The sequence below is a fragment of the Scyliorhinus canicula genome, chromosome 21 (assembly GCF_902713615.1).
Source record: "Scyliorhinus canicula chromosome 21, sScyCan1.1, whole genome shotgun sequence".
Taxonomy (NCBI): Eukaryota; Metazoa; Chordata; class Chondrichthyes; order Carcharhiniformes; family Scyliorhinidae; genus Scyliorhinus; species Scyliorhinus canicula.
The window spans coordinates 66,116,369-66,259,958 of NC_052166.1; the positions used below are offsets into that span (position 1 = coordinate 66,116,369).

The 143,590-nt window shown below is 45.1% G+C and overlaps 4 protein-coding genes across 12 annotated transcripts in view; 3 read left to right on the top strand and 1 right to left on the bottom strand.

The window, feature by feature from the left end:
• Positions 1-812: 812 nt before the first annotated feature.
• Positions 813-67,457, top strand: LOC119955474 (cip1-interacting zinc finger protein-like). 5 transcript variants are annotated; one of them, XM_038781686.1, is made up of 15 exons: positions 813-1,036; positions 7,391-7,605; positions 11,205-11,371; positions 14,098-14,224; positions 16,198-16,303; positions 17,678-17,769; positions 20,396-20,460; positions 31,106-31,285; positions 34,615-34,739; positions 38,180-38,267; positions 45,201-45,314; positions 48,973-49,140; positions 50,620-50,671; positions 54,614-54,735; positions 58,205-67,457. In XM_038781686.1, exons 1-15 carry the CDS (start codon positions 921-923, stop codon positions 58,904-58,906), a joined length of 2,439 nt encoding a protein of 812 aa, XP_038637614.1. In that variant the 5' UTR covers positions 813-920; the 3' UTR covers positions 58,907-67,457. The 5 variants fall into 5 exon arrangements, with proteins under 5 accessions (XP_038637614.1, XP_038637615.1, XP_038637616.1 ...); XM_038781687.1 differs by having other exon boundaries at positions 17,681-17,769; XM_038781688.1 differs by lacking the exon at positions 45,201-45,314.
• Positions 67,458-70,541: 3,084 nt separating this feature from the next.
• Positions 70,542-81,958, bottom strand: bbln (bublin coiled coil protein). Its single transcript, XM_038781693.1, has 2 exons — positions 81,707-81,958; positions 70,542-72,981 (listed from the first exon to the last, which is right to left on the bottom strand). Exons 1-2 carry the CDS (start codon positions 81,774-81,776, stop codon positions 72,794-72,796), a joined length of 258 nt encoding a protein of 85 aa, XP_038637621.1. The 5' UTR covers positions 81,777-81,958; the 3' UTR covers positions 70,542-72,793.
• Positions 81,959-85,285: 3,327 nt separating this feature from the next.
• Positions 85,286-102,171, top strand: ptgesl (prostaglandin E synthase 2-like). The gene is made up of 7 exons (XM_038781691.1): positions 85,286-85,576; positions 90,508-90,702; positions 91,493-91,548; positions 96,396-96,548; positions 97,987-98,187; positions 99,587-99,704; positions 100,862-102,171. The coding sequence occupies exons 1-7, from the start codon at positions 85,310-85,312 to the stop codon at positions 100,991-100,993; spliced, it is 1,122 nt and encodes a 373-aa protein (XP_038637619.1). The 5' UTR covers positions 85,286-85,309; the 3' UTR covers positions 100,994-102,171.
• A 2,645-nt stretch (positions 102,172-104,816) lies between these two features.
• odf2a (outer dense fiber of sperm tails 2a) overlaps positions 104,817-143,590 on the top strand; it is a 47,177-nt gene continuing 8,403 nt past the window's right edge. The window contains exons 1-18 of one of the 5 annotated variants that reach the window (XM_038781552.1): positions 104,817-104,878; positions 111,164-111,277; positions 111,755-111,874; positions 113,802-113,975; positions 115,181-115,368; positions 120,491-120,620; positions 122,720-122,851; positions 123,741-123,815; positions 124,727-124,798; positions 129,625-129,741; positions 130,846-131,031; positions 132,873-132,982; positions 134,666-134,801; positions 135,402-135,512; positions 135,939-136,043; positions 137,571-137,729; positions 140,526-140,617; positions 142,732-142,894. In XM_038781552.1, coding sequence (XP_038637480.1) covers positions 104,876-104,878; positions 111,164-111,277; positions 111,755-111,874; positions 113,802-113,975; positions 115,181-115,368; positions 120,491-120,620; positions 122,720-122,851; positions 123,741-123,815; positions 124,727-124,798; positions 129,625-129,741; positions 130,846-131,031; positions 132,873-132,982; positions 134,666-134,801; positions 135,402-135,512; positions 135,939-136,043; positions 137,571-137,729; positions 140,526-140,617; positions 142,732-142,894 — 2,187 coding nt within the window. In that variant the 5' untranslated portion in view covers positions 104,817-104,875. Of the gene's footprint in view, positions 105,111-105,165; positions 105,810-111,163; positions 111,278-111,754; positions 111,875-113,801; positions 113,976-115,180; positions 115,369-120,490; positions 120,621-122,719; positions 122,852-123,740; positions 123,816-124,726; positions 124,799-129,624; positions 129,742-130,845; positions 131,032-132,872; positions 132,983-134,665; positions 134,802-135,401; positions 135,513-135,938; positions 136,044-137,570; positions 137,730-140,525; positions 140,618-142,731; positions 142,895-143,590 lie in introns of those variants that run through there. The other 4 variants (XM_038781551.1, XM_038781553.1, XM_038781555.1 and 1 more) reach the window with 4 other exon arrangements.

Consider the following 143,590-nt stretch of genomic DNA (forward strand, 5'->3'; position numbering starts at 1 on the left):
CTGATCCTTAACACTGACAGAAGCACAGCCCGGCCGAGTCAACGATAAAAACGCGCGTAGTGGGGTGGATGAGTGGGGCTGCCTTATTGGTCGGTTTAGTTGGGTGTGCGACCAATAGGAGTCCAGGTAACAAACAATAATAAGGCTTATTGTCTGTAACCTGGACTCCTATTGGTCGCACACCCAACTAAACCGACCAATGAGACAGCCCCACTCATCCACCCCACTCCGCGCGTTTTTATGCGGCCCGCCAATGACGTGCCCGGAATCATAACCGGCATTTTTGAAAAGCCGCCGGGGAAAAGCCGCTGAAGTAAATGGCTTATTGAATAAGCGCATTTACTTCAGCGGCTTTTCCCCGGCGGCTTTTCCCCAGCGGCTTTTCAAAAATGCCGGTTATGATTCCGGGCACCTCATTGGCGGGCCGCATAAAAACCTTTGTCGGGCCGCATGCGGCCCGCGGGCCGTAGTTTGCCCACCCCTGTTCTATGGTGTTGCAAAACGTCTAACTGAATAGTACTACACGCCTTTATGCTCTACCCAATGCCTGTGCCTATGTATTTACATTGTGTATTTATGTTTGGCCTATGTTGTTCTGGACTGTGAGGAGAACAATACGTTTCACTGTACATGTGACAATAAACAAACAGGATTTGCAAGTGCTGCCGCCATCTTTTATCCTGGTGCCCAACAAGAGTGGAGGGCGCCATCTTTCAGACTGGCAGCAGGAGCAGCTCCCGGCCGCCGGCGTCGTTGTTGGGGGAGTTCCCTCTGTGGGCGCACGGCTCTGGTCCTTCCCCCCCCCCCGCCCCGCCCGCGGGGAGAAGCAGTCGCAGGTCGGCGAGGCGCGCGCCAGTCCTTCCCTCCCTGCCGACAACAATAGAAAGGGCCCGGTCTCCACACACAAATCAAACGGCGAGATGTTCCCCCAACAACAACAACAGCAGCATTTCCAGCAGCAGCTCCTCCAGCTCCAGCAGCTCATTCACCAGCAGCGGCAGCACCACCGCCAGCCGCACCCGGGAGCCCCCACCCGGTAAGACCGACTAATCCAGGCCGGGGATGAGGCGGGGCCTAGCGGGTCTGCGGCCTGAGGATGGGAACTGGCATCCACCTGTTCAGAGAGCAGACCCCATCCATCATCCAGGCTGACCCTCCCAACTGAGGGAGGGCTACACTGCCCTGGGCAGGGTCTTTGGGATGAGCCATTAATGAGACCCTTCTGGGATGGATACATTTTCACTTGCAAATTATTAATCCGTACAAAAAAAGGGGGGGGGGGGGCAGCATGGTAGCACAGTGGTTAACATTGTGGCTTCACAGCTCCAGGGTCCCAGGTTCGTTTCCTGGCTTGGGTCACTGTCTGTGCGGAGTCTGCACGTTCCCCCCCGTGTCTCCGTGGGCTTCTTCCGGGTGCTCCGGTTTCCCCCCACAAGTCCAAAGATGTGCAGGCTCAGTGGATCGGCCGTGCTGAATTGCCTTTAGTGTCCAAAAAAAAGGTTAGGAGGGGGTTATTGGGTTACGGGAATAGGGTGGAAGTGAGGGGTTAAGTGGGTCGGTGCAGACTTTATGGGCCGAATGGCCTCCTTCTGCACTGTAAATTCTATGTAAACTATGAATGGCCTCCTTCTGCACTGTATGATCTATGTTCATAAAATCCCTGAAAGGAGTGTTGTTGTAGGGGTGGCACGGCGGTTAGCACTGCTGCCTCACAGCTCCGGGTTACCGGGTTCAATTCTGGCCTCGGGTGACCGTGTGGAGTTTACACTTTCTTCCCGTGTCTCCGGATGCTCCGGTTTCCCCTCTTCAGTCCAAAGATGTGCAGGTTAGGTGGATTGGCCATGCTAAATTGCCCTTAATGTCCAAAAGGGTAGGTGGGGGAAACTGGATAACAGTGACAATAATAATCTTTATTGTCACAAGTAGGCTTACATTAACACTGCAATGAAGTTACTGTGAAAAGTCCCTAGTCACCACATTCTGGCACCTGTTCTGGTACATGGAGGGAGAATTCAGAATGTCCAAATTACCTAACAAGCACGTCTTTCGGGACTTGTGGGAGGAAACCGGAGCACCCGGAGGAAACCCACGCAGACACGTGCAGACTCCGCACAGACAGTGAGCCACGCCGGGAATTAAACCTGGGATCCTGGCGCTGTGAAACAACAGTGCTAACCACTGCTACTACTGCCAATAAGGTTGGGTCGTGGGCCTAGGTAGGGCCTTCTTTCAAGGTTTGGTGTATGCTTGATGGGCCGAATGGCCTCCGGTACTTTAGGGATTCTATTCTATGAAATACATTTAAAATTGTCATAATGGGAAAGTACAATGATGCTCATGTTTTCTCCAGAGGACAGGATACACTCTTGAGGTGCTTCAACTCAGTAATCAGATTGTTACTTGCATTTCAATATTTTAATTACAGAGAGTACAAGAATTCAGCTATATGCGTCAGTCATGTTACACCATGCGGTGCTTCGATATAGTTAGGGTTAAGCACACAGTCCGAGGGGTTTACATGGGTCCCAGGTCCTCGGTGTATGTTTGCTGATAGTGGCCTTTCCCCATTGCACGCTAGTGGCAGCTGCCCAAGCTTGAGTGCGTCCCTCCTCTCAGACAGATGTGAAAGTTCTGGTGAATAACACTATTTGAAGAGGGAAGGCTGAGAGGGGAGGCTGAGGCACTTGAGGCTGTTTTCGTTAGAGAGAAGACGGTTAAGAGGTGACTTAATTGTGGCATGCAGGATGATCAGAGGATTAGATAGGGTGGATAGTGAGAGCTTTTTTCCTCGGATGGTGATGTCTAGCATGAAGGGACATAGCTTTAAATTGAGGGGAGATAGATATAGGACAGATGTCAGAGGTAGGTTCTTTACTCAGAGTAGTAAGGGCGTGGAATGCCCTGCCTGCAACAGTAGTGGACTCGCCAACACTAAGGGCATTCAAATGGTCATTGGATAGACATGGATGATAAGGGAATACTGTAAATGGGCTTTAAGAGTGGTTTCACAGGTCGGCGCAACATCGAGGGCCGAAGGGCCTGTACAGCGCTGTTATGTTCTGTGAGTGCCCCCCAATTTCTTGAGACAATATTTATCCCTTAACCCAGATTACTTGACACAGATTATCCAGTCATTTATCACATTGCTGTTTGTGGAATTTTGTTATTTGCGGATTGGCCATTATGTTTACTATATTGCAACAGTTGACTACACTTCAAAATTAAATAAGTAGCTGTAAAATGGTTCGGAATGTCCCGAGGTGCTACAGCTGTGAAAGCAAAATGCTGGAAACGCAGCAAGTTTCTGTGGCGAGGAAAACAGTGAATGGAAAAGATTCTATGGACAGTATGTCAGTCAGGCTCTGCAAAAGGAAGATGCAAGAAACTTTTAAAAAATAAATTGAAAGTACCCAATTCAAGGGCAGCACGTTGGCACAGTGGGTTAGCCCTGCTGCCTCACGGTGCCGAGGTCCCAGGTTCGATCCCAGCTCTGGTTCACTGTCTGTGTGGAGTTTGCACATTCTCCCCGTGTCTGCGTGGGTTTCGCCCCCACAACCCAAAGATGTGCAGGGTAGGTGGATTGGCCACGCTAGGTTGCCCCTTAATTGGAAAAAAGTACCCGATTAATTTTTTCCCCCAGTTAAAAGGCAATTTAGCGTGGCCAATCCACTTACCAGTCATATTTTTAGGTTGTGGTGGTGAGACCCACACCGACACGGTGAATGTGCAAACACCACACCTGGGGCTGGGATCGAACCCGGATCCTCGGCGCTGTGAGGCAGCAGTGCTAACAACTGTGCCACCGTGCCACTCTTAGATGTAAGAAACTTCATAACTGAAAAGTCACTCCCATCTTTTTCTGATTGAAGTGTTTATTTTGCGTCTTAAGTTTGACACAGTAAGACATCACTACATCTGGTGTCTCTTTGCAAACTTCACCGTGACTCTTAACGTTTCTTTTAATATAAATTTAGAGTACCCAATTCTTTTTTCCCCCAATTAAGGGGCAATTTAGCGTGGCCAATCCACCTACCCTGCACATCTTTTGGGTTGGGGGGTGAGACCCAAGCAAAGACGGGGAGAATGTGCAAACTCCACACGGACACTGACCCGGGGCTGGGATCGAACCCAGGTCCTCGGCGCTGTGAGGGAGCAGTGCTAACTACGTGACTCTAAAAGTTGATGTGTGTAAACAATTTAAAGTTGTGTTATTATTCTTCATTGAAGCTTGGAGGGAAGTGTGCTACCATCAGAATCGGGCTGATACTAAATAGTTTTCAAGTCACATCCAGTTAAAGGTGTAAATCTGACGGGTAAAAGACCTTTAAGATCATCAAGCCCCATTCCCTCAGGAAATTACAACATCAACTTGAAATGCCTGCATCCTAAGATGTTGCATCGATCACTGATCCAAAGAAAGATATTGGGATGGATAACCAAAAGCTTGGTTAAAGAGGTTGATTTTAAGAATGGTATTTGGAAAGAGAGGTCTTTTAGGGAGGGCGTTTCAGAGCTTTGTCTTGATAACTGAAATGGAGATGCCAGCGTTGGACTGGGGTGAGCACAGTAAGAAGTCCTACTGGTGTCTCTGGAACCCACCTCTTCATTCACCTGAGGAAGGAACTGTGCTCCGAAAGCTGGTGATTCGAAACAGACCTGTTGGACTTTAACCCGGTGTTGTGAGACTTCTTACTGTAGATAACTGAAGACACAACTGCCAATGGTGGAGCAAAGGGACTCTTGGGGATAAGAAAGAGGCTACAATCGGAGGAATGCAGCTCTTGGAGTTTTAGGACTGGGGGATGCATAGAGGGACGAGTGAAGTCACAGAGATTTGAACAGGAGGGTGAGCATTTTAAAATCGAGGTATTTGAGGATTGGGATCCAATATAAGAGAGTGAGAATGGGACTATATACGCAACTTGCTATAGAATTGGTTCTGTGCGGTATCGCTGTTGAAAGTTGTATTGCTCCATGTAGGCTGGCGTGTTAACAGTTCCTCTGCTGTTTGTGCTGGCTGATCCTGTGTATATGCTTAAATCGATCACATGCAGCATGTTCTGGTGAAAGAAGCATTAATGGAAGTGCTATATTTGAGGGCTTGAGGTGGCCAACGCTGCAGAAGGTGGGGCAGCAGAGCTATATCAGGTGCATTGCAGTCAAAAAACAACAGTCTGATGGATTAATAGTCTGATCTGTGTCTACGGCAACGAAACAGATCAGTAATCTGAAAAACAAGCCACAAGCAGGCTGCAAACTTACTTTAAGGGTGAATTTGCTGCTGCTGTACTCCAGAGTGCTCTGTGTGAATGTACAAAGTTAGTTAATCTGAAGAAAGGGGTTCAAAATTGCCTTGCTTAAGGTGCACACTTTGAGATTTTTGTTTATCTTGCACTGAATGAGTTTGAGCTTTAATTACCTCTTGGTGCATTTAAATGATTTGAGGGCAGCCCGCACAAGCCCATGTGGGTTGTTTTAAAGTGACTGGCTTGTGGTTTTGAGAAAAACAATACCCAGCAGAGCATGCAAGATAAATTGAATACTGCAGAATGCTGTGGACAGTGTTCCATAAATTAATAAACTATTCCAGTACTTCCCAGGCTGGTTTCCCAGTCTTTGTAAACTGAAGTTCATCCAAAACACTGGCTACTATTGGTTCCTGGTTCCCAGACACCTTGATTTTTTTAATGTTTCTATGGCATTAGCCCTCCCTATCTCTTTAACCTCCTCTGGGATCTGCACGTTCCTCCAGTTCTGACCTTTGGCACAAATCCAGGTTACTTTGTGACACTGTTGGGTGCTGTGTCTTCAGTTGCCTTGGTCCGAAGCTCTACAATTCCACCCCTGCCCCCTCTTACGCAGCTCTCTTTCTCCTTCAATCTTTGCTTTAAAATCTATCCCTGTGACCAAGCCTTTGTCCCAATGACTTTTATGGCTCAGTGTCAAATTATTTTGCCTGATTGTATTTTGTAAAGTTTGAAACTTTTGCAATCCTAAAAGTGCTATAGAAATGTAAGTTGTTGAAAGATGGAAAACTTGCCCACGTATGGTAATTGCACCCTGGCACTCTGTTTTGATTTCTTGGTGTAAGCTGATTGCTCTTAGCCCTGTGCCCCACTGATGAGCCATCTGATATTTATGAAGGCCTCCTTACCAGTTCCATCATATATAACTGTTTTATTTACCAAAGTCATTTTCTTTTGTCTTACCTTCTCTTGGAACCCAACTAAGCCCTGTCAAGTCTCTGCACTTGGGCAGCATGGTGGACTAATGGTTAGCACAGCTGCCTCACGGCGCTGAGGTCCCAGGTTCGAATCCCGGCTCTGGGTCACTGTCCGTGTGGAGTTTGCACATTCTACCCGTGTTTGCGTGGGTTTTGCCCCCACAACCCAAAAGATGTGCAGGTTAGGTGGATTGGCCAGGCTAAATTGCCCCTTAAATTGGAAAAAATGAATTGGGTACTCTAAATTTATTTAAAAAAATAATCTTTGGGTTGTGGGGTGAAACACGGGGAGAATGGGCAAACTCCACATGGACAGTGACCCAGAGCTGGGATCGAACCTGGGACCTCGGTGACGTTAGGCATCGGGGCTAACCCATTGCGCCACCGTGCTGCCCATTAATCATTTTCAATTGTTACTAGAGTAATTTAAAAAAAATTTAGAGTACCAAATTATTAATTTTTTTCCAATTAAGGGGCAATTTAGCACATCCTACCCTGCACATCTTTGGGTTGTGGGGGTGAATCCCATGCAGACACTGGGAGGATGTGCAAACTCCACGCAGATAGTGTCCCAAGCTGGGATCGAACCTGGGTCCTTGGTGCCATGAGATAGCAGTGCTAACCACTGTGCCACCCATCTTAATTCAAGTTGTCAGATTTAGCTACTGGAAGGATATTGGTGATGTGGCTTAACTGTGGTGTTTTGATACACCCGTTTAAAGATGGTTATGCCCTGGAAAGCACAATTTTGTATTACAAAAATGTCCTTTGCACACAATGCACTGGAAATTATCCTGAAGCACCAACTACATCTTCACATACATGGCTGCCTGATTTTGTTTACATCCGAGCCCTGCTATCAACTGTAATAGGAACCCCGAAAAGTATTTGTGCCACTTCAGTGCTTGTATTAGAATGGGTAAAGCCACAAGGAAACGTGAGCAAATTAAGTCCCATCAGAGAATTGGAACTCTAGAGCAATTATCAGCACACAGACAGATGGTTGGGTAACACAATACTGCAATGAATTGTTACTTTACTCATTAAAGATTAAAATTGATGGTGTCACATATTGTGTGTGCGAAAGTCCGTATCTTATATTTTTAACTCAATCCCACAGTTGGGGAAATATCTTTGTTCTTAATCTATGATTAATTCTCTTTGTAGGTCTGTGCAGCAGCAGCAATACCATCATCATCCCCACCCTCAGCAACAGCAGCAACATCAGCTGCCACTGCCACCGCAGCAGCAGCAGCAGCAACAGCAGCAGCAGCAACAACAACAACAACAACAACAGCTAAACATAGGCTCAGCTGCTCAGCCTTCACTCATTAGTCCGAATCCCATGCTGCAGCGAGCACTGATAATGCAGCAGATGCAAGGTAGGGTTAACGTCTTTGTTAATAGAAAGTACATAAGGCAGTGTTGTGACTGGATAAATTCCTTTCTTAAAACCATAGTAACCTTTCAAACATTTGCACTGTGACAGTCTTTTTACATACTGAAGTTTACTATTGGTGCCGTTATTTCATTGGGACTAAAATCATGTTTAACACTGGGAAAGAAAGAGTTATAAGTGCCTTTTTAAAAAATAAGTCTGTCTGCAGCTACCCAAAGCTCTGCAAGTTTGCTGTATGTCTGTGTTTACTCTCAGTTCTTCTGGTTCATTGCATATGTTATTTCAATTAATTGAGCTGTTCAAGAAAACACCTCCCAAACAATTGTTCTTAGTAAATGAGGAGGGCGTTCTGGTATTCATAGTGCTATAGGGTTACTCGCCTAGTTTACTGAGTTTAACTCCCAGCCTCAGTCAATATTGGAACAGATCCCTATGATTTGCTGGACTTTTTGCTGCCAATTCTCAGCTGATGTGTGTAGAAGTGAAGCTCGGTGCGACTTAAAATTAAGGTCGCCGGTCTGTAATGACATAATAGCCTCTGGCAAATCTTGTGATTTTCGTATGTGAGCAACAGAAAGATTTTGATTTGAGTAGCTCAATTTCCCCTCCGCCCCCCACCCTTAAAATAGTGACTTGTATGAAATTTATATATATTTTTTTTCTCTTTTTTTTAAATTTAGAGTGCCCAATTCATTTTTTTCCAATTAAGGGGCAATTTAGCATGGCCAATCCACCTAGCCTGCACATCTTTGGGTTGTGGGGGCGAAACCCACGCAGACACGGGGAGAATGTGCAAACTCCACACGGACAGTGACCCAGGGCCGGGATCGAACCTGGGACCTCGGCGCCGTGAAGCTGCAGGGCTAATCCACTGTGCCACCGTGCTGCCCTGAAATTTATATTTTAAAATCTTATCACTGACTATCATTACGTTGCACCCTTTTAAAATAGAAAAACAGAAACCAGAGCGTGTGTACTGTATAGAGCTGTGGTGGTGCAGCATAGTATTGCCTGTGTTCTGAATTTAATATTCCATTTGAGTTTGACACTCAAGTTTAAAAGTGTACTGTTTTAAAAGACACTAAGCAAATTTATTCATGGAAACATAGGAATTGTTGGACTAAAAGAGAACCAAGATTCACCTTCTTTATCTTCTGCCATCCATATTGGGGATGGGCAACAAATGCTGGTCCAGCCAGCGAGCAACCCCACACCACATTCCATGAAAGAATAAATAAAAACAAAATCCTAATAGTCTAATCCAACAATACCATGATAATGGAGTTTCATCTAACCACAGCAATCGGTCTCTATCAATGAACAGATCAGACACAATGAGAAACTCCCCTCCCAGTAATCAAGAGCTTTGGAATAATAGATACAAACATTCCTGTTCACCTCCAGCATGCTGGGTTTGCCACCTACGTCCATCGATTGACACCTTGCTCACAGCTCACTGAAATAATGTTGCTTCAGTTTATTTTTTAAAATTCTTTTTTTTTTAACGGGATGTGGGTGCCGCTGGTTAGGCCAGCATTTGTTGCTCCATCCCTCATTGCTCTTAAACTGGTGGTGAGCTGTCTTCTGGAACCGCTGCAGTCCACATAGCATAGGTACACCCACAGTGCTGTTAGGGAGAAAATTCCAGGATTTTGACCCAGCGACAGTGAAGGAACGGGAATATATTTCCAAGTCACGCTGTTGAGTGACTTTGAGGGGAACTTTTGAACTTACGTCCCTTCAAGTGCAGGTCTTGTCCTATCTATCGATCACATAGAATCCCAACAGTGCAAAAGGAAGCCATTTGACCCATTGAGTCTGCACCAACCCTACGTAAGCCCACTCCCCCGCCCTATCCCCTTAAGCCCACACATTGATTGTGGCCAATATACCTGAGCTTCACATCTTTGGATTGTGGGAGCACCTGGAGGAAACCTACGCAGACATGGGGAGAATGTACAAACGCCATACAGGTCAGAATTGATCCTGGGCCCCTAATGTTGTGAGGCAGCAGTGCTAACCACCGTGCCACCCTCTAGTTCAACTTTTCTGAACATGGCGAACCTGCTTAGAATGTACAAGACGCAGCAGAGAAGGAGGGTATTGGGCCCATCATGTTTGTGCAGGCCATTTAGTAGACCTGTCCTACTCATCTGTAGCTCCTGCCATATAAAAAAAAAAATTCATCAAGCTTGTTAAAAGATACTAAACCTTGCCGTGAGAACCAGCATCAGACAATATCCACCGTTGTACATTGGCTGTATTGAAAGGGGGAATTTGCATTAATCGTCTCATTTTCCAGGATGTTTCAAAGTTCTTAACAGCCAATGATCACTTTTGAAAAATTATCACTGTGTGAATGTAGCCACTTTGCATGTATCAAGGTCTGGCATGGTGGTTAACACTGCTGCCTCAGCACCAGGGACCCGGCTTCAATTTCAGCCTTTGGTGATTGTGTGGCGTTTGCACATTCTCCCCGTGTGTGCGTGGGTTTCCTCCCACAGTCCAAAGATATGCAAGTTAGGTGGATTGGTCATGCCAAATTGTCCCATAGTATATAATCCTTATTGTCGCAAGTAGGCTTACACTAACACTGCAATGAAGTTACTGTAAAAAGCCCCTCGTCGCCACATTCTGGCGCCTGTTCACAGAGGGAGAATTCAGAATGTCCAAATGACCTAACAGCACGTCTTTCAGGACTTGGAGGAAACCAGAGCACCCGGAGGAAACCCACGCCGACACAGGGAGAACGTGCAGACTCCGCACAGACAACGAGCCAAGCCGGGAATCGAACCTGGGATCCTGGCGCTGTGGAGCCATAGTGCTAACCACTGTGCTGCCGTGCTGCCCATTTAGTAGTTTCCAGGGTTGTGCGGGTTAGGTTACGGGGATAGAGCAGGGAAGTGGGCCTGGGTAAAGTGCCCTTTCTAAGGGTCGGTGCAGACTTGATGGGCCGAATGGCCTCCTTTTGCGCTGTTGGGATTCTATAATTCCCCAAAAATAGTACTAAAATAAATGATAAAACAGTTGGAATTGATCACTCTGCAATTACAGGCTCTGAGCAGTTGTGACATTACTCATTAGGTCAGTGTTGTAATGTCTTGCTGCTGATATAAAGTCGATCCTTGATCTAATTAGGAGGTTGGTATACTGGAAGCTGGTTTTTTGATATTTCTCCAGATTTACAGCTTTGTCCTTCATAATATCACCAAGTTATCTCTGTGGTCAGTAAAATATATTTTAGGATGGTTTAGTTTGGATCTTTTGGCTTTTTATGTATGATGGGACATCTCGCTGACTGCACTCAAAACCTTAATAGAAGCGCTGGTGATTTGTCTGATATGTACATAGCTTAAGTTTAAATCTCAATATTTTCCTTTTGTACAGGTCATTTGTCCAAAATACATTCTCTCCATTAGGGTTGGAATGGAAGGTATTTTATTAAATGTTTCTGTTCTGATGAAACCGGCAAGTCCTTACTCGGTAGATGTAAAATGTGTCTACAACCAATGAGTCGGAGTTCTGGTTAAAATAAACTCTGTTTCCTAAATCCCTGGTTCTTACAAGAATTACATTTTACAGGCAGTCTTCATGGATACAGCATGGCTACTCCAGGCCTACCGCCTTTCTTCCCACCAGGATCCAGAGCATCAATTCTGGGTACCCCTCCCCTTGGCATCCAGCTGCAGACACCTCGCATCAGATTTGGGAACCAACTATTCCAGCAGCAAAACCGGAGATTTAACAAAGTAAGAGGAAAACCCATTTCATTGGGGGCAAATTCAATTTTTCAAGTGAGAATAATGTGTTTTTAAAAAAAAAGTGACGATAATACAGTATACCCATAAGGCATAGGAGCAGAATTAGGCCATTCGCCCCATCACATCTGCTCTGCCATTCAATCATGGCTGATACGTTTTTCACCCACATTATCCTGCCTTCTCTCTATAACCCTTGATTCCCTTGTTAATCAAGAACCTATCTATCTCTGTCTTGAAGACACTCCGTGACTTGGCCTCCACAGCCTTCTGCGGCAAGGGGCTGGTTTAGCACACTGTGCTAAATCATTGGCTTTTAAAGCAGACCAAGGCAGGCACGGTTCAATTCCCGTACCAGCCTCCCCGAACAGGCGCCGGAATGTGGCGACTAGGGGCTTTTCACAGTAACTTCATTGAAGCCTACTCGTGACAATAAGCGATTTTCTTTTCATTTTTTTCAATGGGTTCCACAGATTCACCAGCCTCATCTCTGTTTTAAAGGATCGTCCTTTCAGTCTGAGCCAATTTCTAACCAGTAAATGTGTGAAAAGCATGTGCTTGCATTGTAGAGATTAGATTTGTACCCACCCGAAATGACCGAAATATCAGCTGCAGTTTTTAATCAGAGGAGAAGGAAGGAGGGCTGGAAAGAGAATTTGCATTCATAATTGTGAATAAGTGACATCGTACTTTTGATATCATAACTCGTTGCTAATACTCACACATTGGGAGAGATTGAAAAGTAGATTATTGAGCAAAGATAGTTAGGACGTCAGCCAACTTCAGATTGACGTTTAAAAGCAGCTGCAGTAGTAAGGTTGGTTTTTAATTATCAGTATCTTATTCTTGACCCTTGTAAACCTTTCTTTCAGCTCCGATTACATTCTCCCTTGCTCATATTAGCTCTAATTTGAAAATGTGTGGAATTATCTGACTGGCACTGTAAACTGAAGAGGGTGATAACAAACGCTTCATGCAATTGTGTTTATTTTTGATAAATTTCAGATTGAATGTGAATGGCCGCCTTCTGCACTGTAGAGATTCTATGATAATAGAAGATTGTGCTGTTGGGTCTTTGCTGCTTTTATCCTTTCAGATCCACTGTGATAAAGTTGAGATGTCATATTTCATCCCGTTCTGAGCTACCAACCATACATTCATGCCATCACAAAGACCGCCTATTTCCAGCTCCGTAACTGCCAGGCGTCACCCATGCCTCTGCTCCGCTGTAACTGAAACCTTTGTTTGTTCCCACTTTGTTACCTCTAGACGTCACAAATTCAATGCACTCCTGGCTGACATCCCAACATTCTATCTGAGGTCACCCAAAATTCTGCTGCCCCAATCTTAACCTGCATCAAGCCCTGTTACCTATTTGCACTTGCACTCGCAAGGAGCAATGGCTCTTGGTCAAACAGCGCCTTGAGTTAAACATTCTCAGCTTTGTGTTCAAATTGCCCCATGACATCACCCGTCTCTATCTCCGCAGTCTCCCCCAGCTCCACAAACCTTTGTGATACCTGTGCACCTAATGTTTGCACCGTGAAAATTTCCGATTTTAATTAGTGGCCGTGCTTTAGTTATTTAGGTCCGACTCTCTTGAATTCCCACTCTACCTCTCTCCGCATCTCCAGTTCACTTTACTCCTTTAAGACACGCCTTAAAATCTACCTATTTGATTAAAAGTTTGATCATCTGACCAAATTCTCCTTGTGTAGCTTGGAATAATGTTTTTGAAATGGTGAAGCGCCATGGCATGTTTTATTATGTTAAAGTTGTTGTAAAACATTTTGCTATGCCAAGTTTCTGCTGCTAATGATAGCTTTGTTTTTGTATTGCTGCAGAATACTTTGACCAGCCCCTCAGCTGTTAGGAATTCTTTCTATAGTTTGACTTGCTGTTGAGCTTTGGCCGTATCACAGCTCACGCACTTTGTTGACATTGAGCGACTGAGGGGTGGATAAATCATAGAATTTACAGTGCAGAAGGAGGCCATTCGGCCCATCGAGTCTGCACCGGCTCCTGGAAAGAGCAGCCTCACCCTATCCACATAACCCAGTAACCCCACCCAACACTAAGGGCAATTTTGGACACTAAGGGCAATTTATCATGTCCAATCCACCTAACTTGCACATCTTTGGTCTGTGGGAGGAAACCGGAGCACCCGGAGGAAACCCACGCACACACGGGGAGGATGTGCAGACTCCGCACAGACAGTGACCCAAGCCGGAATCGAACCTGGGACCCTGGTTCCCTGTGAAGCGATTGTGCTATCCACAATGCTACCGTGCTGATAGTGTAGGTTAGAGAAAATGGAACTAGTTTGCATCCAGTCAACAATTAACAATGCTTGATAGATATATATATATATTATATTTGGCAGCGGGGGGGGGGGGGATCCATTAGTTTAGTTGGCTGGGCGGGCTGGTTCGTGGTGTGGAGTGACACCAATAGCACGGGGGTTGAAGTCCCATACTGGCTGAGGTTATTCATGAACTCCCTGCCTTTTCAGCCTTGCCCTTCACCTGAGATGTGGTGACCCTCGGGTAATATTACCTCTCAAAGGGGAGAGCAGCCTTTGGTCCTAGTGACATTGTACCCAAATGCACCTTTACTACAACTTCACCCTGCATGTTGAATATTCCTGTATGATACTTGACCCCATGATTTAGTTTTGTTGTATGACTTTCCACTGAACACAATGCTCTGATATGCAGGATTTCAGAAGAATGCAGGATATGAGAAGGGACCGCTATCCTCCACGTGAGCCATTCCAGGCAAAGATGGATGAAAAAAATGATGCTAACAAAACCACTGTGGAGTCTGTAGCACAGGAATCAACAGGTACAAAGCATGCAAAAATTACTTACCATTTATAACACCAAAACCTTGTAATCTATCGCAAAGTAATGAAATAGAAAGGCAAATCAAATCATTTTTGGCAGTGACTTTATTATCACATTATTTTCATCTTCTAAACCCTTTACTCTGTATATTTGCTAATTCAATTTTTAAAATATAGCTCTGTGACTCATACTGTTTTCTGTCAGAACAGCTACAAGTAAGTTTACCAGACAGTTCTGGATGTGATGGCTAATTTCAGACAGGCATCTTTTAATATAGATAAATATAGTATCATGGGCGTGGATAGGAAATGGCCAGCATATATATATACTATGCAGGGTCTTCCCTGGCTGGTGAATGGGGCTGATGCTGTGCTGAAATGATGACACTATTGAGGACAGGTTGAATGAACTAGCCAGTCTTTTTCTGTCCTTCTTAGTCATGTAAGGCAAAAATACAGTCGTATTTACCAATCGCATCTCTTCAAATTAGTGTTCTGAAAGAGAAGCTGCTGTTTAATTTGCTGCTGTCAAGAGTCCTTTCCTGTTTCACGCTCTTGAAAATACAACCTGGTAAGGGAGGGGGTGGGATGGGTGGTGGAGGTGATGGCACAGTGCAGACTTGTTGAGCTAAATTGACTTCCTGTTCTTGATTTTCTATTGATTTGGTGACAAATGCTGTTTTTCTCCCTCATTCTATCATATTGCATTGCAGTCTGCACTGGAAATACTAATGTAGAATTAACACTACAAATGCATTTCTTGCTGCTCTAGACAGAGATACAATTGAACTCCAATGTGTTGCACTGTTTTGGAGCTGATGGACTGCCATTCTCATGGCTTAAGATGTCTTATTACCTCGCCAAAGTATTTAATGCATAAATACTTCTCATCTCAGTTTGTAGAATGCTTCACTTTTTATAGAAGCATTTAGATTATTGGAGATGTTATTCTTTTGAGCTTATAAATTATAAAAGATGTTTGCAGCAGCTAACTCTTGTAGATTTTGTAAAATCTCCTAAGTGTTGCGCACACCATGCATAAAACCACCATGGTTGTCGCAGATCACTTTTTTTGAGGCTGCTTGTTAATACAAGAATTATGTTAACGAATGTTGCTTTGGACACATTCTCTCCAGCAATGTTTTTAAAAAATAAATATCGAGTACACAATTCTTTTTCTTTTCCCAGTGAAGGGCCAATTTAGCCTGGCCAATCCACCTACCGTGCGCATCTTTGGGTTGTGGGGGTGAAACCTATGCAGACACTGGGAGAATGTGCAAACTCCACACGGACAGTGACCCGGGTTCGGGATCGAATCCGGTTCCTCGGCGCTGTGAGGCAGCAGTGCTAACCACTGTGTCACTGTGCCGCCCATACTTCTCTTCCCTAACCCCCACATCCCACCCTTTATTAAATTTGTTCCTTTGTATTGAATGCAAAATAATGGCAGGCTTAAATGAAAAGGATACTTTCAAATTGTGTGAATCGTTCACCTTTGCCTCGCTGCTTCGTCCTTCCATCTGCCATCATATTTATATTTTGAAATTATAATACTAATTGCTACATTCTGGAATCAGTTTGACTGTAGTTGCAAGGATGTGTTGTGGCATCTTTCCTAACCCAGTCAATCACAAATGATTGTGATGAGCCATAAAGATTAGTATGATTAGCATATTTTGAAATCTGGAGGATAAGCAAGCTTCAACTGTAACATTTAAAAAAAAAACTTTAAGTATCCTATTCTTTTTTTTCTAATTACGGGGCAATTTAGCGTGGTCAGTCCACCTACCTTGCACATCTTTGGGTTGTGGGGCTGAGACACACACACACAGGGAGAATGTGCAAACTCCACACGGACAGTGACCCGGGATCGAACCCGTGTGTCCTTGGCGTGTGAGGCAGCAGTGCTAACCACTGAGCCATCATGCTACGCAGAACTAACATTTTAAGTGGAATTATTTTTTTCCATCAGGTAACAAACTTGCTGACACTAAAAAGGCAACTGATTCTCCACCTCCGGAAGCTGAAGGCTCTTCACAATCCGATGAACCAGAAGTAAAAAGGAGAAGGCTTGAGAGGTATTTACAAGTTGTTTTTCTTTGTTTTTATATGAAGTGGGTTTCCACCGGGTGCTCCGGTTTCCTCCCACAGTCCAAAGATGTGCCGGTTAGGTGGGTTGGCCGTGCTAAATTGCCCTTTGTGTCCAGAACAGGTTAGATGGGATTACGGGGATCGGGTGGAGGTGTGGGGATAAGATGGAGGTAAAGGCATAGATAGGGTGCGCTTTCCAATGACCGGGCAGACTCAATGGGCCGAATGGCTTCCTTCTGCACTGTAAATTCTATGAAAATTTTTTAAAAAATGATTTTCCCAAGATTTGTAATCCAAGCAGAATAAAATAATTTTAAAAAATAAATAAATATATATTTACATGTCACCAGACCTACTTTATTATTTATAAATTATATTTTAAATTCTGCTCGTGGAATGTTTGTTGAAACCAACATAATCTTATTACGGTTTCTAGTCAGCTTCTAGTTACCTTTCACTATATTTGAGGAAAGTTACTGGAAACTTTTATTTAAATAACACCTTTAAAGTAGTAAAACATTGAAAGGCATTTTCAAAGAGCATTATTAGACAAAAATTGTCACAGAGACATTAGGACTGGGAAGAAATGGGTTTTAAACACCATCTTAACTGAGAAAAAGAGAGGCAGAGAATCAGAATTTAAGGGAAGGAATTTGACAGCTTGGGACCTCAACAGCTGATGGGGTGAAGGGAATGAATGCCTTTTCGTTCAGCATTGCTGCCCACTTTAGAAGAATGATGTTTAAATGGCTTCCACTAATTTGAAATCACCTTTCCCTTTGTCAATGTGGACTCTCTTTGGCTTTAAAGCAACAGAGTTGCCACTTGGGCTGGAGTCAATCTGCAGCAATCATCCACCTGAGAGAGCATATGGGACCCTGGTTTAATGTCAGATCTAAAAGGCCGCACCTCCAACAATGCAACACCCCCTCGGTGCTGCACTGGATTGGCAGCCTTGATCTTTGTGCCCGACCCTGGAGTGGGAATTGAACCCAGTGCCTTGTGATTCAAGAAATGAGGGTGGTCAACTAACAGCATACAATGGTTTACTAATACAATACTATTTGGTCTGTCATTCATGTATTAGCTTTTCAGAGTAACATGTGAGGGAAGATGTTACCTTTTCTGTCTTTGTTTTCTCTCCCCTTCACTTGTATGTTTCGCCCCAAATATTTACAGGAACATATTATTGAGGTGTGCTATTTGAATCTTGTAAAACTGATTTTCCACTCCATCTTTAAAAAAGAAGTATGCCTTGAACTCTTTACATTTCATATGTTGGGTCACATTGTAGAGAGGGTTTATAATTATCTGGCCTGTCTAGTAGGTTAAGCTTTAACAAAGTTAAATTCTTCTGCCAACAGTAAAAGTGATGAACTCATTAATCAGTCTGGCGCTGAGGAACTGCCCACATCCAAGAAGAGCACAGTGAAAGGAGCAGCCGTGGAAAAAGGTACTGCGGAGGTGTGGAGTAGATGTGAGGAGGAAGATTCATATTAATTGCCTGGGGCCAATTGGCTAATGCATCATCTACATTTGAATACCAATTGTAGCATTCATTGTTGGAGTTGTCCAGATAAATCCCCTCGCACCCCTGCTCTTAGTTTGAAAAGCCATACTTCCAGGTGCACAGACCTATGCTGTTGCTCCCCACTTCGAAGAGGTGGGATTTGTTAGCATCTGCAAGGTAGCCAGTGCTACAACTCGGGTGCAATGAAAGTGCTGAGATTAGAAGCGGAGGCTGCCCTTTGAGGGCGGCTCAGCACCCACTTGAAAAGCGATTGAGCAAATTAATGCCTACCAGTGAATCCGATGTGCTGTGGATTGAGGGAGAATTCCCTGTTCTTCTTTGAATATCCCTGGGGAACCCAAAATGGCAGATAAGACCAGAGTGTAATGTCTCAACTGAAGGATAGTGCTCACTGCTGCAGTGAAGTATTAGCCTAGATTATACATTCAATGAGCTTCTGGCCACATTGCAAAGCTCACACAATCATTCAAATAATCTGTTGAACGGTTACAGAATATTAAAATTTAGATATGAATAAAATTATGCTAGTCAATATGTTGCCCTTGGACGGGCCAATAATATTTGTGTGGTAGAATATTTTGCAACATCATGTTGAATAGAGAGCTGTGGAGCAGATTATAGCAGCGTTGGTGCTTTATTTCCTGCAAAGCTTTCTTTAATAGTGAATTAGATGGGCTAAACCATGCAGCCCAGATACAGCAAGGAGTTTAAATGGCAAATGACGTTTGGGTTTTATTGCAAGGGGATAGGAGTGAAGAAATAAGGAAGTATTTCTATTGTACATAACTTTGGTGAAACCACACCTGGAATAAAGTGTGCAACTCCAGTCTCCATATCTAATATTCTTGCCTTGAAGGCAATACAGTGAAGCTTTACTGGATTGTTTCCTGGACTGAGAGGATTATCCTAAAATGAGAGGCTGAGTAAATTGGGCCTATACTCTCTGGAGATTAGAAGATTAAGAAGTGATCGCAGTGAAACATACCAGCTTCTGGAGGGATTTGACAGGATAGGTACAGAGGCTGTTTTCCTTGTCTGGGGCATGTGGAACATTGGCATAGTCACAGGATAAGGGAACAATCATTTAGGACTGAGGTGAAAAATTTATTTCCTTAAGTTTGTAAATCTTTGGGAGTGTCTCCCCCAGAAGGTTGTGGATTCTCTCATTGTTGACTGTAGACTAGACAAATTTTTGATCTCCAGGAATTGAGGGAGAGTGAGAACGGATGGAAAGTGGATTTGAAACAGAAGATCATAGAATCTAAGAATTTACAGTGCAAAAGGAGGTCATTCGGCCCATCGGGTCTGCACCGGCCCTTGGAAAGTGCATCCCACTTAAGCCCCACATAATCGGAACACCCGGAGGAAACCCACGCAGACACGGGGAGAACATGCAGACTCCGCACAGACAGTGACCGAAGCCAGGAATCGACCATGGAGCTGTGAAGCAACAGTGCTAACCACTGTGCTACCATGCCGCCCAACATGATTGTATTGAATGATGAGCAGACTTGAGGGACCATGTGATCATGTCTCCTCAGAGTGAGGGAGAGAAATAGATCCGTCCGTCTAATAAATTACTTTCAGTCACTGTTGTGTGGGCAAATGTAAGCTAGTATTTGCACAGCTAGATCGCATAAGGAGCAAATGAGATGAACAACCAGTTAATCTGTTAGATATTGTATTTACCTAACATTATACAATTCTAAAGAATGAGAGTGGATCAGATTGAGGTGTATAAAATACTAAATGGATTGATAAAGTAAAAGTAGAGCAAATGTTCTTCCTTGTGGGGCAATCTAGAAAGAGATATAGAGACTGAGATGAGGAACCAGAATTCTCGCAGAGGGTGGTGAATTTGTGGAACTTGCTGCTCCATAGTACGGTGGACCCTGAATCATTAAGTGGTTTCAAGGAGATAGATGTATTCCTGATTTTAAAAAATGGGTTAAAGGCATATGGGGAATCGGTAGGGAGGTGGATTTGAGACCAGGAAGAGATCAGCCATGATCTGATTGAATGGTGGAGCCGGCTCGAGGGGCTGAATTGCCTACTTCTGCTCCTAATTTCTCTTGTTCCTATTAGATTTTAATCTGACCTGATTTGTTTTATCATTTTTGTTGCAATAGTAATTCACTTACCAGGCTTGCTGCTGTTTGCAGCCATCTGCTTTCAGCTCTCTACAACACCCGTGTGTCCTGGATTACTATAATGGAATAAGTCAGGTGATTGTTGAAATTACTCCAGGCAAATTCATTATTTTTGGTTTAGAGTTACCTTAAGTTTGTTTTCCCCAATTTCCTTAACTTGGGATGCTGATCCCTGCATTGCATGCTTCACTGAAAAGAATACGGGGTTTGCAAATCTTTCCTAAGAGTTTATTTCATAGTTAGAAGCATACATTTTTATTGGAAAGCTGTGTCATGCTACATCCAGTGACCAATCCTAGACTGGTCTGGCAATGGCTCGGCATTCAAATAAGGCAAACACTCATCGAACTGTCGTTTGGAATACAGGTTCATGTTTTTAAAAAAATATTTATTCACAGAACCCAGTGAATGTGAAGAGAGTGGAGATCACCAGAATTTGGAGCACAATGCAGCTAACACTGAGGTGAGAATAGATGCATTTCTAACTTCTACCCCTGATGAAGTGCAATAACTCACAATGTTTTAACAGAAGACAAAGCTACCCTTGAAGATTTGCATCTTTTAATTGTTCTGTATCGGAGGTGACCTCAACTTGCTTAATAAGGAATGATCAAGACTCAATTTGACTAACTCCCCATGAAATTTGGTTAAAAGGCCATTAACTCAAGTGCAAAAGATGCTGGTCGTGCATACTAACATTCTTTAGTTATTTTTGTTTTTGCAGTCTGCTATGAAACGTTATCTGGAAAATGCAGCCTTTTCTATTGAGAAAAGTCAAGTATAGTGCAGAAAACCTCGAGTTAAAATGAGATAGTAGCGATGGCAAGCTTAAGTTTCACAAGCTTGTAGATTGTAAAAAGAAAGGAAGGCTGAGGGTGGTACCTTCAGCTTTGGGATGCTAAGCAGGAATGATACTCGGAAATCAAAGTCAAAAGACAAACATCATTACTGAAAGAGCATTGATGGAGGTTGTTGGGAAATTTCACTGCAGACAGATCCCAGCCTAATCCCTCAAGGGCACAGAGCGGGCTCAGCAGAAGGAAAACATTCCTGGGACATTCACTTGGTAACATAATTTACTGGTGAATATTGGGTGTCGTTAATCTTGAACATGCACAAACCCAGGGAATAGCACAACAGATTTTCTTTGTGATTTTTGGCTTCTCTTGTGTTTTTTATTCATTTACAGAATGTGGGAGTCACTGGTTAGGCCAGCATTTATTGTCCATACCTAGTTATCCGTCGGAATGTGGTGGTGAGCTGCCTCCTTGAACTGCTGCAGTCCGAGGTGTACATACACCCACAGCGCTGTTAGGGAGGGAGTTCCAGGACTTTGACCCAGCGATGGTGAAGGACGGCGATATATTTCCAAGTCAGAGTAGTGAGTGACTTGATGGGGAACCTCCAGGTGTTGGGGTTCCTCGGTAATCGTTGCTCTTGTCCTTCCAGATGGTAGTGGTCGTGAGTTTGGAAGTTGCTGCGTTGATGAGTCATTTCAGTGCATCTTGAAAATGGTACACATGGCTGCCACTGTTTGTCAGTGGTGGAAGGTTGAATGTTTGTGGAAGGGGGAGCAATTAAGCCGGCTGCTTTGTGCCAGATGGTGCTGAGCTTCTGAGTGTTGTTGGAGCTGCACTCATTCAGGCAAGTGGAGAGTATTCCATTACGCTCCTGACCTGTGCCATGTAGATGGTGGACAGACCTCGGGGGTCAGGACGTGAGTTACTCGCCGTAGGTTGCCTACCCTTTGACCTGCTCTGGTAGCCACAGTATTTACAGTGGCTAGTCCAGTTCAGTTTCTGATCAATGATAACCCCCAACATGTGGATTGTGGGGGAATTCAGCGATGGTAATGCCATTGAATGTCAATCCTCTTGTACGAGACGATCACTTGTGTGGCACGAATGTAACTTGCCACTTGTCAACCCAGGCCTGGATATTGTTCAGGACTTGCTTCATTTGGACATGGACTGCTTCATTATCTGAGGAGTAGCGAATGGTGCTGAACATTGTGCAGTTATTGTGAATATCCCCACTGCTGCCCTTGTGATGGAAGGGAGTTCATTAATGAAGCAGCTGAAGATGAGGAAGTGATGTCCTGGAACTGAGATGATTGACCTCCAACCACCACCACCATCTTCCTTTGTGCCAGGTATGACTCCAACCAGGAGAGAGTTTCCCCCTGATTCCCTAACTCTCACCACTGGCATTCAGTTCTTTTGTCCCTGTTTGAACCAAGGCTGCAATGAGATCAGGAGCGGAGTTACAATGGCGGAACCCAAACTGGGTATTCATGAGCATGTTATTGCTGAGTAAGTGATGCTTGATAGCACTACTGATGACTCCTTCCGTTACTTTGCTGATGATTGAGAGTAGACTGATAGGATGATAATTGGCTGGGTTGGATTTGTCCTATTTCTTGTGTATATGACACACCTGGGCAATTTTCCACATTGCCAGGTAGATGCCAGTGTTGTAGCTATACTGGAACAGCTTGGCTAGGAGCATGGCAAGTTCTGGAGCACAAGTCTTCAGTACTATTACCTGAATATTGCCGGGGCCCACAGCCTTTGCAGTATCCAGTGCCTTCAGCTATTTCTTGATGTCATGTGTAGTGAATTGTATTGGCTGAAGACTGACATCTGTGATGCTGGGGACCTAGCTGGATCATCCACTTGGCATTTCTGGCTGAAGATTGTTGCGAATGCCTCAGCCTTGCCTTTTGCACAGATGGGCTGGGCTCCTTCATCTTTGAGGATGGGGATATTTGGGGAGACTCCTCCTCCAGTGAATTGTTTAATTCTCCACCACCATTCAGGGCTGGATGTGGCAGGACTGCAGAGCTTAGATCTGATGCGTTAGTTGTGGAATCGCTCATCTCTGTCTATCGCTTGCTGCTTTTGTTGTTTGGCACACAAACCGTCCTGTGTTGTAGCTTCACCAGGTTGTCACCTTATGTTTAGAATGCCTGATGTTGCTCCTGGCATGCTCCCCTGCACTCTTCCTTGAACCAGGGTTGATCCCCTGGCTTGGTGGTAATGGTAGATATGCTGGGCCATGAGGTTGCAGATTGTGGTTCAGTACTATTATGCTGCTGCTGATATCCCACAGTGTTTCATGGATGTCTTGAGTTGCTAGACCTGTTCGGTCTATCCCATTTCTCACAATGATAGTGCCACGCAACATGATGGATGGTATCCTCAATGTGAAGATGGGACTTTGTCTCCACAAGGACTGTGTGGTGGTCACTTCTACCAATACTGTCATGGACGGATGCATCTGCAGCAGGCAGGTTGGTGAGGGTGAAGTATGTTTTCACATCTTGTTGGTTCCCTCACCACCTGCTGTATTCCCAGTCGAGCAGCTATGTCCTTTAGGACCCGGCCTGCTCTGTCTGTGGGGGTACTACCGAGCCACTCTTGGTGATGGACATTGCCCCTACCCAGAGCATATTCTTCGCCTTTGCCACCTTCAGTGTTTCCTCCAAGTGGTATTCAACATGGAGTACTGATTCATCAGCTGATGGTGGCAGGAGGTTTCCTTACCCATTTTTAACTTGATGGGGTTTGGAGTAGATGTTGAGGGCTCCCAGGGCAACTCCCTCCCGACTATACCACTGTGTGCTTCTGCTGGATCTGGCCTTCCGGTGAGACAGAACATACCCAGGAATGGTGATAGTGGTGTCTGGGACATTGTCTGTGAGTATGACTATGTCAGGCTGTTGCTTGACTGGTCTGTGAGAGAGCACTCCAACTTTGGTACAAGCTCCTACATGTTAATAAAGAGGACTTTGCAGGATTGACAGGGCTGGCTTTGCCGTTGTCGTTTCTGGTGCCTGGGTCGATGCCAGGTGGTCCATCAGGTTTTGTTTCTTTTTTTAAAAATGTTTTTGTGCTTTTGTAGCGACTGAATACAACTGAGTGGCTTGCTAAGCCATTTCAGAGGGCATTTAAGAGTCAACCACATTGATGTGGATGTGGAGTCACATGTAGGCCAGACCGGGTAAGGATGGCAGATTTCCTTCCTTAAGGATATTAGTGAACCGGATGAGTTTTTACAACAATTGACAATGGTTTCATGGTCTTCATTGGACTTTTCTTTTGGTCAGCAGGGTGCTGTGGGGTAGCATGGTGGTTAGCATAAATGCTTCACAGCTCCAGGGTCCCAGGTTCGATTCCCGGCTGGGTCACTGTCTGTGTGGAGTCTGCACGTCCTCCCCCTGTGTGCGTGGGTTTCCTCCGGGTGCTCCAGTTTCCTCCCACAGTCCAAAGATGTGCGGGTTAGGTGAATTGGCCATGCCAAATTGCCCGTAGTGTCCTAATAAAAAAAAAGTAAGGTTAAGGGGGGGGTTGTTGGGTTACGGGTATAGGGTGGATACGTGGGTTTGAGTAGGGTGATCATGGCTCGGCACAACATTGAGGGCCGAAGGGCCTGTTCTGTGTTGTACTGTTCTATGTTCTATGTCAGCTGTCTCAGGAAACTACATGGCTATTGAATGAAATTGTGCTCCCTGCAGATTGGTGAGTGGTAGCTTTGGGGACTCGGCACTTTGTTGCTTGTTTTTCTTTTTCTAAATATTTTTTTTAAATCATGTTACACTTTTACATTTTTAAAAACGATGCTACAAAATTAAGGAATAATAAATCACCATAAGGAAGGAAAAAACAGCTCAACATTCATGGGTACAGAGAGGGGCAGGAGAACATCACAATTGGCTCGATACAATCATTAGACATAACTGGATACCTATACAGCCCCACCAGAGACCGAGGGAAAAACAGGAAGACGGCATGAAAACATGGTAAAATGGCGCACACCTTCCCACGCATGTCAGCTACGGATTACGGATATATTTTCCACGCAATGTTTGGGAACGCACCAATATACATCTCCCTCAACAGCAGCAGCAAAGGCACCAATGACTCACCAGAGCTTCCTCTCCTTACCAGACCCATCTGTAACCATGCAGGAACCAAGCACAGATTCGTCATACCCACCTTTACAAAAAGCAAAGAAAATACATAGAAGTCCCAGTTCTGAGGGGAGTTACATATATACCGCACACAACACCGCTTAACCCCAATCTCCGGCCCAGTACAGAACCAATATCATTCCATACAATTACGCAGAGAGGAACCGCAACAGCATGTTCAGATTATGATCAGACCTCTGGGCGTCCCAAAAAGGAAAATAAATGGAGAAAAAGCTAGAACAACTCGAACTAATTCCCTCCTCCCCAGTCCAACCTGGGGGGTGGTGGGGGAGGGAGACCCCCCTCACCTGAACTGATCCAGAAACATCCACTACTGCCCCAGACTCACCACCATCACAGAGAAGAAACCAAGAGCAATCCCTATCCTCAAAAGTCCAACCACAACCAATCATACTTTAGCGTGCGTCATTACTAAATCTTCTCACTCAAAAGATGAATAATGGGAGAGACCCAAAGGTGAAACTCAACCTCAACGAAGAGTCCGAAGGAGCCCAGTTCTTCGCAGGATACAAACTCTGCCCATGCTATCGAAGGATAAAGGCATGGATTCCTAAATTGAACTAACATAAAAAACAAATCCCCCAGAAAACTTACATGGATAACTCCAACCGGGGGGCTATCGTCAATCTCGGTGAGAGCTGAACTAACCCAACCAACCCCAACCATCCACCTTTCACCCTCGCTCCAGCTCCACTTATCCTTTTTATAACCAAGATGAGGGCTGACAAAGGAAACCACCCCCCCCCCGCAACCCCCAACTGCAAGGATAGGAGTAAAATTGTTCACAGATCACATAATCGACTCCATATGATGTTGCTAGAACAGGATAATTGACAACACTAGTCCTCATGCTCACATCTCACATTCCCTTACAGAAAAATAAATAATCAATAACATAATTGAGTAATGTCGAGGATTATAGAATCATAGAATTTACAGTGCAGAAGGAGGCCATTTTGCCCATCGAGTCTGCCCGGGATCTTGGAAAGAGCACCCTACTTAAGCCCACGCCTCTACCCTATCCCCGTAACCCAGTAACCCCAGCTGACCTTTTTGGACACTAAGGGAATTTGCACAGCCAATCCACCTAACCCGCACATCTTTGGGCTGTGGGAGTAAACTGGAGCACCCGGAGAAAACCAGACATGTAGACATGGGGAGAACATGCAGACTTCGCACAGACAGTGACCCAAGCCGGGTATCGAACCTGGGACTCGAGCTGTGAAGCAACTGCGCTAACCACTGTGCCACCATGCTGCCCACGGAGAATTGGAAGATAAAGACACCATTCATGTTGAGGGACAAGGCTATGAGTGGATTGACGCGCACTCTTCAGGATCTCGCGAGGATTCCACCTTGCCATCGCTCTGCTTTTAAAGATTTTCTTTCCAATTAAGGGGCAATTTAGCGTGGCCAATCCACTTACCTTGAACATCTTTGGATTGTGGGGGTGAGACAAGTATGGTATGGGGAGAATGTGCAAACTCCATACAGATAGTGACCCGGGGCAGGGATCCAACCTGGGTCCTTGGCACCCTGAGGCAGCAGTGCAACCATGCCGTCCTTTGCTGTCGCTCTGATAACCAGGTGACCACGCCCCAGGCTAGGGGCGGGGTCGCTCGACTACCTATAACCCCTAACGACAAGCACCAAGAATAGGATAATATAGGACCAGTGATCACTGGGACCAATGACCCCTGGCCTCAGTGACCACGTACGCTATGCTCCATCGAATCTGATGCATCCAAACTCCAAATCAAGATGTCCAAAATATGGCAGCCAATTGTGAAACTCCGGGAATTCCCCTCGTGCCAGGGACCGGCTCCTGCTTCCTGAACCTGTCAGGATAGTTGACACACAAGCCTCTGCTCATGTCATGTAACAGCAAGATGCACAGAGTGGCTCCTAGCTGGGCCTTTGCTTTTGATGCCTTTACCCATTTGTTCGAGGGAGTTTGACCACATAGTTGCTGTGGGCTCAGGAAACTTTTACTGGACAGAGTCATGTCGAAATTGTCGACAAAGATGCCCAACTCAAAGAAGGCTCAGCAGGTTAGCCTGCTAAAGGAAGGTGAAGGAGGGAAGAAGGCCGCCACGTCCATTAGTTTAGACACGTTGGCTGAAGAGATGGCGCAAGAACAAAGAAAAGTACAGCACAGGAACAGGCCCTTCAGCCCTCCAAGCCTGCGCCGACCGTGCAGCACGTCTAAACTAAAATCTTCTCCACTTCCAGGGTCCATATCCCTCTATCCCCATCCTATTCAAGATGTCCCTTAAATGTCACTATCGTCCCTGCTTCCACCACCACCTCCGGCAGCGGGTTCCAGGCACCCACTACCTCTGATGGGGGTGTGGTACATTGTGTACTGTCAGTGGTGTGCTGGGTGCCTGATGGGGCTGTGGTACATTGTGTACTGTCAGTGGTGTGCTGGGTGCCTGATGGGGCTGTGGTACATTGTGTACTGTCAGTGGTGTGCTGGGTGCCTGATGGGGCTGTGGTACATTGTGTACCACAGAGGGTACAGCCTGACACTCGCTACCAATTTCCTTTTGGAATACAGGAAATACTGCACACATATCTACGAAACTTGGTTTAATAAGTAATCCAGAACACTGAGATCTTTCAAAGCAGTATACTTGGATGGCTCAAAAGTTTGGAGGCAAAATAGAAAGATTAAAATCGCTCTCTTTAATTCACCTACACATCAAATGGATGCTGCCAATAGATTTTCGTGGTCCAATTTAGGTTATATCTGCATGAACAACAGAGAGCCTACAACAGTTTTTTTTCCAAAACACCAAGGTCCATAAAGTTCAAGCAAGGCAAACCAGCAGATATGAAAAGCGCACAAGCAGAGGGAGTTACCAGGGTTTTGCTTGCAAGGACGACAGTGATTACAAATGATGGTTTAAAGATTCTGCAAAGGATTTAATACAGGTTTCACCGTATTGAATCATGCAAATTTGTCAGCATAGGCAAGGACAAAAAGTGCATGCTATAATAATTATACTATACAAGTTAAACTTACATGGAGAAACTTGGTTAGACCATACTTTGAATACTGGGCATACCTCTGGCTTACATATTATAAAAAGTTTATAAAGGCATTGCAGGAGGTGCATTAAAAAGTTTACAAGAATACCACAGGAACTTGGATTATACCTTTCAGGAAAGATTAACGGGTTAGAAAAGAGAAGGTTAAGAGGTGATCTGATGGAGACCGTTAAAATTTCTAGAAGGGTTTGACACAGCAAATGTAGAGAAGATCTTTCCATTTTTGTGGACGACCAAAACTAGGGGTCATAAATGTAAGACAGTCATTAATCCAGTAGGGAATTCAGGAGGAACTTCTTTACCCAGGGAGTGGTTAGAATGTGAAGCTCAATACCACAGGTAGTTGATGCGAATAGCATAGATGGAGTCACAGGAAAACTAAGCCAACCCACTAAGCAGAAAGGAAAAGGATTAACTGACAGAATTCAATGGTGAAAGGTGCGAGGAAGCTTGTGTGGAGCATAAGAGCTGGAGAATTTTGGCAAGCACATGGATCGCTAATTTGAGTGGCAAGGCGATAAGAGAATCCTTCAAAGCCACTTTCGAGGAGGCATGAGGTCCGATTTGGGTGCAAGTGTTGCGGGGGGGGGGGGGGGGGCTTTGTGATGGTTGCAGGCATACTGGAGGGGAAGGCAGTTGTGTTTGTGCACGTGTATGCCCCGAATTGGGGCAATATTGTTTAGCACAGTGGGCTAAACAGCTGGCTTGTAATGCAGAACAAGGCTACCACCGCAAGTTCAATTCCCTTGCAGCCTCTCCGAACAGGTGCCGGAATGTAGCGACTAGGGGCGTTTCACAGTAACTTCATTGAAGCCTACTCGTGACAATAAGCTATTATTATGTTTATGGAGCAGCTGATTTTAGGTTTGGGGGGGGGGGGGGGGGGGGGGTGTTTTGTATCCAAAAATGGACCGCACTAGGCCACGGTCCCTGTCTCTTTTGGGGATGCTGAAGGTGATGGCAGAACTCATGGATGAGGCAGGAGGGGCGGGTCCCTGGCGGTTTGTGAATCCAGGGGTAAAGGGTTTTGTTTTTTTTCCCATGGGTGTAGTGTACTCGAGGATTGGCTTCTTTGTGATGAGTAAAACATTGCTCCCAGCCATAAAGGTGCAAAGTATTTGGTGGTAGTCATTTTGGACCATATGCCGCATTGGGTGGATTTGAAGCTGAAGGCGGGTTGGGCACAGGGTACGGGATGGCGTTGGATGTGGGTTTGCTGGTTACTCCATAGGGGAGTATGTGATAGGGAATGAAAACATGGAACTCTCACCCATTCCAGTGTGCGAGGTAGTTAAAAGTGGTGATCAGGGGGGAGGTCATTTCGTACAATGCTTATGTGGATAGGGACACAAAGCCAGGAACTGGTGGATGAGATCTTGGTGGTGGATAGGGAGTATGCGAATCATGCTATGCCAGAGCTTTGCACGTGCAGGAAGAAGCTGCAAATGCAGTTTAACCTGTTGGGATTCAGCTGGTGTGAAACTTGCATGACTTCGCAAGCTGAATTTTACTAGTTTGACGAGTGGGGTGTAGGCAGATTTGCGGAGATGGGACAGTCCTCCATTGTCTTTGGTGGGGCGGGTGGGACAAGATGAATATCTTCCCAAGATGGGCAGCACGTTAGCACAGTGCTTAGCACAATTGCTTCACAGCTCCAGGTCCCAGGTTCGATTCCCACTTGGGTCACTTGTCTGTGCGGAGTCTGCACGTTCTCCCCGTATGTGTGTGGGTTTACTCCAGGTGCTCCGGTTTCTTCCCACAGTCCAAAGATGTGCAGGTTAGGTGGATTGGCCATGATAAATTGCCTTTAGTGTCCAAAATTGCCCTTAGTGTTAGGTAGGGTTACTGGGTTATGGAGATAGGGTAGAGGTGTGGGCTTGGGCTCTTTCCAAGAGCCGGTGCAGACTGGATGGGCTGAATGGCCTCCTTCTGCCCTGTAATTTCTATGAAATCTATTTGTGTTCCTGTTTCAATGCCTTCCAGTCAAGGTGATCCCCTAGCTGAGGGAATCATTTGTTTCAGCTGGGCAAAATCGATATTTTGATGATGGATGGCAAGGTGCTGGAGTGGGTAAAGAGCTTATTTTTGGAGGGTCAGTTTGCTGATTGTGTGGAGCTGAGGAAGAAGGTAGGCCTTGGTGGGGTGCATATGTTCAGGTACTGCAGGTGCGTGATTGGGTCCGGCGAGCGTTCCCGACATTTCCAGTGGCGCTGCTTTGCTGGAGAGAATTGTTTCATGAGCGGGGTTGGAGGAGGGCTGCACATCCGGGGTATATCGACAGATCATGGGGGAGGAGCAGGTATCAGTGGAGGCGGTGAAGACTAGGTGGGAGGAGGACTAGGTCCCATTTTGGATGAGGAAGTGTGGAATGAGACTACGTTGTCCTGCGCAAGGTTAAGTTTGATACAACTGAAGGTGGTGTTCATATCGCATTCTCCAAGGCTTTTTTGAGGGGATTGAAGATAGGTGTGAGCGGTGCTTGAGGGGGAGCCTGAGAGCCATACGCACATGTTCTGGTCCTGCCGAAAGTTGATGGGTTTTAACACTTTTAAATGTGGATTTGGAGCCCTGCCCATTAGTAGCGATATTTGGGGTGTCCGACCAGCTGGAATTGAGGACAGGACTTTGGCTTTTGCTTCATTGCTGGCTCGGCGATAGATCCTGCTGAGTTGGAGACAGGCAGCATCACCGGGTGCCGCAGCACAGCTGGGTGATTTAATGGAGTTCTTGTATCTCGAGACAGGTTACATTCATGGTGAGATGAGCGATTGATGGGTCTACTGGAAATGGCGTCTGTTTAAATTGTATTTTAACCACCTGGTCGCTGCTCGTGTATGAAGGATATGAGGCTACAAGCAGCTGCTGGGTGCTTAATTATATTGATGTATGTGGTGTCTTAATTTGTGGTGAGCAGAGAGCGAGCTTTATCTCCATTCTGTTCCCTATAATGACTGTCAACCCTGCCCCCCACCCACCCAATCCCAATGGAATTGGTGGCAACTTGTCTCTGAATGATTTGCTTGATGTGCTGAGAAAGCAAGTGAAAATATATACCTTGCAGATACTGAACACGGTGAGTACACTGAAAGTGACAATCCAGCAGAGCAGTGACAGCCGGGCAATCAGCACGTCGGCGCCAGACTCTGGAACCAAGGGCAGTGAGGACTCGACTGACGAGATGGATTCCATACCGACCAAGTTCATCTGTTACATCTGCAATGCTAACTGCTACAATCAAAAGGTAAAAAGAGCAGTGATGTCTGCATAAGATAGGTGAAGAGGGTCTATGGTCAGTGGCCCAATTCATGCCTTAAGATAACTGTTGAACTGAATAGCTACCATAGGCAGGCACATTTACTGTACTTACATTTAAAAAAAATTTAGAGTACCCAATTAATTTTTTCCAATTAAGGGGCAATTTAGCGTGGCCAATCCACCTAGCTTGCACATTTTTGTGTACTAACCTCCACCTCATCCACATATTGGCAACCTGCAGCCCGCGGGGCCACATGTGGCTCATCTGGGTACTGAGTGCAGCCCACAAGGCATTTTGTCGACTGTTGCCCTTGTGCTGAGTTGCCACATTTCACTGGTTTCCACCCACGTGGTTTATTTTCCTACTGGTATGACTGAAGTGACCTGCAGGCGAGGTGCATTCACAACATTGACTGTGTGAGCCATACTCTCCTTCTGCACCCAATCAAAGTATGAATATTTATTTTGTTCTTACCACTTGAAGTTTGAGTTTTATTAATATATGAATGATTATGCATTTTATATAACTTATGAAATATTTGGCATGTATTCAGTCTTATTCAAGGGTTATAGTTGGTGAATAATCCCGATTTTCAAACTTGCTGGCCATTCACTAGCCTAGGTTACTCATAATAATATCTTTATTAGTGTCACAAGTAGGCTTACATTAACACTGCAATGAAGTTACTGTGAAAATCCCCTAGTCGCCACACTCCGCCGCCTGTTCGGGTTCACTGAGGGAGAATTCAGGATGTCCAATTCACCTAATGGCACGTCTTTTGGGACTTGTGGGAGGAAACCGGAGCACCTGGAGAAAACCCACGCAGACACGGGGAGAACATGCGGACTCCGCACAGGCAGTGACCCAAGCCGGGAATCGAACCCGGGTCCCTGGCGCTGTGAAGCAACAGTGCTAACCACTGTACTATTGGGCCGCTGACCTAATCGCTATAATTTTGACACAGTTAGCCAATGAAAAGCTTTTGTTTGTGGAATTTGAGAGCTAACAAAGATAGAAAAGTAAACTTTTTCCACTGCTTTTATGAAAGAGAAATTTCCTGGGTGTATTAAATTATTCTCGTGATCAGAATTCTTTCAAGTAGAAATCCCTCAAAGAAAGTTTCTGTATTCTGAGTAATTGGGCAGGAGAATGAAGAATGTGGTTCTGATGCTGTTACACCCACATCTGATGCAGAACTATCTATTTCAAGAGGACAGGATTGTCAGTATGGAGTCGAAAGGTGAAATTGGTGGAGTTTCTGATCTGGGCAAGTGGAAAACCGTAAAATAGCAGAGAATATAAAAGGGAGGAAGCAACTATTTAGCCATCATTCCTGTGCTGGGTTTCAGAAAGCGTTTTCTACTTAATTGTATTCATTGTGCCTTTTTCCTGTGCCCTTTAAATTTTCCTTTTCAAACATTAATTTCCCTTTTACAAATTATACTTGCATGACTGTAGTTCCTTCAAAAAAATACTTTCATTCGTTAGATCATCTAAATTTATGCTCTCTTGTCACCAATTCAATAATGGTGAATTTCTGCTACATCTCTTAACCTCTCCCTGCCCGTGGCATCTTTTTAAACATAAGGGAACTTAAACTGGGCAAATTTAGGAGTTTTAGTATGCTGTTATAAGATTCATTCCCTGGAAATGTTTCAAATAACGAGGACCGGTATCTCACACGGGAGTTGGTTATGCCTGAAAAATGGCTGCGGCTGTGCGGTTGGGCTTGCATTAACACTTGCCAGTCAGTCGCAGAGTCTCACTAGGTACGTGGTAGTCTGGGAGTATCGTGGCTAGTGTAAGCAGGAAAGGGCAGGTGAGGTACTCCTTGAAAGACGGTTTAGTGAACGCTGATCTGCCAGCATGGTCTGACTTCATGCCTCTTTATTTTGAAAGGCATCTGTTCAGGGTTGCCTGATTTGTTGTGATAAGAAGTCCATAACACTCACTAATTAAAGTAGTCAGGTGTCCATAAGACTTGGGAGCAGAAGTATGGAGAACTTTGGCCCATCGAGTCTGCTCTGCCAATCATTGCATTCATGACTGATCTGATGTAATAATCCTCAATTCCATTTACCCGCCTTATCCCTTGATTCCCTTACAGATTTTTAATGTCTATTTCAGCCTTTAGCATGCTTAACAATCCATCTCTACAACCCTCTGAGGTAAAGAATTCCACAGATTCACTATCCTCTGAGAGAAGAAATTCTGCCTCGTCTCTATCTTAAATGGGTGACCTCCTATTCTAAGATTATGTTCTCTGGTCCTAGACTCTCAGTATCGACCCTGTCAAGCCCCCTGAGAATCCTATATGCCTCAATGAGGTCATCTCTCATTCTTCTAAACTCCAGTGAGCACAGGCCCAACCTACCCAACTTCTCCTCCATAAGGCAATCCCTCCATACCCTGAATCAACCTAGCAAATCTTCTATGAGCTGCCTCCAATGCCAGTATATCTTTCCTTAGATAGGGGAATAGGGGACCTGAACTGTTCACAGTATTCCAGGAATCGTCTTACTAACGCCTTGTCTATTTTTAGCAAGACTTCCCTATTTTTATACTGTCTTGCCTGCTCAATGGGGAACAGAATCGTAATAATATTGGCGCATTGGCTGAGAGCAGAATCAGTTCATGCGGAAGGAGGTAGAGAGTTGCTATAACCAGATGGCACTTTGATGGCAAGAATATCAGGCCACACAACCGTTGAATACTTTTAGCCAGTGTTATTGTGTAATTTTGAGAGTAATGGTTTATGGAATTTATATGAAATGGAATGAAATGAAAATTGCTTATTGTCACAAGTAGGCTTCAAAAGAAGTTATGTGAAAACCCCCAAGTCGCCACATTCCGGCACCTGTTCGGGGAGGCTGGTACGGGAATTGAACCGTGCTGCTGGCCTGCCTTGGTCAGCTTTAAAAGCCAGCTATTTAGCCCAGTGTGCTAAACCAGCCCCTACTCTATGTACAGCCCAACATTATACTGTTCTGTGCATTATGTTGCAAACAGTATGACACGTGGAAAGTGGATGCAAAATGTATTATACAGCAATATTTCCATAAGTTCTGTGGAGTTGTTTGCCTGAAAATACATCATTCTTGTTACGGGCAGTTTGATTAAGATGCTGGTTCTCACAATATACTCTATCCCTCAAAATAATTAATGTAGATCTTGTGTTTGAAGAAAGCACATGATTATTTAACAGAAAGTCCAATATAGCCCGATATTAAGTTCCTGCATCTAAGGTTGATGAAATGTTGTTGATGTCTAAATTTCTCTTTTGTAATTCTATATTTGTTTCATTTTATTTGAAGAACTTTCAAAAACACATGAATGGAACTCGTCATCACCAGCGACTTGTGGAGATTCAGCAAATGAGTAATGCTTGTCTGGCTACCCTGATTCCTGAATCAGATGGAATGGGACGAGGCAGGGAGAGGTGGGTGCATATATCCGAGCTTGTCAATTCAAAGCATAGACTTAGAACTGGTTTGTTGTCTACCTGGTTTACGAATGTCCTTCAGGAAAAGAAATCTGCCGTCCTTACCTGGTCTGGACACCAGATCCACAGCAATGTGGTTGACTCTCAAATGCCCTGTGAAATGGAGGGGAGTTAGGAATGGGCAATAAATGCTGACCCCGCCAACAACGGCCACATCCCGTAAATGATTTTTTAAAAAACATAGAATTAAATAGAATTTACAGCACAGAAATTTACAGCCACTCAGTCGAAGTAGTCCATGCTGATTTCAGGAATAAAGGGTTATGGTGTTCAGGCGGGAAAGTGGAGTTGAGTCCACAAAAGATCAACCATGATCTCATTGAATGGCGGAGCAGGCTCGAAGGGCCAGTGGCCTACTCCTGCTCCTAGTTCTTATGCTCCACACAAGCTTCCTCGCACTTTTCACCATTGAATTCTGTCAGTTAATCCTTTTCCTTTCTGCTTAGTGGGTTTGCTTAGTTTTCCTGTGACTGCATCTATGCTATTCGCATCAACTACCTGTGGTATTGAGCTTCACATTCTAACCACTCTCGGTAAAGAAGTTCCTCCTGAATTCCCTACTGGATTAATGACTGTCTTACATTTATAGCCTATAGTTTTGGTCGCCCTCAAAAATGGAAAGACCGGGGCAGCACAGTGGCGCAGTGGATTAGCACTGCGGTCTCACGGCGCCGAGGTCCCAGGTTCGATCCAATCTCTGGGTCACTGTCCGTGTGGAGTTTGCACGTTCTTCCCGTGTTTGCGTGGGTTTCGTCCCAACCACCCAAAAGATTTGCAAGCTAGGTGGATTGGCCATGCTAAATTGACAAAAAAATGAATTGGGTACTCTAAATTTTAAAAAAAGTGGTAAGATCTTCATTTGCTGTGTCAAACCCTTTTAGAAATTTAAAGGTCTCTATCAGATCATCCCTTAACATTCTCTTTTCTAACCTGTTAATCGTTCCTGAAAGGTATAACCCAAGTTCCTGTGGTATTCTTGTAAAAATTTTATGCGCCTCCTGCAATGCCTTTGTAATCTTTTCATCATATTGAAGCCAGAGCTATGCCCAGTATTCAAAGTGTGGTCTAACCAAGTTTCTCCATGTAAGTTTAACTTGTATAGTATAATTATTATAGCATGCACTTTTTGTCCTTGCCTATGCTGACAAATTTGCATGATTCAATACGGTGAAACCTGCATTAACTCCTTTGCCTAATCTTTTAAACCAGGGCTCTATCAGTTGTAATCACTGTCGTCCTTGCAAGCAAAACCCTGGTAACTCCCTCTGCTTGTGCTTGCGCGCTTTGCATATCTGCTGGTTTGCCTTGCTTGAAAATTATGGACCTTGGTGTTTTGGTAAAAACTGCTGTAGGCTCTCTGTTGCTCATGAAGACATAACCTAAATTGGACCACTAAGATCTATTGGCAGCATCCATTTGATGTGTAGATGAATTAAGGAGAGTGATTTTAATCTTTCTATTTTGCCTCCAAACTTTTGAGCCATCCAAGTATACTGCTTTGAAAGATGTCACTGTTCTAGATTACTTATTAAACCAAGTTTCATACAGCCATAGATATGTGTGGAGTATTTCCTGTATTCCAAAAGGAAATTGATAGTAAGTGTCAGGCTGTTCAGCTGTGATGAGCATCACTAATCAACAGTGAAGGGCATAACCAGAGTGGATAATCAGACTTTTTCCCAGGGTAGAGGGGTCATTACTAGGGGTCATAGGTTTAAGGTGCGAGGGGCAAGGTTTAGAGGAGATGTACGAGGGAAGTTTTTTTTACACAGGGTAGTGGGTGGCTGGAACTCGCTGCCGGAGGAGGTGGTGGAAGCAGGGACAATAGTGACATTTAAGGGGCATCTTGACAAATACATGTGGGATGGGAGGGATACGGACCCAGGAAGTGGAGAAGATTTTAGTTTAGTCAGGCAGCAAGGTCGACGCAGGCTTAAGAGGGCCGAAGGGCCTATTCCTGTGCTGTCATTTTCTTTGTTCTTAGTGGGGATGTGTGTGAGAGGGGATTCTGCAGTCACCTGCTTAGGACACTTGGCCAGATGTAACATAATGCCTCAGGCTGAGATTGGCTAACTCCACACAAATTGGGGATAGAACCAGGGATTATTTCTGGCACTGTATGGCATACCCGTTAACTGAATAAATTTAACCATTGGGAGAATCTCTGTAGTTGTTAGAATTAATTGGCATTTCAGCAGGCTTTTTATCTTGTGTGCCATTGTTGTATATCACTGTTATTTTTGAATAGCCACGAAATACTTATAGAAATGCGAAGCATCCAAATTCTTTTCACTATTAAAACCCAGACATACCCTAATAAAAGTTGAAGAATTGCAGGAGGATAACATTAAAAACCATCGAACGGGTTAGAATACCGGAGTAGCATTTTGAAATGAAAGAATGATACTGGGGTTTGGAGGGTTCAATTATAATTTTAAGCTTTTTAGAATGATTGTCACAATAGGCTTACATTAACACTGCAGTGAAGTTACTGTAGAAAGCCCCTAGTCGCCACATTCCTGTTCGGGTACACTGAGGGAGAATTCAGAATGTCCAATTCACCTAACGAGCACGTCTTTCGGGACTTGTGGGAGGAAACCGGAGCACCCGGAGGAAACCCACGCAGACACGTCAGGCTTCGCACAGACAGTGACCCAAGCTGGGAATTGAACCTGGGACCATGGCACTGTGAAGCAACAGTGCTAACCACTGCTACCGTACTGCCCATGAGGGCAGATTGCACAATCTTGGCTTTAGTGTAGAAGATTGAGAGATGATCTGATTATGGCATTTAAAATTTTAAAAGGCTTTGATAAAGATAGAGGGAAAATAATACCTTTGGTGGAGGGATCCCAGAATGAAAGGACATTAAAAGTTTTGAGTTAAGCCATTTAAGGGACTGCACGATAGTGCAGTGGTTAGCATTGCTGCCTCACGGCGCTGAGGACCCGGGTTCGATCCCGGCCCCGGGTCACTGTCCGTGTGGAGTTTGCACATTCTCCCCGTGTCTGCGTGGGTCTCACTTCCACAACCCAAAGATGTGCCGGGTAGGTGGATTGACCATGCTAAATTGCCCCTTAATTGGAAAACATAATTGGGTACCCTAAATTTATATTTAAAAAAGGAACGGGTAGGGAGCATAGGCAGATAAATAGTGTTCAGACCTGATCAGCCATTATCTGATTGAATTGCAGAATGGAGGGGAGAACGGGTTTCCCAACTGTATCCAAGGACCTGAGTTGTACAGCTGAATTCTTGACCTAGTCTGTGTGATGGAAAGGTGAAGGTCAAACATCTTTAGATGGCAAGTGGGAGGAGAAGGAGAGAGGGACGATAAGTCAGAGGCCTGCTCTAAATAACCAATAATTGTCTTACAGTGACAAGAAACGGCCCAGATGGTGCACCACCTGTCAGGCTCACTTCAGAGGGAATATCATTGTGCATCGCAGGACACAGAGACACAAGGTAGACAGAAAACCTTATTTTTATAAATTCAGATTACCCAATTCTTTTTTTTTTCCAATTAAGGGGCAATTTAGCGTGGCCAATCCACCTACCCTGCACATCTTTTTGGTTGTGGAGGTGAGACCCACGCAGACATGGGGAGAACGTGCAAACTCCACAAGGACAGTGACCCGGGGCCGGGATCGAACCCAGATCCTCGGTGCTGTGAGGCAGCAGTGCTCATGATTACGCCACCGTGCTGCCCTCAGAAAACCTTTATACAGAAATTTCTACAGTCACATAGCCATTTAATCATTGTCTCAAAGAGAAAGATAGCTTGCCACTCGACTGGAGATATTTCATCCGAATCATCAAACTACCTTCCAGACGGTACCTAACCTGCTATGCATTTGTAATATTTGTTTTTTGTTTGCGTAATCATACATTTTTATATCCATAACCTGAAAATTATTGCTTTGTCGGTTTAACTGCCACCAACTTTATAACAAATAAGTTAATTTTGCTGCAAAATTTATGCAAGTTAAATTGGTGTTCGTACACTGGTCTGCAAATAAGTTGGGATGGGAAGGATTTCTTGGAAGCACTCATGACGTGTAGGCATTTGGGTTCTCGTGCTAAATGCATTCAGCCAAAATGCAAATATGCTCATTGCAAAACTTGTGTCATCGATGTGTCTCAGAAGTTTGCACATTTAAATTTTAGTTTGATTTCCGTAATTCAATTTAATTTCAACGCACATGCTCCAAACTTAAAACCGTCCTTGTCTCCCTTGATGCTTACTGTGTCTCTTCTGTTCCATTCTCCTCTGTGTTTCAGTCTAGTTTTAATGCTTATTCTGTTCTTTAAGTTTGCTGTAGCTTTGGTCTAAAAACAGCGAGTTGGGAAATTTTGCCCTTCAGTCCCCACAAGCAGTTGAACAAGTCCTTGCAAACATTGGTAGTGAATGACTTCCTTTGTTGGTGAGATTTGTCTACAATGGAATCTGGGGAGGATTGCATTATCATCATTATCAAAGTTGCCTGTTACAGGAGAAGATGGTGGTGTCATGATAATGTCACTGGACTAGTAGTAATTGAGGCCCTGGCTAATGTTCTGGGGTTCAACATAGAACAAAGAAAAGTACAGCACAGGAACAGGCCCTTCGCCCTCCAAGCATGCGCAGACCATGCTGCCTGTCTAACCAGAACTTTTTACACTTCCAGGGCCCATAACCCTCTATTCCCATCCTATTCATGTATTTGTCAAGATGTCCCTTAAACACCACTATCGCACTTGCTTCCACCAGTGAAAGTGGGGGTGGTTGTGCTGAAGGGCGGATTGGCCCAAAAATCCTTCGCGCCCAGGGTCCCAAGAATTTGTCATCTGGCTATGCCAACATGGGGGGGTGGGGGGGGGGAGAATCTGCCTTGCCCCCTCGCCGATCTGCCTTGCCCCCCTCGCCGATCTGCCTTGCCCCCCTCGCCGATCTGCCTTGCCCTCTCACGGACCTGCCTTGCCCTCTCACGGACCTGCCTTGCCCTCTCACGGACCTGCCTTGCCCTCTCGCCGATCTGCCTTGCCCTCTCGCCGACCTGCCTTGCCCTCTCGCCGACCTGCCTTGCCCCCTCGCCGACCTGCCTTGCCCTCTCGCCGACCTGCCTTGCCCTCTCGCCGACCTGCCTTGCCCCCTCGCCGACCTGCCTTGCCCTCTCAGGGATCTGCCTTGCCCTCTCGCCGACCTGCCTTGCCCTCTCGCCGACCTGCCTTGCCCTCTCGCCGACCTGCCTTGCCCCCTCGCCGACCTGCCTTGCCCTCTCGCCGATCTGCCTTGCCCCCTCGCCGACCTGCCTTGCCCTCTCACGGATCTGCCTTGCCCTCTCACGGATCTGCCTTGCCCTCTCGCCGACCTGCCTTGCCCTCTCGCCGATCTGCCTCGCCCTCTCGCGGACCTGCCTTGCCCTCTCGCCGATCTGCCTTGCCCTCTCGCCGACCTGCCTTGCCCTCTCACGGATCTGCCTTGCCCTCTCACGGATCTGCCTTGCCCCCCTCGCCGACCTGCCTCGCCCTCTCGCCGACCTGCCTTGCCCTCTCGCCGACCTGCCTTGCCCTCTCGCCGACCTGCCTTGCCCTCTCGCCGACCTGCCTTGCCCCCTCGCCGACCTGCCTTGCCCTCTCGCCGAGCTGCCTTGCCCTCTCGCCGATCTGCCTTGCCCTCTCGCCGACCTGCCTTGCCCTCTCGCCGACCTGCCTTGCCCTCTCGCCGACCTGCCTTGCCCTCTCGCCGACCTGCCTTGCCCTCTCGCGGACCTGCCTTGCCCTCTCGCGGACCTGCCTTGCCCTCTCACCGATCCGCCTTGCCCTCTCGCCGACCTGCCTTGCCCTCTCGCCGACCTGCCTTGCCCTCTCACCGATCCGCCTTGCCCTCTCACCGATCCGCCTTGCCCTCTCGCCGATCCGCCTTGCCCTCTCGCCGACCTGCCTTGCCCTCTCGCCGACCTGCCTTGCCCTCTCAGGGATCTGCCTTGCCCCCTCGCCGACCTGCCTTGCCCTCTCACCGACCTGCCTTGCCCCCTCGCCGACCTGCCTTGCCCTCTCGCCGACCTGCCTTGCCCCCTCGCCGACCTGCCTCGCCCTCTCGCCGACCTGCCTTGCCCTCTCACGGACCTGCCTTGCCCCCTCGCCGACCTGCCTTGCCCCCTCACGGACCTGCCTTGCCCTCTCACGGACCTGCCTTGCCCCCTCGCCGATCTGCCTTGCCCTCTCGCCGACCTGCCTTGCCCCCCTCGCCGACCTGCCTTGCCCTCTCGCCGATCTGCCTTGCCCCCCTCGCCGATCCGCCTTGCCCCCTCGCCGATCTGCCTTGCCCTCTCGCCGACCTGCCTTGCCCCCCTCGCCGACCTGCCTTGCCCTCTCGCCGACCTGCCTTGCCCTCTCGCCGACCTGCCTTGCCCTCTCAGGGATCTGCCTTGCCCTCTCGCCGATCTGCCTTGCCCTCTCAGGGATCTGCCTTGCCCTCTCGCCGACCTGCCTTGCCCTCTTGCCGACCTGCCTCGCCCTCTCGCCGACCTGCCTCGCCCCCTCCCGACCTGCCTTGCCCCTCTCGCCGACCTGCCTTGCCCTCTCGCCGACCTGCCTTGCCCTCTCGCCGACCTGCCTTGCCCTCTCGCCGATCTGCCTTGCCCTCTCACGGATCTGCCTTGCCCCCTCGCCGACCTGCCTCGCCCTCTCGCCGACCTGCCTTGCCCTCTCGCCGACCTGCCTCGCCCTCTCGCCGACCTGCCTCGCCCTCTCGCCGACCTGCCTCGCCCTCTTGCCGACCTGCCTCGCCCTCTCGCCGACCTGCCTTGCCCTCTCACGGATCTGCCTTGCCCCCTCGCCGACCTGCCTCGCCCTCTCGCCGACCTGCCTTGCCCTCTTGCCGACCTGCCTCGCCCTCTCGCCGATCTGCCTTGCCCTCTCACGGATCTGCCTTGCCCCCTCGCCGACCTGCCTTGCCCCCTCGCCGACCTGCCTTGCCCTCTCGCCGACCTGCCTTGCCCTCTCGCCCACCTGCCTTGCCCCCTCGCCGATCTGCCTTGCCCCCTCGCCGACCTGCCTTGCCCTCTCGCCGATCTGCCTTGCCCTCTCACGGATCTGCCTTGCCCTCTCACGGATCTGCCTTGCTCGCTGTTGTCGTTTTGTGTAACATGGAGGATGTTTTTATCCTGAAAATTGCCCTGTGATCCTTCTGTAATCCTGGACATTGCTCTCTGTTGCTCATGTTGTTGATTTTTGTTGCTGCCTTTTTTCCTGCAGGGAGGTGTGAAATGGGGGCATGATGGCCTGTGTTGTTGGTTATCCTGATCTTGCAGAATCCTATTGAGTTAATTATGGGGAATGTGATTTGTCTCAGTTTGACCCCTTTTAGTTATTGAGGAGGGTGGGCAGTTGGGTTGTTCAAGCTAGTTCAGTCTACTCACTTTGATTGAGGATAGCCCCCCCCCCCCCCACCCCCCAATGATGGCCTGAGCAGATTTCTTGACCTTGGGGAGGACTGGGATTTTTTTTCTGGCGCGTCCTTGAGTTTGAGTTTTTTTCTCTTTCGTTCTCGCTTGGATCTCTCTCTCCCTGGGTGGGTTTGGAAAGCAGGAGGAGCATTTGGCTCCCATTCCCTTGCTGGATGCGATTATCTGTTGGTTTGATTGTAATCCAAACGTGTCGTTGTGTGGCATATACGTAACTCCCCTTAGGGAGGGGGTTTTCGTGCATTTTCTTCTGTTTTTGTTAGGATAAACCTGCTCTTGACTTCCACATGGATTTAGATAGATTTGGTATCCAAAGGGAGGAGGCTGCGGTGGGTTGGCATTGTGCCATTGGCGCTGCTGGAGTTGAGGAGGCCGCATGTTGGTGCGCACCCAACCGTCGCACGGTGATTGTCGGGCTGTGGGCATGGAAGGGGTGCACCGTTTTGTCATTTTTTTTTTGTTTGTGACTTTGTCCTGTCTATCCCGAAGCTTCTGATGGGCTGTATGAGTATCCAATCCTGCCTTATTATTATATCAAGCCGACTGTGATGTTATTCTCCTGTTCCACTCTGTATTCATGTATGTTAAACTGTTATTTCCTCCTTCCTACTTATGGGATATATTATTTTATAACTTGGTTGCGTAATTCTTTAAAATGCAAAATCTCAATAAATATACTTTTCTTTTTAAAAAAAATTGGGAATGTGCAGAAGCTAGAATTGGAAGAGCTTGGAGATCTTGGAGAATTTGAGGGCTGAAAGAGATTACACATAGGGAGGAGTGAAGTCGTGGAGGAAGTTGAAAACCTGTTACAAGTTAGGATATGTTTTGCATCAGTTTTTGCAAGGTGGAGCAGAAACTCAATTTCTCCCTCCACAGATCTGCCAGACTTGAGTATTAACGGAACTTTGTATTTTTATGTCTGATTTCCAGTATCCAAAATAATTTGCTTTTATTTCACCTTAAAATCTACCTCTTTGATATCAGCGTTAGCCTTCTGGTTTCCCCTTGGTTCCCAACTCCGGAAGCATTTTGTTACATGAAGGGCAATAAATAAAGTGCCTTTAAGTTGTTTTGGTGTGTTGTATCTGTAAATCCTCAGATACTAGCAACCAGTTCACTTACGCAAAGGTTTTACCTAGGTGTCTTTAATAACACATTCACGTTCAACAATGTTTATTACACATAATTTACCTGTATGCTGTCCACAAATAAGATTGGTTTATACTACCTGTGGGGATGGTTTGGTAGGTCGTGGATCTGATCTGTGAGCCCCTTTGGTTCGTCATCACGAAGGTGGTTCATGCACGCTGTTTCTGCCTTCCTACCTTCTCTGGACAGCCGCCTTGATTGCCTCTGCCTGGAGTCTTCCCTCCTGATGTGTCACGGGTACCTGTTTTTATCCCCTTCCTTTGTGCTCTTTTGCCCTTTCCTCTGGCTTTCTGCCAATGATGCCTCAGGAGGGGGGGGTCTCAGTAGCCAATGGTCCGGTTGATGACCGTTTGACAGACCACCTGAGCCTGCCCCAGGTGTCCCATCTCTGGTGGTGTGGGCTGCACATAACCTGTTCCTATATTAGGTAACAGCAGAACTCTGGGTGACAAAGTCTGGCCCAATCTGGGCTACTGGCAATAGACCTCTGCATACCAATAGTGTGTGAAGATCTCCTGATGGGCGATTGACTGGGCGGGTTCAGACATGTTCTGGCAGCTTGTCAGTTGATTGTATGTTTGAACTTGCCCAGTTCGAATCCCCATGGTGATGTGTGCCTGTGGCTTGATTTAAAGTGCCCAATTCTTTAATTTAAAATACCCAATTGTATTGGGCCCAAATCTAGGCCTTGCTAGGTTACCACAGGTGGTTGTCCTAATTAGAATTTTAAAAAAAAATTACTATACCCGTTGGCATATGAGATGAATATTCAACTTAATTAAACAAGGCTCTCTTTTGAGAAACTATTTGGCTCTTTTCCGATTTGTCGCACTGTCTGAGAGACCAGTGGGAATGGATTCAGTGGTAGCTTTCAATGAAAAATTAGGATCAATATCTGAAAAATAAACATTTGCACTGCTTTGGGAAAAGTGCAATGTGTGGAACTAATTTGATGGTTCTCGCAAAAGAGCTAGCACAAGCACAATGGGCTGAATGGTCACTATTGCGTCATTCTATTGGAGATTGAAAATTGTCATTGTAGAGAAAAACAAGAAAAGGGTTTGAGAGAAAGTTCATATTATTTTGAAAGCCAGACCTGGCTATTAATAGGGCTGTTAAAACAAAGTTGATACTGGAGCTGTTCTATTTGTTGCAGGCACTCGTACCCGAGCCTGCTGTCGCAATCGTTGATCTCGGTGTAGTTCAGATTTATTGCCTTGTGTGGTGGTGGGCCTTTAGGAACAATTGGCTTTTACAACCAAGCAGCTTGCTGAGCAACTTTAGAGGGGAGTGAACATACAATGCGGGCATGTGAACCATGGCATGTGGCACTGGGAATGTCGGCATCACCGGGTAGGGTTAGTGTTCCTTAAGTGATTTCAATAAACCATGCCTAAGTTGTGTCATTGGGTTCTTTATATTACAAAACTCAGCTGATGCAAACGAATCGTCTGCTGTTGTGGGTCAACACCGGGAAAATGACCTCCAGTTCAATTTTGCAATTTGTCAATGGCGAGATTTGGGTTCAGTGTCTCTGGGCTCCTAGCCCAGTACCATCAGCTCTAGAGTGATGTATCCTGCCATCTTTGTTCTTCCCAGTAAACGAGGTGAGTGAATCCTCGTCCTAAGAGGCCAAGCATCATCATACAATACAAGGGAAAGATGCAGCTGTTTAAAGCCCGGCATTGCTTACAAGGGACTAGGTTCAGCTGGTCCTTTTTTGTTTTTGAGGGAGATTGCTGGCCCATTCCCACCCCTGGCTGTAGCTGTATCATTTATGTTCTCTGTTTCTCACCAGCTTGCTAAGCTCTCGCTGCGGCCTTTCTGCACTGTCTGCAGCCGACACTTCAAAACCCCCCGAAAGTTTGTGGAGCACATGAAGTCGCCAGAGCACAAGCAGAAAGTGGAAGAGGTACACTAAGCTTTTTCTAGGCTTTTCACTTGTTTCCATAATGGAATACAGGGGAAATTAAAAATGGGGGGAAAAAATGTTGACACCTTGTTTCTGAATGGCTGTCCTCCTGCTCGAGGCGATAACAGGCCAGTTACCATCCTCTGCAATATCTTGCGTTTAGGTGCTTTTAATGGATTAAAACATCCAAGGTGCTCCAGTGATCATTATCCAATGAAATTTGACAATGACCTACACAAGGAGATAATAAGATAAACCAGAAGTATGTTACAGGAGTAGAGAAAGACCGATGTTTAGGGATGGATTTCCAGATCTTTAGGACCTTGGTAGCTGGAGCACCGGCTCCAAAGGTGGAAATCGGGAAATGCATGAGGCCAGACTGGAGATGTGCAACGGTCTTGCACGGTTCCAGGGTTGGAGGAGGTTACAGGGATTGTGAGGGGTGAGGCCGTAGAGGGTTTTGAACACCAGATGAGAAATGTAAAATTTGAGGAGACCATGGAACTCGATGACTTCTATTTTATAACAAGACTGCTACACATGATGTATGTGAGCAGAGATGAGTGGGGCAGTCAATGCCTTTCCTTTAACGTTTGGAATCTGTGATCTTTTAACTCGGTCTCGGCAGCCAAACAGTGTTGACACTCAGTTGAAATAGTCATTCAAATATAACCAAGTGTCATTTTCTGATTTTGTTTTCCCTCTGGTTGGGCACGTTCTTTAGGGCCCCAATCTGGCTCTCCAGTCCCACTTTTGTCTTGGTTTCAGAGGGTCATTGGTTTGGGTTTGAGTTTAACTCGGCTGACATTCCAGTGTGATACTGAAGGAGTACATCGTTTGAATGAGGCATTAACTGAAGCCCTTTCAAATGATTCTTGGGGAAGGTGATGGGGTTGGATTCTAAAAAGAGCAGATTAAATTATTTGAAAAACTTCTCCATCCAAACTAATGCTTTTTTGTATTCCATTCTTCCTTCCGTTTGGGTCACATTTCTAATTGTAACTATCCAGATCCCTTGAGGTCTGTTCGGAGTGGGCTGGCTTAACCATCCGCATTGTATCCCCACTGAGTTGAAACCTGCAACATTGGTACTTAGTAATCAAATTATTGCCAACTTGAATGATGAGGATTGTGACAGCCCGCTATCTGTTTTGGAGGCAGGCAAACCACTGCCTGGGCCCGGGACCATCTATGTTCACCTTTCTGGAAAACCTGCAAATGTATTATTACTCAAATCTGTGCACTCCTTGTTCTTTGTAGCCAATCAGAGGAATTGTGGCTCTAATTTAATTTGTTCAGTAGCCGTAGGGGCTCTGTTAAAACTGGTTACATGTTTTTGATGTCCTGATTAAAATGCCAGCCTCCATGGAGACTGAAATGTATCCTGGCAAATACAAATGAAGCATTATATTAACAAGTCATTCAGGCCTCCTATTGAGCAGGAACACATGAAGCTAAAGCTGCCCTTTGTCCACATGTTATCTAAATTACAAATGTTTTAGTTTACAGAGGGCACAATACGTTTAACTGGAATATTAAGTCATTTCAAACTGGGTTCTGCAAGGTTGTGCGGTTATCGACTGAAAATAAATAGTTCCTCTCATCTAACATGCTTTCTCTACGATATTTCATGCATTGTGTTACTCCCGTTAACCTTTATCCATCTATCCCACTTGAATAAATACAATCTCTTTGTAATTTTTCATACCAAAATTATGTATCCCCTTAGCCTATGCTTCCCAAGTGGATAACCTTAACCCATGAGTCCTGAGGCTGGATATTATTTAATTTTAAAATAAATTTACAGTACCCAATTCTTTTTTTCCTTTTTGTTTCCAGTTAAGGGGCAGTTTAGCGTGGCCAATCCACCTACCCTGCATACCTTTGGGTTGTGGGGGTGAGACCCACGCAAACACGGGGAGAATGTGCAAACTCCACACGGACAGTGACCCAGGGCCGGGATCGAACCTGGGTCCTCGGCGCCGTGAGGCAGCGGTGGCTGAATATTATTTAGTCATTGTCCTCGGCAAGTCCTAAAGTGACAATATTCTTTATCATCTACAAAGATTAAAAGACTGGATTCAGTATTATGAGAGTTTCTTGATTCTCTGAAGAATCCGCCCTTTGACTCCTCCCCTCGCACATTTGCATGCTGTTTCTTGGTGACGTCATCCAAAAATGTGGGATCGCATTCCAGTTTTGTGATATTCCTTAAGTCACTGCCCCGTTTAACTAGACAGTTCAGAACTGTGGCAGCCTATTTAACCCAATTGTACAACCCCATATTCTCTCAATCAGAAATGCTGCCTCCTTAATATTGTCCATCTGCCCCACCTCACTCTTTTTGCTGTCAAAACCCTCTCCTGCATCTTTGTCACCTCTGGTCTTGGCTACTCGTTGGGGCTGTGAAGTACTTCCTGTATCCTACATTGCATCAAGTGACCTCGACTCATCGCTCCAGTGCCCACTGACTTACATGGGCTCCCGATTTCCCAAAATCTCAAACTTAAAAATTATCATCCTTGTGTCTAATTCTCTGGTAATCTAAAATTAAATAGGAAAGTATCGAACACATATACAACAAGTCGGGCAGCATCTGTAAGGAGAGGAAGTAAAGGTAACTGGATCAACGACAGTGTATCCCACTCTTGGAATTCTTGGGCAGTCAAATTTACCGTCATAATCTTTTGTGGTCCTGTTTCCACGAACCTATCTCAGCTGATTTAACTGAAAGCTCCGTGTTTTGTATGTCGTACACTACTGACATGTATATACACCGTTTCAGATTAGTTGGGTTTACGATTGATTTTTAAAACTCCTTTGTGTTCTCATCTCGTTGATTCCTTGTAATCGTGCTCTCGCCTGTTAATTGGGTGCACGATGTAGGCTGGGCCACCAATGCCATTCAATCATTTGTACCAAATTTAATTAGATTGCCTAAATAACATCAGATTTTCTATGAACCACAGATGAACCACACTATGCAGTCTCGAAACAGGGCGGTATGTTGGATTAGATTCAGCGTCCATCCTGCATTTGCAGTGCACTGATTGCCAGTGCACTGTAGCTGCAGGATGTATGTTCCACAGGGTGCACTGCAGCAACTTACCAGCCAAGGTTACTTTGACAGGATATCCCTTCCCTGACCTCCCCCACCAAGGGCAGAAATGTTGGGAGGTCTTTCATTGGAACCATTCCTTCATTGCCCCATGGTCAGAAACTTGGTATTCCCTACCTGGCACCATCGTGGGCAACAGTCACCAGAAAGGTGGCAGCGTTTGAGAAGAATTCCCTGTATCACTTTCTCGGCAAATAGAGATGGGCAATAAATGTGATCTGGCTGCATTATCCACCTTGGAGGAATACAATTCGAACGATAGAATCACATGAGCTCAGATAGTACTGCTGCACTTGTGGGAGAGTGTAATATCGGTATGACGAGCAATTTACTGTGGTGATTTCTATCACAAATATAGACTAGAGAAATTTATAATGGGAGAAAAATGTTGGCGGGAAGTGGATGCAGATGCAAGATATTTATGCCCTGTGTCTGACGATAATATTTGACACAAAATTCAAATAATTATGCTGCATCGACATGCTACCATCGCTAACTTGTGTAATAATTGCACATTGGTGAATTACATATTGTTTTCAGGTTAAGCTGCAGAGTAGTTCCCAAGATAAAGACCAGGCTGGACAAGACTATCCAGAGGACCTGATCACTGTTGATGCAGTTGGTTGCTTTGATGAAGATGATGAAGAAGGGATGACTGAGGATGATGACAGTGTTTCTGATTGTTTAAGTGATAGGGATTCTCAGCAGGTTTGTCAATATACTGTTGAAATGGTTTGTATTTCCCTGCATCCACACACATCTAAATCTTATTTACTATATGATTTTATTAGAGGCGCCAAATATTCAGCTTTATTTTTTATTTCCTGTGTAATAACTTGTGAAATTTTTCAGTGTGTGCTCTCTTGGTGTAGTTGGTTCTTAATACCATATAACAAAAGTGTGCAATTCCACTGATTTGCATCATTGTTGAAAATTAAGCACCTCTTCTACAACAACAATATGCATTTATAACATACTTTTAACTTGATAAATATTCTTAGACTTTTCAAGAGCGTTATCGAACAGAATTTCACACCAAGACACCAATATATACTTGGATAGGTCACCAAATGATTGATCCAATAGTAGGTTTTAAGAACAGTCTTAGACCAGAGAGAGGTGGAGAGGTTTATGGAGGGTCTTTTATGGCGTGCAAGGGCCGAGGCAGCTGAAGGCATAGCTGCTAATCGTGCAGGGAAAGGAAATGGGGGTGCGCAAGAGGCCAGAATTGGAAAAACCACAGGACTTCGAATGGTTGTAGAGGTGGAGGAGGTCACAGAGATTGGAAAGGGTGGGGCCATTGGATGGATTTGAAAATCAGAATAAAAATTTTAAAATAGTTGCTAGACTGGAAGCCAATATGGACGCATAAACTCCGAGGTGGGAACTGTTTAATATTCCAATTTAAAACTTGTTCTGGGGAAATGAACAAGCAGAAACATTATTATGGCCTTTTTTTAAAAAAAATAAAAATAATAATAAAAGGCACAAGTTTGAAATTAGTAAATGGTTCAATTTTGCTGGTGTTCGTGGGATGAAGAACTCGAGCACAAAATTTACAACCCTTGCACAAGGTTAGAAATGAGGGAAAAAGTATCCAGAGGATGGTGGACAGGTAAAATAGAGGGTGGTTTATTTGAGGGCCATTGGATATCTCCTCAGCAGATAATGGATTGATAGGAGAAGGCAGACACTGGCCCTTAAATTAGGGGATCAACATTGTCTGGAGGAGAGAAATATCTGCGCTGGACGTCCATAAATGGACTTTGAAGAGAAAGCGCTTGATAGAAAGAATAGCTACTTTTGACTGGATTTTGTTCATTGCTTGGCTTCCCTGGAACGCTGTGGAATTTTACAATCTCTTGAGTAAAATGTGCATTTTAGGTAGGGGTGGCACGGTTCACAGTGCCAGGGTCCCCGGTTCGATTCCCCGCTTGGGTCACTGTCTGCACGTTCTCCCCGTGTCTGCATGGGTTTCCTCCGGGTGCTCCGGTTTCCTCCCACAAGTCCCGAAAGATGTGCTGTTAGGTGAATTGGCCATTCTGAATTCTCCCTCAGTGTCCCCTATCAGGCGCCGGAATGTGGCGACTAAGGGATTTTCACAGTAACGTCATTGCAGTGTTAATGTCAGCCTACTTGTGATAATAAAGATTATTATTTTTATAAACATGTGCTTTGTACATTTAGGCTTTGCTGTCAGAGTTTGAGAAGGAGCCATATGACGCAGAGACGGTGTATGGTGAGTACAAAAGAAGTAAGCTAATGTATTTCATGCAGTGAGTTTTGTACTAAAATCTATAAATTTGCCCCAATAGCACATTATAGAATTTAATGGGTACTTTAGTCTGTTAGCCTGTGATTTTGAGATGTTTAATTAGATCAGAAGGTTTGACTTCGTAACAAGCAGCTGTGTTTACATAGTGCCTCTAATGTTCCATGGAACATCACAGAAATATAATTGGACAATTGACACCAAGTCAAAGGAGATATTGGGACAGTTCTCGAAGACACTTGGTTAGGGAGGTAGATTTTAAGGAAGGCCTTAAAAGAGGAGAGAAAGCCAAATAAAGTTTGGGAAGGGAATTTCAGAGCTTGCAGACTAGACAGCTGAAGGCATGGTCACTAGTGAGGGATTCATATGAGGCAGAGGTTTGAGGGATGCAAAATTAAAGGGTTGTAGGGTTGAAGAGATATGGAGGAATTTGAGTACAAGGATGAGAATTTTAAATTCGAGGGATTGGTGAATTGCAAGCCAGTAGATCATCAAGCCCAGGGAAGGTTTATGACACGGCACAGGTTATGATGTAGTTGGATAGTTTTGGCCGAGCTCATGTTTATGGAGCGTTCAGGAGAGCATTAGAACAGGTAGGTTTGGAGGTAACAGAAGCACGAGTGAGTGTTTCAGCAGGAGATGGGCTGAAAGAGGGGTAGAGACGGGTAATGTTACGGAGATTGAGCTCAATGGTCTTAGTGGTGGAAAGGATATAGGATCCAAAGCTCAGCTCATTGTCAAATAGGGAACCAAGATTACAGTCTAGGGTAGATTGGGGGGGGGGTCCAATTGTGGGGTTGAATCAATGACACTGGAATGTAGCTTATTTTTGGGGCTTAAGCCAGTAGCAAATTAAGGGACTATGCCAGATTTAAAAGGGAGGGAAGGGGAGTGAACTGGCTCCAGTATCAGTTAGCATGGAGGCCATTAAGGGAAATTGGGTAGTCAGCAGTTTAATGGGAATAGGGTTGAGGGAGCAGCTGGGACGTGTGGTTAAGAAGAGTTGAGCGGAGTTGGGAGGTCAACTAAGTGCAGGTCTGAGGTACCATAATGAGTTATTTACCTGGGCGGCACGATGGCGCAGTGGTTTGCACTGCTGCCTCAAGTCGCTGAGGACCCGGGTTCGATCCCGGCCCAGGATCACTCTCACCCCCACAACCTAAAGATGTGCAGGCTAGGTGGATTGGGCACGCTAAATTGTCCCTTGGAGTTTAAAAAAAATTATTTTAAAAGAGTTATTTATTTGACTCGTAATCGGGAGACCTCAATTAATGAATCAGCAAAATTAGTTCCCATCATGGCAGCTGGGCAATTTAAATTCCATTAGTTAACTTTTTTTTAAATACCTGGAATAAAATGTTTCTATAATGAGCCAGTAACAAAATGGCCTATCAGTCAATCAGTTGTACTAAACCATTACTAATATGTCACTGGAAGAGTAACTTCACCAAGAGGACTGCAGTAATTCAAGACACTTGCTCACCACTACTTTCTAAAGCTCCGTTGGGGAGGCCAATAAAATGTTGGCCGTATCAGTCATGACCACATCCCATGAATTAATGTAAAAATAATTAGGAATGAGAATAAGGATAGGGAATGTTACCATTGGGAATGTTATCTTGGTGTGGGAGGGAAGGATACAGCAGAGGGTGACACAGTGGTAAGCACTGCTGCCTCGCAGCTCCAAGGATCCGAGCCTTTGGGTGACTGTGGAGTCTGCACATTCTCCCCGTGTCTGCATGGGTTTCCTCCGGATGCTCCGGTTTCCTCCCACAGTCCAAACATGTGCAGGTTAGGCCAATTAGCCATGATCAATGCACGGGGTTATGGGGATAATGGAGCTAGGTGGAGTGCTCTTCGGAGGCCGAATGGCCTCCTTTGCTATAGGAATTCCACAGAGAGGCCACTGAATGGTCGGTCTCGATCTTGATAGCCTTGGTGAAAAATAAGTCCATGAGCTCTTCATTTGTTGGAGGAAGCTGAGGAGAAGGGTTTAAGGAGGATGTTTAGTAGCAGGGAAAAGAAGCAAGAAATGATCTTGTCTGGGAGTCTCCCAATGTTACCACATGAATTTGCTTATTGGTGACACTTTTTTGTATGTTTCACACTCTGCTAAGCTGCTTATTCCCAGGGAGACTGTTGTGCGCTGTGGTTAACATCGGTGGTTTAAAATGATCAGTGTTCATTCTAATTCCAGCACCTTCAATTTTTTCTTAAAAAAACAAACAGGATGACAAACCTGCTCAACAAAATGGATTGGACTTGGTCCATAGTACTAACTACCCTCCGATTTGTTCATTGCAGTTAGGAATTCATTAGTTCCCTCCAAGCAGAATGATGGGCTGGTGATGTACTGAACACGAATGTTGTGTAGGATGGGGAGAATTGTTAGGTTAATATAAACAGAAACAAACTCTGTGCCTATTTTGATAATTGACCTGCAATTACTTCAGGCTATCGATGTACAGAGTTGGAATGGTCTGATTTCTTAAGGAAGAAGGAAAATGTAGCAGCGGACAGCTTATGTTAAGCATTCCCTCCTTGCCTACATTTTTTAAAAAAACACCTTTTAAAAAAAAAAAACAAAAAACGTTGATTTTTTAAAAAAAAAGTTTCCTCACCCAGGCAACTTGTGTGAGATATTCCTGGGTGGAGATGCCTGCATTCTGTGACACCTATATTCATCTCTCTAGGATTGCAACTTTGCTGTGATCTAAAAGAAATCCAGGAGTAGCCAGTCCTAAACACCTACACAAATGCCCATTTGTCCAGCACCGTATAGTGCACACTGCCATTGCTTTACCCGTTACCATCCTCCAGTACATTGCAGTTGGCGAGATTTTTCTGGAACCACCAACCCTTAGGAACAGGCTCCTCAAACCTGTTCCGCCATCATTCAATCACATAGTGATAGATCTGAACCTCTGCTCTATTTCCCAGCTTTGATCCGTATCCCCTTGAAACTCCTAATCTAACAAAACTCTATTACACTTGCTCTGAAAATTCAAATTGATTCCCAACCTCTACAGCAATCTCTCTGTAACTAACCTATCAAATTATTTTTTAAAACTGTAAACACCTGTATTAGATCATCCTTTAACCTTCTAGACTCGAGCAAACACAGAATAAGTTTATACAGCCTAGCCTTATAATTAACCCTGTCTGCCCTGCTTATCAAGGCTTCATTTTTTTTCTTTTGCTTCTGCAAGTTGTTCATCAGCTAATCGTCTTCAGGATCCCAAATTCATCCGAGTACAAGTTGAAAGAAAAAACATAACTGTTTTGTATTGGGAAGTTGATCGTTGAAATTAATGGCTTAGCAAACCGTCCCTGCTGGACCCATAGCTGTTGAGTTCACAGACTGCACAACAGAACCTTTTGGAAGCAAGTTTGAGTGAGGCTTTTCCTTTTCAAGTTCAATTTCTCTTTTCGAAAATTGGAGTATCTTTAGCTTATCTAGAACCATTTCTTCACCAACATTAGATCACAAATTTGAAAACCCTAAATCACTCGGTTTGTATCTGCTGAGTGCAGATAAACTGGGTCCTGTAAAGTTTCTTAAGTTTATCCTACGGCATAACTATGTGTATCCAGATTCATTGCTGTGGCTTTCCATTGTGGTATCATTGCAAAGCTTTCCTCTCACAAATGCACCTCCATATCTCTGAATTCTGAAAGGGGATTTCTGCTTTTTGCTCATAGCCATCAATCTTTAAAAGCTAATCATGCTGACTTAAGGCCAGGAGCAAAGTTTCTGTTAACTCTTATACGCTGAATTTTTTTGATTAAACAAAATTCTTGTATGCATTTCCTTTTTTTTTTACTTCTGATTTGTTTTGTGTGTTTTGATGACAAGGGCACATTCAATGTAACATACAGTGATCGTCTTGGTTCCACTCCCCTCCACAGGCCAGGAATTTGTGGTCCCTGTGACCGGTTTCCTCTGCAAGCTGTGTCACAAATTCTACCATTCTGAATCCACTGCCAGATTTACCCACTGCAAGTCACTGATGCATTTTCAGAACCTTCAGGTTAGATGGTTGTTCCATGATGTGGCCTGTGTTTCATTCTCTCCATTTCTCCGCGTTCTCGTCTCGCCCGACCTCTCTTCCGCTCCACCCTTTTCATCTGCTTTTCCTTCTCTACCTACTTACCCCCTCTCGTCACTCTTCGCTGCACCCTCCACTCCCACTCTTTACCTTGCTGCATCTTTTGCATTCACTCTGGTTTTTCTTTTCTGCATCTGGTGTTTGGCGTTGTCCCAGACTTGCTTTAAAGTCCCTTCTTCTACTGAATGCAGTTTGATTATTGTGGAAGCAACTAGTTATCCAATTTAAGCAAAAATGACCTGACCGTTTGGTCGTTTACTGCATTTTGATATAAAGTTAGACACACATTCGTTGCTTCACGTTTTGCCCTATTCAGTGTACCTCTACTCATTAACAGGCCAACATGACAATGAATTTGTTTAGATTTAATCTTTCTATACTCCCACCCTCAGTTGACCTGGTAATCCTGGAAATAAGCAGAATCAGATATCTTTAGATGACAAACAAACTACAACGGGATAACATAAACTTATTTCCAGCAATCTCAGTTCAGCTCCTTTATGAACTTGACTCATCGTCAGATTTGGGACTGAAATAGTTTGGCTCAGAGAGACTGCAAAGTGCGATTTTCTTTTTTAAGTTGCGTCAAAGAAGATTTTGAGTTTGGGTTTGAGGTACATTGTTTAGGCAAACAAGATTAGCTCTGCGTTGCACCTGTCCTTATGCAAGATCTTGGATGTGTTTAAAGCTGTCACTGTGAAGGGATTCGCCGCCCACCCCCACTTAGTGAAAAATGATAATGATGAGATATTGATAACTTTTTGATGGGAAAATTGGAGCAAGTCTGTGACCCACTATGCATTCACCTTTTATTGAACTATTTGTATTGATGTTGTTTTATATTGTGAGTTTTGAGTGATTTGTTCAATGTTTGAGGTATTCGTGGGCTATTGTTGCAGTCTGATAGTCACCTGTCCCACGTTTCATCTTTCATTTGAATGTTCTCGTGTAGTTTGCACTTTCAAAGTCTGTCATGCTAGGATGCATCGCCACTTTCTTTAGCTACGGTCCATGTGGTTTCACATTTCTCCTCCTTTCAACTTGAGATTACAGCATTATCTCTCTTGACATGTTAATTGTTCTCTAAAAGCTAATTAAGCAAAAAGTTATCTTGTCAGTTTTACATTTGTTCAGGGCTAATTTGCTACTTCCACCCCAAAGCATGCTGCCCTCAGCACAAACTAGGGAATGACTCCACAAAATGCAAGTGGAATAGACGCAGGGTTTGAAAACGGTCAGATTTTGTTTGTGCCCCTGTCGTGCAAGAGTACAGTGCACCGATCACATTTAGTCCAAACAGTGATAGATGATGTGTACTCATTAGTTTAATCCACCCCCAGTTTTTGCAGGTCAAACAAATGTGGCTTGTTCGTAGAATTCTATTAAGTAAATTTGTTACCCAGACTCCAGTTGGATTGATTACCAACTTTAAAGCTTTATATTTCACCTTTTTCTAGTCCATCTCATTAAGACAATTCAAGTATTTTTGTGTTTTGATGGTGCAGAACTACAGCGTGCTTTAATTTTTAAGCTGTCATCACTAGTTGGGGTCAATGGGAATAATGTTTTTAAAAATATGTATATTATTGACTTGCTTTCAAAGGATTGAATCTGAATTTTTGAGTTGACTTAGAGAGGCGGTGATTAGCCTTTTCTGATCACTTAATCTTGCTAGATCGAAGGGACTTGAGAGCGTCACAGGGACCAATGGTTCAGATGACCTTCGGACAGTCTGTACTTTCACAGTGTGATGCTGCTGATCACTGTACTCACCTGGTGCTGGGGTCACTGGTGGGATCTCTCTTCACAGATGGAACTGGGACATTGTGAACACTGGAAACACTCATCATGTCAGGCAGCATCAGTGAAGAGAGGAACCCAAGTCAACATGTCAACCTGTGGTCTTGTTTCTCTCTCCACGGGTGTCAGAACTTCTGAGTATTTCCAGTGTTTTCTTTATTTTTGGATTTACAGCAATTGCAGTACTTTGCTTTTGTAGAAAGACAACCAGTTGCATTGCTGCAAGGTTAAATAGTTTCAGTGAGTACCTGCTCCTGTACAAATAGCCAATGCTTGGTACCTGTGCGCAAAAATCCCAATTGCTCCAAAATGCATTTTATGTGTTTCTCTGCTTTTTTGTTGTGTGTGTGTGTTTGGTCCTAGAAAGGGTGATAGCGACATCATAGCAACAACACCACATTTCCTGGTTTCCAGTCAGCGGAATGTACGTTTCAGCATATTTGACTCGTGCTGCTCTTCCAATACTGGCTACACCAGTAGAATTATACGAGTTTGGGTCTATTCCCAAGGGGTTCATCAGCATCAGCCTCATTTGAACGCTCATCACATCAGCTTTGTGATTGAAACAACGCTAAGTAGCATGAAGCAGACTCTTGGGCACAAATCAAAACAAGGATATGGTCATGTAGCCGTGGCCAGTGGTTGATTTCTGGAGCCAGACTGGCAAATAGTGGATAGAGGAGTTTAAAATCATAAAAGATAGATTAAACAAAGAAAAAATCTTTCCAATTGTTGACGGGTCAGTAACAAGAGGGCGCAGGTTTTACGTTGATTTGCAAATGAAACGAGAGATGCCATGAAGAAAAACCTTTTGTCTAGAATTCGGAATGCACTGCCAGATGTGGTGGTGGATACAGATGCAACAGCTTTCAAAAGGGAATTGTAGAAATACATGTTTGGAAGAGAGAAAATTACAGGGAGATGGGACGAAAGAGCGAGAGGAGTAGGACTCACTGGATCAGTAAATAACCACCCTCCTGTATGATCGGCTGTTCTATGATTCTAAACATTCCTAGCTATAAGATTTTCAGAGTGAATAATGAGAGCGAGGTGGATTTGACCTTGTTCATTAAATACACAATTGTAGTCCGAGGAAACCGTTTCGTTATCAAACAAAAGTTGGCAGCAAGCCAGATGAGATATTGCGACAGATGATCATAAGCTTGGTATGGTTTAAGGGGCCTCCTGAGGGGTGGAAATCTGGAGAGGAATAACATGGCGGCTAATGCTAGAGCAGTTAAACCAGGGAATGAGCAAGGTGCTGGAATGAGAGGTGTCTGAGGGATCTATTTTCCCTGTTGACTCGACCAGAGAAAGGCGAAGTACTGGAAGTTAGAAAGGAAAGCAATGTTTTTTTTTATAAATTAGCGACCTGCTCCAATCAGTATCAAAAGGTAAAACAGAAAATGCTGGACAATCTCAGCAGACCTGGCAGCATCCGCAGAGAGAGAAGGGAGCTAAAGTTTCTAGTCTGGACGACTCTTTGTCAAAAGCTAATATTGTTTTGATTGAAAGTATGTACTTTGTTACGGTGACTCCCCAAAGTTTTGGAGCCGTTGCCCATTTTTGTGTGTTTTCTTTGTTCAAACAGAGTTACAAAGCACAAAGAGCCCAAGATTATTCATCTGCCGGTGTTCAGGAGCCAGCTCCTTCTGCGGGGAGCAGCCTTGGTTCAACAGATGATCAGAAGCCAACAGGTGGGACGCAGGTGGAGGCTGATGAAAAATCTACTGAAGCCGCTACTGGTGAGATCAAAATGGAGGAGGAGAGTCCCAAATCCGAGGTCACGGCTCCTGCACTGTCCCATGTGGACAAGGATGGTGCTTCCGACTCGCAGTGTGCCCAGCTGGAGAGCCCAAGTTGTGAAACTGGAGTGATCTCCGGCAGTGCCCCTGTCGCAGAATCTGATTGCAAACTAATTGCCGACCCTCTCGCAAATGAGGAGGCAGCGAACAGCCCCAAGGAGGTGGTGGAGCAGACAGCCAGCCCTGAGAAGTGTGAAGCAAGTTCAGTCGCTGGCAGTGAGGCAGTAGGCGATGACCACGATGGGAATGAGGAGGGCGACCTGAGCTTGATCAAGACTGAGGAGCCCAGTGAAGCGGAGGATGGCGAGGAGGAGCCCCTGGCTGATGGCTGTCTGGCAGAGAAGGAATGCGAGGGGGTGAATGCCAAAGGGGAGGATAACGAAGCTGAGCTGGAGGATGATTTTAGCCACCTGGAACGCAACACCCCCAAAACGAGATCCGGGAAGGCAGGCAGAGGCCGGCGTTTCTCCTCGAGGCGGAAGAAGTAAACTAAAGACCCAAATCCACTTTTTCTAGAGTAACATGTGCTATGGTTGGGATAAATCTGGGTTTGCCACAGTGTTAGATTCACAGTGGGCTCTCAGTGGTTATGTACTTTTCTTTCATTAATGAGAGAAGAATCATGTACAAGTCCGCTGATTTATAAACTATGTAGTGTCCCAATGCAGTACCTGTTCAAAAATATTTCCCCGCCCTCTTACGGATAATAAAGTAGAGGCGACTGCGGTGCTCCAAAGGTTTTAGTATTGTAACTTAGAGCATTCGCTTTCAGTGTTTTGGAAGTAACGTCACTGCAGTCTTTGCTCCATGTACTGCAACTGGCTGTTCCTTCACCGCTGACACCTGAACCATGGGCCACTGAGATAAAGTCATTCTTTGTAGACTTGTAACCCTACCTTGTATAAAATAAAACCTTTCAAGTCACCAGTTAGTTACGGAAGATACTGAGGTATCACGGGGCAAAGTGGGCCCCCCCCCCCACTTGGAGCCCTTCACTGGGTGACCATTGCAACCTTGAGACTGGAACCATTTCACGGGGTCTTTGGTAAGTGTCCATCACTTTTTGAAACATCATGCACACCTCGGTGTAAAATCCACTCGTGATTTTGACACTGAAAATTTGTTTTTGTGTAAGTTTCACCATTGCATTAACATAAACATAATGTAGCATACTCTGAAATAGACGGCCACGGTTGTTATGCCTTTCCCAGTATTCATTCCAGAAATGGCTACCTGCCCGTTCTTCTTGATGAACCAGATGGTGGGTGAGAGAATGGGGGAGGGGTGGCATCTTCACTAAATTATTATGGTGGAATGTAAGACTTATAAAAGCGAGTATCCCAGTTTCTGTGCTTGAGCTGGGTGTGTTTATTGCATGACCCGGATCAGCTGTGATGGATAAAGTGAAGCCGTTTATGGGGAGTATTTTATTCTTGCACGGGATGGAGGCATCATTGGAAAGGCCAGCATTTGTTGCCCATCTCTAATTTCCTTTCATCCGATTGGCTTGCCAGGCTATTTCAGAGGGCAGTTAAAAGTCAACCACATTGCAATGGATTTGGAGTTGCATGTAAACCGGACTATATCTAAAGAACATTAAGTGAACCAGATGGGGTTTTACAACAGTCAGTCCTAGTTTCATGGTCACCATTATTGATTCCAACTTTCAATTCCAAATTTATTAATTGAATTTAAATTCCACCAGCTGCTGTGGTGGGATTTGAACCTACGTCTCCACAGTCTTGGCTGTGGGCCTCTGAATTACTAATTCGGTGGTATCACCACATCAGTTCCCGGTGCATGATGCAGCTAAATCTCTCTCAGATCTTCCATTAACATGAGATTCACAGTATAGTACTGGTCTCAGCTTTATGGACCATTCAACCAAAATAACACTTTAAAAAAAAAATGTTATTAAAAATGTTTGTTTATAACAAACAGGATATCAATAATGTATCGATCCCTGCTCCGGGTCACTGTCCATGTGGTGTTGGCACATTCTCCCTGTGTCTGCATGGGTCTTGCCCCCACAACCCAATGGTGTGCAGGCTAGGTGGATTGGCCACGCTAAATTGTCCCTTAATTGGAAAAAAAATTGGGTACTCTAAATTTATTTTAAAAAAAGGATATCTCTAATGTGGCTGATATAAAGCACACAGAAAAAAACAGACTAACACAATGATCATATCATCTTTTCACAACAATACTAACTACCCCCGCCCCAAACACCTGATGCAACTAGTTCTTTAAAGTAGGAAATGAATGGCTGCCATCGCAGGTAGAATCCCGCCACCCATCCACGGTGTACTTGACCTTTTCCAGATATAGAAATTCCACATGGTCACCCAATCAGGCCGAGGCACTACACGGTGTAGAGAATCTCCTTCCCAACAGAACTCTCTCTCTGGGGTATCACCAAGGCAAAGGGCAGAACGTCCGCCCTCACCCGGTCTGCAGCCCCAGTGAGGCCACCAATAGACAAGACTCCAGATCCATATTGAGAATTGCTGACCTGTGTTAAAGAAGGAGACCTAAAAGCTTCCCATCCGAGGGCAAGACTGGAGGATGTGGTGAGTGAGCCCATGAGAGCACTGCCCACATTTGTCCTCCACTCCCACGAAGAACCCACTAATCCTTGCCCTGGTTGGGTGAGCTTTGTGTACCACTTTGAGCTGAATCAGGTTAAGCCACGTGCAGGAGGAAGTGGAGTTCACCCTGCGAAGGGCCTCGCATCGCATCTCTTCATCCAGAATAGGACCTCACTCCCTCATCCACATTGCTCACCCGGTCCAGCTCCCTCCATTGACATGATCTCCCCAAGGATATTTGAAATGCTCCCTCCCTTCAAACCCCTCCAGCAAGATTTCCCCAGGCAGGGTGGGTTGCGGGGCTAAAGGAAATGTAGGACAGGCCTTCCGGATAAAATTGCGCAGCTGGAAATAGCGGAAAGAATGCGTCCCTGCCAGTTGAAATTTCACCGAGAGCTTCTCCAAACTGGCAAATCTCCACAAGTAGATCCCCAAAGGTCTCGAGGCCCTTTCCCCTCCTCGACTCGGACGTCACATCCAGACTTGGCGGCACAAACAAATGATTGTCACAGATGGGGACCAGTGGTGACATGGAGTTCAGTTTGCAGTGCTGCCTAAATAGAGGTCACCACCGGGTTCGAGGAATACTCCGCTGGGAAGAATGGGAGCGAGGTCCTCACCAAACCCGAGCCCCTACATCAACCCTCCTCCATATGGAATTTGGCTCCCCAATCACCCGAATACCGTTTGGCTGCCCAGTAATAACAGAGCAAGGTGGGTAAAGTTAGCCCCCCCCCCCCCCCCCCCCCAAAAAAAAAAAACTGCTGGTTCGTCTGAAGGAACATCCTACATATTGGTGATTTACCCACCCAAATAAAAGGTCAGTAACCTGTTAATCCTGGCAAAAATATTTGAGGATGAAAACAGGGAGTCATTGTCCTTAACGGTCTGGACCATGCCCGCTAGGGACAGCGGAAGGGTACCCCAATTCTCGATCTGAAGTCACTCTACTCACCAGACTTGTATCATTTAACCTGTGAAATGTTGGCCAATCTTGGGCCACATGGATACCGAGATAAACAGAAGTTTCTCTGACAAGATGAAAAGGCAATACCCTCAGATTGACTCCCCTCCCCGGGGAAATTAAAAGGAAAGTAGTCACTCTTCTGCAGGTTCAGTATGTCCCCCGCAAAGGAGCCAACACTCCTCGGTAGCTTCATTATTCCTTTCATAGCGGAGATTGGGTCAGCAGCATGCAGGGGCACCTTGTGCCTCTCTCCTCCCCTGCTTTATCCCTCTCCATTTTCTCCAAATACCTCAATGCAATGGCCACGGGTTCAATCGCCAGCGTAAGCAGGAGTGGTGACAATGGGCACTCCTGTCTCGTGCCTCTATTCAAGAGAAAGTACCCCAAACTCATCGCGTTAGTGCATACACTTACCTTGGATGATATATACAATAGCTGAACCCATGAAATTAAGTTCTGCTCAAGTCCAAAGAGATACTGCCACTCTACTCTGTCTAAGGCCTTCTCCAAATCCATTGAGATAACCACCTCTGGTTCACAAGAGGGGGAAGAGGACAACTTTTAGCACCTGCCGTTAGATAATTGTTGCCCCTTGACAAAACCTATCTGGTCTGCAATTGCTTCCGGGACACATGCAGCCAGTAGCTTGGTGTCCATGTTCAAAGGGGCTGGTTTAGCACAGGGCTAAAGAGCTGGCTTTTAAAGCAGGCCAGCAGCACTGTTCAATTCCTGTACCAGCCTCCCCAAGCACGTGCCGGAATGTGGCGACTAGGGGCTTTTCACAGTAACTTAATTTGAAACCTACTTGTGACAATAACCAATTTTCATTTCATTTACATTTCAACGGGGAAATGTGCCAATATGATCCACATTCTGTTGGGTGGTTATCCTTTTTCAAAATAAGGGTGGTGGAGGCCAGCAACAGTGTATCGGACAAAGCTCCCCGAGCCACAGAATCATTGAATACATCTCCTATCAGCAGTACCAGTTGACCCTCAAACCTCTTGTAAAATTCTACTGGAAACCCATCGGGACCAGGGGCTTTCCCCGACTGCATCAGCCCAATGCCCTTCAGCACTTCCCCAGGGCTTAACGGGGTCCCCAATTCCTCCCTTCTCTCTCTCTCACTCTCACAACCTGTCTAGGATCTCTGACATGCTCAACCCCTGGGGGGCTCCGACCTATAAAGATCCCTATAAAATATCCCAAATGCTGCATTGACCCTCTTGGGCGGAGTCTAAACTGGTCACGCAAGTCTGATCCGCACAATCTCCCCGGGAAGCCGCCTGCCGCCTCAGTTAGTCAGAAAAAGACCTGCCCATATATAACGGGGATTTGGGAGTGTGGGTGACGTTCTCAAAGCCACAGCTTTGCCCATCCCTGTGTACTCTTGACGAGATGTTGGTGGGCTGTCCCAGTCCGCCTGATGTACCCTTACAGTGGGGCAATTCCAGAATATTGAGACAGTGATGGCAATGCATGTCCAAGCCAGGGTGATGTTCCCTTGACATTGTTGCTCCTGACCTTCCAGGTGGCTCTGTTTGCAGGGAGAGGAAGATGCTGCCCAGTTATGTTAAATAAATTGTTGCAGTGTGGTGTTGGCGGAAGCATTGCCGACCCTGGTTGGATGTATTCCTCGTGGTGTAATCACATAACCTCCAACCCCACTCCATTCCCGTCCCCACTTCTGGCTGTCCAACACATACAATCTCACGATGCACAACCTTCCCATGGCCAATTGGAAAGTGAGCAGACTTTTTTTTTTTCCAATTGGATAATTCTTGGCTATTAGTTAAGGGCCCTATTTTTCCCCACCTCTAAATATTAAGTAGTTAACGAGCGCAAGTGTTTTAAGACATTTTTTAAAAAACTACTTTTCTAATGTGCCTCTGGTTGGTCTTCCAGGTTGTTCATTGTTGTATCCTGAAAATTAATCTTTAATTTCTTGACGATTCCAAATAATCCTGGGGGGATGACAACCAGAGTGATGTGTTGGAGGGAATGGATATTGAGTACAGTGGCAGGGTGTTCTAGAATCCCTACAGTGCAGAAGAAGGCTATTCAGCCCATTGAGTCTGCACCGGCCCTTGGAAAGAGCACCCTACTTAAGACCACGCCTCCATCCTATCCCCGTAACCCAATAACCAAACTGGGTTGATCAAACTGCTGGCAAGATTCTACCCTACCAAATTCAAAATGCCCACCTAGACATTTTGAAATGTGGACAATTAGACACACATGATAGAATCTTTCCTCTTGGGAATAAGATCGTGCTTCAATTTTCTGCATTCTTTCTTGTGGGGCAAGACTTGACTTTTTTTTTAAATTTTAGAGTACCCAATTATTTTTTCCAATTGAGGGGCAATTTAGCGTGGCCAATTCACCTAACCTGCACATCTTTTGGGTAGTGGGGGCGAAACCCACGCAGACACGGGGAGAATGTGCAAACTCCGCACGGACAGTGACCCAGGGCCGGGATTCGAACCCGGGTCCTCAGCGCCGTAGGCAGCAATGCTAACCACTGTGCCACCGTGCTGCCCTGGCAAGACTTGACTTAACTTGTTTTATTAAATAGTCATGGTAATCGAAACATTTCAATGTGTGCTTAAAAATAGAAAACAGATTTATCAGGATTTGAAGGGAAGAAGGGTGAAGTTCCAGGTGTGCAGATCTCATCAAAACAGACTCTGCTTAAAATGTTGACCTTTTCTTATACAGCCACTGTGCGTTTGAGCATTTTCCATTATTTTGTTAAAACCTTTAACCAAAGAATATTAAGAAAACCTAAACACATTTTTTAATGGGTTTAGTGGTAATGGCCTGTAATGCTCACAGGGATGCTGGGACTGAAATGTGAAATTGCTGCACCATCTGTTCACCTCCTTGGCTCCAGGATCAATCCAGCCTGTTTTTGAAGCTTTATCACTCGCTGTTCTGGTAAACCTGTTAAGACCCAGATGCCTTTATGCAGCTTTCTTTCAGAGAGGTTAATGTCATGGTCCATAAAATAACCAAAGGCCCTTGAGATAATGGAACCACAAAGTGCAGAGGAATTACGGCTTTCCCTGGTTTGGTTAAGGCTACCTGGCTTCCCTTCAGCAGTGGCTGTTCTACTGCCCTAATCTTGGGCCAGTCACCTCGATGAGTGTCACAGATATTCCCTCCCCTTCTTGTTGCTTCTCGCTGAGGGCAACTCGAGAAGCTGCCAGCACATTGGGCATGGCCCCAAATGTGATCATTCAATGGCGCTGTGCGCTGGAGCTCCAACCAGCTGTCATCAAGATTGTTTCTTTGAAATATAACAGTTGCTCTTTTTTAAAAGCTCAGAGGACAGATAACTGCAGTAAAGTTTATTTAAATAGGCTTAAAAGTCACATACTAGACTAGCAACTCAAATTCCACGATTGTAAAATTAATCCAGTAAATCTGTGGCCTGTATACCAAATACTCAACTGGGGGCCGTCACCCCCAATCTGCTCTAAACTGTGTTAGTTGCAGTTGGCTTTCTCCAGGAGGCGAGCTGCTTCTCAGAAAAACAGCCCACTGCCATCACTTGATAGCTAGTTGCAGGTGGACAATCTCACCTGGTGTCGCCCATATCCCAACAGCAATGACATTTTGGCCAATGTTAAACTTGCCCAACAAGTTTTGGTATTATTGGTTCAATGAACCCTTCTGCTCGTTTTAAATCGGACCCTTTCGACGTACCTTACTATTCAAGTGTCAAGTCTGCTACCACGGCTGCAAAGCCTGGGTTCTCTCTCTGCCAGGTTATGGTGCCCTTGGTCAAGGAAGCGTGAACATTCCTGGCAGTGCAGCCTTTAGCAACAGAAAATAAATGGTTTGCGAATGTCAACAGTCAACTGAAGTGAAGCCTGTGAACCTAGTTTTGTAATTAAGTCAACCTTCTGCGAGCCACAGTTGCCCTTCAGTTTGACCAAGGATAGTGTTCGCGTGGGGAAACGGCACAGCAGTTTGAGGTGCTGTTTCTATGTCTCCCCCATTCCTTCTCCCAGTATTTTGAAGGGCTGGATGGCACACAGTACATAAGTAGGAGCAGGCTGATCTCCCACCTCAATTCCACTTTCCTGCCATGTCTCCTCATTCCTTTAGGTCCAAAAATCTGTCAATCTCTGTCTTCAATATACTCAGTGATCGAGAATTCAGAGACCTCCAAAGTAGAAAGTCGGGGCTGAGCTGGAATCTGGAACATTATATCCTCCTCTCGATGTTCTCAGTTCAGAGTCTCGTCCAATAGAATGTCGTAACGGTGCTAAGAATGCAATGGCTATCTGAAAGTTTGGAGATCAATATCCTCATTTGATTTGTATGAGTTGACACAAGTAGTGCCAAATAAGGATGGCTTTATTGTGTGGAACGTGAATCGAAAGCAGCAAAGTTTAGGCCCTGTTAACACTTGACAAACTTAGTTAAAGGATTAGTTTTTTTCCCAGTCAGCCAGCACATCTTCATTCTAACCGTCTGGTAGGGATTAAAGCTTGTGAAAAAGAACACAGTGTTTGCCTCATGACAATAAGGGGCGTCCTGCAGTCCAGATAAATCCTCCAGAAGCCAGAAGAGATATCTGAGCATCTTCTATTCCTGAATTTCACATCACTGCCTCAAATTGGGTTATTTGAGAATCTAGTGTTACTCACTTTTTGAATTAATGCCATGCACATAATTTCACAGTGCTGTCACCCTGTTGGAGTTGGCTTTGATTGAGAAGAAGAAAAAAAAAGAATCCTTTACACTCCTCTCAAGCCAGAATCCACAGTGACCAAGAGTTAATAACCTGTGAACGGGCAGCATGGTGGCGCAGTGGGTTAGCCCTGCTGCCTCATGGCGCCGAGGTCCCAGGTTCGATCCCGGCTCTGGGTCACTGTCCGTGTGGAGTTTGCACATTCTCCCCGTGTTTGCGTGGGTTTCGCCCCCACAAACCAAAGATGTGCAGGGTAGGTGGATTGGCCACGCTAAATTGCCCCTTAATTGTAAAAAATTAATTGGGTACTCTAAATTTTTTAAAAATAATAACCTGTGGGCCTTTTTTGTTTTATATTCTTCCCATGCAAGCCATTTAATTCAAACCCAGGTGTCAAGCAGAGGAGATGTGTTCAAGTGAGCCGCCCAGTTCCCCATCAGTTCTTCAACACTCATGTGAGATGCGCATACACACACGCCTGTATGCATCCTTGATCGAGCTGATCTGTAAAATGTCACAATAAACGCACCATCAGCAGTTAACTCTCTTCATTCCTTACAAATCCTCTAGAAACATGACATTTGGATTGTAGCAAGGGAATATTTTGGATGGACAGTGTTCAATGTATTTAGGATAATGGGGCATTTTAAAGCTACTTTTTTGAAGATGGATGTCCCTTTTACTGTTGTTTACTTTTTTTAAGTAATTCATGTTGCTGTTTGTGTGTACTGTCATTTTCCCTTATTCTAAATAAAATGCTGTTCTCAGTGTAGTTTCAGAAACATGCTTGTTTTCAGTTGGTGATTGAATGGCCTGCAGTGAGGTTTCAAAAATAAAGCTTCAGCCACACGGTTTCAAATAATTTTTAAATGTATGGTCAGCCTTGTGTTTCTCACTAAAAGGTTTTTGGAAATTCTTCACATTTCTGCACACCCTGACTTGCTGCTTAATTACATCTGCACCCAGAACACGAGCTCTGACTATAAGTTAATACCGACCATCAGTTTCAATCGCCACCTCACCTGATGTTTCCATTAGGGTTTCTGCTCGGCAGCTTGAACAACCGAAGGTCGACTTGCGTCAAAGGGCCAAAGAACCAAAAGTGACATGAAGGGAAAACATGTTAATCCAGGAAGCTGTGATTGGGAATGCTCTGTCTGAAAAGGTAGTGGGAGATTTAGCATTTCAAGTTCTCGTTCTCTGTGGGTTGATCTTGTTATTCTAGTCATCACCCTGATTCTATTACCTATTTGCCAACTAGCGGAAACAATCCGTTAACTAAACTGTTTCAAACTCCTCAAATTTGAAAATACTTTTTGTTTGTAAATTTAGAGTACCCAATTTTTTTCCCAATTGAGGGACGATTGTGCGTGGCCAATCCACCCAACCTACACATCTTTGGTTTGTGGGGGTGAAACCCACGCAGACACGGGGAGAATGTGCAAACACTACACGGACAATGTCCGAGAGCCGGGATCGAACCCGGGTCCTTAGCGTTGTAGTCCCAGTGCTAACCACTGTGCCATGTGCTGCCCCCTTGAAAGTATCTTTTGCTGGAGACCATTTTTGGTCTTCCTCTTGAGATATTTCTGCTGACAGTGCAGCAGCTGTAAGTAGATTGCAGTAAGGACTGGAAGCCACTACCGTGTGAATTCATTACAAGCTCATTCTGGCCGAATCAGAAGGAACATTGCTTTCCATTTGAGCTGCAAGTACCTCTGCAGTTGGTTATGGTCAGCTTCACTCCCATAAAAGCTAGAACAATATATAAACATGAATGAAATGAAATGAAAATCGCTTATTGTCACGAGTAGGCTTCAAATGAAGTTACTGTGAAAAGCCCCTAGTCGCCACATTCCGGCGCCTGTTCGGGGAGGCTGTTACGGGAATTGAACCGTGCTGCTGGCTTTCTTTAGTCTGCTTTCAAAGCCAGCGATTAGCCCTGTGAGCTAAACGCCCCAGAGACTATGTCGTGAAAATCAGATGCCCAAGTGGTGTTTCAGCTCCATAACAATTGCATATCAAATCCGCTCCAAACTCCATCTGTTTAACATCCAATAAAACTGCAACTCAGCAAGTGATTAGTTTACTAGAACTTTGTCAACAGCATATTAAATCAACTGCTCTAAAACAATATGATCTAATAGTCATTTGGTAGTACAGAACTTGAGTGTTGCTGAAAAAAAACATTTTAGAGCTCCTACAGGAGCTATTTGGCCCATTGAGTTTGCACCGACCCTCTAAAACTAAGCCCACTCCCCCACCCTGACCCCGTAACTCCACCTAACCACATCTCTGGACAATAAGGGGCAATTTAGCATAGCCAATCCACCTAACCTGCACATCTTTGGACTGTGGGAGGAAACCCACACGGGGATAAAGAGCAAATTTCCACACAATCAACCAAGTTTCGAATTGACCACTGTGTCACCATGCTGCCTGCATTGGTATCCTAGAAATTGTTCTGATGAGTGCAAGATGAAAAGCTTTGACAAAATGTCTTTTTTCAACAAGACTCAATGATCAAGTATAATTTACATTCTATAATGAGATGTGTACACCGTTAGAATGTCATTGCTTGCACATTGCACTTTTTGAACAATTGAAGCTACATTATCGTTTGTACAAATGGTGCATATCGATACTTGTATTTAGGTTGGTTCTGATCCTTTCACATTGTTCTGTTGCAAAATAACAACACCCACTCTCTGAATTGTTACCTCCCGGAAACAAAACAGCTGCTCAATTCTTATATAATTCAAGGACAGAGCAATAAATGCTGCAGAGGCAAGTTGGAGAGAAAAACTGGCGCTCAACATCCCAGTTACTGGCAGTGGTAACTTATTGCACGATTCTGTGGGCATAACAAATCCGTGGAGGAAAGAAAAGGATTAACTTTAATAGTGTTACAGAAGCAAAATCTTGCACAAGCACATAAGAAATAGAAGTAGACCATATGGCCCTTTGAGTCTGCTCAACCAATTGATATGATCGTGGGCTTCAAACCCCTCTTGTTGGTCATATCCCTTAGTTACTCGAGAGACCAAAAGTCTGTCTATCCCAGCCTTAAATGTGTTAGATGTCGGAGCAGCCACAACCCTCTGGTCGAAGAGTCTAAAGATGCAGAACCCTTTGAAGTAATTTCTCCTAACCTCAGTCCTAAATTATAGGCCCTTTCCCGAGACTGCCCCCTCCCGCCAGCGGAAACAAAATCTCAGTATCAAGCCCCCTCAGAATTTTGCTGGTTTCAATATTATTCATTGCAGATGCTGAAAATCATAGAATTATTTTAGCACAGGAGGGTTTAATGGTATATTAAGGAGAAGGGTTGCTGCTAAATTATAGATTTTCACAGTAGTTGTAATTTGTTTCTCCATTTAATTAATTTTAGAAGCAGTGTAAACCATTCATTGAGAAATTTTCAAATCAGGAGCAAGCTGTAATTTGCCAGATCACATGGTGTACAAGACAAACCCATTCCTCTGGCCCCCAAATTTTTTTTTGCTATACTTGCATCTAAACCGACTTCCCTTTTCAGCCGTAACATGCTATGTAGTCGCATCAGTACTCAGCCTCAAATTCTCGCTCCACAAATGCATGTTTTATTTACCTCATAACTTGGCACAAGGGTTCGAGCAAGTGATACAGACTGTGCTGTGGACACACGTGGGAGTCTCAGACATGCCTGCACAGAGCAGACCCTAGAATTAGGACACGGGTCTCAAACTGGTCTCAAACTAAAAGTTGCAACATTTGCCAACTCAGTAAATAACTGCTGCAGCAAGGGAATTCAGTGGAAGTGAAAATCTGGTGTAAGGATGGAAGGTGCAATCTACCGTGAAAAAGATGCATCTTGACGACAGGGACCAGTCACTGGCCTGATTTTGAGAATCTTTTATTGAAATGGTTACACCGTCACTAGAAATGCAATGCTCACTCAAAAGCCAAATCCAACCCCCAGTCCAGCAAATATTTCAGAACTACGGTTAGTTGGTGTAGCTAATTTATGGAACCAAAGTTGTTGTGGCAGAAGACCAAAATCGGTCAGACTACCAAAAGACCTTGGTGCCAAAGTTGCCAGTTCCCAGCGATTCATCATTAGTAGCAAAGAACACAAGTACCCACACCAACAACTTGAATTTCAATAGGCCCAGCAATCGAACTGTGGAGTTGAAACGTTTGAAAACAGTTCTAGTGAAATCTGCAGGACACGAGAAGACCAGATTCATGGTGGCGCTAGCCTCCATGGCCAAAGGAATGAAATTCAAGCCTATGGTCATTTTCAAACTTAAACCATGCCAAAAAATCAAATTCTCAGTATAGGTTTTGCGCATGTCCATGACAGGTTGGGTGGATAAGGATAAAGGGAGGTTATGTATTTATAATGTGTACAATAGGCTGCCCAGTGGCCTGCGTGAAGAGTTTAGTTTATTATTGTTGTGGGACATGTCCAGATCCCACTGACGAGATCAAGAGTTGCCTGCAGAGAAATAACACCTAAATTGAAGTTCTGCCAATGGGTCTAATATCCATAGCTCAGCCTTCAAATTGTTTTTTATGCATGCATCCAAGGGACATGCACACACTGAATGAAGGTGGATGGTTGACAGAATAATTATCTGTCGTCAGATCGTTCAAAAAAATGTGGGACGTCCAATTCATTGGATGGCGAGAAGGATGATTCTGATCCAGAGTGGGCTCCGTACAGTCATGTCACAGATAAAGTGACTCAATGAACTCTTGCATCGAACGCTGGAGACTATGAATTTGCTAGTTTCTTAAAAAAGCTTTCATTGTTGTTAAAAGTATCTTTGTACATATAATTTATTCAATAAACAGTGCCACATTAATTATGAATGATCAGAGTTAAATTTTCTTTTCAAATTTCAAAATGGCAATTTCCCACACTGGCGATTTATAATTTAACCCATTTGCACCCGTTTTGGAACACCTTTTGGAGACTTACACGCAGACATCTACGGTAAGTAAAACAGGAAAAAACATATTGCAAGATATTTTTCGATTCGGAATGACTTGGGTGTTCTCGATACATATGATTTTTCAAAGCATTTTCTCAATGATGGATTTTCAATACACACATTGCAACAGGTGACAACAGTCAAACTATGCAACACAGATTTAAATGTAGATTCCAGGACCAGCAGAAACATTCAGTAAAGACAGAAAACTGGATAAGAGGGTCATTGGATTAATCTCAAGGATCGAGCAGCAGTCTGCAATACCAGATTTCTCTTTGCTACTGGGTACCTGAATAATGCAGCGATGCCACAGAATCTGGGAATGTTTACACAAGGGGGGGGGGGGGGTTCAGGTGATTATCAGTTAAGATCTTAAAGGGTATAAATAAGACAAACAACACATTACAAATTGCATAAAATGACATAAAGCCTTAGAAAAGGGAGGGTTAAAAGAATATTTAGGTTTAAAGTTTTGCACAGATTTTGGTGAATGAATGGGTGGAATGGTTAGCAGAGGTTCTGATTCTATAATCTTCAAATTCAAGAAGGTTTTGCATTTATTTTGTACCTTTCATGATGATCAGATGCCCCAAAGCACCTTACAACCAATGAAATACTTTTGAAATGTCGTCACTGGTAGTGGGAATGGAGCTGCGAGTCTGCACATTGCAGACTCCCACAACCCCAGTGGTTTTCTGATGCTGACTGAGAGCTAAATATTGGCCAGGTCCCCCTGCTCTTCAGAATTGTGCCCGCTGAACTATGGCTGACGCTGGGAAAATAAAATATAAACGGTATGGTGGATTCTAAACACTAGGTACCAGTCAAATGAACTACAATGCTCCATAGGACCTAACACTCAATGTTTTAAATTATTTGTATCCCATTGAAATAAGATTTCTCATATCATGATAGCAACTCACAATTGGAGCACAGCATCTGTCACAAATGAGTTTCCTCTGGAAGGAAACAACAGAAATTCAACAGCCAAAACCAATAGAAAGATATTAATAAAGACTGAAGATGTCAGAACTGCAGCTCAGTACAACGATTTAAACTGCCCGGTGTCACAGGAGAATAAAGTTGCTAGCAATCCTTAAGCAGGACGTGTAAGCTTGATAGAGAAACGATGATCAGAGTCAAGTACTGCGGTCCTGGGAATCTGTTGGCGCCGTTGCATCTATTTGCTGCTGCCTGAATTCCATCCTCACCTGGCGATTTGACTCTAGCAGTTCATGAAGTTTCGCATTCAGGGTATCGTTCTTCTCCTCAAGGTTGTCCAGGCAAGAGTTGATTTGGTCAAGCATCAGATTTAGTGCAGCATATTCTGCCAAGAAGGGGAGGTGTGGGAAGTGAGGTGAAGAATACAAGATTTAACTGTCAGCAGAATAAGTTACAGAAAAAAAGGAATATATTTGTGGCGACTAAGGTGACAATTTTAGTGTGACCACTTAAGGGGTCTCACCAGTCTCATTGACAACAGAAATAATCTTAGGACATCCCAAAACAACTTACATCAAATTAAGTCACAGAGCAACTTATGGGACAGAAGGAGACCATTCAACCCATTGAGCCTATGCTAACTCCATAGAGCAATCCAGTCAGTCCCACTCCCCGGCTCAATCCCAGTAGCCCTGGAGCAGTGGCGTGCAGAGGTCTGGTGATGCCCGGGGCAAATCTTGATTATATGCCCCAAAGACTCAAGTATAAGGCCTAATATACTGAGAAATATTATGAGAAAGGAAAACATTTTGAATATAGATTTTTTTTTAAAATAATTTTTATTGAAAAATTGAATTTATGCAACAATAACGCACCATAGTAAAATACCAAAAATAACAATAATATTAACAATCATAAACATTCACCTCACCTCCATGAAGACAGCATTTTAACAACAACGCAAATTAACACAATATAAAGTTACAGAATAGACCCCACAATAAGGAACACTCCCCCCCCCCCCCCCCCCCCCGGGTTGCTGCTGCTATTGACCCAGTTACCTATCTCTGAGCCAGGAAGTCCAGAAAAGGCTGCCATCGTTTATAGAACCCTTGTATTGATCCTATCAGGGCAAATATGACCCTTTCCAATTTTATAAATCCCGCCATATCACTGATCCAGGTCTCCACACTTGGGGGCCTTGCATCCTTCCACTGTAGCAGAATCCTTCGGCGGGCTACTAGGGACGCAAAGGCCAGGACACCGGCCTCTTTCGCCTCCTGCACTCCCGGCTCTACTGCAACTCCAAAAATCGCGAGTCCCCACCCTGGTTTGACCCTGGATCCAACCACCCTCGATACCGTCCCCGCCACCCCCTTCCAGAATTCTTCCAGTGCTGGGCATGCCCAGAACATATGGGCGTGGTTCGCTGGACTCCCCGAACATCTGGTGCACCTGTCCTCACCCCCAAAGAACCTACTCATCCTAGTCCCGGACATGTGGGCCCGGTGCAGCACCTTAAATTGGATGAGGCTAAGCCTCGCACATGAGGAGGAAGAGTTGACTCTCTCCAAGGCATCCGCCCAAGTCCCGTCCTCTATCTGCTCCCCGAGTTCCTCCTCCCATTTAGTCTTCAGCTCCTCCACTGACGCATCCTCCACCTCCTGCATTACCTTATAGATGTCAGACACCTTCCCCTCTCCGACCCACACCCCCGAAAGCACTCTGTCCATCGTCCCCTGCGAGGGCAGCATAGGGAATCCCTCTACCTGTCGCCTAGCAAACGCCTTTACCTGCAAGTATCTGAACATGTTCCCTTGGGGAAGGCCAAATTTATCTTCCAGTTCCCCCAGGCCCGCAAACCTCCCGCCAATAAACAGGTCCCTCAATTTGCTGATAACATTTTGAATATATAAACACAGATGAAACATGAAATAAACGCTTTATTCGATTTTAATATAAATCAATCAAATTTATTAAGTTCTTTTCCCCAAATGATACCTCCCGTCACAAAACACCTGAACTACTTCACTTTTTACATCAGCTGTGAGAAATTCTTTTTCAATGCTTATTAAAGCCAGGTTGGTCAGTCGCTCCTGTGACATAGAAGACCTCAGATATGTTTTTATTAATTTCAGTTTTGAAAATGACCTTTCACAGCTTGCGACTGAAAATGCGATTGTAAGCAGTAATCTGTATGAAACACACAGCGTCGGAAAGACATCCCTCCCATACTGTAGTAAAGACTCCAGAGCATCTTTAGGATCAGGGGGAACTCTATTCCCTCCAGCTCGAAGGAGCATCACAAAATCAATAATTTCGTCATATAACTGAATTGCAACCACATCATTGTCATAATAATTTGCAAAGTCTGAACATTCCTTTTTTAATTTCTCTCTTTCTTGTTCATCTTCAATCACTACTGAATTCAAGTTCAGAAGAAAAGAAAATCGGTCACTGAGTCTTTGAAGGCGGACACTGCGGTCTTCAATTTCAGTTTTTAATCTGTTCACAATCTCTACCATTACTCTATTCATTTCTTCTTGTGCCGTCAGTCCACTATCTCTTGCTGACTCTCCAGGCATTATTCTTCTTCTCCTTGTTCGTGCAATTGGTATTCCCCAATTTTCACAATATTCATTGGCTAAATCTATTGCATTGTGGATAATTTCATCATTCTTCAAATTCAAGATATGAATAAGTCCTCTCAGATCACAAGAAGCTTCATGGAACCCCATTTTCGGATCCTGCAAACGTTTTGAGACTTCCTCCACTGATGATAAAACTGAGTACCAAAAATTTAATAAAGCTATAAACGGGAACTGTTGAATAGAGTTCAGTAGGAATCCTGCATCAGATTTAGTTTCCCTTGAAAATTCTCCTTCCAGCAGGTGTTGAAGGCTTGCAATAATGTTGTCACACTCTTCGTGGATTACTTGCACAGCATCATGGCTGGAACTCCATCTTGTGTCACACTGTCTTTTCACAGTCCGAGTGACAAATGATTTTAACACTTCCCAACGAGAAGTAGATGAAGAAAAAAAAGTAAAGAGTTTTTCTAGAATGCCAAAAAATGTAACAACAACAGGTTGCACCTCACTTGCATGGACACAGACCAAATTGAGGCTGTGGTTCTCGCAGTTCACAAACACAGCTTTTGGGTTAACTTCAAGAATTTTTTGTTGAACACCTCCTCTCACTCCAGCCATAACTGCGGAGTTATCATATGCTTGACCACGACAGTCATTCATGGAAATTTTGTCTTCTTCCAATTTTTCCTGAATTTTATTTACCAGGCTGACTGCATCTTCCTTGTTGACTTGAAAAAATCCCAGAAATGTCTCCTTTATTTCTACTTTTCTGTTTTCATCAATATGAACGTAACGCAGAATTTCAGAAACCTGATCTTCATGGGCAATATCTGGAGTTGAATCCAGCATTATGCTAAAATATTTTGCGTCCTTAATTTCGGAAATTATATTTTTCTTGACAGTTTCACCAAGAAGATTGATTATTTTGTTTTGAATTCTGTTGGGCAAGTAGGTGACACTTTTTGGTTTCTCTTTCCCTCTCTGCAAGTGTTTTGCTAAGATGTCATCATATTTGGCCAAAAGTCTGATTGTTGCTAGAAAGTTTCCTGTATTTTCACTGACTGTCTCCCCTGGCTCTGATAACCCAGATATTCCTTCTCCTCGATGTCCACGATAGGCCAGATTCTGTTTTGCCAGAAAGGATATAACCTCGACAATCCGTTCAGTTATAGCTTTCCATCTTTTCTTTTCAGCAGACATTTGCTGTTGAAGTTCAGCATCTTTCGTAGTTAAATGATGGAGTCGAACTACGAGGTTCAGGTATTCCCTCATGTGAGCTCTATGAGAAGGGCTTTTCTCATGGTCAGGTATTCTTGGATTTAATTTTCTCCAAGTGGAGAAACCGTCTTCCTTTCCAAAGTTTGACACAGACGACAAATGTTCCTTTGAAAACAAAAAGCAAACAAAACAGTAGCATGCTTTCCGATATGGAGAGTATAACAACCATTTTCTCTCCACAATTTCTCCGTTTGTGGAAACTTTATCAAACCACTGTTTGGAAAATGATCTCCCATCCTTCTCAGCAAATGGACCACTTTTATTCTGATATCTTTCAGGGCCATGTTGTAATATTGTCATCTTCAAATGATCTGGAATCGGTTTCGTCAAACAGCCAAAATCGCTTCTTTGCAAAAATATGCTAAAATCTTCTTTATTTTCTTCACATGGATCATCATCCTGACAACGAGACTGAGGAGAGAGAGTATTATGTTCTGACCGAGCTGAATCCGTATCAGAAAAATCCTTCTCTGCACCCACATCATCTTTTACTTCTCCAGGTTCTCCTACTTCTTCTTTACTTCTTTTTATCCATGCATCTAATGCCCCTCTTTGATGGGACTCTTCTTCGACTCTGGCCCTCTTTTTTTTCCTGTTCTGTACTCCACTCGGTTGTACACGAAATACTCGTAACATTTCATTTTCTATCTCAAAAAAATGGGAAGAAAATGGTAAACAATCGGTCAGTTGCAGACGGATAAACCATATTTAATTTCTTTGTTCCTCCTCTGCAACCCCCATGGAGAAGGATAAGAGCAGCAACGTCATGGAAATACTGTTATGACCCTTGTGGAAACAAACTACAAACAACCCAACTAAGACCAATATATAAGACTTCACTTTTATATTAGCAATCACACCAAAATCAACGTAAATTAAACATGAATTAACAAGAAAATTGCAATAATATGACCGATAAATTACACATAGCAGATACAAAGACATATCTCACACATTTCTCAGTCAGCCCATTCAGCACGTATCGCATTCATTTCAGCCACAATATCCTTCAAAACGTTGAACTTCTTCAAATCAAATTCCATCTTCATTTCTCTAAAGCTTTAGCACCAAGTCTCATCAAACACCGGCATTACTTCACCCAATTTCCACAAATATAATTTTCACAATCGACACATTTCCAGATCCCTTTCGCCTCTTCTGGATCCAACCTTCTTTGTCTACTTTGCCAGCTATGCTATAGCTTCCATCTCTTCTTCTTCACAAAACCCTGGTCATGTGGGGCCTGTTTTTGCACTATGCCAGTGCATAAAGGGTCCCCAAATCCAGATATAAAAGCTCTGTTCAAGATCCGAGCTCCAGCAGCTTGCAGTCGTCTATGAGAATCTCCCATTTATAGGACCCGGGGCTTTAAGTATAAAGGGTAAGAGGGCAAAAGTTAAGAGGCCATGATGAATCTTTATAAAATACTGGCTCTGTCCCAAATGGGTGCCCCAAATGTCAAATTCTGGGCACGACAGTTTAGTAAGTTGACAGCTATAGAGAGGGTGCAGAGAAGAGTTTTAAAATGGATCTAAAGATAAAGAATAAAGAAAACGCACCCAGGGTGGCATTGCCGTCGATTCGGGAGAATTCGCGCCCTTTCTGTTCCCGCTCCAGCCGCCGAGTGGAAAGCCGCCTCTTCACCAGCAGCGACCGCGGTGCGCAGGCGCGCTCCGGCCGTCCGCGGTGCGCAGGCGCGATCCATTCTCTGATTGAATGCCCCCATCCAATGGATGCCCGGGGCCAACGCACTGTCGGCCCCCCCCTCTGCACGCCACTGCCCTGGAGGTTTATTGTATTCAAGTGTCCATCTAATTTCCTTTTGAAATTACTGTTTCCACTTGCACCAGGCTCATGGGCAATGGGTTCTAAATCATTACCATTCACTCTTCCTCACATTACCCTGCATTACTTGCCCAAAACCTTAAACCTGTGTCGCCTAGTCTTAGTATCATCAGCTAATAGCCAGTTTACCCTCGCCTACCTTATCCAACCTGACATAATCTTGTATATCTCTATCAATTCACCCTCCCCCCATCTCCAAAGAGAAGAATCCTAACTTTTCCGCACAACTTTGTAACTAAAGTTCCCCCATTCCTGGAAACATCCTGGTAAATCTCTTCTGTAAATCTCGTTTTAAAACACGGTCACCATTGTAATGCAGCAACTTTGCACCCAGCAAGATCCCACAAATATGTGATGTTAATTATTGACTGGATATTGGGGATAACAGCACAGTTCGTCTTCGATGGCAGGTGGGGTGAAGGTTTAAATTTCTCAACTGTAGAATGGCACCTCTGACAGTGCTGCACTCCCTCAGTACTGACCCTCTGACAGTGCTGCACTCCCTCAGTACTGACCCTCTGACAGTGCTGCACTCCCTCAGTACTGACCCTCTGACAGTGCGGCACTCCCTCAGTACTGTCCCTCTGACAGTGCGGCACTCCCTCAGTACTGACCCTCTGACAGTGCGGCACTCCCTCAGTACTGACCCTCTGACAGTGCGGCACTCCCTCAGTACTGACCCTCTGACAGTGCGGCACTCCCTCAGTACTGACCTTCTGACAGTGCAGCACTCCCTCAGTACTGACCTTCTGACAGTGCAGCACTCCCTCAGTACTGACCCTCTGACAGTGCGGCACTCCCTCAGTACTGACCCTCTGACAGTGCAGCACTCCCTCAGTACTGACCCTCTGACAGTGCAGCACTCCCTCAGTACTGACCCTCTGACAGTGCAGCACTCCCTCAGTACTGACCCTCTGACAGTGCAGCACTCCCTCAGTACTGACCCTCTGACAGTGCAGCACTCCCTCAGTACTGACCCTCTGACAGTGCAGCACTCTCTCAGTACTGACCCTCTGACAGTGCAGCACTCCCTCAGTACTGACCCTCTGACGGTGCAGCACTCCCTCAGTACTGACCCTCTGACAGTACTGCACTCCCTCAGTACTGACCCTCTGACGGTGCAGCACTCCCTCAGTACTGACCCTGTGGCAGTGCAGCACTCCCTCAGTACTGACCCTCTGACAGTGCAGCGCTCCCTCAGTACTGACCCTCTGACAGTGCGGCACTCCCTCAGTACTGACCCTCTGACAGTGCAGCACTCCCTCAGTACTGACCCTCCACAATGCAGCACTCCCTCAGTACTGACCCTCTGACAGTGCGGCACTCCCTCAGTACTGACCCTCTGACAGTGCGGCACTCCCCCAGCTCCCAAGCCAAATGAAAATCTAATTCTACACTTGCCATCTCAGGGTCTGCTGGAGTAATCTAATGGAGCCCTGTCAAAGTGTCAAGCTGGACATAGGGGGGGGGGGGTCCTGTCAAGGTGTGGGTTTTGGGGGGGGGGGGGCTCTTGCCAAGGTGTTGGGTTGAGGGGGGTCCTGTCAAGGTGAGTGGTTGGGGGGGGGGGGGGGTCCTGCCATTGGGTTGGGGGGAGGGGGGGAGGTCCTGTCAAGGTGTTGGGATGGGGGGGGGTCCTGCCAATGTGTTGGATTGGGGGGGGGGATCCTGCCAAGGTGTTGGATTGGGGGGGGGGGGTCCTGCCAAGCTGTTGGGTTGGGGGGGGGGGTCCTGCCAAGGTGTTGGGTTGAGTGGGGGGGAAGGGCTGCCAAGGTGTTGGGTTGAGTGGGGGGGGGGGGGGCTGCCAAGGTGTTGGGTTGGGGGGGTCCTGTTAAGGTGTTGGGTTGGGTTGGGTGGGGGGTCCTGCCAAGGTGTTGGGTTGGGGGCGGGTTCCTGCCAAGGTGTTGGGTTGGGGGGGGGGGGGGGGTCCTGCCAAGGTGTTGGGTTGGGGGGGGCTGTTAAGGTGTTGGGTTGGGGGTGCGATCCTGCCAAGGTGTTGGGTTGGGGGGGTCCTGTTAAGGTGTTGGGTTGGGTTGGGTGGGGGGTCCTGCCAAGGTGTTGGGCTGGGGGGGGTCCTGTTAAGGTGTTTGGGGGGGGGGGGGGGGGGTTTCCTGCCAAGGTGGGTTGGCGGGGTCCTGTTAAGGTGTTGGGTTGAGGGGGGATCTTGCCAATGTGTTGGGCTGGGGGTGGGGGTCCTGTTAAGGTGCTGGGTTGGGTTGGGGGGGTCCTGCCAAGGTGTTAGGTTGGGGGGGGGGGGGGTCCTGCCAAGGTGTTGGGTTGGGGGGGGTCCTGCAGTGTTGGGTTGGGGGGGGGGTCCTGCCAAGGTGTTGGGTAGGGGGGGGGGGTCCTGCCAAGGTGTTGGGTTGGGGGGGGGGGGTCCTGCCAAGGTGTTGGGTTGGGGGGGGGTCCTGCCAAAGTGTTGAATTGGGTTGGGGGGGTCCTGCCAAGGTGTTGGGTGGGGGGGGGGGGTCCTGCCAAGGTGTTGAATTGGGTTGGGGGGGTCCTGCCAAGGTGTTGGGTTGGGGGGGGGGGGGGGTCCTGCCAAGATGTTGGGTTGGGGGGGTCCTGCCAAGATGTTGGGTTGGGGGGGTCCTGCCAAGGTGTTGGGTTGGGGGGGGGGGGGGGTCCTGCCAATGTGTTGGGTTGGGGGGGGGGTCCTGCCAAGGTGTTGGGTTGGGTTGGGTTGGGGGGGGGGCTCCTGCCAAGGTGTTGGGTTGGGGGGGGGGGTCCTGCCAAGATGTTGGGTTGGGGGGGGGGGTCCTGCCAAGGTGTTGGGTTGGGGGGGGGGGGGTCCTGCCAAGGTGTTGGGTTGGGTTGGGTTGGGGGGGGCTCCTGCAAAGGTGTTAGGTTAGGGGGGGTCCTGCAGTGTTGGGTTGGGGGGGGGGTCCTGCCAAGGTGTTGGGTTGGGGAGGGGGGGGGTCCTGCCAAGGTGTTGGGTTGGGGGGGGGGTCCTGCAGTGTTGGGTTGGGGGGGGTCCTGCCAAGGTGTTGGGTAGGGGGGGGGTCCTGCCAAGGTGTTGGGTTGGGGGGGGGGGTCCTGCCAAGGTGTTGGGGTGGGGGGGGGGGGGGTCCTGCCAAGGTGTTGGGTTGGGGGGGGGGTCCTGCCAAGGTGTTGGGTTGGGGGGGGGGGGGTCCTGCCAAGGTGTTGGGTTGGGGGGGGGGTCCTGCCAAGGTGTTGGGTTGGGGGGTCCTGCCAAGGTGTTGGGTTGGGGGGGGGTCCTGCCAAGGTGTTGGGTTGGGGGGGGGGGGGGGGGGGTCCTGCAGTGTTGGGTTGGGGGGGGGGGGGGGGGTCCTGCAGTGTTGGGTTGGGGAGGGGGGGTCCTGCCAAGGTGTTGGGTTGGGTATGGAGGGGGTGGGATCTGGAACAGGGGGTCGGCTGGATAGCCTCTGCCGGGTTTACCTTCCTCGGGCATCACCTCCTCTTCCTCCAGGCCCGCGGTGACACTCGGCTCCCCGTTGGGCCCCGACATGGCCGGGCGCTGAGGCCGGGTTGGTAGCTGCCGCCCCCGGGGTGACGCCGGGCTGAGGCCGGGTTGGTAGCTGCCGCCCCCGGGCTGAGGCCGGGCGCTGAGGCCGGGTTGGTAGCGGCCGCCCCCGGGTTGGTGTCGGCCGGAGTTCGGCTCCTTCACTGTAGCAAACTCAGTTGTGCGGGGTCCTCGCAGCGGCTGTCCCGGAGCCGCCTGAAAACAAGGGGTGACTCCCCCTCCCCCTCGCCCTCTCCCACCCCCTCCCCCAGTTCAGGATAACCATTCCCGAGCACAACACCATCATTAATATCACAATTAAAAATACAATGCCAAACTTTTCTTTTTTTTAAATTGGCCGCAGGCAGAAAGGAAGCTGCCCGGCTGTGAAGCCCCTTGTCTGTAATTTATGGGCAGATTTAAAGGGGTAAATCCTGACCACAAATTGGTTTCCAGAAAATACATCAGAGTGAAGTGAACTGAATATAACAGATTGAATAACTTACTGGAATTGGTGCAACATTTGTGACAAACCAAACTACAAAAAAAAAGTCTTGCATTTCTGTAGCACCTTCAATATCCAATAAACAACTGTAGTAACTCATTTTCCGGTCATCAAAATAGTGGCTGTGAAATGTTTTACATCCACCTGAGAAAGTAGGTAGGGCCTTGGTTTAATGTCCCATCTCAAAGACGGCTCCTCCGACCGTACAGAACTCTCACAGCATTGCACTGTGAGTGTTGGCCTAGATTGTGCGCCTACATGAAACTTACTCACACAACCTTGTGACATAGATGGCCCACCCTGACCAGATCTATGTGCTGTCTCATATGTCAGTTGCTCATTCTCAATTTCTTGTTTTGCCAAAATAAATACTGGCCATCTCTCGAAGTTGCTGATGCTGGGGCAGCTCGATGGCGAAGTCGATCCCGGCCCCGGGTCATTGTCCGTGTAGAGATTGCACATTCTCCCATGACTGTGTGGGCCTCACCCGCACAACCCAAAGATGAGCAGGGTAGGTGGATTGGCCTTTCTAAATTGCCCCTTAGTTGGGAAAAAAAGAATTGGGTGTTCTAAATTTATTTTTAAAAAGTTGCTGATGCTGTTCACCTCCAATGCATACACCAATATATAAATTTCCAAGTCAATAATCAGGATACAAAACTCTTGAGTATGTTCTCAGAACGGCCCACTGTCAAGAGTTCTGAATTCTTACACAGCACGTAACTGCCCTGGAATGGGAAAAGTGGCAGATTTGATACATCCATGTATCCATGTCAATGAGGATCATCTCGACAAGGAGGTGGTCACCGTATATGTAGTTTGAATAAGGAGGTGCAGAGTTTCAAGAACACCCATTCACAATCAGAGTACTATCACATAATTTTCTCTCCTCTCCAAAAAGTTCAGATATCTCTTCAGATGATCTGACCATTTATCTCATTGTTGTTGGTGAGAACTTGTTGTCTGCAAAGAAGCTGTGACATTTCCCAACCATGATTCCTCTTCCAGAGACATATCTGGCTGTAAAACCCTTTGGGAAATCCTGAGGTGTGAGAAGGTGTAAGACAATATAAGTTTCTCACCAGGTTTCTCACTGTAGTGTGCCTCCCCATTGCTCCTACTCGCCCCTGCTCCCCAAGTACTTTTGCCACATTCTACCCAACCAGGCACTCCCCCCACCTCCCGAATACAGACACATTTTAGAAAGTTTAATTTAAAGTACCCAATTCTTTTTTCTCAATTAAGGGGCAGATTTAGCGTGGCCAATCCACCTACCCTGCACATCTTTGGGTTGTGGGGGTGACGCAGACACGGGAAGAATGTGCAAACTCCATGCGGACAGTGACCCGGGGGCAGGATCGAACCCGGGTCCTTAGCGCTGTGAGGCAGCAGTGCTAACCACTGCACCGCCGTGCTGCCCCTCCCAATACACACACGTACATGGGCCCCTTCTGCTCTCTCTAGTTTCTCCCCCCTCCCACACATCTTACTGACAACTGGAAGTAAATCCCTGGTTCTTAAATACATTATAGAAGCATGTTGAAACAGCATTATATAGCATTTTAACTTAGATGGTGACGGTCTGTGATTATGAATACATTTGAAAATGGATCTTTGAACCAAAACCGTTTGAGAATCACTGCTCCGTGACCTTCAAGGGATATGGCAATGGAGAAGGAAAGTGGAGCTGAGGTAGATTGACTGTGATCTTATCGAATGACAGAGCAGGCCATTGGGCCTACTCCTGCTTCTCTTTCTTATGTTCACTAAGCAGGTTTTGTGTGGCCATTTCTGTGAGGGAGCATATATTGATGCCAGATTATAATTTAATTCATTTTCTTTCTCATGCACAATTTAGGTTTTATTCATTGTGGCCCGTCTCAAAAAGGAGGAACTTTAGTCAGGTTTTATGGAGATGATAACACCAGTATATTAAAAGAGGCAAACTTTGGTTTTGAAAGTTTGGGAAGCAATTGTTGATCTGGAGTTCTGATTGGGTGGCACGTTGGCACAGTGTTTAGCAATGTTGCATCACAGCGCCAGGGTCCCAGGTTCGATTCCCGGCTTGGTCACTGTCTGTGCGGAGTCTCCACATTCTCCCCGTGTCTGCATGGGTTTCCTCCGGGTGCTCCGGTTTCCTCTCACAAGTCCTGAAAGACGTGCTGTTAGGTGAATTGGACATTCTGAATTCTCCCTCTGTGTACCCGAACAGGCGCCAGAGTGTGGCGACGATGGGATTTTCAGGCAGCACGGTGGCGCAGTGGGTTAGCACTGCTGCCTCATGGCGCCGAGGTCCCAGGTTCAATCCCGGCTCTGGGTCACTATCTGTGTGGAGTTTGCACATCCTCCCCGTGTGTGCGTGGGTTTCCTCCGGGTGCTCTGGTTTCCTCCCACAGTCCAAAGATGTGCAGGTTAGGTGGATTGGCCATGATAAATTGCCCTTAGTGTCCAAAATTGCCCTTAGTGTTGGGTGGGGTTACTGGGTTATGGGGATAGGGTGGAGGTGTTGACCTTGGGCAGGGTGCTATTTTCAAGAGCCGGTGCAGACTCGATGGGCCGAATGGCCTCCTTCTGCACTGTAAATTCTATGATAGTCTATGATTCTCCCCGTGTTTGCGAGGGTTTTTCCCCCACAACCCAAAGATGTGCAGGCGGGGTGGATTGGCCACGCTAAATTGCCCCTTAATTGGAAAAAAATGAATTGGGTAATCTAAATTTTAAAAAAACTAGGGGATTTTCACAGTAACATCATTGCAGTGTTAATGTAAGCCTACTTGTGACAATAATAAAGATTTTTAAAAAATTAATTGTGAGCCAAAAATTTACGTTGTACAACCAAAATTAAATTCACCAACGATTTTGGGAAATTTTGTTTTTTTGAGGGAGGGGGTGAGATTGCAGAAGGTTAAAAACGATGTTTTCAGCTCAGACTGGAAGGCTGTATTTGGAAGGGGGGGGGGGGGGGGGGTTGCGTTCTGGGTAAATCAGTGCGCCTTTAAGGAGAGCAGGGTGAACCTGGCTGTGCGAGGCGGAGATGGCAGCTCGCTGCGTGGGAGCGGGGAGGCTGTGTGCCGGCTTGGTGGCTCTGGGCAGGGCTGGCAGCCGGCAGCAGCTGCTGCTGGCACCGCCGCCTGCCAGCAGGCACTACGGGCAGGGCAGAGATTGGCGCAGGTTGGCAGGAAGCCAGGGGGTAGCAGCCCTGAGGTTAGCCTGTGTGCTGGGAGGGACCCTGGGTTTATACCAGGCTCTCCAGCACCGTCTCCAGCGAGAGCAGCACCGTGCCCAGCAGCAGGACACCCAGGTAAACGCATGCAAGGTGCTTACAGGCGGCCAGCCAGGGTTTACACTGCTTTGTTACTTTCTTATGGTTATCCTTATCTTGGGGGGGGGGGCATCAGATGTGTCCAATTTTATCTGTTAAAATGCAATGATGCAGTTTACTTTGAGAGATGCAGCTGGAAGAGCAGTCAAACATTTTTGTGGGTTTAAAAGTAACCAGTCGTCGATGTCATTCTAACTTTCAATTTCACCTTTACAGTGGATTTCAAACTTGTCCATATGTGGAACCCTTCAAGATAGAACATAGAACAGCACAGTCTTCGGCCCTCGATGTTGTGCCGAGCCATGATCACCCTACTCAAACCCACGTATCCACCCCATACCCGTAACCCAACAACCCCCCCCTAACCTTACTTTTTAGGACACTACGGGCAATTTAGCACGGCCAATCCACCTAACCCGCACATCTTTGGACTGTGGGAGGAAACCGGAGCACCCGGAGGAAACCCACGCACACACGGGGAGGACGTGCAGACTCGGCACAGACAGTGACCCAAGCCGGGAATCGAACCTGGGACCCTGGAGCTGTGAAGCATTTATGCTAACCACCATGCTACCGTGCTGCTAAATGTTAGATGTTAAATGCTAGATGTTAAAATACCTTCCCAAAAGAAGCGATGGGCTTAAATACTTTTTTAAAACTATTGTTAGACAACAACAGGTTTCAAGGTCATTAATTGTATGTCAAGTGTTTGGATAGCACAGGGACTACGGGGCTGAGGAATCGGGTTTGATCCTGGCCCTGGGTCACTGTCCAGGTGGAGTTTGCACATTCCCCCCATGTCTGAGTAGGTTTTGCCCCCACAACCCAAAGATGCCAGGTTAGGTGGGCTGGCCACGTTAAATTGCCCCTTAATTGGAAAAAAACAAATAATTGGGTACTCGATTTTTTTTTTTTTAAATTGTTTGTCAAGTATTATATAAACACAAGTCTTTTTTTAAATTAATTTACGGGATGTGGCCATTGCTGGTTAGACTAGAATTTATTGCCCAACCCTAATGGTGGTGGTGGGCTTCCTTCTTGAATCGCTGCAGTCCCTGTGGTGTAGGTACACCCACACTGCTGTTAGGGAGGGATGTTATCCCAACAATAGTGAAGGAACGGCCGATATATTTCCAGGTCAGGGTGGTGGGTGATCTGGAGGGGAACTTGCAGGTGATGGTGTTCCAATTTACCTGCTGACTTTGTCCTTCTGGATTGTAATAGTTGTGGGTTTGGAAGGTGCCACCGATGGAATTTCAATATTGTAATGCGAATCTTCATCATTACAAAGTTTTTTTTTAAATGCCCAGTTAAAGGGCAATTTAGCGTGGCCAATCCACCGACCCTGCACACCTTTGGGTTGTGGGGGTGAGACCCACACGGACATGGAGAGACTGTGCAAACTCCACACAGACAGTGACTAGGGGCCGGGATCGAAGCCGGCGCTAACCACTGTGCCACGTTGCCACTCCCATTCCAAACATATCCTATGGGGAACATAGGGACAGGAGGAGGTTTTTGAACCTCTTCCGCCATTCGATTGGGTAATGTCTTATCTGCATATTACCCCAAACACTCTTGTCAGTCTTCAAAGTATACGGCGGCACAGTGGTTAGCACTGCTGCCTCACAGCGCCAGCTGCATGTATCACAACTCATTCCCTTTTGGGAGCTGAGGTTTGTCCGTCCATTCCCCCAGGGTCATTAACCTGCCATCTATGCATATGCCCCCTACCGTCAGCGTCCCTTCATCCTGTCTCCGCCGTTTAAAGGTGGCATCTAGTGTCGCCGGGGGGACTTATGCTGGGGACCACGGCAGACATTGCTCTCAGTCCGAAGTGATGCCTGAGCTGGTTCCACGTTCTCAGCGTGGCCACCACCACTGGGCTCATTGAGTATCTGGCTGGGGGGGGATTGGGAATGTGAGTGGGGTCGTGGCCGCACGCTCGGAGGGATGTGCAGGAACTCTCGTCTGGCTCTGCGACCCAGCCCTGTAATCTCTCTACGGTGGGTGCCCAGCGGTTGAATTGTAGGTTTGAAGGGCCAGGCCTCCCAACTGTCTCCCTCTTTGCAGTACGCTCTTGCGGATCCTAGCCCCCCCCCCCTCCACTTCAGTGATGAGACTCACCATTCCACCATTATTAAGAACATGTGTATAGAACCAATTACACAAAGACCACAGTGGTATTGTAAGGATGAAGGAGATAGCGAGGAGCTGAAATCGAGGAAAAGGCGGGAATTTGTTTGTCTTGTGCAAAAATGCAGAACTTGCCGCCATTAGCTTCGTTGCATCCGTGGAAGTGGCCAGAAGAGGCAGGGCCACGGGTACATGTTGATTACGCCGGACCGTTGGGAGGGTTCATGTTTCTCATTCTAGTCGATGCTCACTCGAAATGGCCTGAAGTTGCCATCAGGAAGTCAACTTCATCGGAGTAAACAATTGAGAGGGATTGAGTGAAATCTTCAGCAGATCCTGTTACCCTGAACAACTAGTGAGCGATAATGGACAGCGGTTTATATCTCAAGAGTTCATTAACTATTTGAAGGAGAAGGGAATTCAACACATCCAGGCGGCTCTTTAACATCCTGTCACAGATGGGCTGGCAGCACATTTTGTACTGACGATGAAACATTCATTTAATGATTAAACATCAACTGTGTACAGCAGGGGCAGCACGGTGGCCTAGTGGTTAGCACAGATGCCTCACGGCGCTGAGGTCCCAGGTTCGATCCCGGCTCTGCACATTCTCCCCGTGTCTGCGTGGGTTTCGCCCCCACAACCCAAAAATGTGCAGAGTAGGTGGATTGGCCACGCTAAATTGCCCCTTAATTGGAAAAAATAATTGGGTACTCTAAATTTAAAAAAAAAAAAGAAAAAAAAAAAACTGTGTACAGCATTCAATTTGCTAAAACAAGACAAAATAAATTGCCGAGGAAAAGCAGCAAGACCAGGTCGCACCGCGGGAAAACCAGGTGAAACGTGTTTTCTCCAGGATCAAGACGTTCTGGCAAGAAATTGTATCACAAGTGAAAAGTGGGTTCCTGCTGCCAACTTCACACAGACGGGCCTGATCTCCTGCCCCAAGGTGATGTTTATGGCAAACCTGAGGATCAACGTTGGGCGACAAGAACCAATCCTGCCAGAGGCAGAACTGGGAGTCCAGCTGTGCCAAGGGGACCATGGACCTTGCCGGCAACCTGACACTGACCCAACCAATTGGGGAAAACAACACTTCATTTGCAAATCAAACACTGAGCCATCCTCAGATCCCTATCTCGACGCTGGTTAAGATCATCGCTGATGACGCGAACATAGAACATAGAACAGTACAGCACAGAACAGGCCCTTCGGCCTTCAATGTTGTGCCGAGCCATGATCACCCTACTCAAACCCACGTATCCACCCTATACCCGTAACCCAACAACCCCCCCCTTAACCTTACTTTTTTTTAGGACACTACGGGCAATTTAGCATGGCCAATCCACCTAACCCGCACATCTTTGGACTGTGGGAGGAAACCGGAGCACCCGGAGGAAACCCACGCACACAGGGGGAGGACGTGCAGACTTCATCCGCAACCACACCGAGAACGACGACCTCCGGAATGTCTGACGTATTGACCGCTGTTGCTCATTGATTATTAATGATCTACTGATCATCAGGGACCTTTGATTTAAGGGGGGGGGGAGGGAAATGTGTAAGTTTAGTGTTTTCACACAGGCAGCCGAGTAGCTGAACAGGGGCAATTTCAGAGAACGATTGCGTGGCGTCATCAGAGATGGCGTCATTGGCCGATTGCGCGGGCAAAAGGGGCAGTCTAACATCGCAGCCTGTAGCGCTAACATCTTCTAAATAAAGCTCTGTAATTTGGTTGGAGCTCCCAAGGCTTGCAAACCCAATCTTAAATCCACCACAAATTGCACTTCTGCCTTTTGAGGCTGGGGGTTGTGGGTTCAAACACCGTGCTGAGGGCTCGAGCACCTGATTCAGGCTGACCATACTGAGAGAGTGCTGTACTGTACGGTAAACCAAGGCCTCTCTTACCTTTTGTGGTGGATTTCAAAGGTACATTGTGTGGCCACTATTTTGAAAAGCAGGGAGCATTCCCTCAGGTGGCCCGTCCAATATTTATCCTCCGCTGACATCACTAAAGATCAGTAGATCTGGCAGCATCTATGGAGAGAGGAACAGAGGTAATATTTGGAGTCCATGTGAGTCTGTTCCTCACTTCACAGATGCTGCCAGACCTACTGTGTGTTTCCAGCACTTTCAGTTTTTATTTCAGATTTCGAGCATCTGCAGTATTTTGCTTTTATATCACTAGAGTTCATCTCATTGTATCACATTGCTGTTTGCGGGAGCTTTCTGTGTGCAAATTGGTTGCCAAGTTGCCTACAATACAACAGTAATTACACTTCCAACATAGTACCTCAAAAAGTGCTCAATTAGTTGAAAAGTACTTTTAAACAGCCTAAGGCCATGAAAGGTCCTGTCTAAATGCCACCTTGTCCTCCCTCCCACCCTGGTCAGATACATGTAGCTGTGCACTTAAACAAATGATTGCATCAGTTCTGAATGTTAAAAGTGAGAGGGTTCACTGAACTGGAATTGTGAAAGAATGTAAGACCTGAAATCTGTATGGCGTCATTTGTAACTTCACGACATGTAAAAGCGCCTTCAACCCAATCAAGAAGTTTCAAAGTATCGTCACTGTTATAATGTAGAGAAATACAGTAGCCAATTTGCACAGAGCAAGATTCCGCAAACAGCAAAGTGTTGAGCACTGGATGATACTAGTTTGAGGGATGGGATGGCAGGGTTGGCAGAGGGGATTGTAGTGTCGTAGTTGAGCCATTCCGGTGTGGTTAATACCTCCTTCCTCTTCCCTGTGTTTATTTGCTTTACTGCAGAAGTCCAGTGCCGACCTGTCACTCACTCTGTACCAGTACAAGACTTGTCCGTTCTGCAGCAAAGTCCGGGCGTTCCTCGATTTCCACTCGATACCCTACGAGATTGTGGAGGTTAACCCAATCTTACGCAAGGAGATCAAGTTTTCCGGATACCGGAAGGTCCCGATTCTGATCGGGGACGACGGGGAGAAAGTGGTGAGTTTGCGCAAAGCTGCATCAAAATGGGCACAAATTCTCTGTATAGAGCATGGAATAATATTCAACAATGTTTTAAATTCCCTGGAACTCCAAAGACTTGGGCACAACCATGTATTTTTTCCAATTAAGGGGCAATTTAGCGTAGCCAATCCACCTACTCTGCACATTCTTTTGGGTTGTGGGTGCGAAACCCACGCAGACACAGGGAGAATGTGCAAACTCCACACGGACAGTGACCCAGAGCCGGGATTCGAACCCGGGTCCTCAGCGCCATAGGCAGCAATGCTAACCACTAGGCCACCATGCTGCCCTTGATGCGGATACTTAAGGTCATGTGAAACTCCTCATAGTAGAGCAGGGTGTTTTACCCAAGTCCTTCCCAACATTCAGTGGGATTTTGTAGTGAACAAAAAGTCACTCCTGCCATCTTTAAATGTCAAATTACTTGGGACATTTGAGACGTGTTTGGCAGGGGCTTGGAGGGCCGAAGGACCCGTACCTGTGCTGTACTTTTCTTTGTTATGTCCATGTGCTGCTCTCCGTTTTCTCTCTTGCTGCGGATCCGCCCTTTCACCTCCCACCCTTTTCAATCTCCTTTTATCACAATATATTATCTGTCTCTTCCTCTTTCTTCAACTTCTCCAAGACTCACTGTCGAATTTAGTATAAATTTCTGATTTTTTTGTTCACCTGAAATTTGAGAAATGAATAACGACGTAGAGTTGGATGGTTGTTCATTAAATGTGGGGTGACCAGCTTTGAACTAATTTGGTTTCCTCTTTTTCAGCAAATCAATGATTCCTCAGTTATCATCAGCGCTGTAAAGACATATTTACTGTCCAGGTAAATCTACTATGGCGACTGGCAATCGATTTTGTTTTCGAACTTTTTTGCTTTGTGGCGTTTAGATTCTCTTTTTAAATAGCGTTTTTAGTTTCACTGTTTTCCTTTGTCAAAATAATTCCTATTTTCCTCCTCAGTTTATCAATTTTATTCAGATTTTTCACCTTTTGCTTGAGGTCCCCTTATTCTCTAATTATTTTAAAAATAAATTTAGAGTACCCAATCAATTTTTTCCAATTAAGGAGCAATTTAGCGTGGCCAATCCGCCTACCCTGCACATCTTTGGGTTGTGGGGGCGAAACCCACGCAAACATGGGGAGAACTTGCAAACTCCACACGGACAGTGGCCCAGAGCCGGGATTGAACTGGGTCCTCGGCACCGCGAGGCAGTAGTGCTAACCCACTGCGCCACTGTGCTGCCCTATTCTCTAATTATAAATCTTTTTTTGTTATTTATTTGAACTCCAGGGCAGCACGATGACGCAGTGGGTTAGCCCTGTTGCCTCACGGCGCCGAGGTCCAGGTTCGATCCCGGCTCTGGGTCACTGTCCGTGTGGAGTTTGCACATTCTCCCCGTGTCTGCCTGGGTTTCATCCCCACGACCCAAAGATGTGCAGGGTAGGTGGATGGGCCACGCTAAACTGCCCCTTAATTGGAAAAAATAAATTGAAATTTTTTTTAAAAATGTATTTGAACTCCAAAAATCTTTGTTGATTTTTCCAGAAATATGGATTTTCTACTCCTGTCTTGTGTTCAGTTGTTAATTCACTTACAACGTGTACATTTGCATGTTCACACACACCCACACCACACACACACACACACACTTTCTCTCTCTCTGACAGACTTCCCTTATAGTATACTTAGTCTCTTTTTTTTACAAATTTAAGTACCCAATTCAAAAGTAAGGGACAATTTAGCGTGGCCAATCCACCTACCCTGCACAAGATGTTGTGGGGGTGAGACCCAAGCAGACATGGGGAGAATGTGCAAACTCCACACAGTCACCCGGGCTGAGATTCAAACTCGGGTCCTCGGCACCGTGATGCCGCAGTGCTAACCACTGCACCACCATGTTGCCCCTTCTTAGTCACAATCTGATGCCCTCTTAAAACACATTCCCTCCCACTCTCTCAGCCGAACACAGCTTCTTGTCTATTTTATAAAATTCCTCAACTTCCACCATACCCCTCCATTCTCACCTGCTTTTGAAAAGCCCAAAAGATTCTGCGGGTTATTTTTCTTTTCAAGAATAGGAATGAGAAAATGCAGATTTCTGCTTTTCAAGTGTAGTGCTTTGTGAACCATTCAGGCCCATGGATTTGGAGGGTAGCATATTATCCTGGCTTTGCCAACACCACTGTGTAATGGTCCTTGGAAATTGTGTGAAAGAAACCTAAGTTTCTCCCTGCTTGCCCTACCCCTGGTGGGTAAGTGGCTGATTGATTGAACTCCTCATTGCTGGCGCGGTTGAAATGATCAGTTCAGGTACATGGCCAATCACCGTCACAGTTCCACCTCCCCTCACTTTGTCTTGGAGTTTTCATTTTAGTTACAATCAGCAATCCAGTTGCAAATTGCCTCCATCTTGAGAATGATCTTTTTCTTCCTCTCAAGTTTGCTAATTGCCGAATGTAAAAATCGGCCATGAGGCAGCACATTTGGGCACCGTTTTGGAATGTAATTTTGTAATTAAAAAAAGCTTTAAAATTAGAATGGTAATGGTAACCTGGTACAGTTTGAAGTGCGCTGCTGGCGAAACGGAGGATCCCGCCAGTGGAGAATCCAGCTCTATAATTTTAATTTGACTGTCTGGTTTGCCACTTCTGAGTAACCTCTCTTTGAATTACTGAAAATTACTTTAAAAGAATTTCAATTGGCTATTGAATTGGGACACAGAGGTCAGTTACATACTAGATTAAAATGATATTCCAAAAAATTGTCAATAGTGTTCTTGCACCCAGAGGAATTAGCTTAATTTTTACAGCCTCCACAGAGGTCTGTAAACAAGTGAAGTTAGCATAAACTGTAAATGCTAATTAATTTGAGCAAGAGGTGTGGCCAGTTTTGTAGGTGGGAGCAGCTCCTAGCCAAATGTTTTTGAAACTAGTGTTAAAGACCTTGGAAACTGGAGTTGTATTCGATGCAGTGTGCTGGTTTGGCCAATTTCAGACAAACTGCCTCAATATAAAGTGCAACCCAGGCCCTTGCACCCCCATCGGTGTGTGAGCCTGCTGCTCGGAGATGGGCAGGGGGGATGTGGGGTCCCTCGTGTGTTGTTTCCCCACCTCTCTGAGAGGTTAGTGTTCTACGCTTGACCTCTTCTTTTCACATCTCTTCCTCTGCCATAGAACATATAGTGGAGAAGGAGGCCATTCGGCCTATCGAGTCTGCACTGACCCACTTAAGCCCTCACTTCCACCTTATCCCCGTAACCCAATAACCTCTCCTAACCTTTTTGGTCACTAAGGGCAATTTATCATGGCCAATCCACCTAACGTGCACGCCTTTGGACTGTGGGAGCACCCGGAGGAAATCCAAGCAGACATGAGAAGAACGTGTAGACTCCACACAGACAGTGCCCCAGCGGGGAATCTAACCTGGGACCCTGGTGCTGTGAAGCCACAGTGCTAACCACTGTGCTACTGTGCTGCCCATGATATACCTTTTTAAAAATAATTTTAGAGTACCCAATTAATTTTTCCAATTGAGGGGCAATTTAGCGTGGCCAAACCACCTACCCTGCATGTCTTTTGGGTTGTGGGAGTGAAATCCATGCAAACATGGAGAATATGCAAACTCGACACGGACAGTGACCCAGGGCCGGGATCGAACCTGGGACCTCGGCGCCGAGGCAGCAGTGCTAACCACATGCTGCCCGCCATGATATATCTTGGGGTGGATGAGCAATTACTAGTGTGAACCAGCCGTGTGAAAGCTCTGACATTGTTTTTTGAAAGTATTGTTGGTTGTGAATGCTAGAACTGTTGTCATGTATACGGGTTGCAATTTACAAAACATGAGTTGGCTGTATTGCAAACTATGAGGCGGGTAGTTATAAACTTCAAGAGGGCAGAGCTTGGTGAAATGGACGGACTGGTGGCAGATGATATTTAATGCAGTGATGTGATGGTTTTTGGTAGAAAGAATGAGGAGAGGTAATAACATGTAATAAAGGGTGCAATTTTAAAGGGATATAGGAGCAGAGGAGCCTGGGGGTATATATGCACAAATCATTGAAGGCGGCAGAACAGGTTGAATAAGTGGCTAAAAAGGCATTCAGGATCCTGGACTTTATAAATAGAGGCATAGAGTACAAGGAATATATAGTGAACCATTATAAAACTGTGTTGCGGCCTCAACTCATGGGCGGCACAGTGGTTAGGGGCTGGTTTAGCACAGTGGGCTAAACAGTTGGCTTGTAATGCAGAACAAAGCCATCAGCGCGAGTTCAATTCCCTTGCAGCCTCCCCGAACAGGTGCCGGAATGTGGCGACTAGGGGCTTTTCACAGTAACTTCATTGAAGCCTACTTGTGACAATAAGCGATTATTATTATTAACACTGCTGCCCCACAGCACCCGGGACCCGGGTTCAATTCCGGCCTTGGGTCATTGTCTGCGTGGAGTTTGCACATTCTCCCTGTGTCCACGTGGGTTTCCTCCCGGTGCTCTGGTTTCATCCCACAGTCCAAAGATCTGCAAATTAGGTGGATTGGCCACGCTAAATTGCCCCGCACTGTATAAAGATGCACAGATTAGGTGGGATCACGGGAATAGGGCGGGGGACTAGGCCAAAGTTGGCCACTCTTTCAGAGGGTACCGGTGCAGGAATTCTATGATTCGATGAACTAGACTATTGTGTCCAATTCTGTGCAGCATACTTCAGGAGGTATGCTCTCGATGTCTTGTGGAACATCACGCGCAAGGTTCCTAAAGATAAAGCAGTTGAGAATTAGCCTGTTCAGTCGAATGAAGACTCAGGGAAGAAACTCGTGACCCTGAGTAGACGTCATCCTCAAATTAATAGGCCTAGGGGCAGCATGGTGGCACAGTGGTTAGCCCTGCAGCCTCACGGCGCTGAGGTCCCAGGTTCGATTCCCGGCTCTGGCTCACTGTCCGTGTGAAGTTTGCACATTCTCCCCGTGTTTGCGTGGGCTTCGCCCCCACAACCGGGTAGATGGATTGGCCACGCTAAATTGCCCCATAATTGGAAAAAAATTAATTAGGTACTCTAAATTTGTGTTTAAAAAATAAATTAAGAGGCCTCTGACGATGTCGACCATTTCAGGAAGGATGTGAAGGGAGAGTTGCAGATAAAAGATCGATCAAAATGGTTCTAGGGATGAGGATCTTCAATTACGTGGATAGATTGGAGAAGCTGGGACTGTTCCCTTTAGAGAAGAGAGGTTGAGAGGAGATTCGATGGAGCTGTTGAAAGTTATGAGAGGCCTATACAGATATTTAGAGAGAGGCTTCCCAATGGCAGAGGGATGGAGAACCAAAGGACATCGATTTAAGGTGGTTGGCAGAAGATCCAGCAGCAACGTGAGGAAAAACTGATTTACACGGCAAATGGGTGAAAACTGGAATACACTGTCTGTGAGTGTGGTGGAGACCGATACAATTGTGGATTTCAAAGGGAATCGGATAAGCAGCTGAAGAGAGAAAACTTTCAGGGCCACGGAGAATGGTTGGTGGAGTGGGATTAGCTGAGTTGCTCTTGCGGATAGCTATCACAAATACAATGGGCCGAACAGCCTTCTGTGCTGTAATCATTCTGTGATTTTCTACAATGTGCTGGTTTGACTCTCCATGCTCTTCACTTGCTGTTTATTAAATATTTCAGGCACAGAAACCTCACCCGGGTGTTATCATACTATCCGCAGATGAAATCTAAAGATGAGAAGGGGAAGGATGTGGTTGAATACAACAATAAGTACTGGGTGATGCTGGAGGACCAGGATGAAAATCAATATTACCCCAGCAAGGAGGCCAGAAAGTATGTAAACCTGAAGCATACTTACAATAAATCATATTATTACAAATAAAATCAGGAAAATAGGTTGTTCTAAATTGGCAGATTTCTGTCATGTCCTCCTGTCCAGTCCTGGTATGTGGGAAGGATATGCCAGTCTCCAGACGTGGCTATTCCATTGCTCCCTGAGCCAGTGTCTCATCTTTTTCCCGCCATAAGCCTGAGCTCATTCAAAGCTCTGCTCCCCATATCCTAACTTGCACCGTCTCATTCACCCATCCACCCCTCTGCCCATTGACCTGCACTGATAATTCCCGATCAAGCAATGCTCCATGGCCTTGTCCCTCCCTATCTTTATAACCTCTCCCATCTCTACAACCGTCCTCCGCTATCTGTGCCCCTCCAATTCTGGCTTCTAGCACGTTCTCCATTTTAATCGCTACATCATTAGCAGCCGTGTCTTCAGCAGCCTGGGCCCTACACTCTGGAATTCCCTCCCTATACCTCTTCACTCCACCTCTCCTCCTTTAGGATGCTCCCTGTTTTGGCAGCACGGTGGCACAGTGGCTAGCATTGCTGCCTCGTGGTTATAGAATATAGAATATAGAACAGTACAGCACAGTACAGTACAGGCCCTTCGGCCCTCGATGTTGTGCCGAGCAATTATCACCCTACTCAAACCCACGTATCCACCCCCCCAACCTTACTTTTTAGGACACTACGGGCAATTTAGCATGGCCAATCCACCTAACCCGCACATCTTTGGACTGTGGGAGGAAACCGGAGCACCCGGAGGAAACCCACGCACACACGGGGAGGACGTGCAGACTCCACACAGACAGTGACCCAGCCGGGAATCGAACCTGGGACCCTGGAGCTGTGAAGCATTTATGCTAACCACCATGCTACCGTGCTGGGTTCTGAGGACCCAGGTTCGATCCAGGCTCTGGGCCACTGTCCGTGTGGAGTTTGCACATTCTCCCCCTGTCTGCGTGGGTTTCGCCCCCACAACCCAAAGATGTGCAGGGTAGGTGGATTGGCCACGCTAAGTTGCCCCTTAATTGGAAAAAAGGATTGGGTACTCTAAATTTAAAAATAAACGATGCTCCCTGTTTCGACAAAGGTTTTGGTCACCTTTCCTATTATCACCTTGTGTGCCTTGATGTCACATTTTATTTGATAACACTCCTGTGAAGTATATTGGGATGTTTTTGCTTCTGTTGAAGGTGCTATCTAAATGTAAGCTGTTGCTGTGTCCAAACTGGTCCCCCACCTGTTTCCACAGGAGAGGGAGGAAGGGAAGACACTGTTGATTAATTATCCAGCAGTTGTTGCACGTGCCCTATGGTCTGCCTGGGTCATGGTCCCATTACAAGGTTGATTTAGCTGACTGTGGTGACAGGTGTTGGATGTTCTTGACCGTATTGACCTGTGCTGGGCTTTTTCCTTCCTTCATTATCAGGGAGGAAATGAAATGGCGCAAGTGGGTGGATGACTGGTTGGTCCATCTCATTTCGCCCAACGTCTACCGCACTCCTGGAGAATCTCTGGAGTCCTTCGACTACATTGTGAGGGAGGGGAAATTTGGAGCCTTTGAAGGATTTTTCGCTAAGTATTTTGGAGCCGCAGCCATGTTCCTGGTCAGCAAGAGACTGAAGTCAAGGTGCGTGTATTTAATTATTTATGGTCCCTTATTAAGTCCAGGCACCTAGGTGGGAAGTAGGAGATCGCCCATCAAAGATGGAACCAGAACTGGTCAGAAGGATATGAAGGCCATGGAGAGGGTGCAGAGGAGATTTACTAGGACAGTAACTGGCACAAGAGATTCCAGTTATTAGGAGAGGCTGGAGAAGCTGGAATTGCTCTCCTTAGAGCAGGAAAGATTAAGGGCCGAAGTGTTCAAAAACATGGAAGATTTTTGATAGAGAAAATGAGGAAAAATTGTTTCCAACAGTAGAAGAGTCGGTAATCAGAGAAAGGAGATTTAAGATAATTGGCAGAGGTGGGGGGAAGATGGCAAGTTCTTTTAATGCAGCGAATTGTTGTGATTGGGAAGGCGCTGCTTGAAAGGGACGTGGAAGCAGATTCAAAAGCAACTTTCAAAAGGGGATTAGATAAATACTGAGAGAGAAGAGAACGGTAAGGTTATGGGGAAAGAGGAAGGGTGAACAGGACCAGTTGGATAGCTCTTTCAAAGTGCTAGCTCAGTCGTGATAGGCTGGGTTGCCTGGGTTGCACTGTAAGATTCCATGACTTCACTAGCCTAAATTGGTATCCCTGAAACTCTGCTTTCAGAGTGCAAGAGTGGGGAGTGAAAAGTACTGAGAATTTTAAGTGCGTCCGTTCTCTCAGTTGGTGAATTGTCGCAAAGGACTGTCAATTAATTTTTCAAGGACAAAAAAGTCATTTACAATTGGGATGTGTCACTCTCTGGTAGTAGGCAATTTGAGGAATTTAATTGTGCCCCCCCCCCCCCCCCCCCCCCCCCCAGGTGAAATGGAGCCGGGCGGGTAGTTGAAGTGGAGATGTTCGTGGCTTATCTGTTGATCAGAAGCTGCTGACTGTAACCTTAAACTGGAGGCACGAAGTATACCCACCTGATGCTGTAGATCCCTTCTTTAAATAGGCAGATCTGGTCCCAGTTATGTAACTGGGACTCAATAACTAATTGAATGTTGGCCTAATGAGCCCCAAAGATAAAGCCCCACAATTCCATATTTCCATATCTGCCCCCTTCCCTCGCCACCTACATCCCACCCCCCCAGAGAAAAACTCATCCCTTTGGATCTGGCCAGTGGCCCATGAGACACACCATTTGAATTTGATAGGGAAATATTACAGGAAACCAGATTATTTGAATTTTTGAAAAAGGGGAATCCATATGTGAACCACAGGAAATGCCACCTGCAGCAGTCTTTCCAGTCACTCCTCTCGCTGCTTCAAGCAGTCATTCCACATTCCACATGTTGTCTGGACGTAAACTACTACCTCCTCGTCATTCTGGATCTCCTGTGCTGTGTCTTGTGAGAACTTGCTGAATCTTTGCAATTGCTGGTTTTCAGACATAACCTTCGCGATGACGTCCGGCAGGATCTGTACAAAGCGGTCGATCAATGGGTGGCTGCTGTTGGCAAGCACAGACCATTCTTGGGCGGGGACATGCCCAACCTTGCTGACCTGGTAAGAGATGTTAAGACCATAAGACATAGGAGTAGAATTAGGCCACTCGGCCCATCGAGTCTGCTCCTCCATTCAATCATGGCTGATATTTTTACCATCTCCATTCTCCTGCCTTCTCCCCTGATCCCCTTTTATTAATTTTTAAAAATAAATTTAGAGTACCCAATTCATTTTTTCCAATTAAGGGGCAATTTAGCGTGGCCAATCCTCCTACTTTGCACATCTTTGGGTTGTGGGGTCGAAACCCACGCAAACACAGGGAGAATGTGCATACTCCACACTGACAGTGACCCAGAGCCGGGATCGAACCTGGGACCTTGGCGCCGTGAGACTGCAGTGCTACCACTGCGCCACTGTGCTGCCCTCTGATCCCCTTATTAATGAGGTTAATAGTTGTGGGTTCTCTTGGGATTTACCAAGATACCAAAACGGGGAAGTTATGACTATCAGGAAAGATTGAGGCTCTATTGAGGGGCGACCTGATAGAGATGTTTAAGATTGTGAAATGACATAGAGATGTGTTTCCACTTGCTGCACAGAAACCTGCATTCAGCCTAACTGATCTAGGCCAGTTTTTATGTTCCACATCTAATCTCACCCTGTCAGCTTAACTTTCTGTTTCTTTCTCCCTCATGTGTTTTTCAAGCTTACCCTTAAATGCATCATCACCTCAGCTTTTTCTTTGTGAATTGCATGTTTTAATCACAAACTGGATAAAGATATTTCTCCTGACTAACCTAATGGAATTATTAATGACAATCTTATATTTGCATGCCCCAGTTCTGGTCTCCGTTGCAAGTGAAAACATCTTCTCCTTATCACTACGGCTGCATCAAAATCCTGGAACTCTAAACAGCACAGTGGGTGTTCCGACACCACACCAGAGGGACTGCAGCGGTTCAAGAAGGCGGTTCACCACCACCTTCTCTAGGGCAATTAGAGATGGTCAATAAACGCTGGCCTAGCCAGCGCTGTCCACAACCCATGAACGATTTTTTAAAAAACTCAGAATTTTAACTACCCCTATCAGGACTACCCCTCATGTCTTATGAAAAAACTTGCACCCTGTTAACGTTTCCGGATAGACTTACAGAACTGAGATGTTATAACTCTCTCTTGTAATGCTGCCTCTCTCTTTTGCTTTTCCATCTTCGCAGGCAGTCTATGGGGTACTTCGGGTAATGGAAGGTTTGGAGGCATTCAATGATATGATGGCAAACACCAAGGTCAAGTCGTGGTATCAAAGAATGGAGGAAGACATCAAGAAAGGACAGCAAGTCAAGCAATAAATTACTGCAGGAGCCATTGAGAGGATCGTGTAAAATTCCTGTTGCATTTCTCTTCTATTAATGGCTTCGGACAGATGATGGGGCCTGATGTTAACGGAGTGCTGTGGGATCTGTGTGGAGAAAAGAAACAATGCTTTAAAAACTGCAACCATGCAACACTCAAAGTCAGTTAATCAAGGGTGCTTTTCCACCCCAAAAGAAAGATTCATAGTTTAAAATGCGGCCAGAATAGGATTGACCTGATACCTGAAGGAGACTGGTGGATGGCGTCTCACTCTGCTTTGCTCATTTCAAGTTTATTAGTGGATTTATGCCAACAACGTTTAGTATTGATGTCAGGGCAAAGCCAAAACTACATAGCACAAAACTGCAAAGTGTAAATGCAACTAAAAAGGCACAAAGTCAAAACCCACAGAATGTTTTTTTTTTAAGCGTTAAAAAGCCATAAAGTTTATAAATTTAGCAGCGCAATGTTTATGAGCATTGAAGTAAAATGCAAAATAAAAATTAGACATCTAAAAGAAACACAGGCTGTGCTGGTAATGCAAGTAGATTCAGTCTCTCCATGGAGACAATGGACACGTTGATGACTCGGGTATAACCCTGAATCTGATCTGGTAAAATCGGACAACGTTTAAATAGGAACAAAACAGGGATGAGGGAAACGCACGCACGCACATGAATAGCGGAATGTCCATTACTCTTCTCATTTCCCTTTGTTATGTTTCCATTAAAATGTGGTTTGTTTTTCAGTCTGTTGAAGGGTTACTCCTGAAACATTAATTTAAGAGCAGGGGAGTATCCAGACCAGCATTTATTCCCCAGCCAACAACAACATTTAAGACAGAATATCCTGGTCATTTGTACATTGCTGTTTGTGGGAGCTTGTGTGTAAATTGGCGATCGCATTTCCTGTATTACAACAAGATCAACGTTTCAAAAGTACTTCCTTGGCTGTAAAGTGCCTTGGAATCTCCCTGAAGATTGGAAAGGTGCTATGTAAGTTTCCCTCTCCTGAGGTTAGCTGCAGGAAAATTACTGGGCAAGCTCTCCTTGCTAGCTGCTTGCGAATTCTGGCTGTCGCACGCTGGGAGAGGCAAGGTTGTCAATCTTAGAGAAGCCAGCAAGAGATGAAATGTCTTGAACTTTGGATCTATAATAAAGTGTGATATACCAGGTGCTGATGCTAGACTGATTAATTTAAATTCTATCTAAGTGAGATTGAATTGATGAGTTACAGAGACGGTAACATTCTTCCAATTGATAATTTTAATAGATTTATGATATCTTTCCCACCTACCTTTCTCTTCTCCTTCCTTCTCTCCTTGTATATAACTATTTTGGGTGTTTTATTTGCTGATGCTATGCCGTCTTCACTGCTCTGTGGTAAGTAGAAGATGTGCACCCAATTATTTTTTTTCCAATTAAGGGGATTGAACCTGGGTCCTCAGCGCCATGAGGCAGCAGTGCTAAGCACTGCATCTATTTTTAAAAATAAATTTAGCATGGCCAATCCACCTACCCTGCACATCTTTGGGTTGTGGGGGCGAAACCCACGCAAACACGGGGAGAATGTGCAAACTCCACTCGGACAGTGACCCAGAGCTGGGATTGAACCTGGGACCTCGGCACCGTGAGGCAGCAATGCTAACCACTGTGCTGCCCCACTGCGTCTATTATTAACTGTAACTATATTATTTGCAGATGGTGGCGCAGTGGTTAGCACTGCTGCCTCCCGGTTCGATCCCAGCCCCAGGTCACTGTCCGTGTGGAGTTTGCATATTTGCCCTGTGTCTGCGTGGGCCTCACCCCCAAAACCCAAAGATGTTCATGGTAGGTGGATTGGCCATGCTAAATTGTCCCTTAATTGGTAAAAAATTGGGCACTCTAAATTTAAAAAAGAAATTGTTGGATTGCAGAAGGCAATGAAATGAAATGAAAATCACTTATTGTCACGAGTAGGCTTCAATGAAGTTACTGTGAAAAGCCCCTAGTCGCCACATTCCGGCGCCTGTCCAGGGAGGCTGGTACGGGAATCGAACCGTGCTGCTGGCCTGCTTGGTCTGCTTTAAAAGCCAGTGATTTAGCCTTGTGAGCTAAACCAGCCCCAGGTAATGTTTTGTACATTGTGGAATTTTCATAACCGGGTAAGCGGTGCATTACGGACCTACAACGATTCTCGGTCTCATCCTGACTATCCATGATGAACACAGTCAACCACACAATCAACCAAGTTTTCCCCTCCTGACCATGTTGAAATGTGGACATAAAGTGAGAGTCAGATGAGGCAGGGCTTGGGTACCTACATAATTAAATAGTGTGCCATGCATCAGTTGGTAGCTCACTTGTTTCTGAAGGGTGTGGGTTCAAGTTCCATTGCAGCACTTTAAAAAAAAGTTTAGTGTACCCAATTATTTATTTTTCCAATTAAGGGGCGCGTAGCCAATTCACCTACCCTGCATATCTTTGGTTGTGGGGGTGAAACCCACACAGACATGGGGAGAATGTGCAAACTCCACACAGACAGTGACCCAGGGCCAGGATTTGAACCCGGGTCCTCAGCACTGTAGTCCCAGTGCTAACCACTGTGCCACCCCGTTGCCCCCATTCCAGACACTTGAGCACAAAGATTTCTGCTGATATTCTGTTCCAGTACTGTGGTAGTGCTGCACTGTTGGCGATGCAGCCCTTCAGTTGAAGCGTTAAACTGGGGCCTCACCTGCATTCTCAGAGGATGTAAAAAGTTATACACCCTCTTCAAAGAACAGCAGTGTCCTGGGCCAATATTTGTCCTTTGATCAACAGCACTAAAAGAATTCTGGTCACCCTCACATTGCTGTTTGTAGGAGTTTGTTTTGTGCAAATTGGCTGTCACGTTTCCTACAATGCAACAGGGAACGGTTTAGCTCACTTGGCTAGACAGCTGGTTTGTGATGAGGAGCAAGGCCAGCAGTGCAGGTTCAATTCCCTTGCCGTATGAGGTAACTTGTGAAGGCCCCTCGTTAGGTGTGATCCTCAGTTTAAATCCCCGCAAAGGGGAAAGCAGCCTACACTTAGTATACAACAGTGTTGGCAGTGAAACGCATTGAGTCATCCTGAGATCATGAGGAGAAACCAACAGAAGACTGTCCGCACTCAGTATTGAACGGTAGAGTACAAGGTGAGAACAAATACTGGTTGCAATTATGCAATATTGTGTTCCTGTCAGGCTACACATCTTGAATAATGTGTCCAGTTCTGGTCTTTTGAGATACAAGGAGGACATTTAAGATGCACAGGTGGACCACGAGTCTCATTCTTAGCAGCAGATTATGAGGCAAGACTGGAGAACCGTGAGATTTCTCAGCCCTGAATGGAGACAACCATTTAGAGAAATAAGCATTACAATCCTTCAATATCTCTGCACTCTCCATTTGGGACCTCATGCATATCCACCTTTGGCAGTCACGACTTCAGTTGTCTAAACTCTGGAATTCCCGCCCTGAAACTACTCTCGAGTTGTGAATCTAACTGGTGTTTTACACAGTTTGGGATTAACTCCGTTGCTCTTGCTATTCTATACCTCGGCTAACAAAGGGAAGCATCTTCGGTGCGATGAGGGAGGGATCATTGTGGGCCTGGGTTCGGTTGCCGTGGTAACCCAGCATCCTCCCCCCAGCCTTTAACCCGGAAGGGCAGCTCACGGTTGACAATCGGAGGTAGAGGGGCGGGGCCGGGTCACAGCGGAACAGCCAATCGCCGTCGAGGATGATCCGTTGAGGGTGTTCGAATGCGCCAATGGAAAGCGGGGAAGGCGCGTCCGGAAGTGACGTCAGGAGGGGCGGCTCCGCCGGCCAGCCCAGGGCAACCGCCTCAAGCGGCCGCTAGCAACAGGCGCTTCGCATGGTGAGGGGAGCCTCCCGCCCGGGGACAGAGCAGCGGCACGGCCTGGTTCAGTGCGGCGTGGGGGGAACAGAGAAGGCTCTGCACCCTTTATTGAAGAATATTGATGCGAGTAGCAAATGAAGGGGCGCGTTGACCGTTGTTAAGTTGGTGGGTGGGGAAATCTGGCAGCCATTTTGTGCAGAGCAAGATCCCACAGCCAATGCGATGAATGGCCAGCTCTTTCTGCTTTGAGGTAGCTCTTGGATTTTTCTTCTGCTGTGTTATGGGATGTGGCACGACTGGCATGTGTTACCTATCCCTTGCTGAGCCATGCAAACGGGCAATTAAGAGTGGTATAGTGGTGGTGATATCTCTGGACTAATCATCCATAGGCTCGTACTAATGCTCTTTGAGACGTGACAACTGCTGGAATCGCAGTTTAACTAATATATCTGGATGTGAAAGCTGGTCTCAGTGATGGTGACTATTTACTAATCGCCTACCTCTGACGAAGAGTCATCCAGACCCAACTCTCTCCACAGATGCTTTCAGACCTGCTGAAATTTTCCAGCATTTTATGTTTTTGGTTGTGATCTTTAATCACCTGGTGTTCTTACCCATTCTGGCCTATTTCACTCCAGACCAACAGTGATTGCTGAAACTTGTATTTGCTGGAGCTGATTGCTATATGGGAATGAAGTGATGGGGTGGTTCCTGATCCATATCCACCTAGCCCAATCCCATCATTTTGGGAACAGCCCCTGCCTGTCTTCCATAACCAGGCTCTTTTATCACTGACTATTATTGTACCTAGCTCATTTCGGACACGGTACATCAACATTTCCCTACACCCAGCTTGACTCCTCCCTGCATGCCTACTCTGCTGAATCTTGACACCAACCCCTTGCTCCACCTCCACCATTGAACAAACCCAGTTCTGCCCTGGTAAAAGGTGAGATCTCCAAACCTATTTTGAAAGAATGGTACCTCCTACAGGCTCCTCTTTGCACTGCATGGGAATGTTAGCTAAGGCTATGTGCTGTGGAGGAGAGTATCCGACACATCAGGCTAAACAGGCACTTCCTTGCAAGGTTGAATCAACCTTAATTTTAACCATATTGGAACTCTTGCAAACATGGAAATTGTTTTTGAGTGTGCAAAAAAAAAGTACAAAGATGGCTGTCTAACTGGGAAATTACAAAATGCCTCAAGTGTAAGATTTCCAGAATGTATGTATTTTTCTAGATTCCAAGCAAGATTTTGACTTTAACTGTGTAGCATTTAGGAGACATGATATAACTTGTGCTCTTCCATGACGTTGTGTGTTTACTTTGTCTTTGGTACTGCAGAGAAGGAAGGAATTTTTTTATTGTTTTAGAAATAGATTTTAAATATTGATTTGTGCATTAGTTGTAAAGCTGTCTTTGAGTGCAAACTTTTTTTGGCAGCAAGATGTTGCAATTAACTTAATTTCCTGTGACAGTAATGATAGTAACGATATATATTAATGATCTGGAAGAAGGAAGTGAGGGCATTGTTGTTAAGTTTGCAGATGATAAGGGCAGCACGGTGGCACAGTGGTTAGCATTGCTGCCTACGGCGCTGAGGACCCGGGTGCGAATCCTGGCCCTGGGTCACTGTCCGTGTGGAGTTTGCACATTCTCCCCGTGTCTGCGTGGGTTTCACCCCCACAATCCAAAAGATGTGCAGGATAGGTGGATTGGCCACACTAAATTGCCCCTTTAATTGGAAAAAATAATTGGGTACTCTTAAATTTAAAAAAAAAAAAAAATGTTTGCAGATGATATAAAGATGTTAGAGGGGCAGGTAGTTTGAGGAAGCAGGAAGGCTGCAGAAGGACCTGGACAAGCTAGGAGAGAGGGCAAACAAGTGGCAGATGGAATACAATGTGGAAAAATGAGGTTATGCACTTTTGTAGGAAGGATAGAGGCATATAGACTATTTTCTAATTGGGAAAAGCCTTCGGAAATCAGAAACACAAAGGGACCTGGGAGTCCTAGTTCAAGATTCTCTTAAGGTTAACATGCAGTTGACAGTTAGGAAGGCAAATGTCAAGACGCCTAGAATACAAGAGCAGAGATGTACTATTGAGGCTGTAGAAGACTCTGGTTGGGCCCCATATCGAAGGAAGGCTGTACTGTACTTTAGGAGGGTCCAAAGGAGGTTCACAAGAATGATCCCCAGAATGAAGGACTTGTTATTTTGAAGAACTATGGGCCTGTAATCGTTGGAATTTAGAGTGGGGGGGGGGGGGGGCGGAGGGTCTCATTGAAACTTGTAGAATATTGAGAGGTCTAGATAGACTGAACATTGACAGGATGTTTCCAAATCACTTGAGTGTCTTTTTTTAAAATTTAGATTACCCAATTCATTTTTTCCAATTAAGGGGCAGTTTGGCGTGGCCAATCTACCTAGCCTGCACATCTTTGGGTTGTGGGGGCGAAACCCATGCAAACACGGGGGGAATGTGCAAGCTCCACACGGACAGTGACCCAGAGCCGGGATCGAACCTGGGACCTCAGTGCCGTGAGGCAACAGGGCTAACCCACTGCGCCACCGTGCTGCCCCACCTGAGTGTCTTTAAGATAGGTTCTTGATTAATAATGGCATCAGGGGATTATGGGGAGAACGCAGGAGAATGGGGTTGAGAAACATAGTTGTGGATGAAGGGAGTTGTGTAATATCTTGTTTAATGTTTTATTCTTGTGCTAAAAATTCATCAGCAGACCCTTTGACTCTTCAGTAGTCACTCTCCACGTTTCTTTTTTTTCCCAATTGAGTACCCAATTATATATATTTTTTCCAATTAAGGGGCAATTTAGTGTGGCCAATCCACCTAACCTGAACATCTTTGGGTTGTGGGGGTGAGACCCATACAAACACGGGAAGAATGTGCAAACTCCACACAGACAGTGATCCGGGGTTGGGATTGTCCTTGGCGCAGTGAGGCAGCAGTGCTAACCACTGCGCCACCGTGCCGTCATGCTCTCCACATTTCTATACAAAATATATAGGCTCAGTTCTCCCTTGGATCTGACTTGTCCAGAAGCACCTCCAGCAGGGATTGTAGTGTGCAGTGAATTCCTGGTCTACAAAAGATTTGTTATAGCCAAAGATTTGTCAAACATTATAGTTATTGAGAGATGGTCCAATTTTATATCACATGGCCTCTGTACAAATAAGTAATAGCAGCAAAACCACTTTCCCTAGTCATTGTTTCCCTGCAGCACATGTAAACTATAAACTGTGAGCTTATAGTGTCTTTTTCTTTACCGCTTGTTTTTCTGTGTTTACTGTATTACTATGGTTATCATTTCACAAGTTGCTTGCTCAGTGATTAATGCTCAGTGTATATTTAATACAGCACATTAATTTGGGTAAGATTAGAATTTATTGCTGCTTTTTTCACTGTAAAATGGACTAAAGTTAGCAGTTTCCAAAAGGCATTTAATGGGCAATATATGTGCTCATGGAACTGGAGGTAATATATTAGCATGGATAGAGAATTGGTTAACATACAGGAAGCAAAGAGTGGAATGCTTTAAACTTGGTAAGTAACAAATACTGGAGCATCAGTTCTGGGGTCTCAACCATTTACAGAGTGATATATCTAAGTTTGCTGCTGATGCCTAACTGGGTAGAAAACTAAGCTGTGGGGATAGCATGGTGGCACAGTGGTTAACACTGCCACCTCACAGTGCCGGGTACCCGAGTTCCATTCCAGCCCTGGGTGACTCTGTGTGGAGTTTGCACGTTCTTCCTGTGTCTGCGTGGGTTTCCTCCCACAGTCCAAAGATGTGCTAGTTAGGTGAATTGGCCATGCTGATATGCCGCTTAGTGTCCAAAGATGTGTAGGTTGGGTGGGGTTACAGGGGTAGGGCGGGGGATTAGATCGAGGTAGGATGCTCCTTTTGGAGGTTGGTGTAGACTCGATGGGCCAACTGGCCGCCTTGTACACTGCAGGGATTCTATTTGGTGTACACAGAGGCTGCAAAGAGATAGAGACGGCCAAAGTGAGTGTGCAGCTAGATGGCTGATTGATTATAACATAAGGAAGTGTGAAGTAGTTCACTTTCGTTGAAAGAATGGGGAAGCTGTGTTTTTGCTAAATTTAAGGGTGGCAGACTTGTGAATGTTGAAGTTCGAGGACACTTGGGTGAGCTTGTGCAAGGAACGTAAACAGTTGGCATACATGTACAGCAAGCAATTAGGAAGGCAAATGGGATTTTGGCCTTTTTTGCAACGGGATTAGAGTACATGGGGGGGGGGGGGGGAGGCTTGCGAGGGTTATACAACGTTCTAATGAGGCCATGTCTGGAGTACTGTATGCAGTTCTGGTCTCCACGTTGAAGAGAGGAACAGGCAACAAAGTAAAGTTGAAGCCCACGATCAGTGGCACAGTGCTCACAGTGCCAGGGACCCAGTTCAATTCCAGTCTTCGGTGACTATGTGGGTTTCCTCTGGGTTCTCTATTTCCTCCCACAGTCCAAAGATGTGCAGGGTAGGTGAATTGGCCGCACTAAATTGCCCTTTAATTGGAAAAAATTAATTGGGTACACTCAATTTTTTTTTAAAGTTTAGAAGAACTCGCAGAAAATTATTTTCTTTTGTGTTTGAAGAACTCGTCCTTCTCCTGTGTTTTTTTTGCGTATTGGGAATGAGACCAAATGTAGTTCAGGCACAAGAGCATTAGAGGGCAGGGTATAATTGGATATAAATTCTGTCTTTATTTTTAATATCTTTTGTTATATCGTCCATAGTTGAATGGCAAATAGTAGCTGTAGCATTTGGTGAAACCTTGCCTGTAATGCAAAGGAACTCCTGAGGAACTAGATATAGAAGTTGCAAAACTGCTATGACTGGGGGTGGGCTATAATTGCAGCATGAAAAGTTTAAATGGACTGTCTCAGTTATAAATACAAACATCAGGTTGCCAGTGAATGTACGTTGATTCTTACTTTGTACAACAAACAAATATTTGTACAGTGTCTTTATCTCCAGGGCTGCAATATAAATGCAAGGAAGTTGTACTTCATTTGTACAAAGCTATGGTCAACCCTAATTAAGGGTACTGAATTTGGTTCTGGGTACTGCACCTCCAGAAAGATTAAAAATAAATCTTTGATAAGTTGTCCTTGGACTGGGTCAATTGTCGGTCCACTATAATGATACCAGAGCTAAAAGAGTTTAAGAGCGTGTTTAAAACGGATTGTATTCCCTTGAGGATGAGAGTTGATCCAATTGAGGTGTTTAAAATGACCATGCTATTTGATTTGGTAGAAGAACCTATTTTCTCTGGTGGGAGAATTAGTGAGACCATAAAATCATAGAATTTTCAGTGCAGAAGGAGGCCATTCGGGCCATCGAGTCTGCAGCGGCCCTTGGAAAGAGCACCCCATTTAAGCCCACGCCTCCACCCTATCCCTGTAACCCCACCTAAAAATGCAGTGCACTTTTCCCACAGTGTGGTGGAAATCTGGAACTCCTTCCACCCAAAAGGATGTGAATGGTGGATCAGGGTGGTATGTGGCGCAGTGGTTATCATTGCTTCCTATGGCGCTGTGGACCCGGATTCAAATCCCGGTCCTGGGTCATGGTCCGTGTGGAGTTTACATATTCTCTCCATGTCTGCGTGGGTTTCACCCCAACAACCCAAAGATGTGCAGGTTAGGTGGATTGGCCACGCTAAATTTCCCTGTAATTGGAAAAAAATAATTGGGTGCTCTAAAATTATTATTTTAAAAGTGAATGGTGGATCAATTAAAAGTTTCAAGACTGAGATTTGTAGTTTTTTAAAAAAATATTCTTAGATTGTATAAGCATATTTAGGGACGTGAATAGTGAGTTGATGAATTTGCGATCTGATTGAACAGCCTACTTCTGTTCTTGTAGTCCTGAAGTTTGTGATATCTTTATAAGAAATTGTGAAGATCGATGTTTTGATTCTGCTTCCTTAGAAACTTCAGGAAGCTCTTTTATGCATGGAAGCGCAAACCTGGAGAAGCTCCAGTCAGTTCAGAGTGGGCTGTTGGGTTTGTATCAACCTGTGAATTGGTTTGGAGCAACTTGATCCTTTGTGGGGTTGGAAAGGAAATCCTATTGTGTATTGCTGTGTCTCCTATTGGTATGACCGCATTCAACTGCAGGTTCTCGAGGTGTAATTAGGGTGTTCTCTTTCATCATGTTTATCCTGCGTACTATGTAAAAGGATTTTTCCTGTTAGAAATTTCCTCGTTAAAAGAGGAGGCAGAAGTAATTTGATTCCTTTGTGTTCCTTTGGATCAGCCGAGAAGAGAAATGAAAACCAGAACCTCTCCTCTGCTTCATGTTCACGTTGATGAAACTACTCCTGTTCATGTTCATGTGAAAAAGAGCCCAAGACCAGCAAAGAAAGTCCAGGTAAATCACCAGAATCTTATAAGTAAATGAAAATACTAGTGTGTCTCTCAGTTGCTGTCTTGTGCACACACTCTTCCTCCATTTCCATGCCTAGCTAAAAATAAATTGCATTCTTTAATTAACAGAAATTATATTTTGCTTATTTGATTCTACCTTGGCTGACAATTGTAGCTTCATGTTTGCTAAAACATCAATCTTTGCACTGGCAGACTGCAGTTTCCAAAGGATTGTTCTTTGAAATGAAAATCACATTGTCACAAGTAGGCTTCAATAAAGTTACTGTGAAAAGCCCCTAGTCGCCACATTCCGGCGCCTGTTCGGGAAGGCTGGTACGGAAATTGAACCGTGCTGCTGGTCTGCTTTAAAAGCCAGCGATTTAGCCCAGTGTGCTAAACCAGCCAAACGTGACAAAACGTAATCTGTTAAAATTAGGCAAACATGTTGCACTGTTTTATGTTATACCTTTTGAATGTGTAGAAAAGACTGAAAGGAGCCTGGGAATGTGGTAATCTGCGAGCAACAAGTAAAGTCAAGACCAAGGTCCCATGGATTCCGCCAGGCAAAACATCTGTAACGAACGTTGGCTACAAATGGGAGGTTTGTATCAAGATTATTTTGGACACACTTGTTTTATTATTGAGGGTGCAGTTATACTATAGTTTCTGCACAGATGTTCTTATAAATCTGTGATCAATCTGACCCCAAAGGCAATGTGTGGGACACCCAACTCTCACTCACTTTTCTCAACTGTTCCACAGTTGCTGCTTGTCTGCTATGCAGTACTGGGTGAGCAGGAATCTTCTTGAATTTACTATTGAGAAGAGAGAGACCATTGACTTTGTTACCTGCTGCAAACTCTCTTGCTTAGCTGCCGACTCCAGTCCTCTGCCTGGCAACTGTCTTGAGGCCGAATCATAACTTTTCACTACCTTCATATTTGAACTTCCAGCCAATATGCACCATTGCTAAGACCGCATGATTTCTGCTCCTATGACATTATCTGACTTCATCCCTCCTCCATTCCTTTGTTACCTCAGTATTTGACTATTCCAATGCACTCCTGATCAGCTTCCCACCTTCTACTCTCTAAACTTGAGGTCATCCAAAACTGCTACTCAAGTCCTTGCCTGCGCCAGGTCCTGTTCATCCTTGTGCTCACTGACCTACATTGTCTCCTGGTTAAGTAAAGCCCTTTAATTTTAAAATTCTAATCTTCGTTTTCAGGTCTCTCCATGGTCTTGACCACCTATTTCTCTGTAAGCTCTTCCAGTTCCACATTTCTCTGCAAAATCCATAGAACATAGAACATAAAGTGCAGAAGGAGGCCATTCGGCCCATCGAGTCTGCACCGACCCACCTAAGCCCTCACTTCTACCCTATCCCCGTAACCCAATAACCCCTCCCTAACCTTTTTGGTCACTAAGGGCAATTTAGAATGGCCAATCCACCTAACCTGCATGTCTTTGGACTGTGGGACGAAACCGGAGCACCCGGAGGAAACCGACGCAGACACGGGGAGAACGCGCAGACTCCGCACAGACAGTGACCCAGCGGGGAATCGAACCTGGGACCCTGGCGCTGTGAGGCCACAAGCTATCCACTTGTGCTACTGTGCTGCCCATGCTAATCTAATTCTAGCTTCTTGAGCATCCCTGTTTTTATTTGCTTCTGTCATTGCCGATTTGTATCTTCAGCTGCCTAGGTCCTAAACTCTGAAATTTACGTCTCCTATATTTCTCTACCTGTCTATCTCCTCCTCCTCCATGGACAGTAAAGTGGTTTGCATTGCTGTCTCACAGCGCCAGGGACTTTGGTTTGATTCCGACCTTGGGTGACCTTGTCCACGTGGGTTTCCTCCAGGTACTGTGGGTTCCTCCCACAGTCTAAAGATGTACAGGTTAGGTGGAGTGGCCACGCTAATTTGCCCCTTAGTGTACAAAAGGTGGGGTTACTGGGTTGTGGGGTTAGGGTTGGGGAATGGACCTAGGCACGGTGCTCTTTCGGAGGGTTGGTGCAGACTCAATGGGCTGAATGGCATCCGCCTGCACTATAGTCATTCTACGATTCCTTCAAGATACTCCTGAAAACCTACCTGTTTGACAAAGCTTTTGTCTATTTCCAAAGATGTGCAGGTTAGGTGGATTGGCCATGCTAAATTGCCCTTAGTGTCCAAAATTGCCCTTAGTGTTAGGTGGGGTTACTGGGTTATGGGGATGGGGTGGAGGTGTGGGCTTGGGTAATGTGCTCTTTCCAAGAGCCGGTGCAGACTCGATGGGCCGAATGGCCTCCTTCTGCACTGTAAATTCTATGAAATTTGCTCTCGTATCACCTTGAGTGGCTCTGGATCCAATTTTGTTTTATATTGTTCCTGTGAAATGCAGAGGGATTTTATTATGTTAAAGGCCAAGGGGTAGTAATAAATTCAAACATCTGGTAAGTTTTTACCTTTTTCAGACATCAGGTATGTAGCGGCTGATAATTACTATATATAGATAACTATTGCTGTCATGTTTTTCTATTCCAGGGCCCAACTCATCGACTAGATATAACTCCTGTTGACACTGCTGAAAAATTCCATTCAACACTTCACCTGAGTGATCTCTCCACAGATGAAGAGGAGGCTGTACATGGGAAGATGAACGAGTATGAGAAGAAAATTGACTGTCTTATGAACCAAGTGGGATCGTTAAAAAATGAAGTAAGATTTAGCAACAGCCATGGGAAAATGCTATTTTAAAAGCTGGTAATAAATTGTGTAGTATGCCTTCCACTCCATTTATTTGGCTTTTTCTTTTTTGTTATGAATAAGTACCCAATTCATTTTTATTTTTCCCCAGCGTGGCCAATCCACATAACCTGCACATCTTTGGGTTGTGGGGTGAGGCCCACGCAGACACTGGGAGAATGTGCAAATTCCACACGGACAGTGACCTGGGGCAAGGGTCAAACCCGGGTCCTTGGGCGCCATAGGCAGCAGTGATAACCACTGTGTCAACTTGCAGCCCCTTATTTTCCTTTTTTAAAAAAATTTAGAGTAACCAATTATTTTTTTCCAATTAAGGGGTAATTTAGCATGGCCAATCCGCCTACCATGCACATCTTTGCGTCGTGGGGGTGAAACCCACGCAGAAACGGGGAGAATGTGCAAATTCCACACAGTGATCCAGAGCCGGGATCGAACCTGGGTCCTCGGTGCAGTAGGCAACAGTGCTAGCCACGGTGCCGCCCTTATTTTTCTTTTTTAAAAGATATTTAATTCCAAATGTAAACAATATTAACAACACATTCCATCAAAACAGAGTTAACAGTTTGTACATTTTTCCTCTTCTAGCCCCCCAACCGACAAACAGCTCCTCAAATATTGTCATGACCAGCGTCCACCGTACCTCAAAGCCCTCTTCGGACCCCCTTCAGATAAATTTTATTTTTTACAACCGGAGAAATCTGTACAGGTCCCCCAGCCAGGCCGCAACCCCTGATGGTGTATCTGACCTCCGCTTCAAAATAATCCATCGACGGGCAATCAAAGAGGCGAAGGCCATGACATTGGCCACCTTTCCCTCCAGCGGCTCTGAAACCCCAAAGACCGCCACTATAGGGGTCTGGCTTCACCTCAGCTCCGTCTATCCTTGATAAGGTGGTTCCAAACCGTCTCCCAGAAGCTTCCCAACCTCTTACAACCCCATACAGATCTATTTTCAACTATATTTTTTGACTGGTGTTGATTGTGTTTGTTTTTCATCGCCCCATATCTCTTGGGATGGGAAGGAAGGCAAATCTCTGATTTTTAACTTTGGTTCTCATTATTGGCAGTAAGCTCAGCCACCTATGTCGTTTTTGTAAGTTGTTATCCCAAAGCCCCAAATTATCTTCCTCTCTGGTTCTTGTTTTTTTTTTCTTCAGATCGAGCTGAGGAAGAAAAATCACCTGTTGGAACAACGAGAGGAGGAGTTGAATGTGTCCAAGAGGTTGATTGAAGAGAAAGAGGAGGAATTAGCAGAAGTCACCAAGGAGCTGGTTCTTAGAGAGCACAAGAATGAGCTGCTTCAAAGAGACATTGAGATGATGAAAGAGGAACCGGATATTTCCTGGTACAGGATTTGTAACTAATTTTCTCCTTGACTTCTGCTAGGACTAAGATGATGGCACTCTGAGCCATGAATGTTGCTTTGCAACAGGGGATATATTTGTAGTTGAGCAAAATTGATTGGGTGACTCCCTGGGTGATATAATGAAGTGGACACCCTGGCTAAGAACAGGTAAAATGTAGATTCAATGGGCTTGCAGAGCCATTGGTGGAATTGAGCCATCCAAAATAAAGATATTGGGGTGAAATTGATTTTTGGCGAAAGCATGAATTAAAAAAAATTAATTAGATGTCTCCCAAATTTCTTTTAAACAACGGACCCCTCAAATAACAGAAAAAATGGTGCAAAATCGGCACAGACAGAACAAGAGTAATTTCCAGCATAAATAGAAGCAAAACTGTACAGAATAGATTCTGAACAGGAAATTTGAGGGACCAGAGCCTCTCGCTTAAATTCTGGATCAATCCGGCAGCAAGTTAGCACAGTGGGTGGGGGCAGGGAGGGAGCGGGAATCATATTAATGCAGAGGCAAAGTATTGCGATTCAGACTAACAACAAAAGATGAATTGAATTGAAATTAGAAGAATTTGCTCATATAAAGCCGAACAGGAGCATGTCAGCCAAAGTGGAACCTATGAATTACCATCTGTTACTGGGCGGAATACGGCCTTTTGGCCAAGTCATTGGCCATCAGCCAACCAATCAAATCCGAGTCCCATCCCTCCGGTGCCACCGAGCCTGAGCTCTGTTGTCCAAAACTATCACCATATATAATAATAATAATGATCCTTATTAGTAATAATCTTTATTGTCACAAGTAGGCTTACATTAACACTGCAATGAAGTTACTGTGAAAAGCCCCTAGTACCCACATTCTGGCACCTGTTCGGGTACATTGAGGGAAAATTCAGAATGTCCAATTCACCTAATTTACCCCCTCTAATTCTAAGGCTGTGCCCACGGGTCCTCGTCTCCTCGCCTAACGGAAACAGTTTCTTTGCGTCCACCCTTTCTAAGCCATGTATTATCTTGTAAGTTTCTATTAGATCTCCCCTACCTTCTAAACTCCAATGAATACAATCCCAGGATCCTCAGCCGTTCATCATATGTTAGACCCGCCATTCCAGGGATCATCTGTGTGAATCTCCGCTGGACACGCTCCAGTGCCAGTATGTCCTTCCTGAGATGTGGGGCCCAAAACTGGACACAGTACTCCAAATGGGGCCTAACCAGAGCCTTATAAAGGCTCAATAGCACATCGCTGCTTTTATATTCCAACCCTCTTGAGATAAATGACAACATTGCATTCGCTTTCTTAATCACAGATTCAACCTGCATGTTTACCTTTAGGGAATCCTCGACTAGCACTCCCAGATCCCTTTGTACTTTGGCATTATGAATTTTCTCACCGTTTAGAAAGTAGTCTATGCTTGGATTCTTTTTTCCAAAGTGCAAGACCTCACATTTTCTCACGTTGAATTGCATCAGCCATTTCCTGCACCACTCTCCCAAACTGTCTAGATCCTTCTGCAGCCTCCCCACTTCCTCAGCACTACCTGCCTGACCACCTAACTTCGTATCATCGTTTTATAGTTCATCATAGTTCGAAGGGGACGTTCCTCATCAAGACTGAGAACCAATCGGATTAACTCTATGGCCACAATGCCTTTACCAACTGGATACCTTCTCCAGAATATAGAAAAGAAAAGAAAGGCCAACAAGGAAATGGGAATCTAATGCACCTTCCGCATTTTACACCCATCCATAAAGACCTGTATCCATCAGCAGGACCCCTTCGGCAATGATGCCACTGAGTCCTGCCATGATTAATGTTTGGATGCTAAAAGAAAGATGACGGATAATAAGCACACGGCATATCTACCATGACTAATATAAGATAATACAATAAGCATCCCCGAAACACTCCAGGAGAAGCAGAAGACATTCAATCAATGCACATATAATAGCAACTCCCTTTAACAGGACGATTATATCAGACAACACCATGATAGGGCAAGAGTCCAGATTAGAGCTCAAGTTGGTCCGAGTTGCAAGCCATTAATCCAAATCCTTGCCCCTCATGGATTGAATCAAAGCCAAGGTCAGATTATCGAACGACTTGACAAGAGTTGTCGGATACAATATTCAGGGTCACAGGATAAAGCATAACATAGCTCCAGCAGCCTTGAGTTGCCTTCAAACTTAATTGAAGCCTCGTCGCTTGTCCTGGAAGAAGGAAATCCTCACTCCTTCATGGAGCCAGGCCTCGCCTCCCTTTACCGTCTCCAGGACCTTCTGGTGAGTTTGAAGGTTGTGGAAGCGAATGATTAAGGGCCTGAGATTAAAAACCGTTCCTTGGCCTCAAAAGATCAGGTACGATGCACCCTTTCTAATTTGAAACGCCCAGCCTTTGCATCAGCTTGAGTTGAACCTAACGGGTGCCTTACCCTCCACAACTTCTGGCAGACCAACAATTTGGACATTCTCTCTCCGACCTCTATTCTCCAGGACCTCTGCCATGCCACTTAGCCGGTTTTTCAAGGACTGAATTCTTGCCTCCGCAGAGGCAGCAGCATGTTCAACTTACAGGAGTCTCTCCTCCATATCATCAAGCCGCTTAATTGTGTTTTGCAACTCGGACTCGTGAGCACATAGAACACACCGGATAACGTTGGCAGTCAACATTTTCGCCACTTCCAAGAGACCCCTGGAGAGCACTGGGTTGAGAGACCTTCCGAGGATCAGGCTACCATATTAAGAGGACAGCTGAATCCGACTAAAATCAATTATAAATTTGGCTGAAGCTAGGAAGAACAAAGGCTGATTCATTGGGCTAATTAATGTGTAGGTGGATAATACTTGAATGTTTTAGTTAAGTCCTGAGGCTGTTGCTATTTACAATGTATCAAGTGACTTGAAAGCAGGAAATTAAATCCTAAGTTTGCAATGGGAGGTACTGCAAACGGCAGAAAATAAGCTGGTCGGATACAAAAGGACAGGGTGGATTGACTGATAAATGGCAAATATCGTCTGACAACAATAATACTACAAGAACATTATAAAACAAAAAATAACACTGGGCTACATTAGGAGGTATTGGGTCAAATAACCAAGATCTTGGGCAAAGGGGTAGGTTTTAGAAATGTTTTACGGGCGGAAAGCAAGGTAGAGAGGTGGGAGGAGGGAATTCTACAACCTACGCAGGGAAGACACATAATGGATTCAGTCTTTCTATATTTAATTGGATGCAGCACTGTGGTTAACACTGCTGCATCATTGTGCCAGGGACATGGTTTCGATTCCGGCCTTGGGTGACTGCATGGGTTTCCTCTGGGTGCTGCGGTTTCCTCCCATGGCCCAAAGATGTGCAGGTTGGGTAGATTGGCCGTGCAAAATTTGTCCCTTGGTGTCCAAATATGTGCAGGTTGGGTGGGATTATGGGGATAGGGCAAGGGAGTGGGCCTAGGTAGGGTGCTCTTTCAGAGAGTCAGTGCAGACTCAATGGGCCAAATGGCCTCCTGCGCTGTAGGGTTTCTATGCATTCTACATTTCTGCTCACCCAGTATTGGATGTTGGATAAGCAGTCTAATAATATACTCTTATTAGTGTCACAAGTAGGCTTATATTAACACTGCAATGAAGTTACTGTGAAAATCCCGTAGTTACAGTCCCTGGCGCTGTGAAGCAACAGTGCTAACCGCTGCTACCATGCTGCCCTCCGAAAAATTTGATGTCAGAGAGCCAACGCAAATAATGCTTGATGTAAATTGATGATATACTGAGGGGATTAAGAAAATACCTGTAAATACCATCACAGTCCCAGAGGACCTTAGCTACACTCCCCTTGAGAGCTGACGTGTGGTCGGGGACAATGTATAGAAGGTGGGGCCCTTGTGAATAATATCAGCCGGTATGGGAATTGAACCCACATTGTTGGTATTGCTCCACATCACAAACCAGCCATCCAGCTAACTGAGCGAAACAAAAATGCCTGTAGACATCGGATGTTGCTTATTTGCATTTCACAAAGACATAGCAGAAGTGGAGAAATTGAGAGAAGTGGCGGTAAGGTAGCACTGGGTGTCATGAACATACATGTGCAGACTTAATGCCATGTTTACAGTTGATGTCATTGAGGGGTAGCATGTCGATGAGAAACAGGGGGCCAAGGATAGATCCTTGGGGAATACCAGAGGTAACTGTCTAGGAGCAGGAAGATAAGCTATTGAAGTGATACTTTGGCTATGGTAAGATTAGAATTGAACCTTGTGAGAGAAGTTCCATCTAGGTGGTCAACAGTGGAGAGATGTTGGAGATGGATAAAAGCAAATTACTGAGGATGCTGCAATCTGAAACAAAAACAGAAAATACTGGACAATTCAGCAGGTCTGACAGCATCTGGAGAGAGAAGGGAGCTAATGTTTATAGTCCAGTTGACACTTTCAGTGTCAAAGACTGCAAACCGGTCAAGAAGAATGAAGAGGGCTAATTTACCTATTTTGCAGTCACATAATGTAAGGAGAAAAATAACAATTTTCAGAATATATAAGCAATAATTAAGCAATATAAAATATATAAGCAATAAACAATCTGAAAATTATTGAGGTTTTTTAAAATTTAAAGTACCCAATTTTTTTCCCAATTAAGGGACAATTTAGCGTGGCCAATCCACCTAGCCTGCACATCTTTGGGTTGTGGGGGCGAAACCTTCACAAACATGGGGATAATGTGCAAACTCCACACGGACAGTGACCTGGGCCGATTTGAACCTGGAACCTTGTTGCCCTGAGACAGCAGTGCTAACCACTGCACCACCAGGCTGTCCTTCCTCTCCTTTGCTTACTTGTCTTCCGAAATCTCAATGGCTGGAATTTTCTGGCTGTTTATATTGGCGGTGCACCCCCGCTACAGGTTCCTGGAGGCGAGAGTGCATTCAACGCAAAGCCTGTTTGACAGTGGCGGGAGCAGAAAATTCTACCTCTGAAATAAGCAGCAGATTGCGTGGAAAATCCCGCCCATAATCTTTGTTTCATTTCTGCTTCATATCCACTTCTGTCTTGCTTTAAAATAATACAATTTAAAATGTCTTGCCACACATATTATCACTTCTGCTTGTTGTTCACAGCTTAGAAAAGAAGCCCTGGCGGAAAGATCAGGACACCTTGTTGAAAATGCTGGTTGAGGCTGAGTTGGATGGGGCAGCTGCAGCCAAACAGGTTGCAGCCCTGCGCAGTGCCATCAGTAAATTGCGCACGGTGAGTACAATATTTATTTTACCCTTCCAGCTTGCATTTTGATGCCTTTCATCCTGGCACATCCCATATTGCTAATGGGGAACTGCAAATGCTGAACACGTGAAACAAAATTGATTGTCAGAAAGGTTAAATGTTTTTACATGATCCTTCATGTGATTTGATAAATCTGTCCTTCTCATCACCTGCCAATTTCCATTGTTTTCTTTTTTACTTGGGTGTTTCTTTAATAGCGTTTTATTGCCAGAACTAAAAAGTTTCTAAAACATGTAGCATTAAGTATGTATAGAGCTCCGAGACAAGGAGGTAAAAGAGAAGAATGTCACGGCTATCTTTGTGAACAATTTTGAAGCTAAATCTATTGGTTTAGTGATTACCCATGTGTTTTTGCCTTGTGCTGTCCAAGAGGACTGTATCACCGATCAGCATCAGTATGGTCCTGCAAAGAATTGGGTTAAAACCAAAACCACTGTTTACCTGGAGAGTACTGTTGGGAGACTGGATCAGGCAATTCAGCATTAAGATTGTTGAAGTTAGGGCAGCACGGTGGCGCAGTGGGTTAGCACTGTGGCCTCACGGCGCTGAGGTCCCAGGTTCGATCCCGGCTCTGGGTCACTGACCGTGTGATGTTTGCACATTCTCCCCGTGTCTGCGTGGGTTTCGCCCCCACAACCCAAAAATGTGCCAGCTAGGTGGATTGGCCACGCTAAATTGCCCCTTAATTGGAAAAAATGAATTGGGTACTCTAAATTTATAAAAAGAATTTAAAAAAAAAAAAGATTGTTGAAGAACTGGGCGGTACAGTGGCGCAGTGGTTAGCACTGCTGCCTCACGGCACTGGGGACCCGGGTTTGATCCTGGCCCCGGGTCACTATCCATATGGAGTTTGCACATTCTCCCCATGTCTGCGTGGGTCTCACCCCCACAACCCAAAGGTGTGCAGCGTAGGTGGATTGGCTACCCTCAAATAAAAAAACGATTCTAATCACTATCCGCTTTATATCTTTATTTTACAACTTTGCACGCCTCTGAAACCTCCCTTGATCAACAACGTTACCCCACCTCCTTTCCCCTTTGGTCTGTTCCGTTGGAAAGTTGAGCACCCATCTTGATCACCCTGCAACCATGTTTTTGTAATAGCTAATACACCAAACCCCTATGTTGTAATCTGAGCTTTCAACTCCTCTTGTTGAAAATGCTTCAAGCATTCAGATAAAGAACATATAGCTTTGATTTTTTTTTTTTACAGTTATTTACACCTCTGGATTTACTGTGTTGCATATTGTAGGTTTATGTTACCTGCTCCAGCTTGTCACACTGTGACCATCAAGTTCTTCTTCGCTATTCTGCACCATGCTCTATCACATACCCCTCATTTTTTAAATCTTCCGTTCTTGGACCCTCTCCTCCCCCTAGTTAGGTCTCTTCTTTGAGTCCTTGGTGCAATATAATGTTCGTATGATCTGTCGATCTTTTTGAGTGTTGTTGGAGCTGTACTCACCCAGGCAAGGGAAATTATGATTGATACATTACCTGTTAATTATGTGGCAGAGCACAAGAGGATGCATTTGCTAGCCTATTAGAGGAGATCACTAAGAAATGGTGGGTGATGTGATGATTCTGTTAGAAGCGAGGATGAGCAACAATAAATAAGCAATTATGATTTTGTGGGAAGAGTTCCCCAGCAGTTTTGTGGTGACCGTGGAGAATAATTATTTTCCCCTAGAAAGTTGAATACTGCATTATGAACTTGCTTAATACTGAGTACAGGTATACTGTTCGCCATTGCTCAGAAACAGTTGAAAGCAGACTTGGCTGTGTGATTTTTCTTAATGCAAATTTCTAACATTGGCTGTGTCATTTTGATTGAGGAAAGGAAGAATTGAGAGGGGATAAAAAGCTTTGCATTTGTAATGTGCCTTTCAGGATCACTGGACGTCACAGAGTGCTTTACAGCCAATTTTAGCACATTTGAAGTGGGATTACTATTTTGACATAGGAACTGTATAAGAGGATGACTCAGTGTATTTTTCAGGGTCTTTTCGAATGAGTTGCTCCTCCATATGCATCTGTAGCAACTTCACATTTTTCTATATTTTAAGGAGAAGCCAATATCTATGTCAGAAAGTAATCTGCTATCGCGGCAGAAGGAGTTGTTACTGCAGAAACTGGAAACCTTTGACGCAACAAATCGATCGGTTCGGCAGCTACTTAAGGAACATCATTCTCAGGAGGTGAGGTTTTAACAGTCTCGGGGTAATTTTGATTTTGTTCTGTAGCGTATTCAATTGAAAAGCTTTCTGAAGATTTCACTTTATTGTTTGGATTTCGATTATCGTTTCAGATCATTTGACGTATCTAAGGTGACTTTTTAAAAAACTGTCAACAAAAGCTCAGTGGTAGCGCTCCCGCCTCCAAATTCGATGTAGTCATGGGTGGGTTGAAGTCGTACCACAACACTTTTGAGTACAATCCAGGCTCATTGTTCAGTTCAATACTGAAGGAGTGGAAGGCCATCAGAAGTTCTGTCTTTCAGATCAGACTTAATCCTGCCTACCCTCGGATGGGCACACAAGATTTTGTGGCACCATTTTGAAGAGCAAGGGAGTTCATCCCAGGATCCTGACCAATATTTATCCCTCAAAACCCATCACTAAAACTGAATCAAAAGCAGAATGGTACAGATGCTGAAAATCTGAAATAAAACCAGAAAATATTGGAAATACGTCGCAAGCCTGGTAGTATTTGTGGAGACAGAAAATGGATTATCTAAAAGTGATTATGTAAAATCTAAAACTGAGTATATTATTACATTGCTGTGTGGGAGCTTGCTGTGTAAATACCGGCTGCTTTGTTTCTTTCATTACAACAGTGACTACATTGCAGACGTACAGGTGTCTTGGGACATCCACGAGTCTTTTTAAAATTATTTTTAAATGGGCTTTCAAAACCTGAAAGGATTTCTTTTAACTGTTTCCAATGCATGTTTACATCGTATCTTGTTCATATCGTGGTTGCAGCATATTCATTTCACAGAATGCTGGCAAAGAACCATTTTGTTCAGGTCTTTCAGTGTATTTAGATAGAGCTGCATTGTATAATTTCCCCTTATCTTGTTAACAGACTGACGCCTCGAGGCTGCTTGAGCAAAAGGAAGCACTCCTTGAAAAGCTGGCCCAGTCAGAAGCAGAAAATGCAGTGAGTGGAGCTGATTGCACTTTGGTGATGTTGTATGTGGGTTGGGGAAAGCGAATGACACCTGGGTCCTGCTTATTCAGAGTGATATGGATTGTGCCCTCAGAAATAGCTCGTTAGGTGAAACAAAATGTATTTCCCAGCAGCTCCACCATTGGATAATCCCTTGGACACTTGTATGTGCATGTGTGAGAAATAGTTTCAACTGTATTGCCACCCATGTTCAAGGAGCCTGCCAAGGCACGCACATGAACAATTCTTAGTTGGGTGAGGGAGAGGCTGATTCCTGTAGAGAAATCAAGGTATAACTATTATCAAGGATAATAAAATGCCTATGATCACACTAGAGGTATACTGCAATAGCTTTCATTTATCTAGCACCTCAAATATAGCAAAATAACCCAAGGCATAATCGCACTAAAATGGTCAACTGGACTAAGGAAGAGGACAGTGGTAACAGTGACTAAAATCTTGGTCAGAAACATTTTTTAAAATATATTTTATTCCAACCCCCCCACAAACATGTCAACGTAGCACAAAATAAACAAAGTACATACAGATTCCAATCTGGGGAAGAAACAGTCACCTTCCACTCTCCTCACACTTTATCCATCAAAGTCCCCCATTAATTGGATAAAAAGATCCAAAACTGGCACCTCAAGGCAGGAACCACCTTGTGTGCGACCGATCAAATCATGGTCACCACCGGAAGTCCCTTGGTCAGACACACAAAAGAGTAATTTACATGCATAGCAATATATCTATATTTAAATGGTACCACTGTAAATATGTAATGTAAGGACCTGAAAACTGGCAGTCAGGAGATTAATGCATCACATACACAGGTATACAGAAAACATGGATATTCTGAAACCTCATAAGTTGTATTTAATTTTTTTCATGCCACTGTTCAGCGCTTGTCAATGAAACTGCAGGAGATTGAAAATCAGATTGACCAACTCCATATTCAGTATCAAACAGAAAAGGTGAGTGTGCAGTGGTGAGGGGAGGGGTTGAAGTAGCATCACTGAAGTGAGCTGACTGTTTTCTCTTTATAATGTATTGTATTCGATCCCATGTCCTATTTTAGGGTCTATCCTATGAAGAGAGATTGAGCAGTTTAGGCCTATACTCTCTCGAGTTTAGAAGAATGAGAGGAGATCTAATTGAGGTGTATAAGATGATGGGTGTTGACAAAGTTGATGTGCATTGGCTGTTGCCTCCTTTGGGGCAATCTGGAACAAGAGGTTATTGTTTTAGGATGAGGGGTAGCAAATTTAGAACATGAGAAGGAAATACTTCTCAAAAGAGTCTCAAATCTGTGGAATTCAGTACCCCAGAGTGCAGTGGATGCCAGGACAGATTTTTAAATTAGAAATGGCTTGAAGGGTTATGGAGAATGGGCAACAAAGTGGGGTGAATGACCTCCTTCTGCTCCTAGTTTTATGAATGATTTCTTGTGGCTAATAATTGCGAGAGCAGTGGCCTCTTTGCTTTAACACAATTTATTTTATGCAAAAGCTCGCACACAATGTTCAAGCACATTTTCTTTCCATATTGTGCCATTCGGTTAGCTTTACACTCTTCCCTTGTGGGTTGGAGAATCTTTGTCCTCTCTCAATGAGCAAGACTTTCCACCAGGAGCAAAGGATAACTGATTTTACCCTATATTGCCATATCATCACTGTCTTCAGAAAAGAGTGAGTAGGGCGGCAGGGTAGCACAAGTGGTTAGCACAGTTGCTTCACAGCGTCAGGGTTCCGGGTTCGATTCCCGGCTTGGGTCAGTGTCTGCGGAGTCTGCACGTTAGAAACATAGACAGAGAACAGTACAGCACAGAACAGGCCCTTCGGCCCTCGATGTTGTGCCGAGCAATGATCACCCTACTCAATCCCACGTATCCACCCTATACCAGTAACCCAACAACCCCCATTAACCTTATATTTTTTAGGACACTAAGGGCAATTTAGCCTGGCCAATCCACCTAACCCGCACATCTTTGGACTGTGGGAGGAAACCGGAGCACCCGGAGGAAACCCACGCACACATGGGGAGGACGTGCAGACTCCGCACAGACAGTGACCCAGCCGGGAATCGAACCTGGGACCCTGGAGCTGTGAAGCATTTATGCTAACCACCATGCTACCGTGCTGCCCAAGTTCTCCCTGTGTCTGCGTGGGTTTCCTCCGGGTGCTCCAGTTTCCTCCCACAAGTCCCGAAGGACGTGCTGTTGGGTGGTTTGGATGTTCTGGGTTCTCCGTCAGTGTGGCCGAACAGGCGCTAGAATGTGTGGCGACTAGGGGATTTTCACAGTGGCTTCATTGCAGTGTTAATGTGGGCCGACTTGTGACAATAAATTTTTTTAATTTTTTTTTTAAAAGAAAGTGAGAGTAGCAGCAAGCCACAGACCTGATGAGTCACTTCCTTGCCTCCAAATTCATCTATTTGGTCATGGGATACCTCTGCAGTTGGAATCAGTGAGAGACATCATGTCACAAAATTTGCAAATGTCTGCTTCTGTTAAGGTGTCTACCTATATCATAATTTGCAAAACAATAGGGTCATGCATGTTACACAACTGCCATTTCAAGTAAACATAGCTAGAATTCTCTGGAACAATTTTACTTACTTTCAAAATCTGGGTTCTACCAGGTTTTGGCTCAAAACATTTTTCCAGGAGACTTAAGCTGCTAAAGACAAGAGACTAGAGAAACTGGGCTCTTTTTATTTTTATTTATTTTTTAAAAAATATATAAATTTAGAGTAACCAATTCTTTTTCCAATTAGGGGGCAATTTAGCATTGTCATGTGAGAGTACCTTTAGGAAATGGATGTTCAAGCAATGTACCTTTAAGAAATGCAGTGATGTCAGAGTGTGGTGGAGCTGGGCTTTAGTGCAGCCATTTTGAAGTTTTTAGTTTCAGTTTGAGGAGAAAGCTGGGAGTGTCTGTGTGTTTTGCTGAGAGCTGTTTGAAAGGAGAATGCCAGTCCTGAGAGAGCATTTTGAGAAGTGCCTGTGTTGGCTGTGTGCTGCATGAAAACGTGCTGGGACTGCAGGCTGATATATCTTTCCCATCCGGCAGAAAATATATATTAACTGTAACCTGGTGTTACTGTTTTTATGAAGGTGAAGTCGTTTAGATGTGTATAGGAACAGTTTGCAGGCTTGGGTAGTGTATTATTTCGGGGTTATCTTTGAAGTAAGGGGTGTTAAGAGATCCAATGTTTATTTTAAAAGGTTAAGTTGAGTTCATGGAATAAACATTGTTTTGTTTTAAAAACCACGTGTTCATAATTGTAATACCACACCTAGGGAACAAGCCGTGCGCTTCAAAAGCAACAGTCCATTGTTGGTTGGACTCCATGATTCATTTTGGGGTTCTGAAAACACCTCTCCCATAACAGCGTGGCCAATCCACCTGTATATAGGTGGACAGTGAGAACCTTTTCCCGCGGATGGAGGTGGCTAGCACGAGGCGACATAGCCTTAAATTGAGGGGTAATAGATATAGGACAGAGGTCAGAGCTGGGTTTTTTACGCAGAGTGGTGAGGCCGTGGAATGCCCTACCTGCAACAGTAGTGAACTCGCCAACATTGAGGGCATTTAAAAGTTTATTGGATAAGCATATGGATGATAATGGGATAGTGTAGGTTAGATGGCCTTTAGTTTTTGGACTTCCCATGTTGGTGCAACATCGAGGGCCGAAGGGCCTGTACTGCGCTGTATCGTTCTATGTTCTATATCTTTGGGTTATGGGGGTGAGACCCACGCAGTCACGGAGAATGCAAACTCCACACGGACAGTGACCTGGGGCCGGGATCGAACCCGGGTCCTTGGCGGCATGAGGCAGCAGTGCTAACCACTGCGCCACCGTGCCACCCCTGAGCGATTTTGTTAAGGTAAATCAGGAAAAGTTTATTTCATCGAGTCTGTAAGAAGTATTATGACTCCCTGGGATAGTGTGGAATCAATTCCAACCCCATTTGACCCAGAATCACAACAGAATTGAAATTAACAAATGATTCTAAGAAAAACACGCAATGTCTTTGGCCCTTGGCTACAGTCACCAGTTTTGTACTTTCTAATTCCTAACCCTCCACTTTAACTTGCCCCACCCTCTACACGCAGACAGACAAACTAGGGGTGAAAAATAATGGTAAAAGTATAAGAATAAGAACATTTGTTTCCAATGGTTGTCTTCTAATACACTTTCCTTCAATTTAGGTATTCAGTGTGTAATGGTTTTCACTGCAGATTCATTCAGGTCCCTGTACAGCTATGCAACATTTTGTGGAAAAAGGCGAGAGAGAGAGTAGCTTCTTTCCTCTTCAGCCTGCAGCGACCCAACTGTCCTTCCTTGGTTCTCTGGAAAACATTATCCCACTCGGGAAAGATCCAATCACTATCTGTTGCCGGACAGAGTATGGCATTTTGGCCAATTCATTGGTCATCAGCCAACCAATCCAACTGAGTCCCACCGATCTCTCGGGTGCCAAAAAGTCTGAATTCTGCTGTCCGGGCTAGCACAGTGCTCTCTTGTAACTTTTGAATTCCTCTGCTCGACTTCAATATATCCATTCAGCAGCCATGGATCAAAATGATGATATGGGGAACAATTAAAGAAAGGGGAAATAAGGGAATCAACAGAAAGGGCGCTCACAGTAGGAGAAATTAATTTAAGATACTAAAAAAGAATAAAGGGAAAGTTTAGCTGATTTTCTTTACTATCTTTTGCTTCTGGGCATTGTGCAGTTTGAACCCATTAAGATCAGTAGACAGAATAATTGTACGCTGGTCTGAGTTAGTTCCATCCTATTCTGTAATGAAGAGATATAGAAAGTTGTCTCTCTAAAGCAAGGTTTTAAGAAGGACTGTTCTCATCTTTTCTTTTCTTTATAAATTTAGAGTGCCCAATTCATTTTTTCCAATTAAGGAGCAATCCACCTACCCTGCACATCTTTTGTGTTGTGGGGTCGAAACCCACGCAAACACGGGGAGAATGTGCAAACTCCATACGGACAGTGACCCAGAGCCAGGCTCGAACTTGGGACCTCGGTGCCATGAGGCAACAGTGCTAACCACTGTGCCACCGTGCTGCCCTGGATTGTTCTTATGGCGAACCTCTGGTAGCAGGAACGCAAGCTGACTCAGCCACACCATGATTCCATTCCAAAATATCAGAGCAAGTTCAAATGCTGAATTAACTACACGGTGTTGCTTCAGACTGACTGGATGCTGCATTTGGCTATGAATAGTCTGTAACTTTCTTGATGATTTAGTACTATTTCTTTCAAAGTATTTAATGCTCCCACCAGCTACTGGGGCAAATCCATGTGATCATAGAATCATAGAATTTACAGTGCAGCAGGAGGCCATTCGGCCCATTGAGTCTGCACCGGCCCTTGGAAAGAGCACCCTACCCAAGCCCACAACTCCACCCCATCTCTGTAACCCAGTAACCCCACCCAATCTGTTGAGACACTGAGGGCAATTTATCATGGCCAATCCACCTAACCTGCACATCTTTGGCTGTGGGAGGAAACGGGAGCACCCGGAGGAAACCCATGCAGACACAGAGAAGGTGCAGATTCCGCACAGACAGTAACCCAAGCCGAGAATCAATCCTGGGACCCTGGAGCTGTGAAGCAACTGTGCTACCGCGCTGCCCTTTATGAGCTATAACCTGTTCATTGTCAAATATCTAAAAATATTAGGTTCTATTGGCGAGCAGTCCTGAGCTGAACTACGCATGTTTACCTGGGAACAATAAATATCAAGAGTAACTGGACCACTTTGTTTGCTTCCTTTAGGACAATGCTCGTGCCGCAGCAGAGCTCTCCAAGTCACTTGAAACCACACGAGCCCACCTACAAGGACAGCTTCGCAGCAAAGAGGCAGATAACAATCGCATGCTCGTCCAGATGAGGGTAATCATTCTTAATTTGATGTCGCAAAGCTAAAATTGAAAAGGAATCTGCTGTGCCCTGAGGTACATTTGGAAGTTCATGTTCTCACCAGTTTTCTTTCAGATTTTCTCACTTGATTGCACTCGTCACCTCTGAATTGGGCACTTGGGTCTTCAAGCCCCATTCCAGGATTTAAGCATCTAGTCTAAGTTGGAGGTGCTGTTCAGATGTTGCCATCATGCTACAGAACCCTGACTACGCGTCTAAATTGTTTCGCATTTTGTGTTTTGCTGATCCTAGTTGGGTTCCTTCCATCATCTTGAGTTTTATTATCTATGGGAACAGTCACCTGGCAATAGGAGAAATGTTATGTTTTTCAGTTGTTGGTGTCTCCTATCTTTTGTGTCAACAAGAGTACATGTGCAGACTTGCTCTTTGGCCTGCAAGCCGACAATCCCAATTTTGTTTACTTTTAGTGTAGTTTATGGTTATTAAGCTGGACAGGAGGACGCGGATTAATGTTAACATTGGCTTAATAAGTAACTAACTGCAACTCTGCTTTGTTGTGAGCAAATCTCCTGTGCTATTGTTCCTGGTAAGGTAGTTCAGTCACTAACAACTGGAAGCTATTCAAGTGAAGTGTGTTTATTTTTGAGATGTGGACATCTAGCTAGGCCTGCTATTGGCTAAAGTTACATGCATCAAGTGAAAGGTTTATATTTTGTGAAAAATATAAGTGGAGGTTTTCATTAGTGAATAGTACTAAATCTGTCAGTACACTTCTTCACTTGTGGATTCTTGCATCACTCTCTGGGACATGAGCACATAAGTAATAGTGAAGACAGACTACTTGATCATCACATAGCAGCTTGTATGATCTTTCTTTGCACAAAGTGTTCTTGTGTTTACCCACATATTTAAGTCAACTGCAAAAATTAATTTGTTGTGCCTAAAGTGTATTTGAAAAGTTTTAAGATCTGGTGAGTTGCTATGTAAATGCAGGCCTTTTTTGCATGCCTTGTTACACAATCTGTTTTTGACTTTAATTTTTTTGTCTTCCTTAGCAATTATTAGCAGCCTCCAATTGGAGCAATTTACTTGTTTGTTTCAATTTTCCTCTTTCAGAATTTTGAGCGTACTATTTCGCAGCAGAAGGGGGAGTTAGATTACCTGACAGAGCAACTGAGGCAATTTCAAATGAAAGGGGACAGGGATAAGGAAGCCTTGAAGAAAGCGACAAGGGCTCAGAAGCAGCGCGCAGAACGTAGTGAAGATGCTGTTGAGCTGCTCAACGGTCAGCTAATTGACAAGGTGACGAAATACGCTTCCCCAGTACTTTAACACAATTCTAAAACTGATTAAATCGCGAAAGAACTCAGTTGAACCACATCCAGTTCATTAAAGTAGGTAATGGAACAATATCCAGCCTCCTTTTAAAGATAAATATGTGATGTTACGATCCTTGGCCAGACACCGGGACGTTGGGTGGCGATCCAGTTAGGGACCATTAACAATTCCTTTAAAGTTGGTAACGGTTGAGTTTCAAGACGCCTGCTTTTAGAATAAAGCCACAAGATTGCACAGATTTTGAACAAACAAAATCAAACTTTACTACACAAGTTGTTTAGAGAATTAAAATAATTTACAATATGCATCCTGTGCTCGAACATTTAAGGTAAGTATGAAGAAATGTCAATCAACAGACTAACTGTTGTTGAGCACGTCACACTATAGAGTGAATGATGGATTCCATCAAGTCCAAGTCTATGGATTTCTCAAGAACCCACCCAGACGTCAGGAAACGCAAAGTCAAATAATCTTGTGGAAACTCTTGTCACAAGGATTCCCAACGTCACCTGCAACAGTCTCTCCTTTCAAATCGCTCCCACTCGGATAGCTTTAAAAATGGCCTACCTCGCAGGGTTTCAATCTCCCTGTCCAAGACTCTTATCCCCTGGATTCCTGAGTACACTTTCAGATTGATTGCTATGCCAAACAGGATACCATTTCTCCATAGGAGTACCTTTGCCCTGATGGCCTTCGAAAAGTCTGCTCCCTGTAGCTCTTTAATTTTTACACTTAACTGGGACCTGTTCCTGTCCCTGTCGGTGTGACACATGCAGGCAGCACTTCCCAAAACTGACTGCCTCAAGAAGAACTGTTCACTGACCCTTGAACTGACCTGGTGACCTATCAAAGCACTCCCAGAGGGTTCCACCCTTGTTATTAGACATGAACCGATGTAATAAGCATTGGGACAACCGGTACCCTAAATGATGCAATCGCCGGACTTCCAAGTTGGCACCCAGAGATACAAAGATCAGTGGATTTCATAAGTCGGCTTTCTTGTCTCTAGGTAGGGATCATAGATTTAAATGATTGGTAGAAAGAATAGCGAGGAGATGAGAAAAAACCTTTCCACCCAGAGGGTTGTGGGAGTCTGGAATTCATTGCCTGAAAGGATAGCAGAAGCAGAAACCCTCATTTGCTTAAAGGTGTCTGGGGATGTACCTTAAGTGCCATAACCTGTACGGACAAATGTTGAAACATGGGATTAGGCTGAGTGTCTTGATTTTTGACCAGCACAGCTACAATGGGCCAAGTGGCCTCTCTCTGTGCTGAAAGCATTGTATGATTCTAAACTTTCTTTGATTTGATAAAGTATAGCTACTCGAAGTACTGAGACACTATTTGACAGTTTATGAATGAAAACATAAAGACTTGTATCTGGATAGTGCTTTTTACCACCGCAAGATGTTTCTAAGAATTTTACAGGTAATTAAGTACTTTTGTAGGGAAAACAGCAACCGGGACACCAGGCGTAATTCCCCTGCCAGAGAGTCCCCTGCACTTATCTGCCAGATTTTGAACTCCTGTATTGCATACACAGTATTAATATCACTGACGTTGACCAAAAAACACTCCCATTTAATACCAATTCTATTTTCTTAACTAGCTTCATTAACGCTAGTTGATACTTTCAGAAAAATGTTGTAAATGTATAGCTGCCAAGTTCATGTAACCTAAACGATATTTTTCAGTTAAGGATGTTTGGCTATATTATTTCTCGGTTGTTTTATTTAAAATGTGCACTGTTAATTTTTTTAAAAATCAATTCCAGTATGAATTATGTTTGGTTGGTTCATCTGCAGGAGTCCCAGCTGGCTGAGGCACTGTCAACAGTAGAGATGTGGAGAAGTTGCCATAACAAGGTGATGAAAGAGAAGAGTAAACTAGATGTTGAGATCTCAGTCTTGAACAAGTAAGGAAGCTGAAAAAATACAGATGTGCAGTATTGTTTAGTTCTACCACTCTTTTCAGAAATATTATATTTCTTATACTGAGATTAATCCTGCAGTGTTAATTTTAGCTAAGCAGTACCTTGTTTATTCCAGGCTACTTGGACATTTTACTGCTGAGGAGGAATTCTGAATGGCTGTGAAGGTGCCAAGATTCACTTCCTCACTCTGCCCTGTCCCAGACTCCAGTTGCCCTGGTGGGCCCAGCAAGCCCATTTGGTGCTGTTGCTGTTCCTCGTAGCCTCCCACTCCTACTCTGCTGCTTTGACCAATGTGCTCCTTTAGGGTGCTGGTACCAGTGAGGGAGAGCATGACCAAGGGTAGAGAGACGACTCACTATGGCTGTGAACACAAGAGAATCCACTCCACGTGCTCCTCCAGTCACGGACCATTTCTCCCCTAGCTAGACTTTTCCCCAGGTGGAAATGGCTGTCCCGAGGGGACATAGTTTTAAGGTGATTGGAGGAAGGTATTGGGGAGATGTCAGAGGTAGGTTCGTTACAGAGTGGTGAGTGTGTGGAATGCATTGCCAGTGGAGGTGGTGGAGTCAGAATCATTAGGGACATTTAAGCGACTCTTGGACCGGCACATGGACAGCAGTAAATTGAAGGGGTGTAGGTTAGGTTGATCTTAGATTAGGACAAATGGTCAGCACGACACCAGGGGCTGAAGGGCCTGTACTGTGCTGTACTATTCTATGTTCTATACATTTACTGCTGATAGGTTCATCAGTGAGACAGCAGTTTAAAATATTGTGCAGAGCTTTCCTGCCAAATATTGAAACATAGAATCCCTACAGTGCCGAAGGAGGTCATTCAGCCCATCAAGTTTGCACTGATCCTCTGAAACAGCACCCTACCTAGGCCTCCTCCCCTATCCTCATAGCCCCAACTAAGCTGCACATCTTTGGACTGCACATCTTTGTGGGAGGAAACCAGAGCACCTGGAGGAAACCCACACAGACATGGGGAGAAAGTGCAAACTCCACACAGACAGTCACCCAAGCTGGGAATCGAACCCAGGTCTCTGGCACTGTGAGGCAGCAGTGCTAGCCACTGGGCCACCACTAGTGGATCTTGCTGATTAAACCTAACTGAGTTTTTTAAAAATTCAGAAGATTCAACACTAACTTGAGCTGGTTTTAAACTTGTTTTGACAACAATGTAATTACTTTCCTGTCAAATCCATGTGGTGCAATTGTGTTGTCTCTGTCAATAAGCTGGAACCCAACTTGATTCCAACATGTACTTCAACCATGACCCAGCAGAGATGCTAAGATTGCAGTGTAAATATAACTAGATATAAAATTTGAAGCAGTGAAACTGTAGTATTGTTTTTATAGGTATCTCTTTCATGACTTAGTCAATGTACTTGACTCCTGAATCTACTGTGGCATTGCCAAGCGTTAGAATGTACAGTGTACTATATAGGATATAAGACCACTTAGTGGCTACATTCTGTAACTACAGTGTTGTCTGGATCTCTCTCTTCAGGGAATTCCCATTCTAAATGATTGAATATCATTTTCAATATTTTAACATAGTGTGAGCAAAAGTTGTAAGCACAAAATTAATTTTGTGCAGTGGAAGTGAAGGCGCAGACAAAGTTTTTAAATGCGATAGTCAGATAATCTTCCCCTCTGGCAGCCGCATTACAGATCTGCTGGACCAAACTCATCATTTGGAGGACAAAGCTCGGGGAGAGATGGAGTCAATGATGAGCAAGCTGCAGAAAATGTCCTCGGAAAGCACCTGCATCAAAATGGAGAATGAGACAATGAAGGTACTATATTCCTTTGCTCAAAACTTTATTGGAAGGTACCTACAAGAATGTTTTAAAGTTTGCTGAAATTATTATTTTTCCAATCATGGAATCTGGGATGATTTATTTTGTAATTGCTCACCTAGCCTCAATTAAGTTGCTTTGCTGATGCCTGTTGTTGGCTGTGTTTGTGGTGGCATTCACAGCCGAGGCAAGGTAATACCATTGAACGTGCTAATGCTGTTGGATTCAGCAAAGTTAATACCATTGAATGTCAAGGAATTGGTTAGAATCTCTCTGGTTGGAGATGATCTTTGCTTGCCACTTATGCAGCAGTGCTACTTGCCACTTATCAGCCCAAGCACATTCTGCGTGGGTGTCACCCCCACAATCCAAAGATGTGCAGGGTAGGTGAATTGGAAGAAAAAGAATTGGGTACTCTAAATTTATTTATAAAAAAGAAAGCATATGGTATGTTGGCCTTCATTTTATCCAAAATAATATTTTAAGGCAGGCCTAAAGTTTGTAGGTGGCACAAAGCAGTTAACAAGTTTCATATTTCTAACATTGTACCTGTTCAAACCCCAGACTGAATGCTTTTTCTTTTCCAAACATAATTAGGCAAATATGTCAGTCGTAGAGGAGAAGCTGACGTTTGCTCAGTCCGAGATGCAGCAGCTGAAAGTCTCTATCAAACGCTACGAGGGGCTGGTGGATAGTTACAAATCTCAGGTAATGAACTCTGGGGACTTCATATCATGCACCTCACTGTGTCTCACTAAAATGTTCAAATACAATAATTCTTCGTCTAATTTTGATATGTGATTCTACCACTGGCAGTTACGTTGATAATGTTACCATTGATTTTTTTAAAAATTTTGCTGCACATGGTTGGGAACACTTATTTTGTGGGGATGGTTAGGGGCAGTTGCAAGTCAGAAAACCTTTGTACAACACGAGGGAATTAGGAAAGTAAAAAATAACTGATTTAAAAGCAGAAATAAAACTAACCAATGGGGAGGGAGATCTTGAAGGCTGACAGTTTTGCTGTAAGTGGGGAATATAATTGTGAACCCCTATTTTGGGAAAAATCTTGAGAAACCTTGTGCTAATTATAAAATGTCATTTTGTTCAATGAAATTCTTGGCATGTATCCAGTTAATGAAGACACGAATGGAGGCAGATGAGTGTAACATGAGGCTGGCGAAGGCAGAAAAGGAGAACAAGATACTAAAAGACGATGTGAATAAGGAAATTGAGCAGGTAAATACTCCAGTAGGGGAGCAATTTGTTTCCTTGGGCAAGAGTCTTTTTTTGGGAGTAGTGGGGTTGCAGGGCAGAATTCAAAAATTCAACAGCGAATGCTGTGAATGCTGAATGAATGGAGCGAGTGCTGGAGATTTGAGTGGGGCATTTTTTCGAGCAGTGTGGTTGGGGAGAAATCTTTTGGGAGGAGAGAGCAGTTATGCACAATCTGATTTGGAGATGAGGAAAGGCCTAACCTACACCACATAAACGGCAGCAGTTCAAGAAGGCGGCTGCCCACCATCTTATCAAGGACATTTGGGATTGGGTGATGCATGCTAAGGAGGAAATTGAGGAGGTTTATTTTGTAGGTGCTGTTTGTTGTTCCCCTTGCCTCCACCAAAATGCCATTGCACAGAGTTGAGATCATCTTCGGGTGAAGTGGCTTTAGAGAGTCGAACATTGGATCAGGATTTTACAACATCTCCACTGAGGAGATGGTACAGTTAGATCTTGGCAGGTTTATGCAGGCAACTTCCAATATAAATGTGGACTTGGGAATTAATAATGGAAAAGGCTTTGCTTTTGCTTTGTAAGCTTTGGTATGATATTTCAACATCCTGAGGGTTTCCATTGGCCTGAACTGAACTGGACTGTGGCTACCAGAGCAGGTGAAATGCTAGGAATCCTGCAGTGAATAACTGTCCTCCTGACACCCCAAAGCCTGTCCACCATCTACAAGGCACAAGTCAGGAGTTTATTCTAGAATTTACAGTGCAGAAGGAGGCCATTCGGCCCATCGAGTCTGCACCGGCTCTTGGAAAGAGCACCCGACCCAAGGTCAACACCTCCACCCTATCCCCATAACCCAGTAACCCCACCTAACACTAAGGGCAATTTTGGACACATAGAACATAGAACAGTACAGCACAGAACAGGCCCTTCGGCCCTCAATGTTGTGCCGAGCCATGATCACCCTACTCAAACCCACGTATCCACCCTATACCCGTAACCCAACAACCCCCCCCTTAACCTTACTTTTTTATTAGGACACTACGGGCAATTTAGCATGGCCAATCCACCTAACCGCACATCTTTGGACTGTGGGAGGAAACCGGAGCACCCGGAGGAAACCCACGCACACAGGGGGAGGACGTGCAGACTCCACACAGACAGTGACCCAGCCGGGAATCGAACCTGGGACCCTGGAGCTGTGAAGCATTTATGCTAACCACCATGCTACCCTGCTGCCCATAGGGTGCTGTTTCACCCAGAGGGTGGTAAGGGCCTGGAACACGCTGCCTGAAAGTGCAGTAGAGGTAGAAAACCTAATTTAATTTAAACGGTACCTGGTTATGCACCTGAACCTCCATGGCTACTGGCCAAATATTGGACGGTGGAATTGGGCTATGTGCCAGCTGAAAAACAAGCCAGACACGATGGACCAAGTGTCCTTATGTGCCATAAACGTTCTGATTACATAGGTTTACACTGGTGAATATATTTTTAATGTTCACCTTGACACCTTTTGTGTTCATGCTGTAGGTGCGGAGACAGATGCAGAGAAAGTTGACTGATTTGGAGCCTGTTCCTGAGTTGTTGAAGTTAACTGAGCATAAACTGCAGGACTGTCAACAGCAGCTCGTCATGTACGAGAGGAACAATGTAGATCAGTCAGCAGTCATATGTGATCTCAAGATGGAGGTAGTTTTAAACGTCTGTCCATTTTAACTTATTTTAGCTGTTTACCTAACACTCTGCAGTGATCCACTCTGGTTTAAAAGTTTGTAGGTTTCAGTCACGGTCCAATGCTTCAGCATGTAATTTCGTCTTGTGTTTAATTGCAGTGCACAAGGCGCACTGCATTGTCTGAGGGGCCATCTTTCAGATATGTTAAACCAAAGACTCTCCCTGCTGCAGACGTCCAAGTGAATGTTAAATATTCTGTGACAATGTGAAAAGAGCAATGAAAAGCATTAAAGATGTTCATCTCGTACCATATTATGGAAGCTTGATGTGTGCAGATTGACTGCTTATGTCTGTGTTTACTTATGAGTGTATCAGTCATTCATTGAATTGAATCATTGCAAAACAATTAAGAGATGCTAGTTCTTTTTTAAGCATCACATTTTGTGTAAATACAGGTGATAGTGTGGAGACCCAATAACAGTAATATATTTATATTATTACTTGATGCAAAATGCTCAGTTGTTTGTAGTAATAATATGATGGGTCTCCTCTATAATTTAATACATTATTCTATCCTCTTACGTTTTTGTTAATTCTACCTGCATCTGAAGCTTTCAGTGAGTCTGCAGGTACTAACCCTCTATTAATATAACTGTTTAAATGTTATTCTTGGAAAGGCCAGCCTTGATTCTGTTTTCCTAATGTAACATGGATTAGCTGTGAAGCTTTGCAATGCAGTCTTTAACTCTTTGCAAAATTCCCATGCACCTCACTCTGCATTTGAGGTTAATCACAAAGGCCCGCTTTCTTAACCTTGCCCCTCGGCTGAGGTGTGATCCTCGGGTTAAATCACCACCAGTCAGCTCTTCCCCTCAAAGGGGAAAGCAGCCTAGGGTCATCTGGGACTATGGCAACTTTTACCTTTTACTTATCTATATATCCTGGGATGGGGTGAGTATTTGGAAGGAGTTAGAAGGAGGGACCCTCTATGTTGCATTCAGTTCCTATAACTTGGGGAATGCACTGGGAAATACTTTTCGTCAGTATTCACTCAAGAAAAAGATAATATTGTGGAGGAGAATGCTGAGACCCAGGCTATTAGAATAGATGGCATTGAGGTGCGTAGGGAAGAAGTGTTGGCAATTCTGGACAAGGTGAAAATAGATAAGTCCCCGGGGCCGGATGGGATTTATCCTAGGATTCTCTGGGAAGCCAGGGAAGAGATTGCTGAGCCTTTGGCTTTGATTTTTAGGTCATCATTGGCTACAGGAATAGTGCCAGAGGACTGGAGGATAGCAAATGTGGTCCCTTTGTTCAAGAAGGGGAGTAGAGATAACCCCGGTAACTATAGGCCGGTGAGCCTAACGTCTGTGGTGGGTAAAGTCTTGGAGAGGATTATAAAAGATACGATTTATAATCATCTAGATAGGAATAATATGATTAGGGACAGTCAGCATGGTTTTGTGAAGGGTAGGTCATGCCTCACAAACCTTATCGAGTTCTTTGAGAAGGTGACTGAACAGGTAGACGAGGGTAGAGCAGTTGATGTGGTGTATATGGATTTCAGTAAAGCGTTTGATAAGGTTCCCCACGGTCGTCTATTGCAGAAAATACGGAGGCTGGGGATTGAGGGTGATTTAGAGATGTGGATCAGAAATTGGCTAGTTGAAAGAAGACAGAGAGTGGTAGTTGATGGGAAATGTTCAGAATGGAGTTCAGTTACGAGTGGCGTACCACAAGGATCTGTTCTGGGGCCGTTGCTGTTTGTCATTTTTATAAATGACCTAGAGGAGGGCGCAGAAGGATGGGTGAGTAATTTTGCAGACGACACTAAAGTCGGTGGAGTTGTAGACAGTGCGGAAGGATGTTGCAGGTTACAGAGGGACATAGATAAGCTGCAGAGCTGGGCTGAGAGGTGGCAAATGGAGTTTAATGTGGAGAAGTGTGAGGTGATTCACTTTGGAAAGAATAACAGAAATGCGGAATATTTGGCTAATGGTAAAATTCTTGGTAGTGTGGATGAGCAGAGGGATCTCGGTGTCCATGTACATAGATCCCTGAAAGTTGCCACCCAGGTTGATAGGGTTGTGAAGAAGGCCTATGGTGTGTTGGCCTTTATTGGTAGAGGGATTGAGTTCCGGAGCCATGAGGTCATGTTGCAGTTGTACAAAACTCTCGTACGGCCGCATTTGGAGTATTGCGTACAGTTCTGGTCGCCTCATTATAGGAAGGACGTGGAAGCTTTGGAACGGGTGCAGAGGAGATTTACCAGGATGTTGCCTGGTATGGAGGGAAAATCTTATGAGGAAAGGCTGATGGACTTGAGGTTGTTTTCGTTAGAGAGAAGAAGGTTAAGAGGTGACTTAATAGAGGCATACAAAATGATCAGAGGGTTAGATAGGGTGGACAGCGAGAGCCTTCTCCCGCGGATGGAGGTGGCTAGCACGAGGGGACATAGCCTTAAATTGAGGGGTAATAGATATAGGACAGAGGTCAGAGGTGGGTTTTTTACGCAAAGAGTGGTGAGGCCGTGGAATGCCCTACCGGCAACAGTAGTGAACTCGCCAACATTGAGGGCATTTAAAAGTTTATTGGATAAGCATATGGATGATAAGGGCATAGTGTAGGTTAGATGGCCTTTAGATTTTTTCCATGTCGGTGCAACATCGAGGGCCGAAGGGCCTGTACTGCGCTGTATCGTTCTATGTTCTATGATATTAAATCAGCATTCTTGTTTCAGTGTGAAGTGGTTGTCAAACTCTGAGAAGATTTCTTATTGAATTAGTTCTTTTGGCCATCTTATCGTCACAGATTGAGGAACAGAATTGCAAGACGAGAGAGAAGAGCCAGCAACTGCAAGAAGAAAATCATAGCCTGAAGCTAAAATTGGAGACTCTGGAAAGGTTGGTTGTTGTATAATTAAAAAGAAAACGGAGCTAACGTGACAGTGTTGTGTTGTAATGGAGGAAGGGAGTTAAATCCAAGATCCTTATTCCTTTACTGTTGGGATGCATTGTGTGATTCATTTCCAGGGTTTCAATTCTCCCTCCCTTTATTGTCTGATTAACTCGAGTGTCCTGGAAAGGAATTTCCCCACTCCAAGCTAGTTTCCCTTCCCTCCTGTTGACCTTGCCTTGAACTGCTGAAACTTCCTTAGCCTTCCAAAGATGGACTTGGTGTGAAACTCACTTGGGTGTGGTATGGAAACTGTTTGTTTTCTCATTGTGAATCTTAAGGGGTAATGTAGCTGCCAGATTGTTGTGTTTGTAATGACTCCCTTCTCTAACTTCCTTCCCCAACTTTTTCTTGCAGGTTTTGGGCTATTTTCAGGCACAGTCGTTGCACGTTCATGCTGCATTATGTTGTCCTTTCTCTTTTTAAGGAGAAACTATTGGAAACCTGACAGAACAAAGCAGCCCTCTGTTGCCCAAATATAGATTCAACCCTCATCTGAATTATAAATCATTTGATTAAGAATTAAAAAAAAAAAACATTTAGTGCATCTAATTAAGAGGCAATTTAGCGTGGCCAATCCACCTACAGTGCATCTCTTTGGGTTGTGGAGGTGAAATCCACGCAGACATGGGGAGAATGTGCAAACTCCACATGGATAGTGACCCGGGGCCTGGATCGAACCTGGGACCTTGGTGCCAGGAGGCAGTAGTGCTAACCATTGCACCATCGTGCTGCCCAATTTGATTAAGGATTTAACATTCTGAATGAATGTTAAAATCTGATGTTATATTGGATCATGCATAACAGCTTCAGAAAATACGTGGAAAATCTGACATACTTGCACCCAGTTAGCCCAAAGATATTCATGAAATAATAACTGATCACAACTGCTGTTTCCAACTATACCAGTAAATAAAGCAAAATGTTTTTGAATTAAATACTTTTTTAAACCAAAACAATTATGCATGTCATTAGGTCAGTCCAACTATATCAATTGTGGCAACGTTTGACAATTCAAGCACGTTCGGCAATTCGAGCACATTCGAGCACCAGCTGTCTGCAGACAGAAAATGGCCTGGAATCTGCAAGAATGTTGACAACGGGTTTTTATGGGGAAGTGCATTGTTTCAAATATAGCAGCTATGTTTCCCCTCTTAAGATTCACAACTAAGAAACCACACAGTTGCAATACCAGCCCTAATTGAGTTTCGTATAAAGGCCACCTTTGGAAAGCTTACGGAGGTTTCAGCAATTTCCTTCAGAGATCAGGCTGGGTTACACAGAATTTAGTGATGGAATAATCCAATTAAATGTCTATTTTGTGGTGGTGCTCTCCAGCTCTGATAAAACAATGGATCTTTTGTAGTGAGCAATCTTTCAGTTTGGGGGTATATTTCAAAAGATGCATAAATTCTGATTTTGTTTGTGTATGTGTAGCAGGATTTACAGTTACAGCCTTTTTGAACATTGCAAAAGCATTTTCTCTAAAATAAGTCGCCTTATGTCAAACATCTCAAAGTGATTCACTTGTAGTGTCCAGGGATTGTCACAAAGTCGGCAAATGTGGCAGTCATTTGCACACTGCAATGCCCCACAAACAGCACTGATATGTTTTTTCTTTTTTTTTTCTTTAATAAATTTAGAGTACCGTTGTGTGTGTGTGTGTTACACTTTCTGTACCACCTTTTTGCCAAAACTACCCCACTAACTGGTTACAAAGTGCCGAAACCAATGCCTTCCGAGTCTGAGCTGCGTCGTGTCCGACACTCCATGGCTGTCACCGGAAGTCCAGTGCTGTAGGATCGTTAATATTCCCTTAAACCACCAGAACCAGCTAATGGGCATCGGTTCAATGTTTTGTCCAAAGGACAGTGCTGCCTCAGTACTGCATCGTAACATTGACCTGGATAAAGTGCTCTGGTTCTGAAATGTGAAATGGATTAACCAAAACTGAATTGTGTTGTTCAGTACATTAATGATTCAGACATGGCAGTAGACCGATAGGATTTTAAAAGCAGTCAGAATATTGGACACTGAAGGTAGTGTTGATCGTTATTCACAGGAAGCTGGAAGATTTAGACACCCAGAACCGGGAGCTGACTCAAGTGGTGACAAAACGGGAGGAGACCATTCACCATAGCCAGCAGCGATTAGAAGACAAATCCCACGAGTGCACCAGTCTAGCGAGACAGCTGGAGGTGGCCCTCGATGATGCCAGGCGCCAGGTCAGTTCAGTGAGATTTTACAAAATGTCGAATGGGAGGACACCAGTCTGACCCTTGAGCCAGTGGTGTCATTCATTTGGATAGTGGCTGATCTGGATCCTGACTCCATGTATCCTCCTTGGTACCATAACTCTTAATAACCCCTGCCTGACAAAAATGAACAATTTCCAGTTTGAAATTTTCAATTTTGCAGCCTTTTTAAATCTGGAACATAAATTTGGACCTTCAGAATCATGGCAATGCTACTAGAATACAGAACATACAGTGCAGAAGGCTATTCGGCCCATCGAGTCTGCACCAATCCACTTAAGCCAACACTTCCACCCTATCCCCTAACACAATAACCCCTCCTAACCTTTTTGGACACTAAGAAGGGCAATTTAGCATGGCCAATCCACCTAACCTGCACGTCTTTGGACTGTGGAGGAAACCGCAGCACCCGGAGGAAACCCACGCAGACACTGGGAGAACGTGCAGACTCCGAGCAGACAGTGACCCAGCTGGGAATCGAACATGGTGTCCTAGTGCTGTGAAGCCACAGTGCTAACCAGCTTTGACAAAGAGTCATTGGACTCGAAACGTTAGCTCATTTCTCTCCCTACAGATGCTGCCAGGCCTGCTGAGATTTTCCAGCATTTTCTCTTTCGTTTTAGATTCCAGCATCCGCAGTAATTTGCTTTTATCCGCTAACCACTG

Excerpts from the sequence above, each read along its gene's own strand:
- ptgesl (XM_038781691.1), top strand. The coding sequence starts at position 85,310 with ATGGCAGCTCGCTGCGTGGGAGCGGGGAGGCTGTGTGCCGGCTTGGTG. Across the intron at positions 91,549-96,395 it reads AAGACATATTTACTGTCCAG|GCACAGAAACCTCACCCGGG; the intron begins GTAAATCTACTA and ends TAAATATTTCAG. Across the intron at positions 99,705-100,861 it reads TGCCCAACCTTGCTGACCTG|GCAGTCTATGGGGTACTTCG; the intron begins GTAAGAGATGTT and ends CCATCTTCGCAG.
- LOC119955474 (XM_038781686.1), top strand. The coding sequence starts at position 921 with ATGTTCCCCCAACAACAACAACAGCAGCATTTCCAGCAGCAGCTCCTC. Across the intron at positions 1,037-7,390 it reads CACCCGGGAGCCCCCACCCG|GTCTGTGCAGCAGCAGCAAT; the intron begins GTAAGACCGACT and ends TTCTCTTTGTAG. Across the intron at positions 38,268-45,200 it reads GCAGGACACAGAGACACAAG|CTTGCTAAGCTCTCGCTGCG; the intron begins GTAGACAGAAAA and ends GTTTCTCACCAG.
- bbln (XM_038781693.1), bottom strand. The coding sequence starts at position 81,776 with ATGTCGGGGCCCAACGGGGAGCCGAGTGTCACCGCGGGCCTGGAGGAA. Across the intron at positions 72,982-81,706 it reads GGAGGTGATGCCCGAGGAAG|AATATGCTGCACTAAATCTG; the intron begins GTAAACCCGGCA and ends CCTTCTTGGCAG.